This window comes from Leiobunum rupestre, chromosome 5 (assembly GCF_980474605.1).
Source record: "Leiobunum rupestre chromosome 5, qqLeiRupe1.1.hap1, whole genome shotgun sequence".
Lineage (NCBI taxonomy): Eukaryota > Metazoa > Arthropoda > Arachnida > Opiliones > Sclerosomatidae > Leiobunum > Leiobunum rupestre.
Genome location: NC_143388.1, coordinates 65,369,180 through 65,480,976, shown reverse-complemented (window position 1 = coordinate 65,480,976; position 111,797 = coordinate 65,369,180). Strand labels below are relative to the sequence as shown.

The 111,797-nt window shown below is 36.3% G+C and overlaps 2 protein-coding genes, 2 long non-coding RNA genes and 1 other non-coding gene across 12 annotated transcripts; 2 read left to right on the top strand and 3 right to left on the bottom strand.

Annotated features, from left to right (window-relative positions):
* The first annotated feature begins 2,241 nt into the window (after positions 1–2,241).
* LOC149945619 (uncharacterized) lies at positions 2,242–4,406 on the top strand. Of its 2 annotated transcripts, XR_016480904.1 has the most exons (5): positions 2,242–2,379; positions 2,521–2,757; positions 2,838–2,886; positions 3,022–3,062; positions 3,458–4,406. It is a non-coding gene; the product is annotated as an uncharacterized LOC149945619 (long non-coding RNA). The 2 variants fall into 2 exon arrangements; XR_016480903.1 differs by lacking the exon at positions 2,242–2,379 and having other exon boundaries at positions 2,469–2,757.
* An 11,060-nt stretch (positions 4,407–15,466) lies between these two features.
* On the top strand, positions 15,467–90,180 carry LOC149945615 (MFS-type transporter SLC18B1-like). Of its 7 annotated transcripts, none has more exons than XR_016481009.1 (15): positions 15,467–15,552; positions 44,927–45,115; positions 45,916–46,011; positions 50,896–50,969; positions 55,120–55,270; positions 59,909–59,977; positions 62,634–62,721; positions 62,788–62,927; positions 75,954–76,052; positions 79,362–79,456; positions 80,415–80,510; positions 83,320–83,391; positions 83,807–83,900; positions 85,509–85,723; positions 85,798–85,820. XR_016481009.1 is itself a non-coding variant. In XM_090175724.1 (15 exons), the coding sequence occupies exons 1-14, from the start codon at positions 34,837–34,839 to the stop codon at positions 86,201–86,203; spliced, it is 1,449 nt and encodes a 482-aa protein (XP_090031850.1). In that variant the 5' UTR covers positions 34,792–34,836; the 3' UTR covers positions 89,996–90,180. The 7 variants fall into 7 exon arrangements, 2 of the variants coding, with proteins under 2 accessions (XP_090031850.1, XP_090031849.1); XR_016481005.1 differs by lacking the exon at positions 15,467–15,552 and adding an exon at positions 34,792–34,962 and having other exon boundaries at positions 85,798–85,822; XM_090175724.1 differs by lacking the exons at positions 15,467–15,552; positions 85,509–85,723; positions 85,798–85,820 and adding exons at positions 34,792–34,962; positions 86,144–86,203; positions 89,996–90,180.
* LOC149945618 (uncharacterized) lies at positions 25,569–29,270 on the bottom strand. Its single transcript, XM_090176634.1, has 12 exons — positions 29,066–29,270; positions 28,863–29,010; positions 28,674–28,812; positions 28,301–28,619; positions 28,142–28,242; positions 27,776–28,084; positions 27,513–27,722; positions 27,351–27,461; positions 27,131–27,273; positions 26,695–27,071; positions 26,354–26,634; positions 25,569–26,293 (listed from the first exon to the last, which is right to left on the bottom strand). The coding sequence occupies exons 2-12, from the start codon at positions 29,007–29,009 to the stop codon at positions 25,761–25,763; spliced, it is 2,670 nt and encodes an 889-aa protein (XP_090032760.1). The 5' UTR covers position 29,010; positions 29,066–29,270; the 3' UTR covers positions 25,569–25,760.
* On the bottom strand, positions 39,618–42,994 carry LOC149945617 (uncharacterized). The gene is made up of 3 exons (XR_016481010.1): positions 42,949–42,994; positions 42,812–42,887; positions 39,618–40,324 (listed from the first exon to the last, which is right to left on the bottom strand). It is a non-coding gene; the product is annotated as an uncharacterized LOC149945617 (long non-coding RNA).
* Positions 66,913–66,994, bottom strand: TRNAS-GCU (transfer RNA serine (anticodon GCU)). Its single transcript has one exon. It is a non-coding gene; the product is annotated as a tRNA-Ser (tRNA).
* Positions 90,181–111,797: the final 21,617 nt, after the last annotated feature.

The following is a 111,797-nucleotide window of genomic DNA, read 5'->3' as shown; positions in this document are numbered from 1 at the left end:
TTTTAGCCTCAGTGCAGTGTGGCTGACTCGCACGTGGCAGTCAAAGATTCAAATTCTTGTAAAAAAGGAACAGGGATGACTTGTTGTCTGACATCCAGTGACGTTTCTTTCGGGGAATAAATCGATGTCTTTCCCCTTTTCTCTCCTTCGCGATATTTTATATTTTTAAGGGGCTTTATGCGCCAACCTAATTGTAAGCGTGGTATTTTAAGTCAACGCCGCCGACGACGACAAAAAAAAGGTTCCTAGAAAAAAGCAACTCCTGCCCTAACCTTTGACGAAATGACGAAACCATGGTGTAACACACCAATTTTGTTCAAAGTCGGGGGTTAAGTAGGCCTTAATAAATCATCAAAATTCCTTAAAGGAAAAGTTTCAACGGGCATTAGTTTTGCCATGGCAACCGAAAATGTTTTTGACAACACAAAATAAAAAAAAACATGGGATTTTTAAAATTCTAAGGATGGCCACTTGGAAAATTTTCCAAAAAATTTAAATTTTTTAAAATGCAAAAACTAGAAAAATTTATCGAAATTGACGAAAAAAAATAAATTTTATCAAAATTTTATCAATTTTATGAAAATGGGTAAAAATTCAAATGATTTAATAGAAAATTAATAAACATGGATTTTATCATAAGGAGTAATACCACTTATGATTTTATTGATAAAAAAACTTAAATGTGATAAAAATCAATTGCGTTTATCAAATCGATAGAATTATGAGATATATTTTATCAAATCATTTGCATTTTTACTTATTTTCATCAAATTGAATTTTTTTTATCAATTTTATTTTATTTCGTCAATTTTGATCAATTTTTTCTAGTTTTTGCATTTTAAAAAATTTAAATTTTTTGGAAGGGAATTTTTCAAAATCCCATGTTTTTTCGGGAAGGAATTTTCTATTTGGTGTTGTCAAAAACATTTTCGTTGGCCATGGCCCATTGAAACGTTTTCTTTTGGGAATTTTCATGATTCAGTAATAATATTGAATAATAATGCTTTATTGTTTCTTTAGTGTTTACAGCATTCGTTAGTTCAAAGGCCAAGTCAAAAATGACTTTTAGGCCGTTTACCACAGACAGAGTATAATTGAATTTATTTTAAATGTGAATGATATATGACATGTTATCAGAATTATTGGGTTTAGTGTTAGTTAAGAACTTTATGACACTTTATTAATTACAAATTGTTTAGAATTTTTTTTAAATTGGTTCACTGTTTTTATGTTTCTAGATATACATTCGTTAAATAGTTTTACTCCGGTATAGAAAATTGATTTGAGTTTTTTGGTAGTTCTAACTTTCGGAATGACTAGGAAATTTTGTCTTCTGGTATATGTTAAGTTTTCATTATTTAGGAGGAACGTTTTACTATTATAAACTGTTATAGCTTTAAAGATGTATATTAAACAGCAATATTTATATATTTGATAAACATTTAGAAAATTTAGATTAGTAAATAATATTTTGGTCGGAGCAAGGTAGTTTTCCCGGGCTATCGATCTGACTATTCTTTTTTGTAAAATAAATATTCGACTTAGATTCATTTCGGAGGTGTTACCCCATATAGAAATACAATAAGATATACGTGAGTAGACGAGGGCATAGTATAATTGTTTACAAATGTTATCTGTTAGGATGTTTCTGCTTTTTTTATGATGTATATATTGTAGGATATTTCTTTCGCAATTTTAGAGACGTGGTCATTAAAATTTAACTTTTCATCAAATATTAAACCTAGGAATTTATAATTTTTTACTCTTTCTAAAGTTATATTGTTTATCATAGGTTTTTCTTCGTAGTTTATTTCTTTATTTAAGTTTGAGAATATCATATACTTAACCCCTGAGTTTGAACAAAATCGGTGTGTTACACCCAATGAGGTAGAATAAATTATAGAGATCCCAACAAATATGGGACTCGCGGGACACGTTTTATTTAAGTAGTAGAATTAGGCTTAAGTTTCAACTTTATCCAATCGTGTTGGCGCCATCGATTTCTATAAACAGACACTTTTTCAAAATATTTTAAGGTTTAGTTTTCCAATAACACTATAGATGGCGCCAACACGATTTGATTAAGTTCATTTACTAGGCCTAACCAGAGAGTGTAAAGTCGCTTCGCTACAGAGAGGCGCCTCTTCCTATCCCCGTAATGTTAAAATTTCGTGGTACGTTTTTTCCCCATGAGAGCGTTGAAGAAGCAGACGACAGTGTTTGCAATTCCCGGACACACGATGGCACTGTAAAATTGCTTATCAAAGAAAAATAAAATTTGCTCTCAGTAGGTTAAAGTTGAATTCAGCTCAGTCAGCTGTGATGTTGAATTATTTTAACTATTTAAGTAAAACAGTTGATTTCGTAAGAAATATAAAAGTAAGTACAAGAAAAATCCCTCCCTATTTCATTTCATTATTATCAACTGTACTTTTTTAATATATCAAAAGAAATTCGTGGAATCTAAAGTGGAATATTTTATGGGCTGGCCAAATCTTAATTAAATATAATCTTTGTCAGTGAATTGTCCTTTACCTTGCAAAACCCAATGGTTATCATATTTGGACAATTCTTCATCATGGTCCAGGAGCTGGTACTTTAAACGAGTCTGTTTAAAATAAAGTCATCCAAATTGTCAATTCAATATGAATCTGATGGTTTTAAGAGGCTATTGACTGATGCAGCTCTGTACGCTGCCTGGTATTGTTGAGGATTTGGAAGATCTCAATTGTCTCCTTATTGGCCAATGGAACCAAAGTAGTTTTCTAAAAATCTTGACTAATTCTTCCAGTTACTAAGAACTTAAAACCAAAATTATCCTTTATATCATTCCATAGGAGTAGCAAAGACTGAATTGATAGTTTCCACCCTTCAATAAAAGGTAAGGTTTTATACCTACAGTTCTGAAGCTACCATGTATTAAACCTTTCCAATTTTTCTTTCAGCATTGGTATGTGGATGGATTGATCAGTCATTGCTCTCTTACAGTGTGTTTCATTGTTTAATGTCCTGCTATTGCAGCAATCAAAAAGGCCGTTCATGTGTAAGAGGAACTCTGCTGTGTATGTGCTTTCAATTGTTAAAACTCTCCTAATCCCATTGAACAGGCCATTTGAATTAGAAACACTTGACTGCAAATTTGGGCAGCTAAACTGACTTTCATGTTAGAAAATGCTGGTAACTTGATATGTTTACGTTTCAGCATATGTGTGCTTTGAAACTTACCAATTTCTTGGTCTATTTTGAAAAAATGTTCTAGGACTGCCCAAGAAACTAGATTGCCTTCCACTATTATGGGATACCGTTTGAAATTGTTCCTCACACTTTTCAAGAGATGTGGAGGATCAATTTCAATGAATGGCTTTTCCACTGATATCCCCATACTTTTGAAAAAAATTTGATTGCCTGTTCCTTGGTCACAGACTACAGCTTTGACAATAAGGCCAATACGTTTTAGGTGGGTTACGCAATCATGAAGCAATATCTTCAAAGTCTGTTCGTGACAAGCATCTTTTGTGAGGAAGTAACCAATTGGTGGTTTGAATTTCAGTTTTATGTCATTCACCATGAACACTAGGGCCTGATTTGCGTACTATTTTGACCTTCCATATGGACCGAAGTCTACGAAACCCGAGGGGGTAGTCACTTAAGAAATATGGTGTACAAATAGCGAGAAATAAAAATAAACATTCCTAGAAATCCACAAGAAATATTGGAAATATTTGGAAATCTGGTGTACAATTTTTTTCCAAGTGCCTACCCCCTCGACGAAACCTTCAATGTTATCGTTTTCATTATTGTCAAAATGTTTAGTTGAATGGCTATAATTATGTTAAGTACAAATATATTTAAATGGAATAGAATTCAATATATAGTTCTGGGTTTAAATTCATAGGAATTGACTTCATCCAGTAAAAAAAAATTCATTTAAAGCTAGTGTTCATCATTGTGAATATTTTATATAAATTATCATTTTCTTCGTTGAATTGATTTTGGAGGGCATAATTTGGCATTTGTAGTGCTGCGTTTACCTTACACAAGATTGTAGTTGTAATATGATCTTCAGGTGCATTTATATTTGCTACTATTTGAATTAATTATAAATGAACATAAGGCAGTAAGAGACCATGGCGGGATATGTTTTTGCCTTCAGTTTACCTAGGGAAAACCGTGGTTTCATTGGAATTTTACAAAAAAAATAGTAGGTGTAGCTAATGGTGTAAGCCGGTTTTTGGTTTTGATATTCATAAAACAATCGTCAGTGAAATGAAGACCGCAAAATACGTGGTTAAAGTGCAAGTAATCTGTAGTTTTATTTTGGAGCTTTTCACTGTTTACATTTTGCAGCCACTGCAGAACTATTAAGTTTTAAGAAATGTTAATGCTTATTAAATTAAAACGCGTATTCACCGGTCTTTATCCCTTGGAAACTTGAAAAAAAAAAAGACAGACGCGTGGTTACCTTTTTATTCGATTTACAATTTTTAGCCGAACAAGACATTTCAAAATAAATTAAACTTGCAAAAATACCTAAAACACTTCCTTTTTTGCGTCTTCTCAAACTCTAATCTAGCGCGCGCCGGAGATACTACTAGCGCCATCAAACGCCCGGGAATTGTGGACATTCTCGGCGAATAAAATCGTACCACGGATTTTTTAAAGAGAGGCGCCTCTCTGTAGCGAAGCGACTTTACACTCTCTGGCCTAACACTCCAACTCAACAAATACTGTGCCGCGAAACGGTAGGTCCTGGAAGGTGGATTTGTGTCACTATTTATTCTACCTCATTGGTGCAACCAGGATAACCTCCTTCAACCATGAACTTTCTATTACCGGGACGAGAAACAAGCCGTTTTTTCTTCGACGTACAACGTCTAAGGGTCTACGCGCAACATTTTCGCGCATAGAGGTAAATTGTAAACAAACCGTCGCGTCATTTTAGATCCCTACGTGCTATTTTAGTCTGCTCAAAATGTTTTTGTGACGGCTTAGCAAAGGAAGTAAATTCTATATATTCGCTATAGGAAGTTTACAGTATGACGTGCCACTACGACACCCGTGCTTTTTCCTATTGATAAAAAATTTCCCCCCACAATGGCGGCCATGCTCAAAGCTACGGAGTGATATTTCCCTATTCATTTAAATATCTATAACATGGATGGACGTAAAAGAAATGAATTATTTAAAAAGCGATTATGTTTAGAGAACGGCAATTCATTGACAGTAAAAAATAAAAGACATGTTGATCGAGTAACGCTATTAACACTAAAATCATCAAGTCTTCCACATTTATCAACCCATTCCATGCATTTGATGAGGTTGGTTTTTGGTTTTGGAAATGGTATGAGTTTTATACCTTAATTTACTTGTTAACTTTCGCGAATCGCTTTTACAGTTACCGTACGCGCATAGCTTTATTTTTACCATTTTAGTTATTATAAATTAATACTAAAAATAATATTTACAACTCACTGAGGGAGCTAAGCCTTAACCGAAATACGAGCGAGTTGTTGAAAACTTGAAACGTCCATTTTGTTTGTTTACATTGTACCCCACGAATATCGGAAATTTTCCTTTTCTGTTGTCTGCTAACCTTTTTTGTTTTATGAAGCTAACTATTATTAATCCAAGGCGATATATAGCGTCCAAGCTCCGAGGCGAGCGCACGAAACACACAGACGGGTTAGAGAAAGGACAATATTTTCGTTGAAAACTGCAAAAAGCACGTGGCAGCATTTTAGACAGATTTAATCGGCGTCGCGCTGGAACAAAATCGGCGGCGGCGGCGCGCCGACTAAATTTTAAAATCGGCGGTGGCGTCGGGGTCTACTTTAGGAATATTGGCTTGTAAAATTTTCACTTTCCTAAAGAATATCACTATAATATTCACGACTTACCAAATTTACCCTAAGTAAAAAAAACTGTAACATCTCCTATAGAAATTAAAACTAGGTATTTTTATAAATTTAAAGTAGAAAATTAACACTGAAATAATAACGAACAACCGATATTCTCTATCACGCGTCTATCTGCCTTTGAATTTTATAAGGTGCTGTAGCAAAAATGACTATTTAAAAAGCTTTTACCACAAGGCTGAACTAAAGTTCCGACACACTAGCTGCCTAGACACGGCCAACTTTGATCACGCGCTGTTCGCGCTACAGCGGCCAACACATTCGTCGAAATTCCGCGAGCAAGGGTTTTCCACCTATAAACTGTACTATAACGTGTAGGAGTTCAGCGCCACGCTAGGTTTTTATATTGGCTTCAATATAAAAGCTATTCTAAAAATAATAATCCGCGAGGGGCGCACACGTCATACACATCTTTTGCTCATAGGTTAACACAGAAACGTCAACGAATGAGATGGCCGCTGTAGCGCGAGAGATCAAAGTTGGCCGTGGCCTAGCATAGAAATCAGGTCTTGTAAGTTATACACAAGGAGAAGCAACTACATAAAAATCTCAAACATAGTTAATGTCTTTAGGGAAGTAAATTGCTGGGAAATTCTAAATGACTTATTGCAACATCGTTTACAATCGATTTAGTAGTTTTTAATTAACAAACATGTTTCATAATTTTCATTTTGCCAAGTCCACCTTGATTTGCCAACTCTCCAAAGTTTTGGGGGGGGGGAGCCTCCCCCCGGTCCCCCCACCCAAAGGTACGTCCCTGTTACCCCCTTCTAAAGACATTTTTTAGGAGTCCCGTGATTTTTTTCAGGGGTTTTTGACGCGTGGACTGCCGCTATTTACAAGTCTGTGCTTCACTAGAATTCAAAGAAATTTTTACAGTTTTGGTAAAACATTAACGATGACAAATCGAAAACAAAACGTGTTTGGCCGGTATTCAAACGAGAGTTAACCAGCCATTTGTATTTCTGACTTACTGTAGGACGACAAGCATCAATGTCTAAAAACTCGAAACACAATTTTTCCCCCTGTACCCGGGCTTACCAAAATTTTATAAACTCGTACTCATTAGGTTTAGTCAAAAATAAACTGTTTTTTCTAGAGGGGTTCGGGTTGACCCATTTCGGGTCGTGTCAGGTTGGACTTTCAACCCGAACCAATTGGGTTGAAAATCGCAACCCGAAACCGACCCAACCCGAAATCCGGCGGAAAGCTATGGTAACTAGTTACGATTTTTTCATTTTTTTGAATTAGAAGTTATACACATGCCATTAAAATTAAAATTTTTCAAATCTTTAAAAGTCATTTAACTTATTCAGTTAAGGTAATTAAAAATTTATATTCACAAGTTATGTAGAGTTTTATTAAATTGAAAAAGACGAGAGCCACAACAATAAATAACACGAAGGGGAAAAACTAAAATTTATTAGGATAAAAGCGACATTTCGGTTGATAGACCTCTAGGCGACAATAGAAAAAGACTAAGATTCAGAATAGTCGAAATCAAATAAGAACACTTTGTAACTGTATATAGGGTCGAAACAAAAGCCAAATCATTTTTGTATTAATTTGTAATTTGATACAAGAGGATGGCCATGCCAAACAGATACACCATGTCCGAAATGAACGTGGTCCTATCCAAATGAGTGATACCAGCACAGTTCAAGCGCATATCCACACTTTGAAGACAGTCACGCAAGTTCCTCAACGTGTTTCTTTGTCTTGTCCCGATAGTTGGTTTGCTAATAGCTAATGTCATGGCTGAAATGGTAACGAACTTGTTCATTTTCGCGTTCTGAGAGATCTCCGCCATGCAGAACAACATGAGAGTAGCAGACACAGCGCTGGCCACCGACACTTGAAGCAGAGAAGTATCGTACTTCATCGCGAACGAAAACACAGGAACGGCCAAACTAATCTGAACGGACAAACCGCAGAGGAACACGAAATTCGATTGTTTCTCGTTAAATGTTCTAAATTGTTCTACGCAATTTCGGAAATTCGTTCTTAAGAGCAGTAAATTAAGCTCGGGTTCTGACAAAATGCGTTTGGTTGTTTGCAGTAGCATTTGCGCAATATTCACCTTATTCTCGTAGTGTTTTACAAATATTATTAAATTAATAAATATTATTGTAAAAATTAAATAATGGAGCATTACATCAGTAAACGTCATCATCTGTCTCAATTGAAGACGGTTTTTGGTTGTCATATTCTTACCTATCTTAAAATTCAATGTTTTCTCGAGAAACGTGTCAGAAATAGATTCAAGGCGTAGTACCATGCAAGAAATGGTAGCGCAATAGAAGAAAAATGAGACCACCGTCAAGATTATCATTCGAATGGTCCATTTATGTTTCGAACAAGATGAAGAGGAATTTATCGGATATATTTCAGAACTAGGACTATCAATCAATTTTATTCGAATTGACAATAAAGTTGAAATTAAACCTAATCCTATTTGGAGGTAATAGACAATGTCGAAAATGTTGTCTTTTACTGTAAAGTTTTTTTTCCTGACGTTATGAATAGTCTCTAGTATAATATCAATTAGACACAATGATAAAGCTAAATATTTGTAGCTCGACCAAAGTCTGGGGCACTTCTTTCCAATCATGGTTTGGGTTTAGATCAGGTTTATTTTCAGATCGACATAATGATAAGAATTGATTGAAAACAGTCTGTTAAATTAATTTTGACTTAAGCCAAATTTAAGTCACGTATGGACCTTGGATTACATAACTATAGTTTTTCAAGTAGAGAGTGGAAATGTCTGTAGTATTAGTTCCCATTCGTGGGCTCTTTTGAAATCAGTTTAGAGTTTCAGATTTCCATATTGAAAGGCGGCAAAAGAAAAGTTGATTTATCATTGTAGAGCTGATCATCTCTGCAGCTATGAGAAAACCGATCATGAGTTATCACCCAAAATATTATTTAAACGCCAAATTACGCCATGCCACAAAGTTTTATAATAGTCAATTATTCAAAATTGCTTTGGACGGTTTTCATTAAACACAATGAACAGTTTAACAATATTTCTTGAAGAATACTTTCACATTTGTGGTTGTATACTTTAATATTGTGTATGGGAGCTGTCCAATCAGTAGAGACATTCCAACAAAACGGCAAAAAAGGTATTAAAGGCTGATTTGGGCATTAACTATTTATTATTAATACAGAGAATAAAATTCGAACCGAAAGTCAACTAGCTCAGAGCATAAAATTTGCCAAAATTGGCCAGAAACCCTTACAAGATAAAACCTAAAAAATCCAGCAGTAGATCGTTAACGAAATATGTAGGAACTATTGCTTTCCGATCTAGCATTTTTATGGCAATAACCTTTGCATACCAATTTGTCCTTCGTGAGCGTAAATGCAGTTTTCGCATCTGCGCTTTTGAACTGTGAATAGGTTGAATCGGCTCGAAAATGAATCCATGCAAGACGATATTTCGGAAAACACGAAAACGATGATTTGGTTTGAAATATTTGGCATTATTGTCTAAATGAATAATAAATGTAAGTTTATAAGAATATGAAATTGTAATGAATATTTCTAAATTACTATTTATGGTTTTAGTGGTTTTATTCGATGAATTATGTGTATCCAAGAGCCCCCGTTAGGAAACTCTGGGCCGTAGGAACCGGGGGGGGGGGAGGCAAGGGGGTCAATGCCCCTCCCTAGAATTTTGCTGGGAGGGGCAACTAATGTTATTGCCCCTCCAACTTTTTGGTCAGTTGAAATCTTCAAAAGGCTCAAATTCTCATTTTAATAGCATATAAAGCTTGTAGAACCTCAACTGTGTTTAAATTTCAGTCTTTTCCGGCCAATTTACATAGTAGTAAAATGTACACGTGCATTCGGAGAAGCTACACTCCATTAAAAATTCAAAACCATTCTCCAGACCCCTTTTGGTTTCTCTTTGCCCCCTCCAACTTCTAGAACGTTCCTACGCCCCTGAGGAAACTATTACGGCAATTAATATATATGGAATATTTTAGATTATAGCAGAAGTTTACAATATATATCTCACGATAAAAGTATAAATCTAGTCCGTTAAAATGAAACATGTACCTTCCCAAGGTTGACGCGGATTCCGTTGAGAGTGAATTTCTCGCTAAAATGTAACGTGTCTATACCAAGGATCGAACTGAGCCTTGGTAGGGTCCTCTCAATGTAGCTGAGGAACCGACAATCATACGTGCTTATGAAAAACATTAATATTGCCTTAATTTGAAGAGTTAAAATTTGTTTCCCTGCGCATCCTCCTTGGTTTCTAATAGGGGTTATTTATTAACTTTGTGTTTTAAGTTCTCTACTAACAAATGTGTTTTTATTAGATAAATAAAATAACTTGGTTGAGCACTAAATAAATCTATATTTTATTTTGTGTTCTTTTTATGTATTGGAAGATTTATTTATTTATTTATTTTTTAACATGATTTTGTGACCCTATGTTCAACAAATTTCGAACCCTTGTTTGGTCTTTTGCGATTACTGTACTTAAAGATGTAAAATGTAAAAATCACACTAACGAGGAGTGTACCCGAGGTGTAAATCACCGATTTTGATGAAACTCAGGGGGTATGTAGACCTTGGGGTAATATGAATTTTCACCAAGGGAAAAGTTACGCAGGGCTTCCGTTTTGCTATGGCAACCGAAAATGTTTTTGTCAACTTAAAATGAAAAAATCTACATTGAAAAAAGCATGGGATTTTCTCGGTTTCACAGGGGCGCTACTTGATGAATTTCACCCAAAATTGTTCAAATTTAGCATTTTAGTTGAAATTTAAATTTTTATTTTTTTGGGTTTGCAAAAATTTTCAGAAGGTACCCCCCCCCCCCTATGAAACCGATAAAACCCCATGCTTTTTTTTAACGTAAATTTTTTAATTTTAAGTTGTCAAAAACATTTTCGGTTGCCATAGCAAAACGGAAGCCCTGCGTAACTTTTCCCTTGGTGAAAATTCATATTACCCCAAGGTCTACATACCCCCCGAGTTTCATCAAAATCGGTGATTTACACCTCGGGTACACTCCTCGTAAGTAGGGATTTTTACCGATGAACTAGTTTGCAAAATTCCCAAACGTTTATTGTGAAAGGGATCCTTTGTTCATGTTTCAAGCGAATTCCATTAGCAACATAGGTAAATTAACACTTCTTATAATGTTAACTGCAACCAATGCTTCAATAAATTATAATTTACATTATTTATGTTTATTTACATTTGAAAGATTTGCAGCCTTATAAGAGAGTAACGTGATTTAACGTCTAGAGTACCATCTCTTGAGCGTATAATTAATCAGTATTACTAAAAATTATTATAAATATGTAATTTTTAAATATACGTTATGTTTCGTTTAAATAGAATATTAATGAGTGAATTTTTTAAGAGCAGCCACCGATTAGATGGCGCCACTAAGTACTAGGGAAGAAAAGATATTTCCACCAATGGGAAGGGGGTTAATGGTTATTTCCCTTAACCATTCTTATTTGGCAATGAAAAGGCGCTACAGCTTTGTTTACCTGACATGGGAACTTGGCAGCATGACGTAGATAATACGTCAAGATCTATAGTGTGCTTCATTTTATAATTCTAATTACTTACCAATATTAGTATAACTTCGGTTCGTTGTCTTTACGAAATAATAGCGGTGCAAACATTTGGAAGTGTGTCATTAAACATTTGTTGCCTCTGATCGATAAAAAAAAATCGATAGACAATCGTTTTATTTTATTATTTCCCATTGTGTTCAATAAGGAGTGAAATTCAATATGAAACCGGCACTCTGCTAAATAAAAGAAACGTTTTTATGTGCCTGACCATCGTCTGGTAGGTGGGACCAAGGGGAACAAAAATATCAACTAAATCGACGAAAGGTAGGCTCAGTTATGGCGTCTGTAACGTTTAGATTAATCCACTAACAAACTGTACAAAGGGTTTTGAAAATATCGTAGCTCACTAGCATATTTAACATTATCACTCAAAAGCATACCTATGTATAATATTTCTATAGAAAAAATTTCAATGAGACCTTGTTCACGGAACTTACAATAAAACCAGGTTCACACTTACCCTTAAAATCGCTTCGTTGAAAATAACTAGTTTTCAAAACCAGCGTGAGAATTCGCTTCCTGTTGGTTCGGGTAGCAACTCGTCCAAGTCAGCTCGCTTAGAATCGCTTTGAAAGCGACAATGCGGGGAAGTAAAATTGCTCGAATTTTCAAAAATAACGGAAATTAAATTCTAAATTATGTCAAATAATATTACTGTATGTATAGTAAACATGATTAACTAATTGTTTTGGGATACATTTTAGTATTTTCAAAATTCTGGTCATAATTTGAATTGACGATAATAGCTTTGGGTATAAGCGAACTGGGGTTTAGTTAGTTAATCCATGGGTGAAGCGATTTCGCACGTGTGAACCAAGAATTATCGTCAGTGGTCAAACCGACCTAAACTGGGTTTTAATTACCAAAAATTGAAATTTTTAATAAACCTTGTGCTATTGAAAACGTAACCATGCATCTCATGATCGCGAGGCACAAGCTACATGTACACTGTAGAATTTGTCCAAGTCAGAATCGCGCGAGGAATCCACTTAATTTACTAACTTCCGTTTCCCTTCGATAATAGTTGTTGACGCTTTTTTTTTGTTACGGAGCTGGAAGTGACGTAATTTACGTCATATACCTTTCTGGCATGTTAATGATGATTATGTTAAATATGCTACTAGTAGATTTAAAATGTTAAACCTCAGTGTCAAGATTCGAGATTTACTGAATGTATTATATAAATCTGGAAATAGTCATTTCTAAACACGAATTTTTATATTGAATGAAAGTTTTCATATCAAACGTATTTTTTATAAAATCATGAAACAATTTACATAAACATGTGATATTATAGTTTAATTCCTAGTGGTCAACAGTTGGATACCTCTTATAGCTAGACAAACAAACTTTAGGCAATATATATATATATCAGATTGCAAAGTATTACCTCAGATGGTGAAGCGTTTCATTCCTCTTATTAAATTGTGTCTAAATAACTTAAGCTGACCTCAATTTTTTCATGTACCCATTAATATTTTAATTCCGACTCCTTCCTTTATGCAGTCAAGACACATTTGGTGGGACAGTACACCTATTGGAAGCTAGCAGGCCATTGTTGCTCCGATACATTTCCTTCATGGTTTCCAACTGACACGACAAGGAGAACTTGTGGCAGCCTGCGTGACTGTACTTATTTACATACTTTTTTAAGAATGAATTAATTTATACTTACAGAGAATGACTACGTTGTGAAGATCCGTGGACACACTGGACACCATGGTCTAGGTTTCTCCCTAGCACGAGATGAGGGAAAGAGGTAAGTTGCCGGATCACGTTTCCACCGGAAGATGTCATTTTTAGGGAACCAATGAGATATCGGACTGATTTGGATTTTTTAGCGGAAGGAGCTTACTGTTCGCATATGAGGGGGCTTGGGAGCAACACTATAAAGTGTATCATTCTCCCGAAGAAGAAGAACATTTATTCTTGCTTTATAGTGAAACGCGTTTTGCTGGCGTTGTTCGATCAATAGAGGCGTTCCTCCAGAAACAGTTAAAGACGATAATTTAAAGAAAATTCCAAAATGATGGATGCTATATTGCTTTTCTTGAATAATGACTGAATCTGAATACAAGACGTGCTTCACAACAAAAGCAAAAAGACGCTGTTAGAAGTGTTGTCATGAAAAGATAATGTTTCTAATAAGTTTGTAAGAAATATTCATGGCAATAGAAGAAGAAACCGAAGTTTAACTGCCTGCAAATAAACCCCTACCGGACCACCAAAAACCATCGATATTGGAAAATGGCAAAAAAAACTAACTAACTTGTAAGTCGAACGGAAGTCAGTGGGTGAAAATTTCCTTTCTCTTAACTTGTGATAGGGAATAAGAAATTTTCACCGAGGGGTAAGACACTCTGCGATCTCGGTGTACACTGCCGTACCTTTGACAGTGCTAGATGGAACTCGCTAACTCTTGAAAATATGTACCTTTAACAGTGCTAAATGCACGAACTCGGTGTACAGATTATCTGAGACTGTGTTACCCCTCGATTTTCACCCACTAACTTTCGGTATCGGTATACTATGAATAAATCGCTGTTCCTCCCTTGCGATGATGAGTGATGTGGTTCTAAATACCTTTAAATATAAGAGCGTAAATAAGATTTGAAGCCGTAAAGGTGAACGACCCTTTGATGGTGAATTCACACATTTGACCACGAACAACTTTAAATAGGCTATGAAATTTCTGTACATGGAAGAAAAATATTTCCGCCGAGGGGCATGTCACATTGCTTTATGGTGTCCTAATAATTTTAATTACGCTTTAAACATTTCAATATATATTTCATAATTTAAATCACGATTTAATAGTTTCAATCATGATTTAATAGTTTGATTCGCGATTTAATAGTTAAATTCACGATTTAATCGTTTGATTCAAGATTAAACATTTGATTCACGATTTAATCGTTTGATTCACGATTTAATCGTTTAATTCACGATTTAATCGTTTGATTCAAGATTAAACATTTGATTCACGATTTAATCGTTTGATTCACGATTTAATCATTTGATTCACAATTTAATTGTTTGATTCGGGATTCAATCGTTTGATTCGGGATTCAATCGTTTGATTCGGGATTCAATCGTTTGATTCGGGATTCAATCGTTTGATTCGGGATTCAATCGTTTGATTCACGATATCATCGTTTGATTCACGATATCATCGTTTGATTCACGATATCATCGTTTGATTCACCATATCATCGTTTGATTCACGATATCATCCTTTGATTCGGGATTTAATCGTTTGATTCACGATTTTATCATCTCAATCTTGATCGGGTCCATAAATTTTTCATATTTGAACGACAATAGCGTAAACAGGAGGGTGACTTCCTTAGACGTATCTTTGACTGTACAAAAGTTTCAACCCTTCTCGACGCCCTCTGCAACTTTATATATTTCTTGAGTAATTTAAGGCTTCATAGCTCCCGTAAAGGGAGCAGCAAATCAATCGAAAAATCGTCAGTTAACATGCGCTACGACTGGGTTTTAAAGTAAGTAGCCCCATTAATAACTATCTTCGGGTGGCAAAAACATTAAATACCCTAGGAACATTCCCCGACTTATCCTGGACCTATTGGAACAATTCGTTGATCTATCATAATTTTGAAAGATCATACTTCTTTTAATATTGTTTAAAACAAATTTTCTCTTTAGATTAAAATTGTACTTTATTTCGCGGTTTGAAAGAAATATATAATTTCGTTCTATTGTTTTCCTTCCTACGTGTAATTAGATAGGCCTTGAAGAAAAACTAGGTAAGATAGTACAAACGTATAGCGTTACACATTTATGTATAATGCGTGTAAGTAGCACGAGCATCTTACGAGATAATCCGCGATGACTGAATTCCGAGCGTTCCTTCGCATTAATGAAGTATTTTGAAGCGCGTCACCAGTAGAACTCTACACCGTCTTTTGTCTTCACGGCATTTACGTTAGAACAGATCCTAATTTGATAACATCATCTCGTCGAACACCCTCCGAAGTATCAACGATCAATAGAATTAAAAGGTAAGTATTATTTACGAGTCTTTCTAGTAAGCCTTTTTGCAAATTCTTACTTGGAATTATTATTTGTGTTTATTCGCTTCAGTGTCCAAAAAACGTTCTCATTGCTGTTCTTTTTTTCATAATCAAGTAAATTTTTTAAATAATTTTACCGTTACGTTCACCGGGCGGGTCCATGTTTGGTTTTAACCTTTTAACCCCAATTAATGATTGAGTTATTGTAATCATTAGTCAATAATTCTCTTCGTGACTTAATAATTATATTCATGGCTTAAACATTTTATTTGGGACTTCATAGTTCTAACTTATAACTCTAGCCATAAATTAGTCACTTTAGTCATAAATTAGTCACTTTAGTCATAAATTAGTCACTTTAGTCATAAATTAGTCACTTTAGTCATAAATTAGTCACTTTAGTCATAAATTAGTCACTTTAGTCATAAATTTGTCACTTTAGTCATAAATTTGTGACTTTAGTCATAAATTAGTGACTTTAGTCATAAATTAGTGACTTTAGTCATAAATTAGTCACTTTAGTCATAAATTAACCACTTTAGTCATAAATTATTATTATAAATTCTTATCATTATTTAATCATTTAATGTCCTGATTTAATCATTTAATGTCATGATTTAATCCATTTATTCACGATTTAATCAACCTAATCACGGTTTAATAAATCTAGTAATAATTTAATCATTCGAGTAATAATTTAATCATTCGAGTAATAATTTAATCATTCGAGTAATAATTTAATCATTCGAGTAATAATTTAATCATTCGAGTAATAATTTAATCATTCGAGTAATAATTTAATCATTCTAGTAATAATGTAATCATTCTAGTAATAATTTAATCATTCGAGTAATAATTTAATCATTCTAGTAATAATTTAATCATTCGAGTAATAATTTAATCATTCGAGTAATAATTTAATCATTCGAGTAATAATTTAATCATTCGAGTAATAATTTAATCATTCTAGTAATAATTTAATCATTCGAGTAATACTTTAATCATTCTAGTAATAATTTATTCATTCTAGTAATAATTTAATAATTCTAGTAATAATGTAATCATTCTAGTAATAATTTAATCATTCTAGTAAAAATTTACCATTCTATTAATAATTTAATAATTCTAGTAATAATGTAATCATTCTAGAAATAATTTAATCATTCTAGTAAAAATTTAATCATTCTAGTAAATTTTTTAACATTCTAGTAAAACCTTTACCCTTCTAGTAACAATTTTACCATTTTAGTAAAAATTTAATCATTGTAGTAAAACTTTTACCATTCTAGTAGAAATGTAATCATTCTAGTAAAAGTTTTACCATTCTAGTAGAAATGTAATCATTCTAGTAAAAATGTTACCATTCTAGTAAAAATGTAATCATTTTAGTAAATATTTAATCATTTTAGTAAAAATGTAATCATTTTAGTAAAAATTTAATCATTTTAGTTAATGTAATCATTCTAGAAAAAAATTAATCATTCTAGTAAAAATTTAATCATTCTAGTAAAAAATTTACCATTCTATTAATAATTTAATAATTCTAATAATAATGTAATCATTCTAGTAATAATTTAATCATTCTAGTAATAATGTAATTATTCTAGTAATAATGTAATTATTCTAGTAATAATTTAATCAATACAGAAATAGTTTAATCATTCTAGTAATAAAATTAATGTAATCATTCTAGAAATAAATTAATCATTCTAGTAATAATGTTATCATTCTAGTAATAATGTTATCATTCTAGAAATAATTTAATCATTCTAGTAAAAATTTTACCATTCTAGTAAAAATGTAATCATTTTAGTAAATATTTAATCATTTTAGTAAAAATGTAATTATTTTAGTAAAAATGTAATCATTCTATTAAAATTTTTATTAGCATTTGCTGTATTTGAGATTTGATTTTAATATTGTATTCCACTTAAATGAGATTTATGTCTTCGCGCTTTAATAATTTCAATCGTAATATAATTATTTCAAACGCGATTTGATCATTTCATTCAAGTAGAAGGAAAGTAAGGTCGACCCGTCAGTCCCAGGTTCAGGTTTAGGTTCGGGATCGAGATCCGGGATTTAAGGGGTGAAATGGGGGTAAAATCATCGAAAAGTCAATGTATTTATGATATTTCTCGCGACGATTTGTTTTTTCGTATATCAACATATTGTGTTCAGGCCAGCTTGTTCATTTATCTCTGCTTATCTTGAAAGACACTTGAACGTATATCTTATTGCGTTTTATCGTACGAAATAAGTTGAAATGATGTAAAAAGTGATAACCTAGGCGGCGCACGCGGATTCTCCGGGGGACGCGGTTAATTTGAATTTAAGAGTGTTTTGACGTCATGGAATATGGGACGCGGTTAACGTGCGCGGATTGGGGCGCGGTTAATTTGAATTTAAAACATGGATTTGAGTGTTTTGACGTCATGGAATATTCGTGGTTAAAATGACGTAGAATGGAAATATTTTTAAACTTAATTTTAATATCATTGTAGTACTTAAATATGCTTGGCACTTGAACCTATCTCACTAGTATTTCAAACGAATATTAAGTTCCAGTATGAGAAACGTATCGTTCTCTCACGAGTATTTCAAACGAATATTAAGTTTAAGTATGAGAAACGTATCGTTCTCAAGTATTGTAATTGTACACGTGATTCCGTATGAGGACCGGGTAAATTCCTATATACGTAACGCGATACACTTCAAAATGCGTATACGTAGAATGGAATTAATTTTAAACTCCGTTTTAATAAATAAGATATCGAAGATAAATAATTTCAGAGTATAAAAAGGGAAAACCGTATAATAGTAAGACCATATTTAGAAAGTTCACCATCTGAATTGTATTGGAAGTGACTCCGAGGAACCTTAAAATGTAAGTAGGAATACTCAGTGATAATTCTTAACTTGTCTTAATGTATTTATTTTATAGGAATTGTTCATTTCCTGTGTCTGCTGACAAAGGGTTAATCGTTTATGCAGATGAAACCATCTACTGCGGTCTATTGGATTTAACAAAGGGTATCAAACTAACAGAAGCGGAACTGCAAGAGCTATGGACAAAGAAAGATGCTATTGAAGCTTATTTCAATAACGAAGCTGAAACTTCGTGGGTTTTCACAGGTTCTGAAACCAAACGGTTTTCGGTTCATAGATTTGCCGAACAAAAGGTTTTAGATGTTAGACAAATGTACCATGGTTACGGAGTAAACTATGGAAAACTATTACCGACTAAAGAGGGGGTAGCTTTCGCTCAATCTTCTTGGTTGAATTTCCTCGACCAGTACGAGTCTATTCAGAAGTGTTTAAAGCAAATCAAGGAAATAAAGGAGGCGATGACTAACGTTGTAATTAAACAATTACACGAAGCTCTTAAGAAAGCGTGCAATGGCTGCCAAATTGATCATCCATCTCAACTCCAGCATGATTGTATCATGACGGATTATTCTAAGCGTGTAGATTTACATTTTTATGAAATAATTATGTCGGTAGATTGTGAAAATATTATTGAAATGTTTACTATTCGCTGTGAATTGTCAAAAGAAATTTTAAATAATATAATGTCACTAATAATATGCAATGCTAAAAACTTGTTAAAAAAACTAATAAAATTGATTGCACTAATGCTCCGATTCTCATTAACCATTATGGATTTAAGCTTACAACATCCAATGAATGGGCTTGTAGCCGGGTCCACCCAATGCGGAAAGTCATTCCTGGTGGGACGGTTGATTCAACATAAGAAGACCTGCATATCCCCTCCTCCGGAGAGGATAATATGGTGTTATACCGAGTATCAGCCGAAACTATTTCAATCAATATTAGAACACACACCTTCAGTCGAGTTTCACGAAGGGTTACTCGATGTTAATATATTAAACCCGCAAATTAGGAATTTAGTTATTTTAGACGATTTATTATGCGAGATATCTAATAATAAAGATGTAACTAATTTATTTATTCGTGGATCTCATCACAGAAACACCTCCGTACTAATTTTAATGCAAAACCTTTATTATCCTGGAAAAGAAATAAGAACTTTAAATTTAAATGCTCATTATCTATTTATTTTTAAAGCACCACGAGATAAATCAACAATTTATCATCTCGCGAGGCAGATATCTCCAACCAATAGCAAATACGTTATTGATGCGTTTCAACAAGCTACTTCACGGAAATTTGGGTATTTATTAGTTGACTTGAAACCTCACACCCCAGATCAGTATTTACTACGAACAGGTTTAATACCGGGTGAAGAATCGGCTATCTTTATTCCAAAATGAAGTGTATTATAGAAGGGAATTTTTTTAGGGTTAATCGAGAGTGGATTATTAAAGAATTAGCTTACGTAGTATTAGAAACTGAAGAATCGGAAGTGTTTACTTTCAAATCTCCATGCCCTTTCAAAGAGCTTTCAAACGAAGATAAAAGACAATGCAGATGGATATCTCATAACATTTGTCATCTTCGATGGGATGACGGCGAACGTCCTTACAGAACGAGACGTGACATTTGCAATCAGATAGCGGAAAAAGCGACTTCGTTTTTCACCAAAGGTTTAGAAAAAGCTGCAGTATTATCGACACTCCTCGGTGTTCCAGTAACTAACATCGAAGATACCGGTTGTCCTAAATTATCAGAACTAGAAGACGTTGAATTAGACTGTCCTTTCCATTCCGAAACTGTTCATTGCGCTTTAAGAAAGGCTAAGAAAATCTCTAAATGGATGTCTCAAAACGAGTTAAGAAAAACATAGACTTTCTACGTTTCCTAACATCCTGTAATCTAAATCAAAGAAAGACAGCTATTAAATACGCTAGCCAGGAAGCTATATTGGCCCTTGTTGAATGTTGTATAAATATATTACACGGAACAATTGAACTGTCAGAACGTCATCGTAAGCGGTTAAAGAAACATAGCGCGGTTATACGAAACGTGTCGAAGAAGAACCCTTTATCAAAACGACGAAAGATTCTGGTACAAAAGGGTGGTTTTCTTCCATTTTTATTAGCGCCACTGCTATCTATCGTTAGCTCAGTCGCCGGAAGTGCAATAAGCCAAGCTATAAACCGATGATGGCTCGAAAAATGCTTCTAGTACCTGAAGATGTAATGGAGAGATTAAAAAACACTACACCTTCCAAAACAGAAGAAACACCTGAACTTCAAAAAGAGAAGACACTCGATGTTGAAATGAAATCTATTCTAGATAATCCAGATTTAAACGAATCAGAGAAATTAGCATTATACAATCAAACTCTCCAACGACGGTTAACTTACGTACGTAAAGAGCAAATCTCTCCCGTTATTGAAAACTCTGAACGACCTAAAACTTGGTTCGCGCAAATATCTTATTCTCTACCTGCAACTTATGTTAGTGATGCAATTTCATTATACCGAGCGACTACGGAAGATCCGAGATATATTAGATGGACTAACTCAGGAGAGCTTTCTATTCGAGGACAAGTGATTGGAGGATCTAATATAATCGATCTTTTGTATGACGCTGTGAGAAAAACGCCTGGAACAGCGATTGATCCTATAGGAGTTACTGAGTTTTACGAGGGCATTCATAAGTCAAATATTTCAAAACGTTTAATTAAAAATCCTGTAAGACTGACACTGTTAAAAACATTCGCTGTATTTCATACACCACCAAGTAGTTCAATGTTATCATCATCTTCACCTAGTCCTCTAAGACCTTGGATACATACTAAATAAAATATATTAACCTGATAATGTTGTTCTCATTTCATAGTATAAGCCTACAATGGAAGGTTGTACAGAAACGGTCTCTTTAGGACTTTTAGCCTATTTATCACAATCATTTTCAAAATCACCGAAAATTATCACAGCTGTATTAATTATCATAGTTATTATAATATTAGAATTATTTAATTTCCTTTTTTGGCGTTACATGCCATTACATCAAAATATTACCCGATATGGAGAAAGAACTTGAGAAAATCTATACTAATCCCGCAAACCCAGGGTCATTCGCTGGAGTTCGAACGCTCTATAATTCAGCTCGACATAAAGGTTTAAAGGTTTCATTGGAAAAAGTAAAACAATTTCTAATAAAGCAGGATACATATACGCTGCATAAACCTGCTAGAAGACGATTCAAACGAAATCGAACTATTGTTTATGGAATTGACGAACAGTGGCAAGCGGACTTGGCAGATTTTCAGAAGCTGTCTAAATATAATTCAGGATCTCGCTACGTATTATGTATTATTGACATATTTAGCAAATACGCTATGGCTGTAGCGGTTAAAAATAAGAAATGTGTAACAATTTTAGAAGCGTTACGTAACGTTTTTGAAAAAGGTCGTCAACCGAAAAGAATTCAAAGTGATCATGGAAACGAATTTGTCTGTCAAGAAGTGCAGAGTGAATTAGAAAGAAGGAACATTAAATTTTTCGCTACTCGATCAGAAATGAAAGCGTCCATTATTGAAAGATTCATTAGAAGTTTTAAATCTCGTTTATATCGCTATTTCACGCAGAATAACACCCTTAAATATATCGACGTTTTAGATATTATAAACGCTTATAACAATAGTTATCACAGATCAATTAAATGTAAACCCGCGGAAGTTACTCTAGATAACTCTGCTAAAATATGGAAAAATCTTTACGGTTCGGTAAATTTTTCTCCTCCGTTAACATACGCGTTTGAAATTGGAGATATTTGTAGAATAAGTAGAAATTTATCAATTTTCGATAAGAAATATAACCCGAATTTTACTACAGAATTGTTTAAAATAGCTGAGAGACTACCACGTGACCCACCTGTATATAAGCTGATGGATTTAAATTCTAACCCCATTTTAGGAGTATTCTATCGAGAGGAGGTTCAGATTGTTGGTCGAGATTTAAAAGACTGTTACTTCATAATCGAAAAAGTAATAAAAAAGAGGAAAAAATCGGACGGCCGCGTAGAACTGTATGTAAAGTGGCAAGATTACGACCCTACATTTAACTCTTGGATACAAGAAGTGGATTTAAAATGAGTTTTTACGTAACGCTACCTTCAGATTCCTCGTCATTATATTACCAAGATAATAGCGTTGGTAAATTTCGAACGTATTTAGCTGAACCGTTAAGATTTGAGGAACAGTACGAAGTTGGGTTAGCGGAAATAAGCTATCCTCGGACATGGCATAACGTTCGAAAACCTAATCTATTGGTTATTAAAGACCCTCTCGAATATGATAAAATGACTGATAACCCTCTAGTTAAAGACCCTCTCGAATATGATAAAATAATTGAAGTTCCCGCGGGTTTTTATAAAACTCCGGAAGAACTATTACATGTTATGAACGTCCACAACCAAGAAGAACAAGTTACATTCGCTTATTTAAATTATTCTAATCGAATTAAAGTTAAATTGCAACCGAAAATCAGAGCTGTAATTGGCCCTGATCTATCGATTTTACTAGGTTTTAAGGATAGAAGAGATAATGATTTCACCATTTTAAATTCAATGATAACCCCCTACCCAGTTGATATGAACGCTGGGTTACATTCCTTATTCGTTTATTCTGATCTGGTTGAAAATAGAGTTGTTGGGGATAGTTTAGCACCTCTATTAAGAATCATTAGCGTCGAAGAGAAAGCCCAGTCTAATGGGAAAACAGCTACAAAAATATTTTCACAACCTCATTACCTACCAGTCGTGTGTAATAATATTAAGACTATATAGATTAATATAACAGATGATTTAGGTGAGCCAATACAGTTTCATAGTGGAAAAGCTCACGTTGTATTACATTTTAAACCCCGTAAAATGTGGACTTCACTATAAACCTTTAATCATTCAGGACACACCCTCATTCTAGCTTAAGAGAGCGAACAGTTAACATCATGAGGTCTGAATATTCACCCTCAAGAACTGATTATGAAAGTTACTATTTAAACCAGGTTGGTTTCGGTGGAATACCTGTATATAGAGGTTTAGCTGTGCAAAGAGGACATGGACTAAGAAATATATTATCTTCAGCGTTTAGATTCGCGGTACCTTTACTGAAGAAAGGCGCTTCTTACTTGGGAAAAAAAACTTTTAAGTACCGGAGCGAAAGTAGCGACCGGTGTTGTTAGCGGAGTCCCAATTAAAACAGCGCTTAAATCGCATTCTATTAACGCTGGAAGGGAAACTTTAGCTTCAGAAGCTGATGAAGCCATGAGACTAACATCTTCAGCTACGGATCATATTAAAAGAATGACGGGTTCCGGAAATAAAAGGAAACGAACTCAGTCGAAAAGCGCCATTTCAACAGCAGACAGGATAGCGAAAGGACGGTTCCCTAAACGTTCCGATATATTCTCATAATGTCCCTTTTACACCCGCACTCAGTTGAGTGTATAAATTCCGAGCTAGATTTGTTTCAAGTACCTATGACACAATCTTCGATTATTGGTGGAGAATGGGTTGAGTATAATCCAATATCAAATATAGTTGATAACGCATCAATTACATTTTCTATCAACGGTAACTCTGAAACGTATATAGACCTTTCACAAACTTTGCTGCACGTTCGAGTTAAGGTAACTAAAGATAATGGTCAACTACCGCAACCCGCGGTTCCAGGTGTTGCGGGTGGGGCCGCCGGAACTCCAGCCGACAATATCGCCCCCGAGAATTTGTTTCTTCATTCGCTTTTTAGCGACGTCCACGTATTTCTTAATGAAAGCTCAGTAACACCTTCCAGTCAAAATTACGCTTATAAAAGTATGATACAAACTTTATTAACGTTCGGAGATTCTGCGAAAAAAAGTTATTTAACGAGTTCACTTTTCTATCGGGATACGCCTGGAAAGTTCGATTCATTTTTCGATAACGATGGTTTCTCTAAACGAGCGAGTTTAGCGCCAAAAGGGGCGATTGACTTGTTAGGCGTAGTCCATACTGATTTATGTCAACAACCACGCTTTTTATTAAATATGGTTGATTTGAAATTTAAATTCGATAAAAATAGAGCAGCTTTTTGCGTTCATTCCGACGTAAAATGTAAAGTGGAGATTTTATCAGCTTCCCTTTATCTGAGGAAAGTTAAAGTGATACCGGAACTATCGCTCGCTCAAGCCAAGGCGCTACAATAGGGAACCGCTAAATATCCTGAAACTCGTTCGGAGTGCACCTCATTTTCTATACCCGCTGGTCTTATGGCTAGTGTGCAAGATCATTTATTTACCGGACAAGCACCCAAGAAAGTTGTTATCGGGTTTGTGGAACAAAAAGCGTTTCTAGGAGATTTGAAAAAATCCCCGTACAACTTTCAACATTTCGATTTATCAAGCATTGGATTGTACATTGACGGTAGCAGCGTCCCTCATAAGGCGTTATCTCTAAACTTTGAGGAGAATCAATATATTCAAGCGTATTGCAATCTTTTCATTCAAACTAATCAGTGGAACGTAGATGAAGGGAATCAGATAAGTCGGGAAGATTACCCTAACGGAAATTGTTTATTCGCGTACAATTTAACCTCGGATCTTAATAACAACGCTAATCACTTGCATCTTGTAAAAAACAGTAACCTGAGATCAGAATTAAAATTTGCAAAACCGTTACCGGAGACGATTTCCATTCTAATTTACGCCGAGTTTCAAAATTTGATTGAAATTGATAAAAATCGAACCGTGATTTTCGATTACAGTAATTAATGGATTCGCTACAGATAACTAAAATACTTGAAAAAGATTTAAGTACTAAAAGTATATTTCGAGGCGTGTTCCCGGCTGACAAGCTACCTAAATATGTAAAAATATTCCCTTCTCTATTTATTGTAAACACCGATACGAGTACTGAACCTTCAGAACACTGGGTTCTAATATATTTTTCTAAACATAAAAATAGTGAATTCATGGATTCCTTTGGAAACCCGCCAGATTATTTTAAATTTAATGACTTTATTGAACGAAACAGTAAAACTGTTACTTTTAATTCTAATCAATTACAGAGTAATTCTAGTAATACGTGTGGAGCATTCTGTATCTATTTTGCTATAAACAGGTGTAAAGGAATAGAAATGTATAACATTGTGTCTAGGTTTAAGAAAGATAAAAATGTAAACGATAAAATGATTAAAGAGTTTATGTGCAAAAGGTATTCAATAACGTAATTTTTACAATTTATAGCAATAGTAGTTTTTAAATATACATAAATACAAGCATTCATTATCATTTTTCAATATCTTTATGCCCGTGCGCTAATGTACGAACCCCGCAGGGTAGAATATATCTCTTATCATCATTTGGTGATAAACAAAGTTTTCTAGTATTTAAAGTAAATAGCTCATGCTTGAAACTAGCTATACGCATCATCTCGGCTGACATGGTTTCTTGATTAAAAAGACAACGTTCATAGTCTTCGTGGCGGATGACGTTTCTAATAACGTTCATGGCAACGCCCTTACAAACCTTTTTATGGATTAAAATTGACTCTAAAGATTTCCCCAATCGCAACTCCTTTTCTATCTCTTCAGCGGTCTTAGACTCCCCGTACAATTTAATAGAATAAAGCTTTGGACGAAGTCCTACAAAGCTTTGAATTAACTGCGAATTTGTCTCGTCTTTAAAATAACCGAGAGCTTTTTTATTCTGATTAGAATGAAGGAAATGCGAAGGTGGATAATCAGAGAAGTCAAAGCGGTTTTTATGAACTTCAAAGTCTTTATAAACATCATCCGTCTTAATGTTGTACGTTAGACTGTCTGTAAATATTTTATATATTAGTACTATTTAAATAAAAAATGCATATTAAATTAAATTACCAGTGTCTGTAAATAATAGTGATGCTTTGTCCCCGTACGTATTTGTTATGAATCCATAATGGAACCGATACATGAGCTCCTTGGATAAATCTAGAATGGTGAATCCGGTAAATATAGGCCGGTTAAGAACAATTTTGGCTCTCTTCTTATGAGCGCCGGCTAACTCGTCATTAAAGATGGTAAAGTGTTCAAACTGCGGGGAACTTGTAAATTTTAACATTCTTTCTGGTTTATGAATCAACTCGAAATTTATATGCTTCCGTAAATTTTCCATTGTTTTTCTAAAGAATTAAATGAAGTAAGGGAAAAAAAACAGCAATAAATTATTTAAATTGATTTACCCGAAAACAGAGTTAACCATAAGTTTCCAGAAATTCTTTTCAAATGAGCTCTTGGATAATTTCCTCTGTTCAGTGTTGAATTTAACATATTTTTCTAACCATTTCCCTTGAGTGAAGGTTAGAGCTCGATGAACCTTGGTTATTTTCAAACCTAATTCTACATAATATTTTAAATTGCGGTAATGTACTATGTATTTCTCTTTATTATTTAAATTAGGAAGAAGTTTTGGTAGACTTTGATTCTCCTTAATATTTAATTTTCCTAAGAGATCTTTGGAGTATGGAGATAGCATATCATGTGTAATAACTTTAGATTCCGCCGCTACTGGGAGATCGTTATGTAAGTCATGCAACTCTGGAGGATATTCAAGATCCACCTGCAAAGGAAACAATTCTTTAAAAATATAATTCAATAATTATAACACTTGTTATTTACCTCTAAAATGTATCCGTTTTCAACGTTATTGGGAATACTCAGAATATTTTCACAGAGTGTTTGCAAATCATCCTCCTGAACCCACTGGAAGTCGCCTAGCGGTAGTGGTTCACACATAACAGCACCGTACAAATTATTAGCATCTTCAATTAAGTTAAATTAAGTTAATTAATATAATTAAAATTAAAATAATTAAAATTTTTTTTTAAATGTAAATTACCTAAATAGCATATATAACTGCTCTCTTTAGACGAATCATATGTGTCGGGCATATATTTGTTATTCGCTTCAGAATAACGAGTTAAGATCATTGAGACACCGCCTCGAATACCTAAAAATTCAATGTAAATACAATAATATTTAAAATATCAAAAAGCGTTACCCTTTTCAATAAATAAGTGTTGATCTATATCAAGTATGAGATCGAGGCGAACATCGGTCATCTTCAAAGCTGCTTGCCAGGCTAAACCTGGTGCGGTGTAAGCGTGAGCGGGATCTAATTTATAATGAGTTATAGATAATGTTCTAAAATTTTCAAAAACGTCGGCTAAGAGCAACGCATCGCTTTTCACATAGAGGTCGGTGTATTCCCCTACGAAAACCGAGGTTAAGAGATTTCAAATATTTATACTATAGTAATTTTACCTAATGTTTGAATATTAAACGCTGTCCAAACATTTTGGGCGTGTAAATAATCAGATTCTAAAATATTTTGATTTTTCAATGAACTGAAAAACGCTTCTCTAGGTGGCAGCATCGTCTCGTCAAATTTCTTTTCATCGTCCATATACTCGTACGGGTAGACTCCCTTTCGCAAAAGCAGTTGAACTTTATCACTTTCAAAATATTTCTTAACAATCTGAAATTTACTGGCTCCTTCCAAAACGAGATTAGATACTAGAGCATCGAGGCTATCTCTTAGAAATCGATAAGAGTCTAAAAACCGAAATCTCCCTAAAAATAATAATAAAATTACTGTTAAGGTTAAATTCATAATTAACAATATTTTACCTAGTTTGAGTGAAATATAATTTTCGCTAGTGGAAGGAATACAGTCAAGTGTCTGTTCCTTAAAATAACCAATCTCCTGACATATAAGATGTAAATCGTATCTATGAAGATTTATTATTATTAGGTTTATTTCCTGGTTAATTAACTTGATAAATTCACCTGCTAAGGTTATGAAGGAAAATAGGGATAAATTCTGGAACTTTCTTTTGAAGATTACAGAGGCTATGCGCTGGCCCCCTGTATTTCCCAGTGAAATGACAATGATCTCGAACAGCGGGCATATTTCCCTGATTTAGCTGTTTCTGACAAATGTAGCAATGCGTAGCAGCTTGAAACTGTTCCTCCTCATCCAGGGTAATAATCATTGGTACATTTGTCTCAATGAGTTCCATCAACTCCTTCTCTAATTCCAGAATAGACTCCAGAAATCTTCGAGTTGCATCTTGACCTCGATAGCAATCGGTTCGAACAGGTACACCTATAAGTATTCTCTTAAAATATATCTAAAAGGGAATTTTGCCAAATAACTTACCGTTAGGTCCAACAAGCACCCACGAATACGCGCAGCTGATATGCATGTTTACTTTGCTGGTATTTATATCAGGATCTAGATCACATCCTTGAACTCTCGGTAGGATTGCTTCAAAATCGGCGTAAAATACATACTGCACCTAATAATTTCATTTCATTAAGAGTTAAATTAAATAATTTTAATTTTTACTTTTTCCGTCCACTCATATTTATCAAAATAAAGCGTCTTCTTCTTGGTAGGGAAAACTGTTTTTTGGACGCCGTGGGTAGCGCATTCTTCGATATGGGCATCACGTCGCTGTTCAGCGTTATTACCGCTGAATCGGTGAAGACACATTCTAATACAGAAAATAATTAGTAGATTGCAAACTAATATATTGGAAACTAAATTACCTGCAGTAATAACTTGTGCTTCTGTTTTTTATTAGATGCTGTAACAGTTTTCCTAGGTCTCGTATAAGACAGTAATGTCTATTCCCATCGTCAATATCTTTAGTTTCATCGGTGATGTATAGCAAATCAAACTCCCTTTCCTCACCACACTTGTTAGCGCTTACGTAAAGGGGGAATATATCTCCCGAGAAGCCAAAAACAGATATTGATAAATTATTCATTAATTAAAATTTTTTAAGTTCCATAGCGTTTAATTTGAAAGGAAAATATATGCCACTGGTATCAAGTTCATTTTCATAAGGTCTATATTTGGTAACACGGTGAGGGTTTTGAGTCCAAGGAACTGGGTGAAGTTTAGCTAGAATTGACCAGAGAAAACATTTCTCATCATTTTCGTTTCTAATATTAAGAATCGCTCGACGTTGAGATAGTTTTTCAGGTAGTTCCATATACGATGACCCCCGTAACGGCTGGTAAGATGCTACATTTAATTCTACATACAGAATACGATCAATTACCCAACCCGATCCTATCAAAAATATAATGTTTTAGTTCAAAATATAACTTTTATATTTAGTACATATACCTGTCGCTTCAAAGTTTTCCGCTGCTGACTGTATTGTTTCAATGCAGTCGTCCAGCTGGTTTTCAATGACATCGAGCGTTAATGTTGTTTGCATAGTGCTTCGGAAGTAGGGTCGTACTTCCGCTCTTTGTTCCATACCTCCTAAGGGTCTCATATAAACAGATCTTACGAGTAGGAACCACTTAATTCCACGTTTACTAGCCAGTCTTTCTACTAAAAATTTACGGAAAGCGGCTCGGTAACGTCCAATAAACATCCCCACATCAATATCATAATCTTCGGCATTGTAACGGATAGAGGCTAGCGTATCGTTCAAAGCCTGGACCATAGTTGGGGATGCTGGTGGTGTTTCATCAAGTATTGGTGAGGCGGGAACAGGTGATGGTGTTAGAATGTCGGGTAAAGCTGATGTAGATGGCTGTGTACGGGTAGATTCCAGTTGAATGCCTTGAAGCAAACTAGGTGACGGTGGACGGGTTGGTGATGGCGAACGTTGCATTGGCGACGGTGTGCGAGACAGGTCCATGGGTTCGGAAGGGCCGGGTGCGTTCAAGTCATGAGTTCGTTGATGGCTCTTGAAATTTTCCAATCTAGCCACATTCTTACCACATACTTCACAGACAAACTTATGTCTATCACCATGCACTTCTCTAACATGCCGATTTAAGGGGGACTTGGTAGCGAAACTTTTCGCGCACGTAGGACATGTATACTGAGCTTTAGGCATATTGAATATAGCTACCGCAGTTAACCGTGGAATGACCTCCCACAACCCTATACAACCCCTTTTATAGTATATTCAAGTATCATTTGAGAACGATACGTTTCTCATACTTAAACTTGAAATATTCGTTTGAAATATTCGTTTGAAATACTCGTGAGATAGATTCAAGTGACAATCATATTTAAGTACTACAATGATATTAAAATGAAGTTTAAAAATATTTCCATTCTACTTTAACAACGAATATTCCATGACGTCAAAACACTCTAAAATTCAAATTAACCGCGCCTCCCGAGGAATCCGCGCGCGCCGCCTAGGTTATCACTTTTTACATCATTTCAACTTATTTCGTACGATAAAACGCAATAAGATATACGTTCAAGTGTCTTTCAAGATAAGCAGAGATAAATGAACAAGCTGGCCTGAACACAATATGTTGATATACGAAAAAACAAATCGTCGCGAGAAATATCATAAATACATTGACTTTTCGATGATTTTACCCCCATTTCACCCCTTAAATCCCGGATCTCGATCCCGAACCTAAACCTGAACCTGGGACTGACGGGTCGACCTTACTTTCCTTCTACTCATTCACGATTTTAAATTTCAATCGCGATTTAAAAATTTCAACGCGATTTATGTATTTCAATTACGATTTAATAATTTAAAGCGCGATTTAATCTTTGCAATCAGATGCCTAATTGCCTAGTAGCTTCAATATTAATTTAAACATCCGCTCAATTTTTTCTTCAAGATAGCCAGTAGCGTAGCCAGAAATCCTTCTAATTATGTAAAATACCTGAGAGGGTTCGAGAAGGGGTGAAATCTGAGTACAGCCTAAGCTACATTGAAGGGGGGTTTGGACAGGGAAAACCTCCCTTTGTCAACGCCACTGACGCTAGCAAATACGTATTCACCGGTGACATTGGTTTCACTGCTTCGATAAGAACACAAACGAGAGTTGCAAGTAATCACAATTATCCAAGTACACGCATTGAGAAGTAGGTCTCGCAGCTACTGCTATTTATAACCGAAGATAATGTGTCCCATTTCATACGAATACAAAACAAATTTCACACCACAAACTTTTTTTTTAATTTGTAATATATTTTATTTTATCTTATTTTGATCGAAAATTCCTCGGATCTTTTGCTTATGATTATTTTTATTTTTTTAATTTTTAATTAAATTTTAAAAATTATCCGGTACAAAAATAATAATAATAAAAAAAACACCCACAGGAACACTTAGGGCAGGGAGTACAAACAATCACCTAGGGAGGCGCCCGGAGGGAAAGTGTTTAGTACTGAGGCCGCATTGCCTCTCTGCACCGCGATGGCGATCCGTTGCAAGAGGAAAGTCACCGACCGATGCTCGCCTGTGACCTCCTTTATCCGAAGGCCTATCGAATGGATCAAGGCCAGACCATCCCGCCCGAAGAGGAAGACGCCAAGTAGGACGGGGCTAGAGGGTCGGTGCACGTAAAGTCCCAGACCAGGGATTTTCCACCGGACCATGGGACCAATGTCATGCCATCGGGTCGTTTCCTATCGTCCCGCGACAGGCCGGGGGGTTCAAGAATGGCCGGAACACCGGCAGAAATGAGGGCGCGTTTAAGTAGGTCATTGACGGCGCCGTGGCGCGACAGCCGACCAGAGCTTCGTTTGCAACTCAAACCGTGGGTGCCCAAGGAGTGGGTGCACAAACTTTTGACGTTTTAATATGACAGAAAATGTCCGAAACAATATAACAATTTTACTCACAGTGTAAGCCTTGGAATTGGTTTGCATATCGGGTAAACAAATTCTGAGTAGTTTATACCTTATTACATTTATGTACGTCAAATTGTAATATGTAAGCCAACCATGTTAATTTTGTTTAACTATTTATGTTCTCAAACTTTTAAATTCAAAAAGGTAGTGCCTTTGGTTTTAGGCTATAATCATATAGAATCTATTCCAAAGAACGTGATAAAAAATGTTTTCACGATTTTGTTCGCCAGGGAAACTATGTTATTTGCGGTCTTCTTACATGTAGGCAGGTGCCTTATTTGTGGGAACGTTAACTGTACCATTCATTGGGCTCCAATTTTCAGGGTTGTTCAAAATGCTTTTTTTTCAAAATGCAAAATATTTTCCTTGTAACTCAAAATCCAAAATATTTCCTCCGTAACTCAAAATGCAAAATACTTTTTCTATAATTCAAAATGCAAAATACAAAATGCATTTTGAAAATTGGTTTTTCTAAATGCAAAATGTAAAATGGTTTTTGCAGCTCAAAATAAAATGCAAAATGCATAAATTTTGAAAATGGTTTTTAAAAATACAAAATGATAAACTATTAATTAGTTATTAATAAAAATTACGTAGAGATTTCAAAACCATCCTCGCAGTCAGCGAGGGAAATAAAGCGGTGGCACTGCACGAATGTTTATCTGCTTTTGAGTATCGCCATCTATGATTACTTGGAAGTAAATAGCAGACGAACTTTCTCTACAAGAGCTGGGATCGAGCGGCTGGGATCGAGCGGCTGGGATGATGGTATCAGAGTAAAAAAACATTTTGAAAATGTTTTCCACATATCAAACCTACAAAATGTAAAATGCAAAATACTTTTTCTAACTTTTGCATTTTCAAAATGCATTTTGAACAACCCAGTCAATTTTTCATTAAGGTAATGAACAATGATATGTTTAAAGAAGATCCTGCTTGTTAAGAATTTGATCAAAATACAGTAGCGTAACTAGGAACCCCGGGGCCCCCCCGCGAAAAACTACTCAGGGCCCTTCTAAATAGCACCGATTTTAATCATAAACGTTTGGGGGCCCCTAGTTCTTGCCCCCTCCCGCACCGCGGGGTCTGCGGGGGCGCTATTTACGCCACTGTCAAAATACTAATTAAATTGAATAAACCTTAGTTTACAATAATTATTTAACATAACTGTAAAATTAAAATTCTGATTTTAAAAAATTGTATAAATTGATTTAAAATAATTTTGTATTTTTGTAGCTTTTTTGCATTCGCTTAAGATATGAACTATTGTAAATATCTATTGTAATATAACATAATTCGGTTAATGATAATCTCTCGTGGAGTGATTGCGAAATAGGAAGTTTCCGAACAGGAATCTCGTCCCTTCTTACTCTTTCCGTTGGCAAAATAGTTGGTTAGTTTGATGAAATACGAGCGTACACCCGTTTATGTTTGAAATTCGATAAAAACTAACTTCTGAAATGGAGCCAGTGTTTATATGGGTTATTTTTATCTTCGGATTCAATAATTCCTCATTATCTTCCAAAAGTAAGCGTTACTTACTTTTTTGAAAGCATTTCAATTTTTAATAGGCCTTGGCTGGTCCGTGGAAGCGGCGAAAAGGCTACCGGCAGACCGTCGGCGATACAGACTTTCATTAAAAATTTGCACGGGGGAATAGAAAGTGTCATACTTACGTTTATTATAAACTTATGGTAATTCCAATAATGTTGAGACGATCCGCGGGCACCATGCGCGAATTAGTGTATGTATAAAGACATCCGCATAATAAAAATGCATCAACGTTTTCAGGAAGGTAATTTACTTCTGACATGTAAACCCACAATTTCAGTTAATGTTTATCTGTATTCATAGTTTGCACCGAAGGGAGGGGCCTATGGTCTCCAAGGAAACTGGGAGGGCGATCAAAAATTCAAACCATTTCGCGCGTAGCTACTAAATAGGTAGCCATTTTGTTGGTAATCTCGTCAAAGCTACAAAACGTATTAGATTTATGCTTTAAAATTTTAAATGGGCCCTAAACAAAGCCAGATAAGATTCTAAGGCCGGGTTATTTAAATAAAATATCAAATTACGGCAGAAATATCTACGAAAAGAAGTTAACAAAGCTTATCAAAGTTAGGCCTTTGCGGTCATCCTTTTTACACTTACCTTCACTATCGAATAAAATAAACAATTTTCGCTCTCCCTTGGTAATTGAACTACTCGAACAATTTTTAACCAGGCAGATAACCATTTTTAACGTGAAAATAAATCCTTAATCATTTGAAAATAATTAAAATCCGCAAACAGACGATTGAAACTGTTAACCCTCCCGTTTTACTAAGAAATCTACACCTTCAAAATGGCGGCAAAGAACCGTTCATTCTTGCTCAAATTAAATATTTATTCTTGGTTCTTATATCTATACTTGGAACTGCGTCATTGATGACGTAGGGATGCAAACTATGTATTACAATTTGTAATAATCACAAATATGATAATAACTTCCTATATTAATAAAAAAAAATTTAGAACGGAGAAAAGCAATAACACTTCCTGCTGATAAGATTTGTATTTCATTAGTATTACGATTAGAGGGTTAATGAAACACCTCAATCTCAGAAGGAAAGCATTCTCCATTACTGAGTTTCCTCTTTACGCGAGTGGTTTGTCGTACTCGAATTTACAAATCACAGAATGTGAAATGAGAATTTGGCCGAACCCTACCTTGCAAGTCTTAATAAGGGTAAATTGCAGACAACGTTGTTGCGGGTTTCAATATGGATTAGGAAGAGGAACGATGAGGTCAAAGTCGCCAAATCTCTTTCCGGTAAATACACTTTTATCTTAGCCCTTTTAATCTGGCGCATACACTCTGATAAAGGGACAAATATCCCTCTTAAGAATTTATTTTATTGTCATCTATGGAACAGTGGCGTAGCCAGGGGGGCACAGGGGGCACATGCCCCCCCCCCAAAATGTATGGTCGTATGTACAAATATTTTAATTTTTTTACTTTTTTTTCAATGGCGTGGCCCGCCCGAAACCAGATCCTGGCTACGCCACTGCTATGGAACGTTTCAGAAAGCAGTTATACTCTACTTCCGAGTTCATTCCGATCTCTGTTCTTTCATCGAATCATAGCCCTTTTTAGGAATACCGTATCTAACCCCACCGATCAAATACATTTTGCCACCATGACCAAATCAATCTGCCGTAGCCGATAACATCTAACCTTTTAGCATATGTAACATAATTACTCACTAGCTCTATTTCTTCACTAACGGTTTGTTTCACAGATATTGCGTCATCCGTACCCTACGTAATATTTGACATCATATTTGATGTAATATTTGACGTCATCAAATCTGAAATGCCGATTATGCCGTCGCACAATTAGCTCTACGTCTGATAAACCGACGGCCATTATTTTAGTTCACAAACCTGTTTGAACCACCAAGGCTTAGGTGTTAAAATGAGTTATAATATAGTGTCAAGTGCTGATAATTGTTTCGTAGACTCAGGTTCTAAAATATATTTGCATTGTCAAATAAAAGAAGCAGGGTTATTGGAAAAAAAAGTTGAAATTCAGGTTGAGCTTTTCTGGGGTTGGAATTTTTGCAGATACTTTTCCTTCTCAATTTAGAGGTTTTCCATTGGCTTAAATACAGATGTTTGTAGCCAATAGTGTGACTCCCAAAATTACTACATGTAGGATGAATAAAAAGGTTAAAATCTAACGCAGTCCTCCTTTTTACTGGTTCGTGGTGAAACAAACCGTTAATGAAGATTTTTGAATGGAATTAAGGTACAGTGGCATACTTATGAGTAATTATGTTACATATGCTATTAGGATGGATACGAGTCATTCATCTTCCTAGGGTAACCCACCGTTTTTGTTAAAACTCGGGAATTAGTAGACCTTAACGTAACTTGAAAATTTATAATAGGAAAAGTTACTCTGGGCTATCTTCTTGCCATGGCAACCGTAAATATTTTGGACAATACAAAATAAACGTTTCTCTATGTGATTTAACATGGAAAACAATGAAATGAAAAAAATAGAGAACATTTTACAATTTTAAGGCAATAGAGACTATTTTTGGGTTAATTCGCCTGTCGTTGGGTAAATGCAACCAAATTACGGTAAATTTCAATCAATTAAGTATTTGGGAATAAATGCAATTAATAGTAACCAAATCCAATTTTATTTAAGTAATTTCTACTAAATTGGACAAAGTTTCATAAATTGGGTAAAACCGAAAAATCCAGTAAATTCTGGTAAATTCGAATAATTTGGGTTATATAAGAGTAAAATTCAGTAAGATAAGTAAAGTTTGGGTAGATCTAAATAAATTTTGGTTAATTTGACTAGATTGGACAAAGTTTAATCAATTGTGTAAATACTAGTAAATTAAGAAAAATATTAATTTATTAAGGAAAATTCGAGTTAAATTCGGTAAGATAAAGTAAAGTTGGGTAAATTCAAACTAATTTGGGAAAGATCGAAAAATGGTTGGTAATTTGAAAATAATTTGTGTAAATTCGAATACATCAGGGAAAATATGAAAAAAAGTAAGAAAAATTAGAGCTAAATAGCAAGACTCTCTTTGTTGACAGAATCAGTTGTGCCGTTGATGATGATAAATATGAGTGGATAAGGTCTCAAATTGGCCAATTTTATATTGCGATTGAATAATTGGTCGTTATTTCGCTGAAATTAACGTTATATTAACTTTGGCAATTTTTTGAAGTTTTAATAGAAATTTGGTTGTAAACGAAAATTAGTTGGCGTCAATACCTGGCAGTTAGACGCTCCGACCAAAATCAGTCAAAGTTGCAAACAACGGCAAGAACATCCAAAAATGAAATAACCGCCAAAAAGTAAAAAAATGAAAAAATGTTGGCGAAAATTGAAAACCGTACCAAACCACGCAATGTTCGAAATATTCCACAAATACTCAAACTGGATGTAAACAGCCAAAAAATTCAGGTTGGACAAGAGTCGTCAATAAGTTCAAATTCGATAATAACATCCCGAAAAATTCAAATTGGGCATGAACCCCCGAGAAATTCAAATTGGACATGAACCCCCGAGAAATTCAAATTGGACATGAACCCCCGAGAAATTCAAATTGGACATGAACCCCCGAGAAATTCAAATTGGACATGAACCCCCGAGAAATTCAAATTGGACATGAACCCCCGAGAAATTCAAATTGGACATGAACCCCCGAGAAATTCAAATTGAACATGAACCCCCGATAAATTCAAATTGGACATGAGCCCCTGAGAAATTCAAATTGGACATGAACCCCCGAGAAATTCAAATTGGACATGAGCCTCCGAGAAATTCAAATTGGACATGAACCCCCGAGAAATTCAAATTGAACATGAACCCCCGAGAAATTCAAATTGGACATGAGCCCCCGAGAAATTCAAATTGGACATGAACCCCCGAGAAATTCAAATTGGACATGAACCCCCGAGAAATTCAAATTGGACATGAACCCCCGAGAAATTCAAATTGGACATGAACCCCCGAGAAATTCAAATTGGACATGAACCCCCGAGAAATTCAAATTGAACATGAACCCCCGATAAATTCAAATTGGACATGAGCCCCCGAGAAATTCAAATTGGACATGAGCCCCCGAGAAATTCAAATTGGACATGAGCCTCCGAGAAATTCAAATTGAACATGAACCCCCGAGAAATTCAAATTGGACATGAACCCCGAGAAATTCAAATTGGACATGAACCCCCGAGAAATTCAAATTGGACATGAACCCCCGAGAAATTCAAATTGGACATGAACCCCCGAGAAATTCAAATTGGACATGAACCCCCGAGAAATTCAAATTGGACATGAACCCCCGAGAAATTCAAATTGAACATGAACCCCCGATAAATTCAAATTGGACATGAGCCCCCGAGAAATTCAAATTGGACATGAACCCCCGAGAAATTCAAATTGGACATGAGCCTCCGAGAAATTCAAATTGGACATGAACCCCCGAGAAATTCATATTGAACATGAAACCCCGAGAAATTCAAATTGGACATGAGCCCCCGAGAAATTCAAATTGGACATGAACCCCCGAGAAATTCAAATTGGACATGAACCCCCGAGAAATTCAAATTAGAGAAGAACCGAAAAAAAAAGGAAAATTCGACAATGGCTGCGTTCAGAAAGACTCAACGGAGAAGAAACCGTTTCCTGAAAAATATATTTCCGTTGAGACCGTTGTTCAACGTGACGTAGAATATTGCTTCAAAGAAATTCCCACGTATACAAATAATTTAGATAAAATATTGCAAATTTTCTTAATTATTTGGTTTTTTTCGTAATTTTTTACATTTTTATACACAAAAAAATAAAATATCAATTAATTCATTAAGATTAACGACAATTATATTAAGATTTGTGCCATTCTCCGTTTGTATGACTTCACGATACCTTTGAGCAACGGTGAGTCCGTTGAGCGTTACTGAACGTGGCCAATAACACCATAAAACAATAATAAAACCATAAAAAAATTTTAAATATGACAATAACGCCCAAAAATTAGAAAAAACGCTCATTACAGTTTTCATCCACGGTTGTATTTGGTGCTAGTTGCGTGGGCTTGCGAAACTAGATCGGGACTCGCTTGTAGCGTCAATCAAATCCTACTAGATATTTTCACGCACAAGCGAAAGTTTCAAGCAGGACGTCTGCTCATGTGACTACATTCAAACAATAGGAAACTGGTTGTAAATTGTAATTTGTTGAGCATCCCGAGGTCGGCGTTTTACCGGAAAAGGCTTATCAGGGCCGTTTTATCAAATGGTCACAAAAAATCCTTAAAAAATATCTTCTTAGAAATAGGGCCTTCAAAGGTCTTAGTGCCCAGGACCTACGAATATCTTAAAATTTATCACTGGGTTATTTGTAACATTTTTCAGTATTACCAGTAGCCCTTAATAGAAACCATTGCGAAATTGACAAAGAAGCAAATAAAAGGAAATGGAAAACAAGAAAAAAGAAATCGAAGGGATTTATAAGAGAGAAGCCAATTATTGGAATCGTAAATTGAAAGAGCACCACAACCTTATTTGTTTACATATTTATTCAAACACCGTAAAATGTAGGTCACTGTGATTCTGTGAACGCAACACGCTATAACAAGACGTACGACGGTCAGAATACACACAATCTTTCTAATGTGTTAAGTTTGTTTGAGCTATTCACAGCAACCTGCAACGCCGGTATCACAACCAAAATATATCCACGTTCACACATATATACATATTTACACTTATTTGTTACTTCTAGTCATACTTTAAAAGCATCGAAGATTCCTTCGATCTGTTACTCTTATTTTTTACTTCTGATTACACTTATTTGTTACTACTAGTCAGCCGTTGAATGTCACACTTATTTCTTCTGGTTATACGACAAAGACTAGTTCGATCAGTTTCATACTTATTTGTTACTTCTGATCACACTTATTTGTTACTTCTGATCACACTTATTTGTTACTTCTGATCACACTTATTTGTTACTTCTGATCACACTTATTTGTTACGTTGATTGTCACACTTAATTGTTACGTTGAGTGTCACACTTAATTGCTACGTTGAGTGTCACACTTATTTGTTACGTTGAGTGTCACACTTATTTGTTACGTTGAGTGTCACACTTATTACTTCTGGTCATACGCCGAAGACTAGGCCGATCAGTGTCATACTTAATTGTTACTTCTGGTCATACATTGAAAGCGCGGCCCACTCTGAACGGCCTTGAAAAACGCCAGAGGGAAACGGGCGCCCAGACCTCTATAAACACCCGGATTTGCAATGTTGGAAATTGCGGGGGTCCGTATACGCTGTCCAAAACACCTGACTTAGAATTAAATTTAAGGAACGTATTGGCAATTCTAGGTTAAATGTAAACCACAGCTATTGCCGGGAGTGGTGGCTCACTCCTGTAATCCCAGGCGTCCGGGAGGCAGAGTTTGTGGATGGTCGTGTGAGGACGACTACCAATTCCCCAACGGGTGGTCGGAATACTTCCACCACGGGTGTCCCCACCCCTGTCCCCACGTATCCCCCCGTTGGCGTGGCCGTTACACATATCTCGCCCTGATGAATCAGATGGTGTTTCGCCGGGGTGGCGGTCTTCTCAGACTCAAATCAGCCCTTTCTTCCTTGAATAAAAAAAAAAACCACAGCTATTAAAAAATATAACTTTCATGAAAATAGGACTTAAATTAAGGAACTATATATAGATTTTTAGGCGAAAATATAAAACCACGAAAATTGGGGTACGGTAAATTACACTGAAAACTATACTTAAATTTAATATTTACTGATATAACCGAAGTTGTAGTTCCGCTCAATCCTAACCTATCCAATTATATTTTTTAACGTTGTCGGACTTAATTTTAAAGAAAATATCTACCACATAAAGGAAATCACCGAACTTCTTGGGCTCCGATTTGAAAACTTTATGAAAGGCTATCAATGGCGATGTATGTACATTCGAACGAGATATCATTGACTCTTCTAGCCCTAACCGTTGAAGAGATATGCGCGACACGGCGCCATCGGCGGCATCGGCATCGGCAACGGCTACACTGTACGTGAGACTAATACACATAAATCCTTAGGATTGTGTGTAAAAACGGAAAGCGAGTGGGTGAAGACTTCAACGCGTAAATTCAAATAAAATAAGACTTCACGCAAAATAAAAATATCTCAATCTTTTCGTTTACTCGCTACAAGCTACCATGAAAAGAGCGGTTTTACAGTTGGTACTACACTCTAGTAAATAGGCGTCATTTTAAATTAAATTTGGTTAATTTATTATATTTGGGAGCGGTCAAGTAGTTTTAGTTATTTAATTTAAAATTATTAATCTTTGTTTTAAGTCCATACTTAAATATTAGAAAAGCATTACATGAAGTGTTTAACAGCAGCAATATTTTGTTATCTTAAAACGAATTTTGAAAAATTAACGGGAATCTGCGAAGGTAGTTGTTTCGAGGGAATGACATTGTTGGTGCTTGATGATGTACGACTCACAAGGAGACTACCCGAGGTGGCTATCACCGATTTTGTTGAATCTCGGGGGTTAGGTAGACCTTATGGTAGTATCAAGAATGTATTGAAGTTACTAAGAATATTGGACTACAGGATTCTGATTCCAATCCTCGCAGCCTTTGTAGCTTAAATTCGTCTGCTTTCCCATTCAAGTTTGCTATATGGTATAACCTTGAATGCGCCTTAAATGCAGACGAACTTTCTCCACAAAAGCTGTGAGGATGGTACCAGGGGTTAATGCTATGCTCAAATATTCTTAGTAACCTCAATACATTCTTGGTAGTATGAAAATTGCCAAAGGGAAAAGTTGCAATGGGCTTTAGTTTTCCCATGGCAACCGAAAATGTTTTTGACAACACAGTACGTATATTTTCTCATTGAAAATAACAATCTGAGCACTTCTAAGGGTACCCCCTGTGAAAAATTTGAAAAAAAATTCAAATTTCAAAACCAAAAAAAAAATAGATCAAAATTGACAAATAAAATGAATTTTATGATATTTTGATGACTTTCGGTCAATTTGATCAAAATATGTAAAAATTGATCAATTGTTAATTTCAATGGGACAATATAGAGACTGTGTTGTCAAAACATTTTCGGTTGCCATAGCAAATCTAATGCCCATTGCAGCTTTTCCCTTGGTGAAATTTCATGTTACCATAAGGTCTACATACCCACCTAGTTTCAACAAAATCGGTGATTATCACCACGGGTAGTCTCCTCGTCAGTTTAGTTGCTAATCCAAATCTGATGTGGGTGGTAGTGTAAAAAATGTGCGTTAAAACAAAGGGAAATGTTTATAATATATATTATGCTATCATTATTTGTGTACTTAACAATTTACCTCTGGCGTAAAGGTATTTTTGTTCGCGCTCACGGTATCATGTTTCGTTTGGCTAGTCTACATTTACTTTGCCTTTCCGCTGTTAACATTGAATGTGTTTATTCTCTTTATAGCCGTAGTTATAACTAAACGCGGGATTAAATAGTTACTATCGAAAACCCTTAATGCAAATTCAGTTCTGTCGACACACTCTTCACTAGCGGATTTGCCAAAGGTAAATTGACTGTGTTATCTAATCATTACACGTTTCAAATCATTCAACGGATTAAATCATGATTAAATTGATTATATCATGATTAAATTGATTATATCATGATTAAATTGATTATATCCTGATTAAATTGATTATAACCCGATTAAATTGATTATATCATGATTAAATTGATTATATCCTGATTAAATTGATTATATCCTGATTATATCGTGTTGAACTATTGAAGTGATTAATTCACTATTGAAGTGATTAATTCGCTATTGAAGTGATTAATTCGCTATTGAAGTGATTAATTCGCTATTGAAGTGATTAATTCACTATTGAAGTGATTATTTGGAATTATTTTACCATGATTAAATTATTAAACGTCATTAAAAGTGTAGTAATTGAAACATGATGATTAGGACACCCTAAAGTATAGTGAGCTGCTGCTCGGTAGTCTCAGCGAATTTTATTTCATCCTCAAAATCGTTCTACTGAAAGCTTTATGGTAATACGTTGGTCAAGAGCCAATTATTAAGAAATTCATTCTACCTTTGCTGGCAAAATTCAACCTTCATCAAATTGTACCTTATGACTCGCGAATAATATTCTGCAATGATAGTAATATCTGGGGGGTGGATAGAGCGGTCAAAAGGTTATTTAGACCAATATTTCGAAGCTTATATCACCTCCGCTTCTGCTCTGATTGAACCATAGTTGTTGTCGTACGAATTTCTTTCGAATAAGTAGGTAATTGGCGATATCGTACCAGCGCTGAATAGGAAGCAAATAAGTAATGTTTGGTCGTTAAAACCGACATCAGTTTTTATCATTAATAAAATTTTGATTTTATTTTTCCATTCTTCTCTGACTGTGTCTTTCTGACACCGAGTTTTTAAAGGGTTGTATTTGCCGACTGTTTACCCCCGCGCTAGTCATCAGTACAGACCTTGGATTTTAGGTGTTAAACAGACTTCATCGTAAAATGTTGATTCAAGGCTAGTGAATTTATACTTGCGTTTACTGACTCAACAAAATTATTTATTCATTTTTGATTTCTTGCTCTATCTCGACTTTACATTGAATGGTTAAAATAAAACAGGGAATTTATTTGGGCCCTTAATTTTAAACTACTCGTTTAAGCTCTCCGTGGGCCCTGGATTTCTCAGAAGTTGTTGATGCGATTAATATAAATGATAAATCAGGTATGAAAATCTCTTTCGTTCGCCACTAACTTACTCTAATAAATAAAGAGGTGGTTAGTTACGTTAACCATTTTAAAGTCTATCTTTCGTATTAAATCTGAAGGGGTTCGCCTATATACCAAGAGGCGTCGCGTTAACTTCCACCATCAGTCACCCAAACTATATCAATAATAGTTTAATAAATTCAGTGTCGAATATACATGCCAAAACTAAAAAAATTAAAAAATGGCTATTTAAATTTAATTTTCCTTTTAAATTCTAATGAAATATCTCGTACATCATATTCGGAAACGAAAACCACGGGGGAAGAGCTCTACTCATTTCCAGACAAGTCTAAAATGAATAAATTCTTTAGTTGTTACTACTCGCGATTGCTATAACCCACTGATACTTTGGCTATATTTTCTGAAAATAAATAAAACTGTCTTCCATATGAAGCATTTACCAACAGTAGTCCACTTTTTTAGATATTTTGGGAGCCATAGTGCTTTACATTATTATTTTAAATAATTTTCGGTTCTCAATTTAAAATAATCGGAATTTCTTGTATTCGTAGAATTCGCAAAGAAAAATTTCACATATTTGCCCCTTTATTAAAAAAAACCTGTAATGATTCCCACATTACCCTATGAAATACGTAGTTTGGAAATTTATCTAAGGCTCAGCTATAAAGAGCATAAAACTTTAAAAAAAATAATAATTATTCTGTGATAGAATAAAACAAAATATTAAAATAATTTTTGCCAAAAATTCATTTATATTTTATAGCCCTTACAAGTGAAATAGACGTGAGAGTTGGAAATTTGAAGTCGTTCAGAAATATTTCTACAAAATTTTTCCGGGGGGGGGGGGTAGAAACCGCACCCAGTCCCCCTGGGTGCGCCACTCTTTGCGTATCTCCCCAAATAATATAAAGACGCCGAGAAGATTTCTTTAGCAATATGAAATCGCTAGTTGGCTCGTTCTGGTAAAATGTTCCGATCAATCTAGCGATTTAAAATATTTACGTTTAAATTCGCGGCATAATTTTGCACTAAGGTTATTTTTAATTTATTAATTCTATTCGAACAATGTTCCCGCTATTTTGCACGCCAGATGAAGATTGAAAGATAAAACCTGTATTCTACATCATTAGGAAGTAGTTCCAAAAATTTAAAAAATAAATTTTGTAATCAATTTAAAAGATTTTTTTTAATTGTTTTATGGGGACTGGGTTAATCAAGTTTCCTTATCAATTGAACCTAGTCGCAGTCCCGCTTCACAGGTGGGCAAAATAAGTGTCAACGGACCGATGTTAAGCACTTGACACTTAGAAATTCAGATTCTTAGCGCTGGGTAGAATCGCGGTAAAAATAAAAAAATATACCGAGAGATATCATTCTTAGTTCCCCACCGGAATTCGCTTTTATCAGAATTAACTACTTATACGCCATTATAAGATGTTTTATATTTATTTGAACAGGGAGAATACAGGAAGATGGACTATGGGTCCACCACGGTGCTTAAGACAAGTGTGGAGGCAGCAGTGGCGGTGCTCGACAAAGCTGAAGAGAAGAAAGTCAACGTCCCCTGTTTGATATTCACCCTGGCCATGTCCCAATTCTTCTCTTTTCAGTCGGCGTTCATTCTCTCATCTTTTTACCCTAGCTACGTAAGTAGATATTTCATTTAACACTTCAAGACAGCGTGCATTTGCTGCAAATTTAAAAAAGGAATTATTTGAAATAGTGTTGTTAATTTTCCGGAAAAATAAAATGCGGAAAATTTTCCGCAAATCGGAAAAATAAAAACTTGAAACATAAATTACCTTTTAAGGGTTTTTAATGTTTTTAAATTTTTATCGATATAAAATTTCTAATACAAACCATTAATAGCGTTACATTGTTCATCAGTTTAAATTTTATGACTTACAACACTATTTTGAAATGTTATCCAAAGTCATTAAAAGGTTAGTGAGAGTGAACAAAACTAATAGCTTGACTGGCTGTGGGGAGGGGAGGAATTATTATTCACTTACTTGTCTCGTCTGTTTTAACCCTCAGCGGTTGCCCTCCCCAACGACATGCCCGCACTGGTAAAATGCAAGCGGTGGCTCGACGTGAAGTAGCTCTTTTTTCAATAGATGTCGCTAGCGTCGAAATAAAATAGGTACCCCTTTATCGTTGATTGGATCGTTTGTAAATTTGGTCAATAACATAAATTACAGCAATTATAAACAATTATTTTTACATTAAGTCGTTACACACAACTGTATTTCGTATTGCCATAGGCGCAGGTTGTGTGTCAGATTAATTCTAAATATTCCTAATTTGTTGTGGTGATATTCCAGTGGTTTTACTATTAAAAATGAATGTAGATGAAGTTCGCAACAGAAAAACCTTTTCTTAATAATTTGTCTGTTCTATTTTATAGTAAGATGTAAATTTTTTAAATAGTCTGTTTCTTTACTAGTGCCAAAAGAGAGGAATGAGTGGACTGACGATTGGGGCCATTATGGGCATTCCAACATTTGTCGCCATTATCGCCGTGTATGGACAAGTGTGGCTGGTAATAATTTTATTTTGACAACACTGGCGTTGCGAAAGATAATTAAGTGTATAGGCAAAACCGTCGCAAACGTATATAGAGACCACCTCGGACTGTAAAAGCTCTAGCTACGCCACCGTAGAGTAACACACAGCTGTATATATTTCCCTGAATAATAGTTACACACGAGCTTATACCCAGCGAACTATGTGAAACTGTTAATATCAATAAATGGGTCAGCACGTAATTTTTTTTCTGAACGTTATATCTAGGATAACCGCGAGTTTGTAAAAATAACGAGTGCCAAAATTGGTTATTTTTATTTAATATTTATTAAAATACTTTTATAACAATGAATTCGTTCCAAAGCGAGATTGCCATACTATCTAGTCACCATGTAACACGCCTGAGTCAGAGTTACCGGGTATAAGTAAGGTCTCGCCGCGCCGCCCAAACTGAAATTAAACTAGCTTCCGTATTACGGGGTTCCAAATTACGCAAGACACACGCACGTGCGTTTTCTTGGAGGGGCTCGACGGGGGACTTCTTGTTTCGCGGTGACAGTTCCAAACTGTCAGTTCGTCTCGCTTACGGCCCGGATTACGGTACGGATGTCCGGATGACGACGACGAACTTCTTACAAGCGGACGTAGGTACTTCGGGTTTCGGTCTGAAACATCTGGCTAGGTGAGGGAATCGGTCTCGGTTATCTGGTTTTCTTCTCTCGGAACTGCTAGATATTGGGTGATCAACAGGTGATTCGAGGGTGTTGAGGGCATTACGCTCCCCGGATTAATGACCGTCTGGATCATGCTCTTCTGGTCGGAATGCTCTGTAAGGATCTCATCTGGATAGTTAGCGAGGGTATTCTTTAAAATGTATAAGCGCGATTGATCGCGCACTCGCCTGTCCGAGTCTAGAGAAATAGACTATCTTTACATGGCTAGCAAGATCAGAGTTCCCTGGTTTTGTCGCTCTGTCTCTTGGTTTTGTTCCGGGGATTATTGGGCGGAGTTGTCACAAAAACAAATGGTGACCTCCCATTTTGTGGGGATCATTGGGGCACTGAAGACTCGTGTCCTGTGATGGTACGGATAACGTCGCCTGACCTAGGAGAGTTCGCTCGGGGTTGCGGGGGTGCCAGCGAGTCTCTTGGTTACCTTCATTTTTGTCTCCAAGCGGAAACGTTCGAGTGCCTTTTAGACCTTGTGGTGACGGCCTTGGAAAAAGCCCGCCTTTGTTGGGATCTTGCTACCTGGTGGTGGGTTTGAGGCCCGCGAACATGATAATGGTTCCATGGAATCGCTGTGAGCTGAGGGGATAATACTGGTCTAGTTCGGAAAGTTTTGGGACAAAACCTGGGACGGGACGGCTTGGAATGTCTGGCATCATGGTCTTGTGACAGAGAGAAAACACTTTCATTAGCGAGGGATTTAATTTTAGCCTTGCTGAAGGCAGCGATTTAGTTTATAACTTAGTTCGAGATAATTGTTTAATTAATTAGCTTAATTTTATATTATATAGCGCCTAGCGGGGGTAGATCGAGTTCTATTACATGTATTAACTACATTTAATTCGTATGTGGCCTTCAAAAGTTAGTTAAGTTTTAAGTTTAACATAAGGTCAAGAGTGCGAGGGAAAATATAACAGCAAAAGAAAACAACAACAACATTTATGAAAGAAGTAACTTTTATGCCTTTCCCTGTTTTTTAAATTATGCTGTTTAACTAAAGCTATCCCGAAGCTATCATATCTCCTCCGCAGCGCCCCCGTTTGGCGTGACGTCTCTGGCCTTACGTGGTTCGACCACACCCTACGTTTGGCGCTGCAAACAGTTACGAACACTCTCATGGACGAAGCACCTTGGCTACAGTCGTCGCTTCCCGTCTCTCTGGGAAGCCTGGGTATTCGCCACGCCTCTACTCTCGCTCTCCCCGCCTATCTCTCGTCGGTATCCAGCGTGGAGGACTTAGTCCGCGCTATTCTGCCTGCCTCTATCGACCCTAACGGGTTGGATTTTTCCGACGCTTCATCTCAGTGGGAAATCCTTTCGGGTGCGGTCTTGCCATCGCTGGATCTCCGAAGTCATCAACGCGCGTGGGAGGCCCCTCTTGTCGAGCTGTCTATCACTCGGTTGTCCACCCGTACTTACAACGACAGGGACAAAGCTCGGCTACTCTCGGTCAGCTCCGCGGCCTCTGGTTGTTGGCTAAACGCCCTTCCTTCGCCGTCTTTGGGCCCGCTCTTAGACGACGACTCCTTCCGGATCGCTGTCGGCCTTCGGTTGGGTGCCGACATTTGTGTCCCACACGTTTGCAACTGTGGTAGCCGTGTGGACTCCTTGGGCACCCACGGTTTGAGTTGCAAACAAAGCTCTGGTCGGCTGTCGCGCCACGGCGCCGTCAATGACCTACTTACACGCGCCCTCATTTCTGCCGGTGTTCCGGCCATTCTAGAACCCCCCGGTCTGTCGCGGGACGATAGGAAACGACCCGATGGCATGACATTGGTCCCATGGTCCGGTGGAAAATCCCTGGACTGGGACTTTACGTGCACCGACCCTCTAGCCCCGTCCTACTTGGCGTATTCCTCTTCAGCCCCCTCTGGGCGGCAACCCAGGCCGAATTACGGAAGAACTCCAAATACGCGGGCTTGGAAAATCGGTTCATCTTTACTGCTGTCGCGGTTGAAACCCTGGGCTCCTTCGGGCGGGATAGTCTGGCCTTGATCCATTCGATAGGCCGTCGGATCAAGGAGGTCACAGGCGAGCATCGGTCGGTGACTTTCCTTTTGCAACGGATCGCCATCGCGGTGCAGAGAGGCAATGCGGCCTCAGTACTAAACACTTTCCCTCCAGGCGCCTCCCTAGGTGATTGTTTGTACTCCCTGCCCTAAGTGTTCGTGTGGGTGTTTTTTTTTATTATTATTATTTTTGTACCGTATAATTTATAAAATTTAATAAATCCACTAAAGTCTAATCAACTTACCATAAATTTCACCAGTGAAATAAAATCAGGAATAGTAAATTCAAGACATTTGTGGCCGTGGTTCACGTAAATATATTCGAGACCTTTAAAATCATACACGTGGATTCCCACGCGATTTCCAGCTCTCTTTCAAGTGACGTCACGTCCCTTTGATTAAACCCTCGGCTAGATGGCGCTGACTGCAGAAAGACATTTACTAGCCGCGTTTTCCCGCAGTAGGGAATCCATAAGCATTATATATATATCCATGCCGCTATCATCTGGTTTTTATTCGACTTTCCCTCCGTTTTACACATTTTCCGGTAATTATTCCCTAGACCGCTAGGCAGCATTCCCATATTCTTCTCTTTCCAGCGTTGCCAGTTCCTGAAACTCAAATTATCGTACCACAGCCAAAAAATTAACGATCTCAGAAAAAAAGATCGTATACCAGAAAACTGGCGGTAGATTTAACTTGTGTGTGAACAGTGAAATAGTGACGTTAAACTTGTGAAATCAAAATTTTTAATAACACTTAAAGTTCAATCGATTGAAAAACGTATGTTTAAAAATCGCAGTTTTAACTGGTTTCCAGTCAATTAAAAGAATTAACTTATATTATCGTACGCGTGAGCTGATTTATAGAAAAATGCGTACTATATAGAACACCATTGAAAACATCGTACGCCCCAAAATATTTATCGAAATTATCGAACTGTACGATAGTTATCGTACGTCTGGCAACGCTTTATCTTTCTCACTCTGCCAAAAAGGCCCGAGACCGCTGGGCAACATTCCCTTCCTTCCCGCCAACTATTCGCTCCTGCTCTTACAGTCCATTGCCCCCCTCCGCGGGTGGATGTCCGTCCAATGTTCTTCACGTCCTCTCTTTCTCTGCCTAAGAAAAACCCCGTTCTACATCTCTTAGTCTGCACGCCGTTTTAGTCTGCATGTGGTTATTCCCGAACGCGGTATTGCGAGCGGCAGCGTTGCCAGACGCACAATAATTATCGTATACACTTCGATGATTTCTAGATAATTTTTGGGACGTACGATATTTTCAATGGCGTACTATATAGTACGCATTTTTCGATAATTCAGCTCACGCGTACGATAATGTACGACAATTTTTTTAATTGGCTGAAAACCAGTTAAGACTGAGATTTCAATCGATCGAACTTAAAGTGTTATTAAAAAATTTTATTTCCCAAGTTTAACGTCACTATTTCACACACAATTTAAATCTACCGCCAGTTTTCAGGCATACGATAATTTTTTCTGAGATTGTTAATTTTTTAGCTGTGATACGATAATTTGAGTTTCAGGAACTGGCAACGCTGGCGAGCAGCCGCAGGGGTGGGATGGTAGCGGCTATGGTAGCGCTACTCTAGCCTGACAGAAGTAACGCATTGACCAGTTTGTATATAAACAAATAAAATAATTTAATTTTAACACGTTTGTAGAGAAATTCCAGAAGTGCGTGTAAACATGAGACGTTGGCTTTGTTTATTCATTATCTGGAAAATTTGTGATTTTTTTAAAATAATTTCCTAATTTCGGTTAAAATAACCATAGCCAATATTTTTTCATTTGTTTCCATAAAACTTACCTAAATAAATTCAACTGAATGAAATTGACATCGGTGTTAATTTTTTATTAATTTTATTATTGTATAAAAATTGATCTGGAAAATTACTTTTAATCATAAAATGTATTATCCGTATTCGCATAATCTTTGTAATAAATGTCCTGTAGCTTTTAGGCCTGTTTCTGCCGATGTACTTATTAACCCACAAACTTAAAAATATTCTTTACTGAATTAATTTTTATCCATTAATTAATATTGATAAAATTTTATGAAATGAAGTGTTTCCAATTCTAACTGTAATGATTGACCAAACCAACTTCAACACTAACAAATCGGGTGTTTTTATTTCAGTTGAATTACATTTCTGCAAAAAAACAACTTGTTGGCGGACTTCTGGTCAGTGGATTTTGCAGCATAGCATTTGGGTACGTGTCATTCTCATTTTTAGACTTTTAGTGGTGAAATTCCAGTAACCTTATATACAGGCCCGTCTTAAGACCATTTGGGACCCTGGGCTAAATTATTTCTTAAGACCTTTGCGATTTACAGCGGTCGGCCTACTGTAACATAGGCCTACTGAAAATAAGATTTTTACTGACAGTGACTCGCTGTTAGGTTTTAGAAACTGTAGGTACGGTATGATACGCGTAGTGGCGATGAGTCAAATTACTTTAGACAAATACCAAATATTAAATAAGCATAAATAATATTTAACCCTAGAGTAGAGGCTGTATGGCTGACCTTTCCGGGGCCCCAAAACTGGCGGGGCCTTGGGCTGTAGTCCATTTAGCCCATGCCTTAAGACGGCCCTGCTTATATAAGGATCTCATCGGATCAACAGCCAATAAGGCGATCTCATCCTGTCATGGCTGAGAGTCGAAACACGATGCCTACCGTAGATTCATTTCTGTACTACTGCTTAGCACAGTTCTCTGAATTCTAGAAACTGTCGTCAGCTAAATAATGATTCGACAACCAGCCTAGAGATGTCGTTGGGGTAAATAAGAAATTTCCCCTTCGATGACTGCAGTGGTGGGAATAATCGCGTAACGAATCGAACCAAAGCGTTCGCAATGCTTCAGGAGCCTTTAATTCCGTACGCTCGAGCTGATTTGTATTTTATGAATTTCTGGTTCAAAGGAGATTCGCATCGTCAGTCAATTGACTTCGGAATGAGAGCTGGAGGGTTGTGAAATGCGATCCGATATATTGCACTGAAAATCTAAAGGTCTATCTCTGATGGCCCGGTTAATGAAGCAACGCGTAAAGAACGAATGCAGGATTACAATTTGATACAAAACTTTATTTACAAGAGGGGAAAATTAAAATAGAAAAGGCATTACAAAATTACTGGTTCGCCGCGACTATTTCTAATATCGCGGGAGAGATTCTTGGGCGCGGTCGACCCGTTTTAACAGAAAAGTGAATCTGCCGTTTTTACGGAGCTCGCGAAGGCGCGTTACAAAAAGTGTTGAAATATCATTCTTGGAAAAAACCGTGCCGGACAAAGCTTTACTGAAAGCCGGGGCAACAGTTATTTCTACGGTAAAAAGGGGGGAACTGTCCGGCCCGCGAAAGAATGTGGCTACAAAAGAGGTATTTTAAGCTTGTAAAATAAAATGTACAAGGTGACGCACTTATATAAAGGGGTTCAAACACCAAATACGAAATACAGACAAATAAAAAATGGAAAATATAAAAAAAGAGGTTTTGTGATTCAACAAGGGTAGGTATTGTTTTATTTCCAACCTTTTCTCGAAGTGTGCTCCGTCATCGATTATCGAAGTTATTGTTAACAAAGTTTGCCTCTTCTTCGCCGAGTGAAGCGATCGCTACGCGATGAATACCACGCTTCGCGATATAAAAAACGTTTTTGAACGATTTAAGATCTTCTTCGAGTAAAGAAGCGATAGCGATGCGATGCATACATAAAGTCGCCCTAGAAAAAGCGATTTTGAAACATTATAGATCTTTTTCGCCTTCAGAAGTGATCGCGATGCAAAGAAAAGCGCACTTCGCGATAGACACGACGATTTCCAAATATGAAAAAGCTTTTTCGCAGAAAGAAGTGAACTTGATGTGGAACACGATTGAAAATAATGTAAACACGTCTTCGCAAAAAGAAGCGATCGAGATGGAAAGAAAAGAGCGATTCGTGATGGTAACGACAATTGTGAAATATGTGAACACGTCTTCGTAGAAAGAAGGTATCGTGAAGCGAAGAAAAGAGCGCATAGCGATAGAAACTATTCTTCGAGGCCAAAAGCGAAGAAAAGAGCAGCTTACGCTTGGAGAGAATATTACCCGGAAGTCACAATTTTGTTGCCCCTTATAGTTCGAATTAATCCTGGCTCCGCCTTTGAGCTTAGCTATTGGCGGCGCTGCTTAGTAGTTACATTTTAAAGAAATCCCTAAATTTATAGGGTATTTCAGAAAGACCGTCTGGAAATAATATTACCTTTATATAAAATTTCCTGACACTTCTAAATCACTTCGAGATTACAAAAGTGTTTTTCAAATGTTGAAAGTGGTACGCGACAATTTATCCCATTTTTATTAATTTTTATTTGAAGAATTTTTAATTTGGTGGGCTTTGAAATTCAATTCAATGGAGAACGCCGGTGAGGGATTTCACAAGACTTGTATCAAATGCTTAGATAAATAAGAAAATAAGTGACATAATACTCATAAATATGCCACTAGATCACGGTGGATAGTGCATTTTTTACAATGAAAGGCCACCAACGGTCAAAATATTACAGTAAATGGACAAGGGTTAAGTTAAACCGTTTTAATTTGATTTAAAAAAATGCGGTTCCTCGGCACATATGCCTTTGACGCGAAGAAGAAACTAACATTTTTACAAACCGTGGTACCATTATCCCGGAGTTTAACTAATCGGAATTATTTACTTATAGTAATATCTTGAAGGATATTTCTATTTGAATAGTGTCTTTATTTATGACGTTATTTCTTTAAACAATTACCATAGAGGAAATGTACATGTCGTCTGGCGGACTACGAAAGTAGCGGCATCTTGAGCTTGGTTACCACCAGCGCACGTAAGAGCCCGACATAATGTAATCTTTTTGGTCGCTTCCGAAGTGCTGATTTGATGGCGTTATTCTTCCAATGACAAGCAGCCGAGGGCGATTCCATGGATAAAAAATCTAAAGGGACTCCCAGCTCGCGATTTTTCGTCGCCTTAATCGGAAACATTTTTGTTGTACGCTAGCCGCTGAAAGAGCAATCTGTATAAGAGTTAAAGATAGTCACGTGATCGCTGTCAGAAGTCGACTTCAGTGATCCAAAGTTTGTCCGACAAGACATACTATAAATGCCGCGATTTCCTCTTCCTTTTTCAAACAAATGCAGTGAGTCCCCCTAGATTCTTAGTCTATGGCTATTCCGAAAATATTATATTGACGCAATTTTTCAACAGGTATATAAATAATACTAACGTCGTAAGTCTGGCACGAATTTTTTTTAATTTCCGGGATAGACATTGGTTGCTTGTCATTGGACCAATAGCGCCATTTAGTCAATGTACTACCTTTTGAAAATAAACATACTTCAAAAGCGGACTGCAAAGAGCAAATGCGCCGTGACGTGCTCTTTTCTTCGCATCCAGAGCGCTTCTTTTTGCGAAGAGGTGTTTACATATTTTTCAATCGTTGTTTACATCGCGAAGCGCTCTTTTCTTCGCATCTCGATTGCTTATTTTGCGAAGACGTGTTTACATATTTTTCAATCGTCGTTTTCATCGCGAAGCGCTCTTTTCTTCGCATCTCGTTTGCTTCTTTTTGCGAAGACGTGTTTACATATTTTTCAATCGCCGTTTTCATCGCGAAGCGCTCTTTTCTTCGCATCTCGATTGCTTCTTTTTGCGAAGACGTGTTTACATTTTTTTCAATCGTCGTTTTCATCGCGAAGCGCTCTTTTCTTCGCATCTCGATTGCTTATTTTTGCGAAGACGTGTTTACATTTTTTTCAATCGTCGTTTTCATCGCGAAGCGCTCTTTTCTTCGCATCTCGTTTGCTTCTTTTTGCGAAGACGTGTTTACATATTTTTCAATCGCCGTTTCCATCGCGAAGCGCTCTTTTCTTCGCATCTCGTTTGCTTCTTTTTGCGAAGACGTGTTTACATATTTTTCAATCGCCGTTTCCATCGCGAAGCGCTCTTTTCTTCGCATCTCGTTTGCTTCTTTTTGCGAAGACGTGTTTACATATTTTTCAATCGTCGTTTCCATCGCGAAGCGCTCTTTTCTCAACATCGCGAATGCTTCTTTTTGTGAAGAAGAGCTTATTTTATTTATAATCGTCTTCCTAAATTTAATTCATTATTTCATTCGTTTTCGTAAGCGACCACTGTACTACTCGTGAGCAAGAAATAGCTTTTAGAGATGCAAATGTTGTAAACACGCGAAGATGCGATTATTCCCATCCCTGGATGACTGTAATTACCAGAAGGTTGATTGTCTAGTCTATTTTTACCAACCTCGGTTGGGATCGGCTTGGTTAATGATTTCGTAATGTTCACTGAAAGCGGGTGTTGACCATTTTTACAACATTCAGATTCACAGATCAGTTGTCGAATGACACGTGGTTCGTAGTCATCTCAATTGTTCTGCGTTTAATACTCGGATTGGGGATAGTTGCGACAGATATCGCTGTGTTTTTCATCGCCAACGAAGAAACGACGTTACAATGTCTTTCAAGGACCATGGTGAGCTGTTTTTGTACTTATTTTTCATTCGGGAGATTGACTATGTTGAGACGGTAAGCGGTCATTTTTGTTTAGTTTTCTCTCAGCCACGAGATGCGAAAACGCCCCTGACGTACTTCGATCGCGTCGAAAAACGTCAGTTTTTTGGAACCAATGAGCGGAATAATTTATTTTTTCTTAAGGTGAAGTAGCCTACTGCTCGAGTGTGAAGTGAATTGGTAGCTACGCTAAAATAAGTTTTTCCCCCTGCAATATTCAAATTGATAATTATTTCGATAAATTTGCACATTGAATAAAACAAATGTATTGAAATGATTTAACATTTGTGATTCAATGTGAAAAATTTAGAATTTGGGTATTTACATTAGTTTTATCAGACGTTTATAATATATAATCAAAGTGAAACTTATCTCCGAAACGCGAAAGCATGTACCAAATCAGGAAATGAAATCTTCGACTTATGTTACACCAGGGTTACGTTCAGCAGCGCTCATCGGACTCACCGATTACTAATCGGTGACATCGGTTTCCTACTGTACGCTTTGTCGCGTGTCCGGTTTTGACGTCACGATAGTCATCGGTTACTCACCGAAGTCATCGGCTGGAAGAGTCGGGTTTTCCGATGACTGACGTCATTACTGACTACTATAAAATCTACGGCATTTTAAAAAACATCGATGACAGAATAAAAACGTTCAGCAACTTACGACGTCATTATGACGAAAAAGCTCATCGGTGGAAAATATCAAATCCATCGGGTTTTTTCCGTTGACTGCTGCTGAACGTAGCCAAGAAATACATGAACCAAAATTATCAGCGTCCTATTCATCTAACACGGGAGGGAAGTTCCCCAACTTCCCCGTTTTCCCCCACCTTAGTGGCCGAATGTCATCTTCCCCTTCTCGAAAAGAGAACCTCTTCCCCGGTAATTCCACGTCAAATCGTCCGTTTTTGGAAAAAGTTCCCCACGGCACCACAACCAATTTTGATGAAAATTTACTGGTTGTTAACGTATATAATTTTAGTGAGAAAGCTAAAGTTTTAGCTCCAAATTCTTTGTAGTTTTTAAAATATGATTTAAAAAAAAAGCACGTGTAAGGAACGACAATTTTCTTCAATCGCAAATGCCATATTTAGTTCTAAATAACTCGATAACAAATAAAGACAGTCCCGTGAAGTTAAAGACAGGTAAAACATATGTGATCGAGAGTCCGCGTGTGAAGTTTGAGCCAAAACAAATAAACAGATCATTACGTATTAAATTTTGAAAATGGAGATTTTCGTTCAATTTTCGTTTGGCGAGGTAAATTCAATGGTATGTTTTTCCTAAACTATTGATAAGATATAAGATATTGGATTATATATGGGGTGAAACATACCCAATTTACACGAAAATACCGATAAAAAATATCTTAGACGTGTAGTTTCTGGGTTATAGTTGCGTGAATCGACCCATTTCTGTGAAAAATGAGAATACATGGTACTGTTACAAGTGAAATTGCGGTATGGTGCCAAATGATATTCAAATGAAACGTTCTATAATTTAAAAGCTGATATTCCAAGCTACAATGCGGATAAATAAAAAAGTTGAGTATGGAAGAGCGCCAACTTTAAAATTAAGATTGAATTTTACGAAACTTTGGCGCTTTATCTTCGACACTCGTGTAAGTGAGGTTTATACCTACCTGTAGATGACGCCACGAGTCGTTCTGATGATTACTCACCTCTCCTTTTCTTTGTGCACCTCCGCTGTGATAGCCAACGAGTAGAATATCTCTCGCTTCTCTTGGGTTAAGGAAACTTATGAACCACAAAGTTACTTATACGCGGGGGATTATTTCCTGGGCTGAAAAACATCAATGTACGCTAGTTTCAAGCGAAATTTTTTACGGCGCCAAATGATCATTAAATTATACATACTATATATTGAAAGCTTATATTTCAATCTACAATATGGATAAAAAAGTTAGTATTAAGCCCGATTCCCACTTAGCGCGAAATTTATTTTTCGTGAGATGAATTGACGGTCGCGAATAAAATTTACTAAAGAGCAAAGCTACGGCGAAAATTAAATTCGTCGCGAAAATATCGAAAAGTCGTTAATTGGGAACTAGGCTTGAAAAATAATCATCTCTAAAATGAATATTGAACTTAACAATTAAATGAACAGTTAAATGCCTTCAAACAAAACAATTACTTATTAATTTTTGGCAAAAAGGTAATTGTTTTCAAATCTAATGTGCTAAGTACGTATGTTTTTCCATCGGAAGATAGCTCAGGTTTTACAACTGAAATAATATTCCGCAAAGGTACCCAACATACGTCTTCTCTCCTGGGCCAAAAGAGCTTTAAATGCTGTCTACGAAGAAAGCTAACGGAGACGTCTTTCTCCTCCTCGCATCGTTCTACAATATTTCCTACGTACCATTCTTCATCGTATATACACGTAATAAATGTACCTGGCATCATAACCTTCCATATTATTTGTTTGGAATAAAATCACTTTCGTCGAGAATTGACCATCTGATCTGGCCAAAAACCTTAAGTTTAAAATTCGCAAGGTCCTCTGCCCAACACTACGTCCTAATTTAAAACTTTAGCTTTCTCACTAAAATTATATACGTTAACAACCAGTAAAATTTCATCAAAATTGGTTGCGGTGCCGTGGGGAACTTTTTCCAAAAACGGACGATTTGACGTGGAATTACCCTCCCTCCCGCGGCGAAGGTTTGAATACGCTACCTGGCGACGGCCGAGCGAAACTTTCTCGAAAAACAAATAAATAAATAATGATGCTGGGGAAAAATTAGAAGTACATCATGTTTCAGTGAAAGAAAAGCTGTGACTATTAGAAGAAACGTTCAAGGAGAGAATAGCTCAAACAAATATCATCGTGATCAGTTGCTATTAATTAATGAAGCCCAGTTAACGACTAATTAAAACTAGACTAACTTGACTACGTTAAGAATTATACACAACAAAATTTTTCTATTATTTTGGTAAAATAATTGTACTTGTTTTATTTGAAATATAAAACTAAATAGCAACGTAAAGGTAGCCTTACTCATAAACGAAATCATCATTTCTATTGCTTATTTATACTAGTTATTTTCTCGTGGTTAATTATTCCAGTTTCTTCTTCTTCCGTAGCCTTCTGTTTCTTTGGTCTTCCCATATTCTTTGCTACTGCAAGCCTAAATATTTTTATCTGGGTCTCATATATCTTAAGTAGCTCCATTAAGTAATTTGTATATTTTCTTATTCTAATAAAACTAACGTATTTCTCTGTTCTTTCATACATAAATGGAATAATAATAATAATAATAATAATAATAATAATAATAATAATAATAATAATAATAATAATAATAATATTATTATTATTATTATTATTATTATTATTATTATTATTATTATTAATAATAATAATCAGCTAGGATAATACACCTTAGGCCCAAGTCATCTAGCGACTTATAAAGTCTTTAAACAGGTGGCCGGGTTACAATGCGTAAGAGGGTGGTGGCAAGCCCTTCATGCCACGCGAGCTAACAGCTCCCTACACTAACTATTACCGTTAACCTCGACAAGTTTTTATGAGAAGGGGAAACCGAATAACTCGGGGGAAATCCCTTTAATGGTAAGATTAGCTAAAAAGGTTTTTAATTCATCTACTTTTTCCATTTTGGACAGCTGCTCCAGCTACCACCTTCCACAGTTCCACTAATCCACTGACCTCTAACAAAATCAAAACACGGCTAAGCCTAGGTTTGCAGACCATGTTTCTCACGATTTTCTACGATGAAATAATTTATCATGGCCTCACTAAATGGCGGTCTAGTTACCCGTGGTGCATTCGAAATTTTCCCTGTAGTCGCGGGAGGCGGAAACTTAACAATTCCTCGCTATATAACCCTCCCCTGTTGCACGGGGAAATTGCCCCCCAATAAAAAGGAGGTCGTTGACAATTTCGGTTCATGTATTTCTGGTTCCACCGCTTGTCAAGTTTAAATGTTAATATTCAAGTGAATAGAAAACTCTTTATTTATCAACACATATTTTATCTATATAACACATAACACTAAATACAGTGTGCCTCACCACCTCGAACCATATTTTCATAAATACCCGTAATCGATTCTAAAAGTTTATAATATTTCCAAAGACACCACTTTAGTAGTAAGTCAAGCTAGTGACTTTTAATGCCTTCAATTCGTGGCGGCAAGCCCATCATGCCACGCGAACCAACAGCTCCGTACACTCACTATTACCGTTAACCTCAGTAAGTTATCATGGAAAGGGGAAACCGAAGGACTCGGGGGGAAACCCTCTAACCAGCAGGGAGATAAATTACAAACTTAAAGCAGGAGGAGTGGTTCCGAGTTTTCACCCAGGGCCACAAGCTGGGATTGAACCCGGCCTCTCTTGCCGCGAGGCGAGAGTGCTAACCACTTGTCCATCCGCTGATACTGCTGATTTATTTTGAAAAATTATACCCGTATAGAACTGCAAAGCAAATTATTTTAATAAGATTCTGAAAAGGCCTAGAAACCTTAAAAGGGACAATTTGCGGTTTAGGGAGCGGTTTAATTCTCTCTAAGGTATATGTTATACACTTCTGATTTTACCGTTCTAATTCAGAGTGTCCTGGAAGCCCTGTTGTGCATTTCCATTGCACTGGCTGCTCCCATTGGAGGATTACTCTATCAAGTATGAACTTGTTCTATATATTTCAGTTCTTTAGTACCATCCACCAATTTTTATTGTGTATTTAAATTACGTACGGTGTAGTAGCCGCCGCCGTACTTACGACAAGTCAAGAAATGCAGACCGAAGCGATAAGTGGTTGGGTTTTAAGGCTTTGACCTATTCTAGATGGCACCAATTTAAACGTTGAGGTGGGAATGGAGTCAAAATCACTTTTTTAATTCAGCTGAAAAAAGAAACACATAAAAAATTTTCCGTATTGTTAGCGGCATCTGGTAAGATTAAGGGTTATTCGTAATAGACCTCTAATGGAGATTCGCTATGTTTTGTCAGACGAGACATATTAAAGAAGCTTCGTTTTAAAAGAACTAAACCTGGCTTAACACAGTACAGCTGCGTAATGTCTTGGCTTAAAATACACCGAAATCGGCCTAATTTATGATGGAATTAACGTTTCGCGACCAAAACTTATGGTTTTTTTATTTGGTTCCCACCCCCGAACCAAAATACTGACTACGTCACTGTTTCATATTAGATAAGTGACAACTAATAATAATAATAATAATAATAATCAGATAGGCTAATAACCAAGGCAGCACCTTAAGCCCAGGTCATCTAGGGGCTGTTCCCAAATTACGTAACGCAGCTGGTAATAAAGTACAATAAGATCAGCTACTAAATTTTATTGTTTGTAATTATCATTTGAAATTACAACTGTATTTTTACGCAACACTTTATACCCATGGGTATGAAATTCTTTTAAACGTGAGTAAACCAATGAATATACAAATGTTTTTAATAATTGTGACTGTTTCTGAAAATGGAGAAAATTTTATTTTACGATATTAAAAATAAGATGTGTTACGTAACATTTCAGTGAACCGTCCCTCCCCCCCCGTAACATTTCGTAACGCTTGCCAACCCCCCTCCCCCCTACCACGTTACGTAATTTGTGAACAGCCCCCATGTAGCGACCAACTCCAGAAGCTCATTTTGAGTGAAATCCCAACCAAATAGGAACCAATGTAAAACAAAATCAGATCTTTATTTGAACTATATTACAAAACTGGCTTGATATTTATATTTTCTTAAATTTTTAAAATTTTACAGGTGGGCTCCATCTTAGGATTTAATACCAACGCCTAAGATGTTTAATATTATCTAATATTTAATATATTAATTATTATATTAATGAATAAAGTTACCAAGCTTGTGTACTATGTTCGAACTATTTCATCGGTAACCTTTAGCCTTGACTATATTTTGTAAACAGTCCCTGAGCAGATGAAGAAAAATATTTGAAACCTATGTTGGTGTCCCTGGATTTCAAGAAACTGGGTATTTTAAGGACAAAATCCCGATATAACCTGCAAAGCAATCTTTATGGAAGACCCCTTCAATTTTTCCAATGTACCTGTACAGTGGCGCCAAACATTTTTAAAGCCAAAGGCATGAGCGGCCAGAGCTGCAAGCGTTGGTGTTCCACACCAAATACCTGAGGTTATATTCCCTTTAAGGGACCTTGAAAAAAATAGGGACTTTTAGATATTTTAGAGCAATGCTATTTATCAGCAAAGCACCCGAAATTCTAGAAAGGGTTTTCTGCTAAATAGTGGTTTTTACTAACTATCATATACCATATTCGGTTGTAGCTCTAGTATATTTTCCCAAACTAGGGTAGAATCGCTTAATTGCAATAGTTGAATTATTTTGCTTTTAAATGATACCTTTCGTCCTTTCGCCGACTCTTTGTGTTTTCTTCAGTGCGTTTGAAGCTTTAAAGAAGATTTACTAAAATCAGTAAGAGCGTACTGGTTACCGAAGGGATCGGATTCGATGGTTGAATACCGTAGACTTGATTTTTACAACTTTATTCAGTCACTAAACTAAGTTACTTATATAAAATAATGTTTTCGAACCAAGGGCGTATCCAGGATTTTATTTCAGGGGGGTTTTGAGGGAAAATTTCAAGGGGGGGAGTGCTGACAGAAGTTCACTGATTTTTATTAGGCACCCCCCATCAGCAGCATTTCGGGGGGGGGGGGGGGGTTTGAACCTTTTTTCGAACTGTCTAAATCTTTTGTGGAATACTTCCATGTTTGTAAATTTTTTAGTTTAAAGGTAGAACAAAATTAATTCTGGATTCATTTATATGAAGGAAACAGCGATATTTCTTTTGTTTTAATATGATAGAAGTCTTTTCTCGTTAAAATTAGATATTTGTCTTGTATAAATTAGATAATAATCCACCCACAATTAATTAAATTATATAGAAATAGCGCAACCCACACCCCTGTTAAAATATTAGCGACTCATTTTTTACCTGAGGGCCCTACTAGTAGCGCCATCGATATATAGCGGACAGCTCTAAAATTAGAATACGCAGCATGGAGCGGAGAAGAGAGTTTTAGATGTGAAGTATTTCTTTTCGGCAAATAACGATTATTTGTTTTTACAAGCTCTACACATTTGTGAATAGGGGATTTAAAATTAATCGACAGTTCTCGTTTCCCCCACGGGTGCCCATAGCTTTATATATCACTTAAGACATAACAGCTCAAGCGTTGTACGGTTGAACTGTCAACGAGTCGTTTGTGTAAATACGTCATTACAAAGGTATCTTTATAATTTCGAAATTAATCTCATAATTTTTTTCCAGTTTCAAGGATATTATTTTCCGTTTGTGATAGCTGGGCTACTCTGCATTGGGCAGGCAGTCGTTATGTCACTTATACTTAAGCCAACAAGTACGTTCACTTTATAGTCAATTGAGTTTCAAATAATGTTAATATTAATATTAATTTTCATTGCAGCTTACCAGCAAGATTTCTTGGTTAGGGATCTACTATCCAATACGTTCACTCCCACTCTTTTGGCGTATTTGTACCATTTCACCCTGTTCGGAGGACTGGTTGGCTTCTACGGTGGTATGATTGAGCCACATTTGAAAAAGGTATGCTTTATAACTATTTTAAGTATCTCATCTAGTATCAAAAATGATAAAATACGCGACACTTTGTTCTGTTCCACCATAGTTTTAATAATCAGCAAGGCTAATACCCAAGGCACTACCTCAGGCGTAAGTCATCAAGTGACTTTTAAAGCCATTAATTCAGGTGACCGGGTTACAGTGGCGTATACAAGGGTTGAGGTTCTAGGTCCAGACCCCTTGGGCCTACCTTTCACTGTACTAAATACCCATCCCTTTCTCGACCCCCTGCCCCTTGACGAATTTATGACTACGCCACTGCCGGGTTACAATGCGTACGAGGGTGGTGGCTAGCCCTTCATGACACGCAAGCCAACAGCTCCCTGCACTAACTATTACCATTAACCTCAACAAGTTTTTATGGAAGGGGAAACCGAAGAACTCGGGGGAAAACAACTTGGGTTTCCCGTTCCGTAAAACTTCTGGACATAATATGTAACTAGCTAGGATTGTAAAATTTGTATAACAATAACTTGAAAATTAATATGTACGCTTAAAGAGAATATAATCTTTAGTATTCCTGTCGCCTCCAAGAGTTCCAATATTGCTCACGTTTTGGAAATTTTCGACGCCACTCATCTTCACCTATAGCTACTTGCTTTAGCTCGCAGAATAAACAGGCTTTCAATTTAATTTTCTATGGCAGATAGCACATGCGCAGTCGTTCTTTTTATCTATAAGATACTTTACCCCCTGCGTGGCCACTTGCGTTGCCTTTTAAATTTTGTGATCAATGATTTCATTGACGAAGCATGTGGTCAGAATTTATATACAGGCCACAGCAGCCCCACACTCGCTGTATGTTTGTTGCTCCTAGGTGCCAGCATTTGATATTTTCATAGTTCTTAGTTACTTTTAAGCGTTCTTGGTGTCACGTGAAGTTCTATAAATGCATGCGGGTGTAGTTATGTGACATCAAGTGGGCCATTGATAATGTAATGTAGTTTCACGTGAAGTACCGCAAGTCATATCATGCTAGTTGGTTCCGCTTATAAATGTTTTTTTATCATACACGGTACAAAGCCACAAATTTTAAATCTGATGGTTTACAACGTTATTGATTTAGAACTGTGCTATATAAACTAAAATCATAAGTTTATATTTCTTACGAGAGAACTATTCATCTACCTATCTTGCTAATATAATTCGCTTGAAACATGTTAATTTGCGCGCTCCCGTCGATTTTTCAAAAGACGCTAACTTCTGCTTTAATCTTATTTATTCATACATAGCATCGCTAACTTCTGCTTTAATCTTATTTATTCATACATAGCAATTGTATTTAGTTACTAAACGGGGCCCTAGGATACACATAATAATTCATAGAAAAACCACAATCATAATTATGTAATAATATAGTAATAAGAAATAGTCGTTGCAATTTCATCTACTAGATGGCATAAAATATTATTATTAATAATATTAATTATTTACTAGCGTTATCTTTATAGTCGAGTGGGAAAAACCTTGGATTCCGTTTAGTACATCAGAGTTAAGTTTTTATACTAAAATGTGTATGAAAAATAAGCTTGGGCTTAGTAATCCTTGGTTTTATTTCCTTTTTTTGAACCAAAGGGCCCAAAATTATCTAACTATATACGTCGCTTATACATGTATTCAAAGGTTCTTTAGACGCGTTTGATGTTTCGAATTAATGTTCGCGTAGAATTTAGTTTTTAACGTTTGTAATGACAGAACACTGTCGAAGGACGAACTCATCACGATTTCGTTGGGAATTTAATCAGTTTATAATTTTCGGTAGAACAGAACGACGTAATATGTAGCGAAGAAATTAATATTTATCCCTAATTTATATTATTAATGGCATACATCGGAGGTGCCGTTTAAAAATTTTGAACCGGGCGCCACAGCCCCTCGGTACGCCACTGGTGGGCGAAAATTTTGTTCCCCCATATTGGGAATACCCCCATATTGGGAATACCCCCATATTGGGAATACCCCCTTTCCCTACGTCGAAACGTCATCTGTTTCGTCGTCAGGACTTCCACATTTGATATCTAATATTTCCCTCTTTCATTAAACGAAAAATCCCCTTTCCCCCGTTTTTGACTTAGAAATTCCCATGTTTTAACACTCGCTATATTTTAAAGCTTTTAATACTAATTTACATAGATAGGCCTACTAGCTTTAATACCCGGCTTCGCCCGGGGTCTTTGTTTTTATGAATTAGATCTGATTTGTATGAAAGGTAAACGCTGTAGCAAAAACGTAACACACTTAACACGCTGTAGCAAAAAGTCCTGAACTACTTAAAAATCGCAACTAAACCTCCCCTTCTATGAAGTCCCTTTCTTTCACACTAACTCCCCTTCTACGAATTTCACACTAACCCGTTAAAAAAGTGTAAAGGTCGGGACGGGCGATAGTAACTCGAGAGAGGAAAACAAACCGGGCGACGTTTAAAAAAAAAATAGATAAGATTATTCAACAGAAGACGTAAATTGGTTTAGCAAAATGTTCAGACACAGTGAGTTTGGGAATCGATTTATTTAAAATATAAAATAATATTTTTAAAAAAGGAGAGTGACTGTTTAGCAAGTTTATGAAATAAATTAAACCATGATAACGTTAAGGCTTCCTGGTTGTTATCTTAGAGTTCCAAAACCAGGTAACTAGACTTATACCACTTTGCATTAGTTGGTGTTTTTCAAAAGAGCATTTCAATTTTCGTTTTTATCCAAAATATTTCAATTAGTTCCGTATAATTTCAAATTTACAAATATTTTTCCATTTAAAAAAACCTTGCGTAATACCAGAGCTATTCGTCTTTTAGGAGGTTTGATTCATTAACTCCAAGATTTTAGGATAATATTTTCTTTTATTAGCATTTGCTTAGACCAAGAATGTATTTATTTATTCTCAGGGAGAATGAATATGTTGAGATTATTTTTCGCGTTTCTCTAATTCCACCCGTTGTGCCCTCCGGTATGCTCCTCCGCTTTAATAAAATCAAATAAAACTGCAATCTCATTGGTTCTTAAAAATTACGTTTTCCGACGCGATTAACGTTGCTGCGAGGACGCAAAAATATAAGACCACCTCCTTTTTCTCCTCCCCCCCCCCCTAGCGTGAGGGGGTTAGGGCCTCAACGTGTCCGTCGATCGTCTCGACATATAGAGTAGTAGCACTACGTAGCTTTGGCCATGGCCGCCATTGTGGGCGCGAATTTTTTATAAATAGGAAAAATCATGGGTGACGTCGTGTGACGTAGCACTGCCATTACTCTATTCATTCTATCTGAGAATAAATAAATACATTCTTGTTTAGACTTATAAAAAATTTCCAGAATGTAGATGAACTTGCTTGGGGACCCACTTAACTTAAAAATCGATTTGTGGGCACTTAGAAAAATGTAGGCGTGGTTGGATAATTTCTGAATAATATATCAGTAATACAAATGAATGTCCCACAAAAGGTGAAACTTCTCCACCTACACCTGGGTGAAGGAGGGTGATTTTAGGTTGATAGCGCCCTCTATCAATGATAAATAAAAGCTCGTTAAAAATATATAAACAATAGGGAAGTAAAATAATTAAGGAAATTATTTAATAACCTTTATTTACTATTATATCTAAAAATAATAAACAAGTATTTACGGAATATATTTTTTAAGTTATGTAATTTAAAAGGTCAATTAGTAGGTTACCTAGATGGCGCTCCATTGCAATAAGGATGAAAGAGGAAAAAGTTGGGAGAAAGCAAATCCGACTTACGTGCTCTAAACGGAAATTACGTAATCCAACCTAAAGTTGTATAAACAATTAAACATGCTATTATCGTTTTTTGTTTTTTAAATTTAAGTACTTTTTCAACATATAATAATTTTTAAGGTAATTGGTGTTAGAGGTAAGGTAACGTTAATGTAAACTTATTAAATATAGTTCAATTGTCAGACAGTTAAAATTAAGATATAACTAAAATATTTCAACGACGGAGATGGGATTCGAACCCACGCGGGCAATGCCCAATGGATTAGCAGTCCATCGCCTTAACCACTCGGCCACCCCGTCTTGTTCAAATGATATTTTGCAAAAGCTTTTATACTGATTGGCATTAAGACGCGCTTTTCTTAGTATTACTTTTGTGCAGTGAATAATCTGTATTCCTCCGCCGCTTGATGTAGAAAACTGTATTTACTAAATAAATAGTAAGTAAATATATTCTATCAGAAGTATATAATGTTTTACGAGTGCAGAATCCATTTAAAACCGCGAATGTGTACAACATGGACAAATTATTAGCTTTGCTTAGGGACGATTTTCTTCCTCTGAAATGAAAAATACCTGTTCCCCTCGCCACCTAGCGGCAAGTCGTGGCAATCGGAAAAGATGTTAGAAATAAACCCTCGCGGTTTACGGCACGTCGGCACGTGGTTCGTAACGAACCGTTCGTTGCGAATTTCGAAAGTACGAATTCCGAACAAGAATTCTTCCCTTTTTACACACAATCCTTAGGGATTTGTGTGTATTACGATCACCTACTGTGTAACCGCCGCCGCCGCCGCTGCCGTACACACGATAGCTCGCGGTACGTTAGTAGTACAAAGGCGATTGGTGTCTCAATCGATGGGCACTTTTATAGCCTCGACGGGATTTTCGTAATTTTGGGATCGGAGCCCGAGAAGTTGGGCAAATACCCAATTTACTATTTTTGGTGGTTTCGCTTTGTGTGGTAGATATTTTATTTCAAATTAAGTCCGATAACGTTAAAAAAATATTATTGGTTAGGTTTGGATTCATTTGAACTACAACTTCGGTTATATCAGTAAATATTAAATTTAAGTATAGTTTTCGGGTTAATTTACGGGACCCCAATTTTCACGGTTTTATATTTTCGCCTAAAAGTCTACATAACGTTCCTTAATTTAAGTTCGATTTCCATGAGAGTTACATTTTTGAATAGCTAAGGTTTCCATATAACCTAGATTGGCAATTACGTTCCTTAATTTTAATTCTAAGTAAGGTTTTTTTAGACAGCGTATACGGACCCCGCAACTTCCGACATTGTAAATCCGCGTGTCCATTGAGTTCTAAACGCCAGTTTCCCTCTCGCATTTTTCAAGGCCGTTCGCGCCGAGCTTTCAGCGTATTCCCAGAAGTAACAATAAGTGTAACACTCAACGTTTTACGCACTTTTAACGCCCTTTTTACGCACGTCGTACGACAGTAAGAAGGTAAGTAAGATTTGATCAAAAACCACAAGTTTTGTTACTTCTAGGCCCATTCCAGCTTAGGTTGCAGTCGCGTTGAAAAAAGTTAATTTTAAATGAGTAAATTAGCCATTTCGCGTCATACCTGAATTCTTTACGCACTGAAACTATATTTGCATTCCATTGAAAGCCTGCCTGAAATAACGTATGAACAGGCGCGTAAAAAATAAGTGTGACCCTAAATATTTGTTATGCCCAGAAGTTAAGAATAAGTGTGCCACTAAATATTTTTTTGACCAGCTGCCGTACACACGATTGCTTGCGGTACGTTAGTGGTACAAAGGCGATTGATATCTCAATCGGTAGGCACTATCACGGCCAACTTCGATCGCGCGTACCGCGCTTTAGCGGCCCCGTCAATCGCCTGAATTAACCGTGAATATATTTTCCCACCAGGCTTTCGCTACGACCAAAATTTAACGTTAGTTAGATAGGAAAAATCCACAAAAAAACAATTCTTTTTAAATAAATTTAAAAAAGCATTGAATTAAACCGAATGTAGGTTAATATTTAACTAATAGTATAATATTTTTTTCATGATTAAAATTTTTTAACGGTGTTTATAAATTATAAAAGAGTTAAACAGAAACCAAGAACATCCTCTAGATGCTGCCAGGAACATAGTGTTATTGTTTATTACTTGAAACACATAAATATATAAAACATAAAATGAAAAGAAGATTCACGAATTTCCGGTAACCAGCGGAGGGAATTTCGAATTTCGCCTATTCTCTGTTGAATATCTAAAGGTTCCTACGCGTGTTATATTAATCCATTTTAGAAAGGTCTATTGCATAAATTTCAAAGTGATTAATAAATATTTAAAATATTATTTTGAAGCTTAATAATAGCGTATTTTTAGTATTACGCTCATAAACAACCATCAAATCGCAAAGTGGTAATCTCGGCATTACCCGTTCTATACTTACCCTGAACGCGCCAAACGGAATTCTGTTAAGTATGCCTCACTTGTAAAATTTAATTATTACAACGGTTTTTAAATCTTATCTATGTTAATTGATTAATTATCACTTAGAACTATAACGGCATTGACAGTATTTTCTAAAATTATACAACGCTTGCAGGTATACTTAGAAATTCAACCGTAAATTGACTAAATTTGAAATTCCGGCCGCCGATTTACCAGAAATTCGATTTAGTATCTTTCTGCCAAATGCACTACATGTCTTTCCTTTCCTAACCTGCAACTGATAATGCAGTAAAGCCCAGTTCACACTATACAATTAATTGGGCCACTTAATTGAAACCAACTAATTGTAAGCAAGAAAATTGAATAGTGTGAACAGAAAAATTGTAACCATTGTTCCTACTTTTTCTGTTCACACTGTACAATTTTCTTGCTTACAATTAGTTGGTTTCAATTAAGTGGCCCAATTAATTGTATAGTGTGAACTGGGCTTAACTCTCAACGAAGTATCTGAAAAATTATTTTCGTTGAGACCGTAGCTAACGTGACGTAAGATCTGGTTGAACGCTTTTTACGCTTGTTGTAAATATCGTCTGTTGTGGCGTCTGCATCTAGCAAAGGAAAAACCTGCTCGTACAGCCGATGACTTCGTTGCTCAACTGACGGGCAACGTGACGTCAGAACCGGAAGTCCAAAAACCGTTAAGTAAAAAACCGCTGATCGTTGAGTTCAGCGCTGAGCTTTTTTAGAGTTACTGAACGCAGCCAATATATGAGGTATAAGTCTCCGTACTATTTTTCTTAATTTATTTATTAATTCTTTATTAATTTATTTTAATAACGAAAAATGTTATAATAGAGGTGATCTTTTTTATGAGATAGAGTACAATAAGGTACTACACCAAGAATGACTAAATTAGGACGATGCGAAGTGTAGGCTGGAAGCAGCGCTAGAAATCCTCTCAACAAAGTCACGCTCCGTTATCACCTGCTTATCAATCAACCGCTCAAATAAATCTGTATGTGTATAGTGATAAGATACGGCTAGTCATTCAACGGTAACAATATTTGACTCGCCCAAAAATATCACATAGTTAATAGCTATACTAAAGTATCAATAGACTTTGTTTCGTATTAACAGGTGGGCACCATCATTGCCGACATTAGCATTTTAAATTTTATTTTAAGTAATCCGTATAGTTTGTTTTTAAATACTTAAAGGAGAACTGTCACCACCCTAAAATTGGTTAAAAACCATTTAAATGGATAGAGAACGTCCGAAAATGGTTAAAGAGTAATGGCAGTGCTACGTCACATGACGTCACCCATGCTTTTTCCTATTCATAAAAAATTCGCGCCCACAATGGCGGCCATGGCCAAAGCTACGGAGTCCTACTACTCTATACAAAAAATTTCATGTTAATATTTCCAGTATTTGATCTATTATAAGCAACCAAATTTCGTGTTTTATCCTCCCCGACTCGAGAATCTCAGAACCGCTTGGTTAAACCTACCTGCAGCGCCATCTCGTGAACGAAATATTTTTCCCCGGTTTTATGGTTTTTCGGTCGGAACTGTCGTCTGCTACGACATTCCCCTTGGCTTTTTAACCTAGTTATATTGGTAGATTGTAGTTAATCGTGTTTTTAATATTCCTTACACGCCGCCCTTTCTCAAATTTTTGCCGCTTCATTCTTTTGGCGCTGCACGTAGGTTCAACCGCGATTTTTGAAATTTTTGGAGCCGTTTGATGTCGTTTGCGGAAAAAGTAGAGTGACTTTTTAAATACTTTTCCAATAACTATAAAATTTCAGGGACATAATTATTAATATATTTTCTATCTTTCTGAAAAAAGCCTCGTCAATTTTGGTTTTGGTGACATTTCTCCTTTAACTGTCTAGTGAAATGTGAAATGTACATCATAGGCATATAGTACGTAGCTTCACCATTAATTTGGTATATCCAATATACTACATTAGTACTGCGGAGCTCCATCAGGAGCGACACTGTTCCAAACGAATGTAATTGTTATTACGTCAAATACCTTTAAGCCACTCACTATGTTAGGATTGTTCGCTATAGGCGTTTAAATAAAAGATCATCCATCGCCGATTATAGAGTTTGTGCTACCGCGACTGGACTTATAACTTGTTTGTCTATGGTTTATCTTTATACTGCCAAAGCTGAGAATTTTCTATGCCTGGATCTGGCAGCATTTTTCAACAGGGGGGCAAGACAGTCAGAGAGGGGTTTATTTAACCACCTACTCTAGTTCATTTAGGGTTGATTGTAGGATCGAACTAGAGTTAAAAAAAACTCTCTCGGGCTGAAGCAACAGTTGAAAAAATCGTTTGCAAAAATAAATAACGAATTTTACGGTGGGAAAATAGGCCAAAATTGCAGGCCGCATTGAAAAATAGAAGACATAGGCAATTAGGGATACTAATACCTGCTGTTTCGTGAGCGTGAGAGAAAAAAGTTAGAATTGCCCCTCGGGTGAAATATGAAAGCCAAAAATTCAATGTTCTAATTATGCTTTTCTTTGTTTGAAAAGATTCAATTAAAATATTTTTGTGTTGGCCTAAATTACGAAGTTTGTTTAGTTTCAACTACATAAAAAAATACAAAACACTTAAACTTTATTTAGAGCCCGACCAAGGAGAACTTAAAACACAAAGTTAATCAATAACCCCTAATAGAAACCAAGGAGGATGCGCGGGAAAATAAATTTTAACTCTTCAAATTAAGGCAATATTAATGTTTTTCATAAGCACGTATGATTGTCGGTTTCTCGGCTACATTTAGAAGATCCTCGGGCCGAGTCCGAGAGTCTGAGATCTGCAGAGAGCAAATCCACTCGTACAGTTCCTATCCGTTTCTGAAACACCGAGTTAAATAATAAATATGCCTCCGATTCGGTTCCGAAACATGACCGTCTTAAAACACTTTTCCGATTCCGCTTCGAGACTCTTTAAGACACTGCCGATTCCGCTTCCAAATTTTGGGCGTTTTATAATTTATCCCGATTCCGTTCCAACCTTTAGCTCTTTAAATACACCCTTCCGATTCCGCTCCAAAATTTAACCCTTATTATATACTCTTCCGATTCCGCTCGGAAATGTTTTTTGTTCTTTGTAAAACGCTAATACAGTTTATAACTAATTCTTATAATTACTGTATCCTAATGAATAAAAGGTAGTGCCAAATCTACTTTTTCGGTTTCCGATTTGTTTCAGCTAGGCTAGGCTAATACCCAAGGCACCACCTTAGGCTTAAGTCATCAAGCGACTTTTGAAGCCATTAATTCAGGAGGCCGGGTGACAATGCGTAGGAGGGTGGTGACAAGCCCTGCATGCCACGCGTTCGAGCCAACAGATCCCTACACTAACTATTACCGTTAACCTCAACAAGTTTTAAAACTTATTAACTATGAATTACTACGATATTGCAAGACCTTTATACACAGTAGAGAATTGGATTGAGAAATTAAAGTGGGCACAACTATTTTAATAATTATTCTTTTTATAAATCATATACACTTTTAACAGGAATCCATACTGAGTTTTAAATATTATATTTAACCCTGGCCCTGCTGCAATTAATAAAAACATCTTCTCACTTTTACCGCGTAAAAGGCTCGCTAAAAGTTCTTCTAACTAATCTTAACTATATACGTCTCCATTTCGATTTTTAAATACCAACGACTTGAGAGAGATGAGATAGTGTAATCTCTAGCGCGCATCCGCGCAACACCGTGGTCGTTGACGTCAGCCTTTATAGAAAATCTAGGCAGCTGACGAAAGGAACCTAGCAGCAACAAACACAGCACCCCACACAAGGTGAACGCAGCCCGCCAAAAGTCGTGCAATTTCTTGAGTACAGTTTTCATTGGTTAGACGCTTTAGCTCCTGCTGCCGCCGTCGGAAGGGAAAAATTCGGAAATTGTCTTCCCCCCGCCCGTAAACAATGGTGTAGTCGGGACAGGGCGCCGCCCCTGTGCTTTTTTCAAAGTAAGGGCCTCGCCCCGCCTTGGTTTTTCCATTTTGCCAGGGCACGCCCTGCCTCTTTTTTTACAACTTGCTAGGGCGCGCCTTGCTTCTATTTCGTAAATCATTGGCACTGCAACCTGCGTACTAGTTCGTATAAATATTTTGTTTATTAACAATAATGGTTTTTAGTACATTTTATCCATTTACTAATTATTCTTCACGTATCCTACTTTACTGCCAGCCTTCACATAAACCCCGTCACTCTAGTGTGTTTAAGCACGGCCAACTTTGATCTCGCGCTATAGTGGCCAACCTATTCGTAGAAGTTTCTATGTTAACCTACGACCAAAAGATATCTGTAGGAGTTGAGCTCCCCTTGCGGAATATTAGTTTAAGAATAGTTTTTGCATTGAAGGCGATATAATAAAACTGTATGAGTTCAGCGCCACGCTCGTCATCCTTTACAATGCAGTCCATAGGTGGTTCCTTTTAACTTAACATTTTTTTAAATATTGTTAATATAAGAAAATAGTAACATTAACGTGAATCTAACCTAACCTAACCTAAAATATCCACAACATTCAACGCAATTCCCACTAACTATATCTTGAACAAACAACGATATTTACAATGTAGTTTTTTATTTTTAATTCTTGCATTAAAAAAAATCCGGACCAAAAAAAACAGCAATAAGAAATACTAATTTAGCGACAGAATTCGGAGAAGTGATGATACCGATTCAGACGAATGAAACAAACAAGTTGTCCACAGGGCCGGATTAAGACTTTATGGGGCCCCAGGCCCAAGTTAATTTTGGTGCCCCCTTTCAATAGCGAGCGAAGCGAGCTAGGCGCTCTCTCAATTTATAATTCAGAAATGGAAGGAAAATTCATTTTTTCTGCCAGATTTAGTATGTCGTCAGGGGATAGACGGCAGTCCGTCAGAGAATGTGACAATCAAACGTTTTTGGTTCATAGGGGTGAACGCATTTACTAAAATTACTCCGGAAAATATTTTGTGAAAAGCAAATGATTAAAGTTTTGTACTTCTATTTTTTTCGAACCCTCTTGGTTCCACCGTTCGGACGATGGAAATTCGAACATTTGTTAAAACGTTCGGACGATTGAAATTCGAACAAATGTACCTACCCTGGAATTTGTCTTCTTAGAGGGAATGATCCACTTGTGGTATTACTATTAGCCTCGATTTAACGGCTGTTATTTTAAAAATTTGGCTAGTAACGGCTTAGTTATAAATGTAAATAATTTTTGACACATTTTAAATCATCGTGTGAGACCCACCTTAGTGACGCCACTAATATTTGTAAATCGCTGCCGACAGCCTAAAAGTGAATGTAATTTTTAGTGTTAAAGGCTTTTAAAATATTGGAAAAAAAATCTTATCCCATTGGTTCGTTAAAACTGACGTCATTCGGGGCGGGGGAAATTCCACCATGACGCTCTTTTGAGGTAGAGCTATTATCAAATTAGAGAAAAATACCTACATCTGGGCGTCGTAATAAATCTGTAATTGCGTACCATAAAAAGTCCTTAAGCTACTGGCTTCTAAACGCTTATAGCATCTACCAGGCGTTAGTTTTCGTCTGGAAAATATAAAAATTTTACATTGGGAAAATGATTTATTAACCAGCACATATTCCTATGCAGTGTAATTTTAACGTTTGACAGGCTTAGATAAATTAATACGCGCGATAAATTTCGGGCCGTGATGTGGTGTACAAATTCGCGCTTTGACTATAAATTACGCACGCGATAAAATCTAATGCGCATTGTAAAGCGTAGTTCCCACTTAGCGAAAAAAACAATTTTCGCGCTGAAAATTGACGCTCGTGAATAAAATTTGCGATTTTTTTTCCAATTCGCCGCTAAAGTCGCGTCTCCGCGGTATCTAGCAAATGTTCTATTTTTTGACGTCCACACCTTGGCGATAAAAAGCTTCAGCCAATCAGAAAACGCGTTCCCTCGATCTATTCCGCTCCCGTCGGTCACTTATTAAGCCTAGGTCGTTAGAAAAGCGGCTCAGCCAACTTGACCAAGATACTGAAGTAAAGGTAATTATCTCACGAATAGATTCGTTTATTTATTGAAATTATCAACAGGAACATCCATTTGGTTCATTTTGAACTGATGTTTTATGTTAGGCCTAAACATTACTAAAAACCCGCGCGAGTTGTTTTCAGCGTTTTTAAATTTTCGCGCTAAAGTGAGAACCGCTTCCCCAGCGCCCGAAAAACCGCGTCTTTTTTCGTTGCGCGAAAATTTTATTCGTCTCGAAAATTCGCCAAGTGGGAACTAGCCTTAACCCAGCCACCAGTTTTAATGGCATTAAAAGTCGCTGGCTGTTCTGGGTATTAGCCTAGCTTATTATTATTACCAAGAATGTATTTGTTTATACTCAGGGAGAATGAATATGTCGAGATTATTTTTAGCGTTTCTCCAATTCCACCCATTGGGGCCCCCCGGTATGCTCCTCCGCTTTAATAAAATTAAATAATACTGCAATCTCATCAGTTCTTAAAAATGACGTTTTTCGACGCGATTAACGCTGTTGCGAGGACGAAAAAAATAAGACATCCTCCTTTTTTTCCTCCCCCCCTTAGCGTGACGGGTTTAGGGCCTCAACGGGTCCGTCGATAGTCTCGACATATTCATTCTCCCTGAGTTTTATTTATATGGTTTAGAATCTTTAAGTGGATACTCGTGCGTAAGAAATATATACACTTCTGGTATTATTTGAATTTCTTTGCACTTTACGAAACAGCTATTTTGCTTAACCAAATCGAACAATCTGAGACAAGCATGCCCATTTCTTTAATTTTTGTAGTTTGATTTGACTCCGGCTTCTGTTGGAGGTGTAATCTTGGTAACAAACGGACTTCAGTGTCTCACTTACCCTGTCTGGGGTTTCATCGCAGATAAGACGGTATGTATTATTAAAGCATGCTGTTAGTAAGTAAGATTAAAAGTAAATAAATTTATTCAGCATCGCTAAAAATTTATTATATTAAAACCAAAAAAGAATTGACGAAAATTCTACAAAAAAATTAATTAACATTAAACTAATTTGAACGGTATCCAATTTGTGATCACCACTTCCTCAAGAAAACTTTAAATCGATTTCGATTTAAAAAATTCCAATTTTGAGAAAAATAAGTTTTTAGATTTATATAATAACTAGCTAGGGTACCCGGGATTCCCCGGGAAATATGGCTATTGGTATAACCAACGAAAAAGCGCCAGTGACGAAACTCCGAATTAAGAAACTCGGTATTTTGGCTAAGATCAAAGTGGATATACCTAATTATTAAATTAATTCAATTAATTAAAATTGTTTTGAAGACCGTAACCGTCGAAAACCACAGTCAGTGTACCATGAGATAATACACCAAATGTGGTCGACCTAAGTTGAAAACTGTAGATTCCTATAGCGGACAAACTTATATATACGCAATGTTAAGTTAAAAGGAACCACCTATGGCCTGCATTGTAAAGGATTATATAATTAGCGAATAAGTAGATAAGTCCATTATGAAAAGGGATAATAAAGCTAAACCCTACAAATTTGAAGAAATTTAAAAACTTACTAATAGCTCGTACCGATAGGTCTTCGAGCGAACAAAAAGACGCGAAACTCGGACCAAATAGATCTTCGAGTGAAAAACTAAATTAAACTAAATTAAATAGCCAGAAATTCCAACGGTAGACCGGTTTCGTCCTATTTGGGACTCATCAGTACGGTGCGGGAAATCTGGCTGGCGACTATAACACCGAATAGAGAAACTAAGCCTAAATATTAAAAATTTCAAAACGAGTTGCATAGCAACAGAAAGCTGAATAGGGGGAGAGTGGTGGAGATAAGTATATACGGAATGTTAAGTTAAAACTATATAAACTTATATATATAAACAAACACTCATCTTTATTCATGTATATTAGATTACAATAAAAATCAAATAATTCATGAATCTATTGAGCCCATGAAAATTCAACTGGAATACCCTCCGGCGACGCGGGGGCGGAGCCAATTTATACTGACGTAGTCAAAGTAGAACTCAGCTGTTATTTATAAGCAGTCGAAGCGTTAGTTCCTAAAATGGCGCGCTATGGTTCCTTTTGGCTGTATTTATCTTTAATCTATTTAATTAAATAGATTCATGTATTTATTTAATATTATTATTATTTTATTATTATTAGAATAGTTTTTATTATTATAAAGTTATAATATAGATCGATTTACAATTTTTAACGGGCAAAGACGACTATAAAGGGGTAAAATTCATCCGAGGTAACGTGGTGATGGCGTTATTTGTTAGTAGATGGTGCTCTGATAGCAACATGACGTCATAATTTTGAATTTCAACGATTGCTTGAAAGTTTTCAGTTTTTAGTGGAGAACGGTTTTGTCGAGATTTAAAATACCAAATTCTCTTCCCTGATTGGATAGTTTAAAATTGTATTATAGTGTCATCTATAGCGGAGTGTTAACTACTGTTAAATTTAATTGTTAATTTAAATTACAAAAATTATATATTTTTAATAAGAATTTAAAGTACTATAATTTAGTAATTAATAACTTTTTAAAAAAGTTTATTTTTCATAAACTTTATAGTGTTGCCATCTACCTCCAACATTATTAAATAGGAAGGTACGTCGGGTGGATTTCGCCCATTTTTGCATATTTCCCTGTAGGCAATATGTGAATGCGTCTACAGCATTTATTATTTAATAATAATATGGCAAACAATGACTCAGGTTTTCTACCAAAGAATCACCGAGGCTTAGCTTTTATATTTTCAGAGATAGTTTGTATGTTTAAATTGTTTAAAACCTCACAGATAGATTCGCTTTCTAAAGATCGGAGTTACAATCCTTCATTTTGTATTTCTATTCTAGAAATATTTATAACTTTAAACCTTATTTTTAACAAAATAACGCGAACCGTCCGTGAGCAGTCATTTCGCGGCTATTCTGCTCTCGTGAAATGACATCATTTCCGAATTCGTTCTTATTGGATTAAAAAAGCTAATCACTCGTCGTGTGGCGCCGAAATAGGCTCCGCCCCACGTTCTCTCGCAGTAGACCGTGCCTTATGATAGGGTTCGATATTCATGGGTTAAGTAGATTCATGTAAATTGAAGTTCTAAAATGAGGGTTAAAGCAACTATAAAAATTAAGCAATGAGTCAGACTAAAAATACTCAGTAATTTTTATTTAGAATTTCTTTCAAAAGTCACGTATTTCGACTTGCTTGACTGTTGCTCTCAGGTAGGATTTGAAACGAAGATCCTTCGCTTTCTACTTCTAACAGATCAAACAATTTTACCCTTATGGCCCAGCACTTCGCTTCAGTAAAGGCTTTTCAAGCCCCCAAGTATATAGGTACGTGGTCAGTGAAAGTAATGCCCAATTGATACGACTTAATTAATGATGTTCTAATCTTTGTCCACATGGACAAAGCACTATACATCAGCTTCTGCTGGCACAAAACAATTTTGTTTTTCTCTTTGTAGGGACTTGGCAGCATGACGTCACGCAGTACCTTTGGCTATAGCCGCCATGCTGGTAATCTTTTTTTTTCCAATTGGAAAGAGCGTGGGTGACGTATTATATACGTCATGCTGGGAAAGTCCCTATTGACCGGGTAACGTTGAAGGCCAAAAATTTTGATGAAACGTTTTTCGTCTCCAATTTGAAAGTATTTTGACAAAATAAACATTTTTTTATGATACTTAGATTTATGTTCCAATAGTTAACCATTATTAAGCGTAATTTTTTTAGAATTCATTTTATTTTTCAATAAGCCTTGGTCTATATAAAAATTTAGGAGTTTACCAGGAAGTTAGACACAGCACTGATTTTGTTTGCGTCGAATACGTGAAAACTTGATAAGCCAGTTGATATATTTTCATAAAAACAATTGTTATGGTCATTTTAACCATGAGAGGTATGAAGTATTACAGTCCTCCATACCTCTACTTGGAATGCTTATCGCGGCAGATTTTCGTCTCGATGTGGCTGACGGTTTTTTTGACGTCACTATGTTATTATATAAAAATAAACTATGTTAACTTAACAAACAAAAACGTGAGAGGGGAGCGCGCTCAGAGGGTACGTTTTCTCTCGTAGGCGGGGCCAAAGCCGTCACAGTGATCTTACCATACGCGATACGGCCGGATAACATTCCAAGTAGAGGTATGGATTCCTGAATATTACAAATGTATTTTCTTTGCAGGAAAGATACAACATGGTGTTGTTCACGTCATATGGCTTCTTGTTGTCTGGAATCTTTCTGTTCGGTCCTTTTCCTGGCCTACCCTCAAATTGGAGGTGAATCTCTACACGCTATTAATGTCATGGAGGAAATAGTGAGGAGAAGAATTGTTGAAGTACCCATCCCGCAATGAGTGAAAGCCGGGTAAAGAATTTGTGACGTAGATACTAGACAGAATTAAATCTCCTAAATTTATAAAGAATTTTGCGATGCTTCTCTGTTTGTGGGAGTTTAGCTTCAAAAACGTATTTATTTACATTCCGGGTGAAATGACGATCTTAAGCGTGGCTTCCAATCAAAGAGAAAGCTCGTTCCCCCTAAGAAAAATCATATCAGCAGGTATCTAGTTGCCTCCCTAAAATTGACGTCTTTCCTCTCGGTGCCGGGGAGAAATTTGGATCATGATACCCGCAAATTGTTTCAACAAAGTCATTCTCTTTGAGTATTCATATATTTTTGTTAGCATTAAAAGACTGGTAGAGCTTTAAAAAAGAGTTCTTCTCCGTGCGTTTTCTCCATGATCGCGTAAAAGTTACTTGTTCCAGGTCAAGCCAATATGGAAAGAGTTTCGTATTTTGCCAATTATTGGGAAACATAAATTGCTAAGCCCAATCTCTCTAAAACAGCTTCTAACAATCCGGCCCACCCGTTATATCGAATGTGTTTGAGCAAAGAAATTTGGGCCTTTTCAGACGAACTAGTGATTATCGTATACAATTCTTGAAATTACGGATTTAGAGATAGCAAATGACCAATTTTTTTTGGGTCAACGATTGTCAAAATGGACTGTGCGATCTTGGCTATTTCCTATAGAAGCTCAAACATTTGGATTCGTGTATCATTTAAATTGCAAACCAAAACTGTTTTAGAGATTCGTATTTTTAAAACTGGTTTTATGAGACTTTTGTTCGACATTTTTTATAAAACTTTAGTTTTACTTTCGATTTGAATTGGCCTGGAATTATATTTTAAAATGGAGGTATGAATTTTAATTAATTTAATGAATGCTCCCAGTCAGCTTCCCGTGCTCCTGCTGGCGCTGTCACTGTCCGGCGTTGGTCTTGCCGCCCTTTCCATTTCGTCGTTCTTGCTTGGAAAACTACAATTATTGTAAGTTAAATTTTTATTAGGCCTCGGTTTCCCATAAAAACTTGTTGAGGTTAACGGTAATAGTTAGTGTTAATGGCTTTAAATGTCGCTTGATGACTTAGGCCCAAGGTTGTGCCTTGGGTATTAGCCTAGCTCATTATTATTAAAATAATTTACTAAGCAGAGCTGTTCAGAGACATTTTCGACCCGGGGTAAATTACGTCATCGTGGGGCCTTCTAACTGCAATTTTTATGATAAGTAAGTCTATGATTGAACATTTACTGCGTGTATTTTGGATCCGGTGAAGGATTAATATATAGACGATCATAAAGATTTAGCTTTCAGATAATGTAACGTGTAATACCTATAACTGTTATGTTACTTACGATTAGAGCCGTATGCGGCAAATTCTTTAAATAAAATTGGTGCAAGTTTAGTGGTGTTAGTTATAAAATTCATTTTCTTGTGTTGAAAAATCTGAAAATTGCTATTTTAAATAAAATACGAACAACGAACTTACCACAGAAATGTATTATATAAGACTTCCGATACATCTATAACGACCATGCCAATAATATTTTTAACGTTTTAAAAAACTAACAGTAGAACAGGAATCCATACCTCTATTGGGAATGCTTATCATGCCGTATCGCGTATGGTAAGAACACTCTTACGGCTTTGGCCCCGCCTACGACAGCAAAAATCCCCTTCGCGCGCGCTCCCCTCTCAAATTGTTGTTTGTTAAGTTAACATAGTTAAGTCATATCGGATAAATACGTCTATAACAGCAAGTAACATAATCAGGAGATACAACGTAAATTACGCCACTTCCAACTCAGTGACGTAAAACGCGTCATAAACTTTATGAAGGAAAACATATGACAGTTAAGTGGATTTTGAAATACCGTTTCTGGCTGTCACCTAGGAGCAGTGTTCAGCGATTTGGTATCTAGGTAAAAGATAAAAGATACACGAAATTTAACAGAACATTTCAAAGAAGAGCAGGCATAGACCGAATATCAACAAAGCTAACTCAAGACGTTAAATCGACCGATAGGTAGATTCAGAATAGGTAGATTTGTGTGAAGTGAAGTCCAACTTCCCCCCCTTAGGCCGGACTTAGAGAGTGTGGGGCACTAAGTAGTGAGAAGGGGCCCCTTCTCTCAACAAAATTTAAGGCAAAAAGAGGGGGCGCACCAATAAGTGCCGATAAGTACGGGGGGAACCAGAAACCCCCGCTAAGTGCGGGATACCAATAAGTGTCGCTAACTGCGGGATCCCAAAACATGTCGCTAAGTGCGGGCAAGTGGCGTAGACCAGGGGGGTTCTGGGTTCAGACTTCGTCCACCCCCCTTGACGTATTTATGCTGGCCCCGCCTTTGTCGCCATGCCCTAGCGCCGACCTTACTTCCCCTACGTCATATCGTCGACTGCTTCGTCGTCTTCCTTTAGGATAGGATAGTAGCGGAAAGATGGAGAAACACTGAACTCAGCGGTAGTCCCCATACTTTCCGTATTAATAGTACCGACACATTTATGCGAAATACTAATTAAATTACATTCATGACGGCAAACGACGATGTCCGTCATGTTAAGAGTAGGTGTTTCTTTTAAAGTCTGACCAGGGGTGGATTGGGCCGGTGGGCTGGTGAGCGTTATCTCACGGGGCCTCGACAAAAAATTACCCTTTAGTTGGACTGGGGACCGCTTGAAAAGTGTTTTTTGGGGGGCCGCAAGCCTACAGTACCCACTTCACGAAACAGGCGCCTGTCCGCCCTTGAGTTGACTCTTGCGCTACAAACGTGATGTCCATTGGCAAGCTCTTAACGCCCGGGAGGTAGACATTCCCCCCGGAGAGATGCCTGAAAGAAACCCAGATAATTCTTATTCAAACTAAAAACATGATGACGTTCGTTTTCACTCTTTGTAGCTGGTATATCTTTTTATCGATGTATTAAAATATAACTACCAAAACAAGAAAGATACAGATAATTAACGTCGCAGATATAGCCCCTCAAAAAAAGATAGATACCAAAGGGCAATAATTTAGACACATAAGATACATTCTTTGCAAACAGATACGGAAAAAAAGTATGTGTAAGAGTTTTTATTTATCTGTGTTCGCCTGAAAAAAGTTAGTATCTTTTACCCACAATTGTATCTTGTACCTAATAAAAGTACCTAAAAACGTAGCTAGATCCGTATCTAGATATCTGGTATCTAGATATCGCTGAACACTGCCTAGGAGCAACAAACACTAGGAGAACGCATCTAGTCTTTAAACACGCTAACGTAGTGTTGTGTACAAATTTGATTGGACGAGCCTTTACGCTGAACGTTTTACGGGCGGGGGAAGACAATTTCCAAATTTTTCCATTTCGACGGCAGCAGGCGCAAAAGCGTCTAACCAATAAAAACTGTACACAAGAAAATGCACGACTTTTGACGGGTTGCGTTCTCTTTGTGTAGGGTGCTGTGTTTGTTGCTCCTAGCTTTCACATTCTATAGTTTAGCTCGTGCCTGGCGATCAAGAGTTTTTGTTTCCATGGTAACCTTTTCAATTGCACAAGGATTTTAGGAATTTCATTTTTGGGGCCTACGTAGCTGTATGTTCCGTGGGAATTTTGGTCTCATTGAATTCTTTTTCGAAGGGAAATTGGGAATGTTATACAGAGGCATACTTACTAGAGTAATTATGATACATATGCTATTAGAAATTAACAATTTCTGCACGGTACTGAACTTTAAAATTAGGTACAATTTATTTTGGAATTTAATCGTTGTATGAAGGGTCATATTTTTATTTATATAGAACGTGATATTTTACAGGAAGAACTGCGCTTCATCGGCGATGGCAGGAGCTGTTATTTCAGCTTCTTACATTGGATTCAGTGACATCGGGTACGTATGCGCACGGCATTTCATATTGTTATAGAAATTAGCAACGCTCTCATGCAACAGCCGTTATTGTTACCTGATAATGGAGATAGGGGTCAAATGGTCTATGGGGTCAACACAGCGGCATGAAAAACATCACTCGGGACCCCAGGGAGCTTCGTCCACGTTTCGAGAGATGGCGCTAATTGAGATACGATACTTCAGCCGCCATGACTGATCTATTTAATATCATCGCTTTTTTTAATTTATATTGCTTCTTGACCCTACCGAGATAGTCAATATCTTTGGAGTTTCATCCGCGTTTGAAAAAATTTCGGTAATTGAGATACGCGATTTTAGCCACCATGACCGATCTATTTGATATTATAATATTGATTTAATAGGAATTTGGTCAAATATGTTTCTTTGATATATTTAGAGTATCATGTGGCGAACTATTGGGTGGTAGTTTCATCGACCATCTGGGATATCGTCTCGGATCTACGATATGGGCCGCTCTCATCGGTTTAGGAGTAAGTTCAGGGGTTTTAAATTATAATAACCCAAGGCACCACCTTAGGCCAAAGTCATCTAACTAATAAAATTGCCATTAATTTCGGTGGCCGGGTTACAATGCGTAGAAGGCTGGTGGAAATCCATTCATGACACGCGAGCCAACAGCTCCCTACACTAAAAACTTTTTATGGAAGTGGAAACCATTAGAACTCAGGTGAAAACCCTTTCAATCAGTGGAGAGAACTTGGAAACTCAACGCCAATATTTCATCCAGTCTCGCTACGAGGCGAAAGGGCTAACCACTCCGCCACCCCAGCTATTGATACATGGAACCAACTTTCTCCCTCTCCATAGTGAGAGGTTTCAAATAGTTATAAAAGAACTTGGTCCATAACTGCGGGCGGTGTTATATCGGGTTTTCAAAATTATCTTTATTTTCAAGAACTCATTTATGTTATTGAGATCCAACTATTCTACACTTTTACTAAAAGGAAGAGCTACGGAGATCAAGTAATGGGCTAATCTCATTTTTAGCGGTTTTTGTTGTTTTGAACGAAATTGAGCGGTTTTAAAAGACCGCAAAACGGAAACTATGTGAGCAAAAATATCATACTCCAAAAAAAGTGTATAGAGAGAACCAAAAATGTTTAACGCTCAAAATTTGGCGAGCACGAGCTGATATTACACTAACGAGCGCGTGCGATACGCGAGCTGATCGATTCTTTAGAAAAAAGTGCCCACCATTGCCTTTACCAGAATCAAAATCGTTATTAAAATTGAAACAGTAGAGGAAAGAAACGGTTTTAAAATAATTTTTTCTTCACATTATAATTGACTCCACCAATTATGATACTACGTATGTTTAACTTATGAAATTTTATCATTAAACTGGTTTTAATACCCGACTTCGCTCGGGACGGGTGCAAGGAACTCAAGAGAGGAAAACAAACCGGGTGACGTTTTAAAACAAACAACAGCGCGACCACGCGACATTTAAAAAAAAATAGATCCGAAAAACAACTCCCCTTCTACGAATTTCTCAATAGATAAGGTAACCAAAGAGGCGAATGTCCAAAATCAAGTAAAATAAAATTCTGCGAATTATCAGAGCCGCCTTCCCCCTCCACTTCTCTACAAAACGTTCCCGTACAACTCGCTCCTATCCCCGCCGAGTGCCCCCCTCTACCCTCTCTCTCTCTCTCTCTCTCTCTCTCTCTCTCTCTCTTATTTATAAGGTATGTACTATCGAAGATCCATGTTTAGGTTAGGTTAGGTAAGGTTAGTTTAGGTTGAAAACATAGCAAAAGCCAATTTATATAGCAGCGTTCGGTTGAATGGGATACATAAAAACCGCACGTTTCGGCGGAATTCGGTCGCATGGGACACCTCAAAAACCGCCTTCGGTCGAATGGGATTTCGGTCGAATGGTACTAAAGCAGAACTCGCTGCTAAGAGAGCTACGCTCGCTTCGCTCAAAAAACAAGGACAGCCAACATTTTTCTTTACCGGGCCAAACGATTTAAAGGCAATGAAAGTGGCTTGATGACTTGGGCCTTGGGTGGAGTGCTTTGGGTAGAGTGCCTTGGGTATAACTCTAGCTGGTTAATTTTATTGATTATTAATAGATCACGCTAGTTTACCATTCGGATAAACTCATGCGCCTTCTAATCGCAACCAAAAGTTTCGAAATGTGGCGCGTCAAAAATAGTGAATGTGGTGGAAACGAAACGGCTGCTCCATTCGAAGACACGTAAAATTTTAAGACGGTCATGAACCCCTAAATATTTCCATTTAAATCTATTAAATAAAAAAATTGGCATTCCACATTATGAAAATACAGGTATCTATCTATATTATGATAAATTTTGTCCTATGGTTATAACAAATGGCAAAAATGTAATTAATTATTAAAAGGCATCTCAATTATCCTTCCGTATTCCAAAAGTTACACTAGTAAGTCTTTTTTCAGCACAATTTTTAAAGGCTTGACACACCTATTGATTTTCTTACATCAGGTCCTCTTAATTTAAACGTCCATTTGTTTATAATGTAATGTCTACATTCGCGTAACTCTAAGAAACTAAAGGATTAACGAAGTAAATTTGGCAATTGTGCAATTTAAATAAGCTGATAAGCGCTTCGGGTCTACTCGTGTTCCCCTCCAACTTAGTTCATGTAGGTTCCACTTTGTGGCGCTACTTTTGCTTGCGGATAGCCTTATCACGTTTTTGATATATTTTTCAATACTTTCGATTTTTAGATATTTATTCAAATTCTGATACTTTCTTGCAAGAGGAAAGGACATTATGAGTGTCATTAGGTTCGTATAGTCCGTTGCAGGTTAAGAAGGGCCAAATATCTAATATTTGGAGTAAAGATACTAGTACGAATTTCCGGTATAAAGGTGGCGGGAATTTCAAATTTATCGTATTTTCTGTTGAATTCCTTAAGGTTCCTACGCGTGTTATATTTATCCGAGTTAGAAATGTATGTTTCGTAAATTTCAAAGTGATCAATAAAGTTATTATTCAAAGCTTCTCTTTAGCGTATTTTTAGTAAATATTATTCTTTCTAAACAATGATCAAATTGCACGTTTATGTACGTCAACGTGGCAATCTCGGAATTACCTCCCAGGTAGCAAAATGTGGTTAGAAAACCGTTTTAAAACCGTTGATAAATAGTAGGAAATCAAACGTTTTAATAACGTAGATCATGTCCGGTGATTTATACTATAAAAAAACCGTTAGAAATACGTCTAGTTAACGTTAGTATTTTTCTAATAGTAACGTTACTTGTGCAACGTAAATAAAACGTTATACAAAAAACCGTTTATTAAACGTTCAATAAACTACCATAACGTTAGTGCTCTAATTGAAACCAACTGTAAATCAACGTATTTTAGGAGTTAAAATAACGCCGTTCTTATACTAGAATGTATGCCTTTTACATACTAATTAAAGCAGGCGTGATCTCCGAAATGGCTCAATTTTTATTTAATGTATCTCTCACATAAAAATATAAACAGACACTGGAAAAAATTTAAGTTAAGAAAAGAAAGAACTGTACTTTTTATAAAACTTTTGGGTTACAATGCAATATGAACTACTAAAAAATATCAGTTAATTAGATCAACACAAATCACTTTTCTTGAAAATAAAAAATTGGATCTACTTAAAACTTGAATATACGTTATTTAAAAATACTTAAATCGTATTTCCAATAATCGAGAATATTTGAAACTAAACATTTAATTAACGAATTTTAAATATTAATATAATATCTCACTTGTTTCTAAAATATCACAAATCGCTTTTTGCGGAAAATATACACGCTATTTATTGCAATTTTTAATCTTAAATCTCCATCAGTTTGGTCAAACATCTTAAAAAAGTTTAGTCTTACTTGTCGTTACTTCCTAAATATTTAAATCTTATTCAAATTAATAAAAAATACTTGGAGATAATCTTAAATCCCAATTTTGAAAAGCATAAACATATGGTATTACAAAATCTATTTCATTATTGAAGGTACACAAATCACCTTAACTCAATGACAACAGAAAAAAAAATTCTAAATATAACAATAATGACATTCCTCAAAATTATTTAGTACTAACTAAACAATATAAATTTCTCTATCCATATAAACAGAAACTGCAGATGAAGATTGATTTTCATTTATCACAGCTGACTATTACAAAACCTTTTTATTATGAATTTGTGATGGCCTATAGTATTTAAGATTAGCAGTAAATATAGCCCTAATGAAAATAATCCCATATTTTAGGGTTAAGAAAAATGTAGAATGTTTCCAAATTTCAACTCTCAACATTGAATTAAAAAGCATTATTTCTAATTTTTTTACCTAAAATAACTGAATGCAAACATGGTGAGCTAATGTAGAGACATCAATTTGAGAATGGAATTATATTTTCCCCCAGACTTTGAAATTTTTACTTTAAATACAGACTGCGGTATTTTGCTCACCCACTGTACACATACTAAGAATCATATGTAATCAGAGCTAAATATTTGAATTTTTTATCACAACTCTCTATTGCTAAACTTTTAAATTAATAATATGAATTTCTGATGGCCTATAGTATTAAAGATAAGCAGTAAATATAGCCCTAATTAAAATAATCCCATATTTTAAGGTTAAGAAAAATGTAGAATTTTTCAAAATTTCAACTCTCAACATTGAATTAAAAAGCATTATTTCTAATTTTTTTTCCTAAAATCACTTAATGCAAACATTGTGAACTCATGTAGAGACATCAATTTGGGAATGGAATTATATTTTCTCCCAGAATTTAAAATTTTCACATTAAATACACTGGTATTTTGCTCACCCGCTGTATCGCATACCAAGAATCATGTAATCAGAGCTAAATATTTGAATTTTGTTTGTCACAACTGTCTATTGCTAAACTTTTTAATTAATAATATGAATTTGCGATGGCCTATATTTTTCAAGATTAGCAGTAAATATAGCCCTGGTAATAATAATTCATTTTTAAGATTTAGAAAAATGTAGTTTTTCTCAATTTCAATACTCAACATTCAAATGAAAAGTATCATTTCTAAATTTTTAACTTATTGGAAACAAATTGAACCTACGTTAATTTATTGCACACAATGTGAACCGATTTATAGCTTGAATAAATTCATAAAATCAAAGTTTTTAAACAAAGTTTGTTAATGCAAATGAGACTTTGGAAAGTGATACAAAGGCTTAACTGCTATTGCCTGGGTCACGATAATCCATTATTAAATACCAAGCGATCTTGTCAAATGACATTTAGTAAATATCTATTAATGTTTTATAAGCTTATCATTAACTTTATAATATATATAATACTTATAATTACCATATTCATTCAAATTACAGCACTATCTATTAATTGTTTAAAACCGACCGTGCTAATGCTTATTGCCTAATGGCGCGATACTTTTACCACTGCCTATAGTACAAATGCGTAGGTACTGCCAAGGTGTATCCTCCTTGGTACTGCTTTTACTTTCACTTTAGATAATCTCTACCTGGGCAGAGCCACAGCCGACTTCGATTGGTCGCATGTATAGGGAGTTGTTAGTCCACGTGCGCGTGGCATGAAGGGCTTGCCACCACACTCCTACGCGCATTACAATTGTAACATCTAGAATCCCGTTTCGGGGTACAAAAAGTGTTTAATCACTTTCTATACCAGACAATAAAATTAATTAATATAACACATCACTTGAGCTATGCTTGAGCTAGGGGATGAAATGAATTTTTTTCTATAGATGGATAAATTACGAATAGGCAACTTAATTCGGGTGAAAATATGGTAAATGACAAATTGTAAGACCAAAAATAAGTTTTAGAGGTTTTGCTGTAGTATTTTTAACAACGATATACTAAAGTACTAAGTTAAAATTTGAAACTTTATAGTTGAATTAGACTCTATAAGAACGTTTACATGGTTATTTATCCTTGATGAAAAAATAGTTTTTAACAAAACCAAAAAGAAACGTTATATTTTCGTCTAAAAATAAACTTGGACGAAATTTATTAAAAACAACGTTATTTTAACGTTAAGAAGTTTATTGGAAAATTTGGTTCGAAACAGTTAAATTTATAAACTACAATTCAACGTTAGTAGAACGTTGAAAAAATAACTCATAACGATATTTCAACCAGATAACCAAAATTTAACCAAATTGCAACGTTGCTTTGCTACCTGGGCTGTTCTATATTTCCCCTAAACTCGAAAAACGGAATTTCTTTTAGGTATGCTTCACTTGTAGGGAATAATTTATTACAACTGTTTTAAAATCTTATCAATGTAATTAATAAATTATCACTTTGAAATATAACGCGATAGACGGTATTTTCCAAAACTATATATCGCACGCGGGTATACTTATAAATTCTTAATTATAAATTTTGAAATTCTGTTCAACCGTAAACCGGCCAAATTTGAAATGCCAGCTGCGGATTTACAGGACATTTATGCTGGTATCTTTTCCCCAAATGTACTAGATATTTTGCCTTTCTTAACTTGCAAGTTGCAACTAAGTATAGGTTTGATCCTCAAATGCCTCATTTTCTAAGAATTTTATTTTCCAGCTTGCAGGTGTTTCCTGATTATTACGCTACGACGGCAAACCTCTAAATTTTGATCGATCTCGATATTTTATTGTGTCGGTAGACGTATTAGGCAATTTATAATGTTTTGCATAAAATGGACCACAAGATTTCTTCCAAAAATATTACGTGACTCAGAAATTAACAATAAAATTTTCGGAACTGTTTGTGAGGACATTAAATTAATTAATATTTTAATTTTTGTTTAATTTTCTGGGAATCAAATCAAAAGTTCTGGTTTTAATTTACTAATTTTAATAATTAAAACCTTTCCACGTTCTATCTCTTCTCTGGTAGTACTGCACAAGGTAGAATGGGAAATTATTGAAACGGGAAAACCTTTGAAATTAAATAAGTGCCTAGAAAGCTTTTTCGAATTACTGACAGCCCGCCGATTAGAAACCGTAGCCTTGCACAGGATTTTTAAACGGCGGAATGCAAAGGTACTTCCCTGATTTCTATGGAGAAAACTAACTTGCTCCCATGTGGACCAGATGAAAAGTCTCCCAAGAATTCCGAATAGAGGCGAAAAGAAATTATTCGCTTGAAAATAAAAACCGTCAAAAGGAAGGGTTTTTAAATTTAAAACGAGTGAGTCTCAATGGTATCACGTATTTTTTCGTAGCACTTGTAATTATTTATTCGGATCATAAAATCGAAGCACTCTAGTGGTGGCAACTATATTGCAATTGAATTTTTGATCTTTTAGATCATTAACCTAACCTAATTTATGTTTACCAAGTACAATCGCCTGCATGCTAGTGCAAGAGAAAGACAAAAGCCACCATTAAAGACCGAGAACAAAGAGAATTTTCACCCCTTTAATCCTGTACTCGATTTTTGGACGAGTGACAACTTGATTGACATCGCTGACAACTTGATTAGTCTTAGTCGACATGTACGCCGCACAAGTCTCGCGAAATTGCGGCGTTCTTCGCGGGAAATCTCGCATCACGTGATCGTCCGCCATATTTTCGGAGCTGACCTCTCCGTGAGCTGCCCTGTTACAAAAGGGTGTAAATAAAAAAACACCTGACCATCCAGCGATTTATTTGTCGTCTGATAATGGTTGGAGTAAGCAACATGGCGGCGTCATTGTGGTAGATTTGAACGAAAATGATGTACCTGTAGCTTAGTTTATTTATGAAGAAATTAGCGTTGTACAATTAAAAAGATGGTTGCAATGTCGCGAACTTTCAACCAAAGGAAGAAAGGAAGATCTAATAGAAAGGTAATTAAAATTAAATTCATTAAGCCTTGGACTCGTGATCTTGCTAAGCTGGGCTTGTCCAAAATCCATAATGTTAAAACTATTATTTATAATAATATAACACTCCTAAAGGTGCCAAAATGTTGTCAAACTGGGAAATGCCACAATTTCAAACTCAGTTGATAATGGAGCGATATTTTCCAGTAAAGTAAGTGCGTCTAGAGCAAAAATTCTATCAACTACTTCAATAAACAATCCACCAACGTTCCCTGTAAATGGTTGGTATATCTTTAGTGTTCCAAATGTAAAGTATTAATATAAATATAAAAATATTTTATAATTAGGGTGGAAAACGTTTCTTTCTACACCTATTCCAAAGCAGTTTTCGTACCATAGCATCTACCAACATTTGGTTGCGAGTGCTACAAATTTAATTGCTAACTTCAATGACTATCCTGATAGCGATGGTGAGGATTTTGGTTTTGATGGCCATACGTCTAAGCCACTCAAGAAGGGACGCATCTATTTCACCAGTAGAAATGTTCTTCGCATGAAAGATCGAGGATTTAAAACCGGAGAGGAATATTATGGTCTGAAAGCTAATGTAATGTCTTCCTATCATGTTTTGATAATGTTTTGTAAATCAGGAAAAGTTGTTGACGCTAGCTGTCACTGCAAGGCATCAGCAATGGCTCGTTGTAATCATGTGGATGCTTTGATGTTTGCCTGGGAAGATTACGTCAATTTATTTGGCTATCAGCCATAATCTGCACAAGTAAGTTGTGTGGGGGGAATCAAGGTAGAAAATCCAAGAGGGAGCCTACTGAAATTTCAATGGCCAATTATAATAAGAAGAATTAATTTTGAACCAAGGCCACAGAAACTAATATGTTCTACGATGGATGACGAGAGAGTTAACAATCTTCTAGAAAATATGCAAGCAACAACTGCCGCTGAAGGGTTGAAGTTTCCTGCATGTGGGAACAGCTGCTAGAACTTGTTTACCCAGATTATAATATGACCGAAAAAGAAATTAGGCTATTGGCTGAAAAGGTAAATCATTTCACTATGGAAATTCTATGTAATAAAACTAGTCTTGTACCATACATGGTGCTTTGGTACTACCGATCAAAACCAGTCAGAAGCGTGGGAATCTTTAATGTGTTTTCGTGTTACTGCATCTAAATGTAGAGACGTTTATTCAAGAATGAACGGGGGAAAATCATAAACCTACTTTTAATCTGCTTTAAGGTATACTATGGGCAGATAAATTTATTCATACCAGAGCTATGGCCTATGGAGTTAAAGGGAATAGAACCTCCAACGCGTTCTTTATGGAAGACCCCATCAATTTCCTTTATTCCCTTCACAATCAGCGTTTATCAGCGCCGCAGGTGTGATAAGCCGTGGGAGGCAGCGGACAATATTGGAACCCTCGGAGGGCGACAGAAATACCAGAGGTTATATTCCCTTTAAAAATGAAGACAAGGCGCTGCAAGCATATGAAAAAATTTTAAAAGAAAATTTTTTCCATGTAATGTAATTGTTGAAAAGACGGGTTTATGGGAAAATCCCCATTACCGCGGTCTAGCTGCATCACCTGATGGCTTAATAACAGATGCAGCAACACAGCCAAAAGAAGGTTTGGTAGAAATTAAATGCCCCAAAGTCCTAGAACACTTTAAACCAGAAGAAATAATAATAAATAAACCTACTAAAAAAGTTGCTTCTATTGTTCTTTAGTAAATAACAAACTTATTCTAAAGAAAACTAACCGATACTCTTTCCAAGTGTAAATGCAAATGGCTATTACAGGAAGGAAGTGGTGTGACTTTGTTATATGGACCCCAAAACGGATTTCGATTGAAAGAATAACATTTTATAATAATTTATGGAAAAATATTTCCACTAAATTAATAGTTTCACCGTGGAATTTTATTTCCAGAGTTTTTTGAGCAACAAATTCCGAAAAATAGTTATCTAATTATCCAAACTAAAATTTAAATGAATTATGAATTTTTTTAACAGACATTAAATATTTGGTATAAAAGTAAGCAAACGTGATATCTTTAAAACCAATTCCTTAAAGTACAAAACCATTGTAACATAAGTATATTTTTGGGAGTAGTTAAAGTTCCTGAAATTCATTGCGCTTCCATTTATTAATGAAATTTAAAAAAAATAAAATTTTAATTTTTCATTTAAAAAATAAAACTACAGTAAACATACACTTACTAATATTTCACAACTGGGGTTTGAAAATTGACAAGGCATCCGATTTCAAACAGTAGTTCATTAAAAATTCCTTTCATAGGTAACGTTATTTTTCTTTTAAATATACGCCATCTCTTTACTCGGTCAATAGTGTGTTCTACGTATATCCTTAGTTTTGCAATTTCTTTAGTTCGAAGTTCTTCTTGAGGGGTAACATTTCCTACCATGCAAGAAAGGAGGAATATTCAACGTAACTTTCTTTTCCAAAAGGCAATCAGCAATTGTAAAACCACGATCAGCCATGACACAATCACCTTCTTCTAACAAATCTTTTAGCCCAGATTGAAGGAACAGTTCCTTGTCAGATATGGAACCTTCATATGCCTTAGAAATAAAAGTTATTGCTCCAGTTGGCGAAATCCCGTGGTATTGCTTTTATAATTCGAGTACATATTTCCTTGTTCAGAGAAATTACTAGGTGATTATGTATGAAACTCTGAACAATCTATGATCACCCTAACATCTTTATGGTAACGAAAACATAAGGGTAGATTTCCTCGGATCGCTTCCCTAGATGGGAATATACGAGGCTTTAAGAGCTGAAATTCTTTATACAAAAAGATTATTCAAGTTGTCACAAAGTGACAAAACTATAAACAGTGCTTTTACCGAGGTTAAACCTATAGGCAATATCTTGCTCAAGGAAACCACAACGCAACCTAATCAATGTAATAATTAACTGCTGAAGTGGGATAACCCTTGAAGCTCTCCCAAATTTCTTCGGTTTTGATTCCTGCGCTTTCTTTCCATTCGAGTAGTTAAGTTTTGACACTACTGGTCCAAGAAATTGAAATATGTTCAATATTTGGGAAAAGTACAATCCACATCTTATAATTGTTTCTTATTTTAAATTCGAAATCATTGTATTTAGCCATTTTACCATTCTTTCCACAAATACGATTGGCAAGCATATTGTTCAAATTTTCAATTTTTAACTTCAGTAACTTGTTTTCTTCCACTTATCCAATACCAGTTTGTGTACATTTGTCAACTCTCTCGGAAGCAATATTGCACTCAGTTTCCACCGACTTGACACTTTTGATCTTAGATTGAGTAGAACCAACTTTAACCGAGGGCTTGCACGTTGCCCCAAAACGTCGGCCTCTTACTTTGGGGTTAAGACCTACGGTGGTTTTTGAAATATCAATGTTGCTTTCGTAAAAGGTTGAAATACACCAATCTTCATATGGCGGCGGGAAAGACACAATGACAGGGGCAGGTTCCATTTGGCATAAACTGAAATTTGTTACACATCCTCATCAGGATTGAGGGTCTCTAGTTTAAAAATTTCAATGACCTTGAGCCATGTCTTCAAGGTCATCCAAAAACTAACGTGAAAACCATAAGTGTTAGAAAGTTGGTTCCAATTAAAAAACTGTTCCACGTCACATTGTAGGTCTAATTACCTTTGATTCGATCAAATTTGACCAATAGGAAGTCGAGGAACTGTTTTTCAAAATCACAAAGGTCGTTAAAATGAAAATTGAAAGAAAACGCACATAACTCGAAACCAATTCGTGTTTCATCGAAATTTGCTAGACAAACTCATTATGGTGGTCGTCATGACAACAACATTTAACAATATTTTCAAATGTCATTTTATTTTACGCTAAGCCTAATATTCATTCGAAGTTTATTTGAGTAAGCACAAAGTTAGTTTTTTCTTTATAAATAATAAAGTTATGTATACTACTCGAGAAAAGGGCGAAATGGTTCGGTTATTTTATGAAAATGGGAGAAATGCGCGCTTAGCAGCGGCAATTTTTCTAACACTTACGGTTCTCACGTTAGTTTTTGGATGACCTTGAAGACATGGTTCAAGGTCGTTGAATTTTTTAAACTAGAGACCCTCAATCCTGATGAGGATGTGTAGCAACTTTCAGTACTCTAACACGAGTATCTTTAGAGTTATCAGCTCCCGAACGGTCGAACCTCGCTTTCGACACGTTATCAATTTAACGAACTTCTTGTTTTTCATCTAGCATTTCTCGACTTCCTATTGGTCAAATCCGATCAGGTCCAAGCTATTTGTACTTAAAAAGTCACGTGGAACACGTTTCTAATTGGAACCAACTTTCTAACCCTTACGGTTCTCGAGTTAGTTTTTGGATGACCTTGAACCATGTCTTCAAGGTCATCGACATTTTCGCAGTAGGTTTCCCCCTACATCTTGTATACGACTTGAAAATTTCCAAATCGTAGCTAAAACAGATTTTGAGATATTCGCCGTGGTTCATTTTTTAGTGGACACCCTATATCAATGACGATATACAATATTCAACAACGCAGACCCCGTTTTGGTAAACTATACAAAATTGGAGAAAATATCATTTAAAGGTACGAATTCTTTAAACAAGCAAAGTTATTTGATGTAAAACCGATTTGTTCCTAAAACAGCTCAAAATGGATGTTGATCCAACGTCGTTTCCACCTACCACAGAAACCGCCAGATACCATAATAACTGAGTTTATTACTAAACCCAAGAATGAACTGGGAATAAACTCATTCCGGAAAAAAGGTAGAAGATTTTAGAATCAATTCGTTGTGTTATTCCGTCAGTAAGACAAAGAATTTTAAACTTCATTTTCTGTGTATGTAAGGCAAGGGATTGCGGAATAGCCTGTACTTAAAATACAGCAAATTGCGTTTGAATAAAAAATTTGGTTTTAAGAACCATGGAAATAAACAATAATTACTCGACTATAAATAGCACACAATTATATGGGTCATTGTTTTTAAAGGTTCTAAGGCTATTGTTTTTTCTTTTTAAAGAATTCCGATGTCGTGTCGAGAATGCACGGACGTTGTTATAAGGTCTAGTTTTGGGTTATAGTAATTTACCTAAGCAAACCAATTTTGTAAACTTTACCAAAGCTATGCTATTTTCAGAAATAGCCTCAGGTTTGCCAGCCGCATACAAATTTACCTTTTTTGCAAACTAGTGTTTTCAGACTGCGCTAATTTCCGTTACCATAGTTTACAAATCAGATACTAATTTCCCAAGGACCTTTTTGCACACTTTTTTAAAAATTACTATTTAAATTATCATAGTTTGCAAATCATATACAAATTTCCCAAGGACCTTTTTGCACACTTTCTAAAAAATTACATTTTAAATTATCATAGTTTGCAAATCATATACTAATTTCCCAAGGACCTTTTTGCAAACTATTTTTCAGATTTCACTATTTTCGAAAACCAAAGTTGGCAAATTATATTTGTTCAAGCTGTATTAAAGTATAACTTGAAATGATTACCAAAAATTGTCAAATTTATTACATGCACACAGTATAGGATTTATGATCGTATATAAATATAAAGAAATAAGAAAAACCACATAAGGTTCTCATAAGCCAAGGTCTAGGCCAAATTTTTGACGATCACATACATACCCGTTATTAAGAGGTAGGTATTCAAAATCTGCGCCTCCTAGTGGTTATGTCCTCAAATATGCATTTTTGAGATAAATTTCGCGAAATGCATTATGAATGCGCACAAGCCGTGCGCGAACGTTTTTACACACAATCCTAGGGATTTGTGTGGATTAGTTTCACGTACAGTACAGCCGATGCCGATGCCGATGCCGATGCCGCCGCGTCGCGCATATCTCTTCAACAGTTAGGTCTAGAAAAGTCAATGATATCTCGTTCGAATGTACATACCTCGGCATCGATAGCCTTTCATAAATTTTTGAAATCTGAGCCCTAGAAGTTGGGCAAATGCCCAATTTACTATTTTCGGTGGTTTTGCTTTATGTGGTAGATATTTTATTTAAAATTAAGTCTGATAACGTTAAAAAAATATTTTTGGTTAGGTTAGGATTCAGCGGCTCTACACTTTTGGTTATATCAGTAAATATTAAATTAAAGTATAGTTTCCAGGGTAATTTACGGCAGCGGTTCCCAAAAGGTGTTCCGCGGAACCCTGGAGTTCCGCGGAAGGGGCACGGGGGTTCCGATAATTCGCAGCGCGGCCATCTTTGTTTGTGTCAAGAGTCTTTTAAGATAAGTAAAAAAAATTAGTTGGGGTTCAGCCAGAGTTAGGTGGATAGTTTAGAGTTCCATAGTAAAAAAAAATTGGGAACCGCTGATTTACGGGACCCCAATTTTTTATATATTCGCCTAAAAGTCTACATAACGTTCCTTAATTTAAGTCCGATTTTCATGAGAGTTATATTTTTGAATAGCCGAGGTTTCCGTATCACCTAGATTTGCAAATACGTTGCTTAATTTTAATTCTAAGTAAGGTTTTTTGAACAGCGTATACGGACCACCGCAACTTCCGACATGGTAAATCGGCGTGCTTATAGAGGTCTACCCGCGAGTTTCAACGTATGACGAGAAGTAAAAATAAGTGTGACACTCAACGTTTGCGCAGAAGTACAAAGAAGTGTGATACTCAACGTGGGACCAGAAGTAACCAATAAGAGTGACACGCAACATGTGACCATAAGTAACAAATAAATGTGATATTCAACGTCTGACCAGAATTAACAAATAAGTGTAAGTGAAAATAAGTATGGCCGTGGATATATATTGGTTATGTCACCGGCGTTGCAGGTTGCTGTGAACATGGAAGAAGAAGCAAAGAAATAGAATTCAGTTATCGAATCTCTACCCAGAATTTGATGCCCAACTCCCACAAACGGCTGGATGGGGTGGGTTGAAAACATGGGGACCGCATCATGGTAAAAATCGACACGTGACCAAGTAGCTTCCTGGCGCCCTCTAGATAATAAAAATATCAAAAAAGTTTCGAAGTTACGCGCCTTGAATTTCTGTCTAACGTCTTCAGGCTTTACTTGTAACAATCGAGTTATTTTTATTTCTTTATGATTTTAACCATAATTTAGTTCTTAAACATGGGAAGGTATTGTGTTTATAAAAACTGCAAAAACTACGATAAATCAAAGGAATCTCGAAATAATGGTATTAAATATTTTCCTGTGCCAAAACCTTTGAAAAACCTGCAAAAATGTTTGGCATGGCTTTCAGCAATAAATAGATTAGACATAACAACACATGATGATGTAAAAGCACACCATTACGTGTGCTCAAAACATTTTTTTGGTGGGGATGGACCTACTCAAGACCATCCAAATCCCATAAAAGAACCAGAACCGGTAAAGTGGTATTTACCCTACATATTAAAATCATGTAACAGAGATTTAACTTGTACCACTTTATTTATAGAATTCTATTTATTTGGAACATGCATATACAATGCCTTTGTCAACCTATACCATTGAAGAAACTCAGGTATTGACTACGCTAACACCCAATGAAACTATTGAAAGCTCACAGACTACCGCTTTGCAATCATCAACCAGTACTGAAACTATTGGAAGTCCACAAGCCACAATTTTTCCACCCGTCGTAACTGAAGAAACCAAAGAACTCCAGGATACGCTACCACCTGATGAAACTATTGGAAGCTCGCTGACTATAGCCTTGCAATCATCAGCCAGTACTGAAACTATTGGAAGTCCACAAGCCACAACTTTTCCACCCATCGTAACTGAAGTAACCAAAGAATTCCCGGCTACACTATCACCCAATGAAATTATTCAAATACCTCAAGTTACACCACTCATCGTAAATGAGATATTAACTTCATTAAACACCGAAGTTCATCCTCTTAAAAGAATAGCCAAAGAATTCTTAGAATATAGGTGAAATCATTTAGAAACATTTGACTGGTCAACTGAAATAATGAATGAATCTGCATGTTCCCCTATGCTAGTCTTAAAATGCCTGAGATTTAGAAAGAGTGGCGACAATTATTTATGTATAGAAATATCTCTATGTTTACAACTAAGTATTATTTTTTTTGTAATTCATTACTATCTCTGGATCATGAAATATTTTCGTCAAGCTCTATTGATTTCAACAGCCAGATTTTGTCTCTAAATGACTTGATCAGTATTCTTTTCGAGATTGAAATCTGGAAAACTTGCGATGGTTTACAAGGTGATTTACATTCACATTTTAAAGACAAATATTTAAAATCTATGTATGTCTGTGAAGCAAGTCAGTCAATAAGATCAGGACAATGTAAAAAAGTATTTATTGGAAAATTTTCAAGACTCTGCAATTTTTGCCAAACTAGTAGAAAACTTTTGCAAAACCGCAAACGAAGGGAGAAAAAAGATGTACAGAAAAAAACCAACCTACGCTACATGACAGAAGAACAAGTCAAAGAAAAACTAGTTATTATCAATAAAAAAATAAAGCTTCAAAGAAGAGAGTGAAAATATTAAAATTGAAAATCAGGCAAAGTTTTAAAAATAAAGGAATTTTTATGTCTGAAGAGGAAAGTAAGGACTTTGAGGAAATAATATCAAAAAATCCCTTTGAGAGCAATTCGGTGTTCAAAAAACTCTTGATGAGGGAACAATTAAAACTAATCATGACAAAAAAATAACGACCAAGGAAATGTCATCCAGCGATTATACAGTGGTGTATATCATTTAGAGATAGATCTTCTAGCACTTATGAAGCTATGCGCCAAAGGATTGGTATTACCATCGCAAAGAACATTGTTTAATTATTCGGTTGACCTTAATACTAAAAGTGGATTCAACGATGAGGTTCTCGTAGAAATGAGAGAAAAGATTGACATGGAAAATTTGGAAGAACATCAGCAGTACTTCAGTTTAATTATAGATGAAATTCAGATTAAGCAAGACTTGGTATTTAAACATAGCACAGGCGAACTAATTGGAGCGACAAATCTGAATGCATTCAGAAATAAAGTGGCTGAAATGGAAAAAAAAATTGACGGCTCAGCTGATGATGTAAACTTGGCGAACCACGTGCTACAGCTGATGGTCAGAGGAATCACAACCAATTTTAAGTACCCATATGCTTATTTTCCTTGTGGAAATTGAAATGCAGAAGATTTGTACTCTTTAATCTGGGAAGCTGTAATAAACTTACAAGGTGCTGGGTTCAAAATTCTCTCATTGGTTTGTGATAAAGCCACTTCAAATCAGAAGTTAATTAAAATTTGCACGTCGATGAATAAAAAACAAAACAACCATGCAACTGGGTACTTTACAATTAATCCATTTAACAATGATGAGCCTCTTTATTTTGTGTCTGATGTGTGCCATAATATAAAGACGGCCAAAAATGGATTGAACAATAGTGGAAAAATGAAGAAGCAAAAGGATGGTTCTTTTAAACAAATTAGGCATTTAAAAAAAATGGAAAATTCATCCTGTGGGAACACATTCGCACCGCATATGATATTGATTCAACTTCACTGCTACGGTTAGCTCCAAAGTTAACTTATAACTATATTTTTCCAAATCCATACAGTTGCATGAAAGTAAAGTTGGCTACCCAAATTTTAAGTACTAGCACTGCAAACGCAGTAGAGGAATTAGTCGGAGGTGATGCATCCGAGACTGTAAAATTTTTGCGTTATTTTGACAAGTTTTTTGACATTCTAAATGTATCGAATACATTTGCATTTCGAACTAAAAGAAAACCTGCTTTGGCACTCTTTAGAAGCTTAGACGATTGGAGATTTGAGGTAGGCCAACATAAGATAAATTAATTTTAATTGTTTTTTAATGAACATTATTTATTTCAGTGGCTCGTAGATGTTTTTCTCAGGTATTTAGATGAGTGGGAGGTTGAGGAAATGGTTGTTGAAGATGGTGTGGATAAATCAAAAATGCTACTGAGTATTGAGACATTGGAGGGGATTAGGATAACTGGTAAGAATATTTAACAGGGTTGCCACATGTCAGGGAATTTAAATTATAACTTCAAAATATAAAAAATTGTTATTTGTTTAATTTTGAATGTAAAAAAAGGTCAGGTAAAATCTATAAAAATTATAAGGGAAAACTTGCCAAATCAGGAAATTTTAAAATAAATTTTGTGGCAACTCTGTTTAATAATAAGAGCTATTGAACTTTCAAGCTAAATATAATATCATTTCAGTATACTCCACTATTGAAATTATAAAGTTTTTGCTGAAAAAAGGAGCTCCATTCGTTTTAACTGCCAAACTGAACCAAGATTTGCTAGAAAACTATTTTAGTAGACAAAGAGGATCTTGTGGTTCCGGTGAGAACCCAACAGTCAACCAATATGGACAATCTGTAAAGAGATTAAAACTAATGAAGTATTTAATGACAAAAACGAAAAATGGCAATTGTACAAAAGAAAAGCGGACTAAAAGGAGGAAAGCAGCTCGTGATCAATTGAACTCCTAAATTAAACATCTTTTTAAATTGTCTGTTTTCGTTTTATTTTTCTGGGTGAGAACTTTAAGTTCTTTTCTAACACCACTACTAGTTAGGCTGTCTTTTTTCGCAATTTGGAATGATTGTTTTATTTGTCTGGTTAACCCTTTTAAATTACAGTTAATTAGAATGGTAAAACACTTTATTTTCACACTTTTTGAATTTTCTTTTTCATCTCCCCTTAGTTTGTCACAAATTTCAAGTTATTTTTCTCCAGAGCCTCAATAATCAACGAATACCTTGATTCATTAGCTTTTAAAGATACGTTAATCTTTAAAAATGGCAAAATCATTCTGCATACTTTCTCAAAAAATTCAAATGCTTCAGTTGTCAGGTAAAGAGATCCACCTTTAACTTGTTTGATGGTCCATTGATGAAAATCTTCATTAGCTTCACATTTTTTGAGAAGGCAGTTTTTCCAGAAAGTTGGGCACTCGTAAAACCCGATTAATTTGTTTAAAGTATAACCTGCAATCTGATGGATTGTTTTCAGCTGTTTCGTTTGATCCTCTTCTGGGGTTAACTTATAAACTGTGGCCTTTTCTATTTTCTGTGGAACTACATCAATTTTTTTAGTTTCTTTTTCTTAGAAATTAGAATGAATTTCATTGAATAAGTGTAGACAAAATATTGATGTCACAAGATTCTGTTCATTTTGATCTTGTTTCTTGAATGGCACTATTCTTGCAAATGACAGTAATTATGTTCTTTTAAATTGAAATTCATATCGTAGTTCAAAAATATCTTAACTTAATTTTCAAGCTCTGCCACGATCACGATTCACGATGTCATGTGTCAAGATCTATTCTGCTTTAAATTTAAATATTTTTCTACGGAGAGAGGGCGACAAGAGGTTTTATCTCCGCGCTGCGTCATAAATGTTTTACCACGATTTCCCCTTTTTTAATCCCCCCTAAGTCCCACCGGGGGGGGGGGCAAGACACGCGGATAGGGAGTTCAGCGCAATCCTCATTTCAATTCCTTTGCTTCTTCTTCCATGTTGTGAATAGCTCAAACAAACTTAACACATCAGGATGGTTGTGTGTATTCTGACCGTCGTACGCCTTGTTAAACTTAGATTGATAAAATTTGCGAATAGGTAGATAAGTCCATTATGAAAAGGGATAAAAAGCTTAGCCCATTATCAAATTTGAAGAAATTTAAAAACTTACTAATAGCTCGTACCGATAGGTGTTCGAGCAAACAAAATGACGCGAAACTCGGACCAAATATATCTTCGAGTGAAAACTAAATTAAATAAAATAAAATATCCAGAATTTCCAAAGATAGACCGGTTTCGTCCTATTTGGGACTATTACACCGAAAAGAGAAACTAAGCATAAACATTAAAAATTTCAAAACAAGTTGCGTAGCAACGGAAAGCCGAATAGGGGGAGAGTGGTGGAGAATAGTATATACGAAATGTAACGTTAAAAGGTTAGTCCATAGGTGGTTCTGAAGGTATTTATTTTTTTAAATTGAGATTTAGACGCTTTTTGTCTAGCATTTATCAACCCGAGCGTTGCTGCTCTAGCAAGAAAGATAATATTTTAAATGTAATTTTTTTTGAAAAAGAAGGTGTCGCTACTGCCCTATCGTCGTACGTTAATTTTCTTCTCTCCAGGTTAACGCCATTACTATGGGCTCCTATGGTAGACCTTTGCTTTTGATAATCCGAAAAAATCAACGGTTACATCTCTGTCCAGGTAAAATACCCACCCGGAATTTCCCGGGTGGGTACTTCTACCCACCATACCTACATTGTCCGCCGGCCCTGTGCACAGTAGATCGGGTTTCCAATAATGGCCTCTTTCCTTACTCTCTGCACACTTTTGAATACGGTTTTGAAGTGAATTTTATAAATTAAATAACCTTCGTTATCTATAAAAGGATGTAATTTATTACTGCCCCAATGTACTGTAAGATACGGGACGGAAGGTAAAAGATGTGCGAACTATACTACATTTTTTACGCGTTTATCGCGACTCTCAACGCATAGATTTTTACCGCGTTTTTAATCAATTTTTGAGATCTACCATACATACGTTTGAGACCTTAACAAGCAACGAAATTGCACATGTTCTACAAATTATCGCGTTATTAGCGAAATTTGCTCGTTATATTTTATAAACATATACATATGCATATTGGTAATAGTATAAAAACTACTGCTAGTATAGTAGTTCGCACATCTTTTAGCTTCTGTCGCGTTTCTATTCATTGAGGCAGAAATAAACTTATTTCCTAGATAATTCTGAGCTTTAATCAAATACTGACAAATAAACTTATTTTAATGAGCTAGGCTAATATCCAACACACCACCTTAGGCCTAAGTCATCGGACGACTTTTTAAGCCATTACCTTGGGTGGCTGGATTACTATGCGTAGGAGGGTGGTGGAAAGCCGTTCATGCCACGCGAACCAACAGCTCCCTACACTTACTATTAACTTTAACCTCGACAAGGTTTTATGGAAAATGAAGAGCTTGGGGGACAAGCCCTTTAACCAGTGGGGCAAGAATTGGAAACGCAACGCAGAAGATTTTTTTCCGAGTTCTCACCCAGTACCACAAGCTGGGATCGAACACGGCTCCACTTGCTGCGCGGCGAAAGTGCTAACCACTCTGCCACCAACTCTGCTCGTCTGAGTGTCTGAGTAACAAAACGCGTGTAGACTATTTCCGAATAGAAGAGAATCACAAAATCTTAAATTAATCGTCTATGTGCGGTAGATGGCATTGGCGAAATTCGGTATAGAAGTACACTAATCGACAGGAAATGACTAGCTTTATAACTAATGTCCCGTGTCTCAATCTCTTCTCATTTCGCTTTGAAAACGTAAATAAACCCAAAATATACAAAATGGCGCTAATTTTGGCAAACTTTCTTCCGCTTACTTAGCACCTCCATCTGAACATATTTCCATTGAAAAACATTACCCACTTCCTGCCAGATTTCCAAAAACATTAGCTCCATAGTTGCTTCAGGCCTATTCAACCGAAATACGCAAAATTATATAGCTAGATTATGTAAGGCAAGTGCACTTTCTAACTAGGAAAAATAGAAGTTCAAATTTAAGAATCCTTTCAAGCACTCATGGAAACGATGCAAGAATGGCGCGAAATTTTTAATTTCCAGTCTTCCAAAGACTACAAGTTTGATGGACACATTTTAATGCTCATATCGTCTTTGGTGCGTGGGAACTTTAAATTTGATAGTATGACCCAATTTTTGGTTGCTATTATATTATCTTAAAAACAACCTAATTTTGCTTAACCCAAATTTTGCGTTTCAAGATTTTCAACTACATTTGGGTTATTTTTGACTCAAAAAGTAGTTAAAAATTAAATAACCAAAATCATTTACCCCAACGTTTTTAAGAGTGTAGGGAGCTGTTGGCTCGCGTGGCATGAAGGGCCGCTTGCCACCCTCCTACCCAATTTTACCGGCTACCTAAATTAGGGGCTTTAAAAGTCGCTCGATGACTTCAAGGTGCCTTGAGTATTAACTGCTTATTGTTATTATACTTCGAGTTAAAAGTGTTTTTCAGGCAATGCTTTAGAGTAGACGTCTTTAAAAAATGTTCTAGAAACAGGATGCTATTTGGGCTTTTTTTGCGCTTCCCCACAAGACGCAGATGGGAATACAGTATTGAAAACTCTCCAGAAGTTGCGGGTGAACTTCAGCAAAGATAATATAAACCTCGTACCCTTGACACGAAATCACTGCCTCGCTCGGAATCAATTAGTTTTTACCCATACGGAAATAATATAACCAAAATGAAACGAATCGGAAACAGACGGAAGTAATAGGAGAAAAATGAAATTAATCGGAAACAGACGGAAATAATAGAAGAAAAACGAAATGAATCAGAAACAGACGGAAATAATAGAAGAAAAATGAATCGAATCGGAAACAGATGGAAGTAATAGAAGAAAAATGAAACGAATCGGAAACAGACGGAAGAAATAAAAGAAAAAATGAAACGAATCGGAAACCGACGAAAATAATAGGCGAGACGAAGAGGACATATCATGTCCTCACTCGTGTTTAAGTTTGTTAAACTAATATCAAATTCTCGATTATACTTGAAATTAATTTTCTTAGAAATACCGCTTTAAAAAAAAGAATATTAGGCAGATGATTTTAATCAAAAAAGGATATATTTAAACTTATTGAGAATAACTATGTTAAAATAATTTTTATCGTCGCTCAAGTTCCGAACACGCTCTGACAGCAATCTCATTTCCCCTAAAAATTCAAATCAGACCGGTATCCAATTGGTTCCCTAAAAAGTACGTCTTCCGACGCGATTGAAGCAGACCCCGGGGACGTTTTTCCTCCCCGCGATGTCCGCATATTGTCACGGGTAAAATAATCAGAACCACGGCGTGTATTTATAATCGACGAGGTTTATTTAAAAATACAATTTTACAAAACATATAAAATAATACGCGATGGGAGCTAAGTTTTTTCAACCTTAAACTCAACCCAGCGAGGATCGTATTGGCTTTTTCAGCTAAAGGTTACTAAAGGCGCTTGGCTTATTCAGCCAGTGTCGTCTTTCATGGGTCGTAGGCGAGTCCCCTCCACTCCGGCGGACCTGGGCTTTTATACCCCTCGCTCCTTTGTTCAGGCCGGCCGATGGTAGCGCTAGGACGCGCCGGCGGCCACAGCCGGGATAATAACCGTTGGTCCGGCTTACGACGGCAGCGTGTTGGTCCGTGCCTACGCGACAATATAGTTTCAACATAATTATTGTAGCATCGTTGGCCAATATCCATTTTATACAACCTTGTAAAGAGTAGAAAACCCAGTCAATTTACATTTACGAAACGTTTATATTTAAGAAATTCTAGTTGTTATATTTCTCGTTGTGTTGTTCAAATCTAATCGCGCGAGTAACATAAGCTACGACGACGCGCTCCAAGGTGGGCGCTTTCAAGAAAACTATTCGCGACTTCTCTGGATTCGCCAGAGATATTTTCTCCTCGGTAGGTACGTAATAGTTGTCTGTCTTTCGTTATAGAGAATACCGACTAGACGTTTTTATATAATTAGCGAAAGACCGTGACAAGAGCGAAAAATTTTCGTGCGCAAATTGAGCACCCCCCTTTCTGAGTTTTTAGCTTGATTGACTACTCCCGGAGAGCGAGCACGGTCGCTCTATATTTAGACTCCGAGCCCCTCTCCCCGTTTCTACGGCACTTACAATTTCCATTGACTGTCTTTCGTTATTTCTATCCGATGACAGCGAATGCTTTAGTAGACGTAAGATATACGGGTCGAGGAGACCTCGGCTGACTCGGGGATACACTTTCGCCACCTGATTCTCAGAATCCCGGAAATTGACCCGTTACTTAGCTGATGGTCACGCCAATCTCATTCAAATAGTTTTGATACAAAAATGTTCACATCTTGTCTGCTAACAATTACAAATCTTACCACCCAACAATTTTTTAAGATTTATTCCTTGAAGAGTTTATAATGCGAGCAAACAATGGATAATGTACTTAGTAGTGTAACTTACAATGAAAATAAAATAAAAAGAGACTACAGTCTGGAAAACTAAAACCCACTGTTGGGTCGGTTTTTCCCGAACTCTTTTAATTTATTACTCGTTTCCGAAAAATACACCTGTTTTCAGTGGCGTAAATAGCGCCCCCGCAGACCCCGCGGCGCGGGAGGGCCCCCGAGAACTAGGGGGCCCCCAAACGTTTATGAATAAAATCGGTGCTATTTAAAAGGGCCCCAAGCCGTTTTTCGCGGGGGGGCCCCGGAGTTCCTAGTTACGCTACTGCCTGTTTTGATTATCATATAGCCCCATATACGGTCATTTTCTCCGGAATAACGCTACCGAAAATGGAAAACATTCTAAATAATGTATCTAACACTGAAAATTGTGGTTCTACGTATAAGAAGAGACTAAAATCGGGAGAAGTAAAGGTATATTCCAGGAAAAAATTTCTAAGACAAAATATTACTCTCAATTTTGAAGATGAAGCGGCTAAAAAACATTTTGGTGAAAATCTCGAGAAAGCGCGAAAAATTCTCCTTCCAGCGACAACGGCGTGTGTTTTACTAGCAGCATTTAAACCAGTGTTGGGCATTTTCGTCAAAGAGCCGCTCACGCTCACGTCTTATTGAGCGGTAAAATTTTCGCTCCTCTCTTTTCTGCTCTTTTTTGAGCGGTAAAATTTTCGCTGATCACTTTTCGCTCTTTTTTGAGCGGTAAAATTTTCGCTACTCTCTTTCCGCTCTTTTTTGAGGGGTAAAATTTTCGCTCCTCTCTTTCAGCTCTTTTTTGAGCGGTATAATTTTCGCTCATCTCTTTCAGCTCTTTTTTGAGCGGCAAAATTTTCGCTCCTCTCTTTTCTGCTCTTTTTTGAGCGGTAAAATTTTCGCTGATCACTTTTCGCTCTTTTTTGAGCGGTAAAATTTTCGCTACTCTCTTTCCGCTCTTTTTTGAGGGGTAAAATTTTCGCTCCTCTCTTTCAGCTCTATTTTGAGCGGTATAATTTTCGCTCATCTCTTTCAGCTCTTTTTTGAGCGGCAAAATTTTCGCTCCTCTCTTTCAGCTCTTTTTGAGCGGCAAAATTTTCGCTCCTCTCTTTCAGCTCTTTTTGAGCGGCAAAATTTTCGCTCCTCTCTTTCAGCTCTTTTTGAGCGGCAAAATTTTCGCTCCTCTCTTTCAGCTCTTTTTGAGCGGCAAAATTTTCGCTCCTCTCTTTCAGCTCTTTTTGAGCGGTATAATTTTCGCTCATCTCTTTCAGCTCTTTTTTGAGCGGCAAAATTTTCGCTCCTCTCTTTTCTGCTCTTTTTTGAGCGGTAAAATTTTCGCTGATCACTTTTCGCTCTTTTTTGAGCGGTAAAATTTTCGCTACTCTCTTTCCGCTCTTTTTTGAGGGGTAAAATTTTCGCTCCTCTCTTTTAGCTCTATTTTGAGCGGTATAATTTTCGCTCATCTCTTTCAGCTCTTTTTTGAGCGGTATAATTTTCGCTCCTCTCTTTCAGCTCTATTTTGAGCGGTATAATTTTCGCTCATCTCTTTCAGCTCTTTTTTGAGGGGTAAAATTTTCGCTCCTCTCTTTCAGCTCTTTTTTGAGCGGTATAATTTTCGCTCATCTCTTTCAGCTCTTTTTTGAGCGGCAAAATTTTCGCTCCTCTCTTTTCTGCTCTTTTTTGAGCGGTAAAATTTTCGCTGATCACTTTTCGCTCTTTTTTGAGCGGTAAAATTTTCGCTACTCTCTTTCCGCTCTTTTTTGAGGGGTAAAATTTTCGCTCCTCTCTTTCAGCTCTATTTTGAGCGGTATAATTTTCGCTCATCTCTTTCAGCTCTTTTTTGAGCGGCAAAATTTTCGCTCCTCTCTTTCAGCTCTTTTTGAGCGGCAAAATTTTCGCTCCTCTCTTCGCTCTTTTTGAGCGATAATAATTGCGCTCTTTTCTAGCATACAAATAACTTATGAAGCTTTAACTACATCTTCATCTACTTTCTACACACAATCCCTAGGTATGTAGGGGCAGTAGCGTATCTACCAGGAGGGCGAAAGGGGCCCCAGGTGCAAACTTATAAGAGCGGAGGTCGCAGATTATCACGTGTACATTTTTATTCCTTGTATTTCAGACTTTCAGTAAAGTTTTAAGTTTAATTTAAATGTTTATTACCAAATCAAATAATATTTGTAGTTCATTTGCCATAATAATGAATTAATTCGTCAATTAATTAATATTTGAAGTCATTCAAATTATTATTAATTAATTAATATTAATTGTATGAGAGGGGGCTAAGGTTTTGTCTTCCGCCCCGGGCGACCGTAAGTTTAGTTACGCCACTGTATAGCGATTGTCGTGTACTAGTTTCACGTATCGAAAACCCTCGTCGCCATTGCTAATTATTTTGAAATCGGACACCCAGAAGACAGAAGTTTAAGCGGAAAATTTTCCGCTCCTCTCTTTCCGCTCTTTTTTGAGCGGTAAAATCAGCGCTCCTCTCTTTCCGCTCTTTTTTGAGCGGCGAAATTTTTGCTCTAATTTTTCCACTCTTTTTTGAGCGGTAAAATTTTCGCTCTTATTTTTCCGCTCTTTTTTGAGCGGTAAAATTTTCCGCTCCTCTCTTTCCGCTCTTTTTTGAGCGGTAAAATTGGCGCTCCTCTCTTTCCGCTCTTTTTTGAGCGGTAAAATTGGCGCTCCTCTCTTTCCGCTTTTTTTTGAGCGGTGAAATTTTTGCTCTTATTTTTCCGCTCTTTTTTGAGCGGTAAAATTTTCGCTCTAATTTTTCCGCTCTTTTTTGAGCGGTAAAATTTTCGCTCTTATTTTTCCACTCTTTTTTGAGCGGTAAAATCAGCGCTCCTCTCTTTCCGCTCTTTTTTGAGCGGCGAAATTTTTGCTCTAATTTTTCCACTCTTTTTTGAGCGGTAAAATTTTCGCTCTTATTTTTCCACTCTTTTTTGAGCGGTAAAATCAGCGCTCCTCTCTTTCCGCTCTTTTTTGAGCGGCGAAATTTTTGCTCTAATTTTTCCACTCTTTTTTGAGCGGTAAAATTTTCGCTCTTATTTTTCCGCTCTTTTTTGAGCGGTAAAATTTTCCGCTCCTCTCTTTCCGCTCTTTTTTGAGCGGTAAAATTGGCGCTCCTCTCTTTCCGCTCTTTTTTGAGCGGTAAAATTGGCACTCCTCTCTTTCCGCTCTTTTTTGAGCGGTGAAATTTTTGCTCTAATTTTTCCACTCTTTTTTGAGCGGTAAAATTTTCGCTCTTATTTTTCCGCTCTTTTTTGAGCGGTAAAATTTTCGCTCTAATTTTTCCGCTCTTATTTGAGCAGTAAAACTTTCGCTCTTATTTTTCCGCTCTTTTTTGAGCGGTAAAATTTTCGCTCTTATTTTTCCGCTCTTTTTTGAGCGGTAAAATTTTCGCTCCTTTCAGTTTTGTTTTGCGCTCTTTTAAAAAGATATTTTACCGCTCATTTTCGCTCATAATAACAAATCCGCTCACAATGAGATGAGCGGTGCCCAACACTGATTTAAACCCATTATTGAAGATTCAAATGTCAGTATTTTTTGCAAGTATTGCATATAGTAGCAAATCAGAAGTTAATTTACTGGGTCCAACTCTTTTTAAATTTACATTTTGGTAATTTTCATGAAATTTATGGGCAAGTCACCCAGAAATATACTCTATTCCACTCTCTTCGAATTCTGTTGGTCCTTTATTTTCTTTACCTTAGCAGTTTTTTAGGGGGTGATTGCGTGATATTTTGCTGTACGTGCATGGTATTTATATTTATCAACCTCATAGTTGGCTTTACAACATTGGTGCCAGGAGTGTTAATATTGCTAGATACAGGTAGTTCTTCGTTAAATATAGCACTATTGTCATCACACTAGTCACTTAATTCATCATTAACAAGGCTTTAGTAATGGCGATATCGGCGATAATAACACACGAAGCGCGAAGTGCCTTCTTCTGTTTACTTGTTTTACTTCGCAGCCTAGCTCACAGCTGCAGCTGGAGATAATTTTTTATATTATTCGAGCGAGCGAAAGGGGCTAGCTACGCACGCTACTCGGTACGAACGTCGCCTGTTGTTGCACCAACTTATGACGTCCAAACCGGGGACGAACTGTCTTCCCACCCAACTAAAATTTCTAGTTTATCTCGCTTGGCGACCCCGGTGAATGCTCCAACCTAATAGTGCGGCTGAGCAGCATTTCTACCAACCTTCGTCGCGCTCTACCTGTGGATGGTAGACGATATATGAGGAGCAAGAGCACGTGAACTTGTTGACGTATCTGATTCTTACCTAGGAGCCACAGACTTAGCACACAACACGGGGAGAACGCAACCCGTCAAAAGTCGTGCATTTTCTTGTGTACAGTTTTCATTGGTTAGACAATTCGGAAATTGTCTTCCCCCTTTCCATAAAACATTCAGTGTAAAAGCTCGTCCAATGAAAGTTGTACACAACCCTGCGTTAGCGTGTTTAAAGGCTAGCTGCGCTCTCCTTTTGTGGGGCTGCTGTATTGGTTGCTCCTATATTCCACTTAGG

Coding starts and splice junctions, on each gene's coding strand:
- LOC149945618 (XM_090176634.1), bottom strand. CDS start 29,009: ATGTGTCTTCACCGATTCAGCGGTAATAACGCTGAACAGCGACGTGAT. Junction 27,274..27,350: donor CAGTTATATATGCTATTTAG/GTAATTTACATT, acceptor ACTTAATTGAAG/ATGCTAATAATTTGTACGGT. Junction 26,294..26,353: donor ACTATTATTTACAGACACTG/GTAATTTAATTT, acceptor AAATATTTACAG/ACAGTCTAACGTACAACATT.
- LOC149945615 (XM_090175723.1), top strand. CDS start 34,837: ATGAGAATTTGGCCGAACCCTACCTTGCAAGTCTTAATAAGGGTAAAT. Junction 45,116..45,915: donor CATCTTTTTACCCTAGCTAC/GTAAGTAGATAT, acceptor TTTCTTTACTAG/TGCCAAAAGAGAGGAATGAG. Junction 62,928..75,953: donor TTGAGCCACATTTGAAAAAG/GTATGCTTTATA, acceptor TAATTTTTGTAG/TTTGATTTGACTCCGGCTTC.